Here is a 115,669-nt window from a genome sequence, read left to right as displayed (position 1 = left end):
TCATTTATGTATCTGGATAATGGTTTTATGGAAATCACTGATCTCCATAAAGTACTGCACATACTTATAATAGTTTATAAATAATAGTTTTCTAGAAAATGGTTAATTACACATTTCTGGATGTATGCTATCAAGTAGGGTTGCCAACTTTCAGAACTGGAAATAAGGAACACCCTGGGCTGGCGGGTTGGCGGAAGCCATTTGGCGGGTGTTTACCTGAGCGGGAGCGGGGTAGTAGGCGGTTAGAGTTGCACCTATAGAAAATATAACAGGTCTTACACAGTCATAGGAACATTATCATAATGTTTTATTTAGGCTGTTTAACATATTATTTTCATTCTTTAAAGTAATAAATCAGAACCATATTTTACGCAAAACAACATGCATAAAGAACATCTTGTAACATTTTTTCTCAATAGTTTTTACATAATCCATTCTCACACTGACATGCAGCCCCGGTTCTGGACTGCATTGCTTAGGGGGGCAGTGAAAAAATGGGGGTTGCAATGCTCACCCCAGTGCCCCTATAGCGCCGGACCTGCTTCTGTTGGCGGCACGGTGGCTAAGTGGGTAGCACTGTCGCCTCACAGCAAAAAGGTCCTGGGTTCGATCCCCAGGTGGGGCGGTCCGGGTCCTTTCTGTGTGGAGTTTGCATGTTCTCCCCGTGTCCGCGTGGGTTTCCTCCGGGTGCTCCGGTTTCCTCCCACAGTCCAAAGACATGCAAGTGAGGTGAATTGGAGACACTAAATTGTCCATGACTGTGTTCGATATAACCTTGTGTGAACTGATTAGCCTTGTGTAATGAGTAACTACCGTTCCTGTCATGAATGTAACCAAAGTGTAAAAACATGACGTTAAAATCCTAATAAACAAACAAAACCTGCTTCTGTTACTTCAGTTTCGCCCTAAGCCAGACGCTTAGTTTCCAAATAAGGAACGATTCCGTATTTTGCGGGATGGTTGGCAACCCTACTATCAAGTCAAATTCTGATGTATCCTACCCCCAAATCCCACATACTCTCTTTAGCTTATGGAATCAGGTCACTAAAGCTAGTATGGCCAGGACACTACCAATAACTGTAGGTAGTGCTGTGGTTGGGATCTTGGAGTATATCTTGAGATAGGGTGAATTTTTGGTTACAAAAATGACTTTTGTTATACTTGAAAGCTACTATCAAAATTATTATTGTATTTTACATACACCGAGCAGCCATAACATTAAAACCACCTCCTTGTTTCTACACTCGTCCATTTTATTGGCTTTGCTTTGTAGTTCTACAATTACTGACTGTAGTCCATCTATTTCTCTGCATGCTTTGTTAGCCCCCTTTCATGCTGTTCTTCAATGGTCAGGACTCTCCCAGGACCACCACGGAGCAGGTATTATTAGGGTGGTGGATCATTCTCAGCACTGCAGTGACAGTGACATGGTGGTGGTGTGTTAGTGTGTGTTGTGCTGGTATGAGTGGATAAGACACAGCAGCGCTAATGGAGTTTTTAAACACCTCACTGTCACTGCTGGACTGAGAATAGTCCACCAACCAAAATCATCCAGCCGGCAGCGTCCTGTGATTACTGATGAAGGTCTAGAAGATGACAAACTCGAACAGCAGCAATAGATGAGCGATCGTCTCTGACTTTACATCTACAAGGTGGACCAACTAGGTAGGAGTGTCTACTAGAGTGGACAGTGAGTGGACACGGTATTTAAAAACTCCAGCAGCACTGCTGTGTCTGATCCACTCATACCAGCACAACACACACTAACACACCACCACCATGTCAGTGTCACTACAGAGCTGAGAATCATCCACCACCTAAATAATACCTGCTCTGTAGTGGTCCTGTGGTGGTCCTGACCATTGAAGAACAGGGTAAAAGCAGGCTACAAAGGTATGTAGAGAGACAGAAGGACTACAGTCAGTAATTGTAGAACTACAAAGTTCTTCTATACGGTAAGTGGAGCTGATAAAATGGACAGTGAGTGTAGAAACAAGGAGGTGGTTTTAATGTTATGGCTGATTTAACCCACCAGATGGGGTTTAAGTCTGGCCTTTGGCTGGGCCACTCGAGAACAGTTAAAGACTTTCCCCAAAGCCATTCCATTGCAGTCTTGGCTGTGCTTTGGCCTGTCACCCAAGTCTAAGTTTGTGTGTGATCTGAAAAAGGTTTTCTTTAAGGATGTCCTTGTATTTGGTTGCATTTATCTGTTTTCAGTTCTAACCAGTTTCCCTGTCTTACAGCTGATAGATTTATCTTCACTGCATGATGTTGCCACCACCATGTTCCACTGGAGGAAGGGAATAACCCAGGTAATGTACAGTGCCTGTTTCCACCAGACATTGTGCTTGTTGTTCTGCACAGAGACTAATTTTCATCTCATGAGACTAGAAATTTTTTCTGGTGCTGGCAATGCAGTGTAAATTGTGGGTCCTTATAGACCCAGGTCTGTTCCTTACCAAACAATGTCCAATCAAATTGAAGGTAGACAAATAGACTCCAGCTGAATTCTAGACACATGTTTAAGATATTTAAAGCAAATATGATAGATTCAACTTACCACAGCAAAATGGTTTTGTTAATAAGAGATTTTTTTTTATTTAAAAAAAACCCAACATCATTATGGTAATTGTGTTAATTTAAAATCAAAAGACTCAAAAGAGCAATCTTAAAACCACAAATTATATTGAAAAGGAATTGATGAATGTATGAATAATAATAGATTTCTGATTTTTCCTCCTCGCAAATCATAGTCTACAATTAACAATATTTTCATATCTCTTTATGCCCCTCACATTAAAATACACTGATCAGCCATTACATTAAAACCACCTCCTTGTTTCTACACTCACTGTCCATTTTATCAGCTCCACTTACCTTATAGAAGCACTTTGTAGTTCTACAATTACTGACTGTAGTTCATCTGTTTCTCTACATACTTTTTTAGTTTGCTTTCACCCTGTTTTTCAGTGGTCAGGACCACCACAGAGTAGGTATTATTTAGGTGGTGGATCACTTTTAGTAGTGCAGTGACAATGACATGGTGATGGTGTGTTAGTGTGTGTTGTGCTGGTATGAGTGGATCAGACACAGCAGCTCTGCTTTTTAAGTACCGTGTCCACTCACTGTCCACTCTATTAGACACTCCTACCTGGTTGGTCCACCTTGTAGATGTAAAGTCAAAGACGATCACTCATCTATTGCTGTTGTTTGAGTTGGTCATCTTCTAGACCTTCATCAGTGGTCACAGGACGCAGCCCATGGGGCACTGTTGGCTGGATATTTTTGGTTGGTGGACTATTCTCAGTCCAGCAGTGACAGTGAGGTGTTTAAAAAATTAGCATTGCTGTGTCTTATCCACTCATACCAGCACAACACACGCTAACACACCACCACCATGTCAGTGTCACTGCAGTGCTGAGAATGATCCACCACCCAAATAATACCTGCTCTGTAGTGGTCCTGGGAGAGTCCTGACCATTGAAAAACAGCAAGAAAGGGGGCTAACAAAGCATGCAGAGAAACAGATGGACTACAGTCAGTAATTGTAGAACTACAAAGTGCTCCTATATGGTAAGTGGAGCTAATAAAATGGACAGTGAGTGTAGAAACAAGGAGGTGGTTTTAATGTTATGGCTGATCGGTGTATACATTTTAAATCCCTAAAACACATTAAAACATGTTGTGTTTCAGTGTTGACAGACAAAAAGCTTTAACAAAAAGCTAACACAGCTGCCAATTCCATCAAATAAAGTGTTTTTAATTTTAACATACTGTATATACACATAATGTACACCAACATGTTCAGTTTAAACCAAGACCAAGTGAAATACTTACAAACTGTGATGTTAATAAACTATGAGAAACATAAACTATGAGAAACTGATGTAACTTGTTAGCATGCTAGGTGGTAGGCTAAATCTTAAATTAATCCTGAATCATTTGGCTAGCCAGTATATTATTCTCTATTACAGTTCATGTAAACAGTGTGTAAAAAACAAGGGAATCTGTAGGATCAAACAAGTGAAGTAAAATCCTTTACTGGTTCAGATACACTATATTGCCAAAAGTATTCACTCACCCATCCAAATCATAGAATTCAGGTGTTCCAATCACTTCCATGGCCACAGGTGTATAAAACCAAGAACCTAGGCATGCAGACTGCTTCTACAAACATTAGTGAAAGAATGGGTCACTCTCAGGAGCTCAGTGAATTCCAGCGTGGTACCGTGATAGGATGCCACCTGTGCAACAAGTCCAGTCGTGACATTTTCTTGCTACTAAATATTCCACAGTCAAATGTCAGTGGTATTATAACGAAGTGGAAGCGATTGGGAATGACAGAAACTCAGCCACGAAGTGATAGCCACGTAAAATGACAGAGCGGGGTCAGCGGATGCTGAGGCGCATAGTGCGCAGAGGTCACTAACTTTTTGCAGAGTCAATCACTACAGACCTCCAAACTTCATGTGGCCTTCAGATTAGCTCAAGAACAGAGCATAGAGAGCTTCATGGAATGGGTTTCCATGGCCGAGCAGCTGCATCCAAGCCTTACATCACCAAGCGCAATGCAAAGCGTCTGTAGTGTAAAGTACGCCGCCACCGGACTCTTGAGCAGTGGAGACGTGTTCTCTGGAGTGACAAATCACGCTTCTCTGTCTGGCAATCCGATGGACTAGTCTGGGTTTGGCGATTGCCAGGAGAACGATATAACTGCATTGTGACAAGTGTAAAGTTTGGTGGAGGGGGTTTATGGTGTGGGGTTATTTTTCAGGATTGGGCTCGGCCTCTTAGTTCCAGTGAAAAAAACTCTAAATGCTTCAGCATACCAAGATATTTTGGACAATTTCATGCTCCCAACTTTGTGGGAACAGTTTGGGAATGGCCCCTTCCTGTTCCAACATGACTGCGCACCAGTGCACAAAGCAAGGTCCATAAAGACACGGATGAGCGAGTTTGGTGTGTAAGAACTTGACTGGCCTGCTAAGAGTCCTGACCTCAACCCGATAGAACACCTTTGGGATTAATTAGAGCAGAGACTGCAAGCCAGGCCTTCTTGTCCAACATCAGTGTCTGACCTCACAAATGCGCTTCTGGAAGAATGCTCAAACATTCTCATAAACACACTCATAAACCTTGTGGAAAGTCTTCCCAGAAGAGTTGAAGCTGTTATAGCTGCAAATGGTGGGCCAACATCATATTAAACCCTATAGATTAAGAATGGGATGTCACTCAAGTTCATATGCGTGTGAAGGCAGATGAGTGAATACTTTTGGCAATATAGTGTACCTATGAATGGCTAGCACACTGTTCATAATATTAATAGATGCCAGTAACACTGTGGGTGCTAAACAGGAATACACCTTGGACAGGGCAATAGTCAGTAGCAGAGTACCCACAGGGAACCATGCAGACATGGAGAAAACATATCACAATTTACATAAACAGTAACTGGAGCTAGAATAGAAAAAGTCTTTGGAGCTATGCAGCACCCAGCCACCCTAGTTTAACACTTTTAATTGACTTTTTAAACATTTCTTCTAATTTTATGACTAGTAATATTTTACTACTTCATTGTCTAACACTGCTTTATCTGGGTCAGGGTTGCGGTGGGTCTGATTAATTGAGTGAAACACACAGAGCAGACATGCACACACACACTTAGCCATTTTAGTGGCTCCAATTGGCCTGACTGCATGTCTTTGGACTTGTGAGAGGAAACCAGATCACCCCGAGGGAACTCACACTAACACAGGGAGAACATGCAAACTCCAGACAGAAAGAACCCTGGCCACCCAGTTGGGGAACTGAACCCAGGTCCTTCTTGCTGTAAGGTGGCAGTGCGACCCACGGCACCACCGTACTGCCGAAAAATTTTACTTAAATACTGTTTTGCTACTCTAACCAAATTCATGAACAAATAAAACAGATGTGACAGACTGACAGTAAAAAGTGAATGTACACACAAGAATTGAGTATCTGTTACACACATACAGAAGATATACACAGATGAGCCAAAATATTAAGACCACCCAAAACAGATCTGACTTGCCAGGACATAAAAGTCCACAAAACATGATATCAGGTACTAAAAACAGATCTGACTTGCCAGGACATAAAAGTCCACAAAACATGATATCAGGTACTAAAAACAGATCTGACTTGCCAGGACATAAAATCCACAAGACATCCTGTGGTATCAGGTACCAAAACAGCACCATCAGGTCCTTCAACTGGTGCCCTCTCTTCCGTGGGTAAATGATGCTAACAGAATTTGTTGGACCAGTTGACCTTCTTTCATTGCTCTGATGTTGCTTTGAACAGTGAACAGGAGTTGGCATGCATCTTTTTTGCATGCATTAAGCATTTTGGCTGCCTTGCGACTATGCATCCTGTGAATATGTGTTGTGACATCACTAGTATCTTTGGTAACTCGGGTGGTTCAGTGGTCTGATGCCTAGCCCCCCACCATTAAGATCTCAAGCTCTTGAGATCAAATTTCAGCTGTGCCATCGACCAGCCAGGCAGCCACATAAGACATGGTTGGCTTGCTCTTTGCAAGACCTCTTCTCCGGTAGGTAAAAATAAGTAGTAGGCAACATTAGATGGTCTTTGGCTCTGCTCAGATAAGTGTTGTGGTCTGCAATGTTATAATAATATAATATAAAATAATATAATAATATAATAACCCTGCTGTTGGTTCGTACCAGTTGCTATAACCTTCATGTCCTGTGGCATTAATGAGTCTTGACTGCCCAACAACCTGTCAGTGGTTCATGGATGGTTCCTCCTCTACTTGCTAATGGGTACCTACCATGGCTGCCTGTGAGCACCTATTTCTGTTTTAAAGATATGAATATGTGTTGTGACATTACTAGTATCTTTGGTAACAGTGGTGGTTCAGTGGTCTGACGCCTAGCCCCCCACCATTGAGATCTCAAGATCTTGAGATCAAATTTCAGCTGTGCCATCGACCAGCCAGGCAGCCACATAAGACATGATTGGCTGTGTGTTGAGGGAGGGTTCTTTAATGCTGACTGGTTAAGGTGCTTGCACAGAAAATAGTTGTTTCTTGGATAGTATTGCATAACTCTTTATATGTGATATTGCTCTTAAAAATAAGTAGTAGGCGACATTAGATGGTCTGTCTGTGGCTCTCCTCAGATAAATGTTGGGATCAATGTTGGGATCAATGTGATATTGCTCTTTGTAAGACCTCTTCTCCAGCAGGTAAAAATAAGTAGTAGGAAACATTAGATGGTCTGTGGCTCTCCTCAGATAAGTGTTGGGGTCTGCAATGTTGAAGGATTTTACAATTGGGAAACTGGATTCAACTAGATTAGGAAGAATCTACAGTAACCCTGCTGTTGGTTCGTACCAGTAGCTATAGCCTTCATGTCCTGTGGTATTAATGAGTCTTGGCTGCCCATCAACCTGTCAGTGGTTCAAGAATGGTCCCTCCTCTACTTGCTGGTGGGTACCCACCATGGCTGCCTGTGAGCACCTATTTCTGTTTTAAAGACACTTGAACCTGGTATTCTGTCAACACATGTAATACGAGTTACTACCATCAGTTCAACATTAATATATCCTGGACTGTGACATGCACAATTTACAAAATAGACACTGCCTTGTATATTTTTAGAAGTGGTGCTAATGTTTTGGCTCATCAGTGTATGTAATTACCATACTTGTCTTTAGATCTCATGTGCAAAATGTATACATTTTATGGATTTGTTCAAATAAACAGCATGAAGTAAAAATATATTTACATGAGCTGTATAAATAATAGTGTCTGGTAAAAATTACTCTCTCTACCTACTGTGCTGATGCTGGCTGCTGTTTTTACGGGTTTCAAATTAGCCAGGTTCTCATTTACATATTAACTAAAGTCAGTATTGCGCTTTCTTTCAGTCTCTCCTTTTATGTCTCAAAGTTTCCTTCACCAACCATGGTTCAACACTTGGATCCACCTTTGCTGATATTTCCTAAGGGATAAAGCCCTTGCATATCAGAGAGTCACTGGACACTTTTGTCCTTTTGTCCTCCCCACTCATTCTCTAATTGGCCTCTTCGTTGGGTCAGTCAGAAGGAGGTAACGCATGACATCTCGTCAGCAAGCTCATCTTCATCGTGGCTCCTAACGGGCTCCTCGTCACTGTAGAGTGCTCCTAAATCTGTGTGGTTAAGCAAGCCACCTCCAGAGCTCCCTGGGCTACCCCGACCCAGCAGATCACTTGCTGCGCTCTCCATTTCATCAATGGTCATGTGGCACGCGTCGGCGATCTCCCGCTTGGCGAAGGCGACAAACTTGGGGTCCTTGGCATAAAGACCAAGACCCTCTGAGATCAGTACCTGAGGAAGGGTCAAGATGGAAGAAGCTGTTTATTTTATACAAATCTTACACTTATTTAAATTTTAGGCCTCTACTTGTTTAATTAGCTTCACAAACAAACAAAATGTATCTAGTCAAACTGTATCCATCAATCTATTCATCCTTAAGGTGAAACATACACCGATCAGCCATAACATTAAAACCACCGCTTTGTTACTACACTCACTGTCCATGTTAACAGCTGCACTTACCATATAGAAGCACTTTGTAGTTCTACAATTACTGACTGTAGTCCATCTGTTTCTCTGTATGCTTTGTTAGCCCCATTTCATGCTGTTCTTCAATGGTCAGGACCTCCATATTATTTGAGTGGTGGATAATTCTCAGCACTTCATGGACAATGACATGGTGGTGGTGTGTTAGTGTGTGTTGTGCTGGTATGAGTGGATAAGACAGCAGCGCTGCTGGAGTTTTCAAACACCTCACTGTCACTGCTGGACTGAGAATAGTCCACCAACCAAAAATATATCCAGCCAACAGCGTCCCGTGGGCAGTGTCTTGTGACCACTAATGAAGGTCTATTAGATGACCAACTTAAACAGCAGCAATAGATGAGCGATCGTCTCTGACTTTACATCTACAAGGTGGACCAACTAGGTAGGAGTGTCTGATAGAGTGGACAGTGAGTGGACACAGTATTTAAAAAGCTGTGCCTGATTCACTCATACCAGCACAACACACACTAACACACCACCACCATGTCAGTGTCACTGCAGTGCTGAGAATGATCCACCACCTAAATAATACCTGCTCTGTAGTGGTCCTGTGGGGGTCCTGACCATTGAAGAACAGGGTGATAACAGGCTAAAACAGTATGTAGAGAAACAGATGGACTACTGTCAGTAATTGTAGAACTACAAAGTGCTTCTATATGGTAAGTGGAGCTGATAAAATGGACAGTGCGTGCAGAAACAAGGAGATGGTTTTAATGTTATGGCTGATCGGTGTATATTTAAATCAGTTCAATTAAATTATAGTTAAAGTGGATGCTCAGATGGCACCACAATCGAATCTTTTATTTTATTTTTTCATGAAAAATGAGTCATATGAGTGAAACTACCTCGGTTAAACCTGCCAGAACTGTTTTTCAAAACACTACCCATGTATTTCTGCAAACAAGTAACCTGTAATTATGAAAAATAATAATTTTTTTCTTACTTTAAGAACATTGTAACTATGTTGTCTAAGCTCTGATACTCTCACATATTCTATGAGTTAAATATATGAATACATTATATAAAGTGATGATATACTAAAGTGGATGCTTATATGCCACATATTTAACATGGTATTACATCTGAGGATAACTAATAATGAAACTATAATGACTCACTGCCTCCACCAGGCTGTCAGCACTGCCTCTCTTTTCACTGTAGTGTGGGCTGAGCTGTGTGGGTACTCTCAGAGTAGTATAGGCCTTGTAGGGCTGACCCATACTGCCTGCCACAGGCACATTTGCACCACCACCTGCTGTCTTATCCCAGATGCCCATGCCACCAGTTCCAGCTACCCCCTCGTCCTCCACTAGAATAAGGGGGGCATAGAGAAGACGGCCGCGACGGGGGCTGGGGTTCGCCCAGGAGGCTGTGGAGGCCGTGGAGGAGTGGCTGCTGCGGCGTGATTCGTAACTTCCATACACCTTAGGAGAAAGAAAAAAGAGAGAGAGTTAGAAGATAATCAGGATCTAATTTTTAGTTTCCTTCAAGTGCCTTGAATTAATGATCAACTTTACATTAGAAAACTTAAAGCCACCTTTCTATCAGAACCAGCATTAACTTCTTCAGCAATTTGAGCTACAGTTGTGTGTCTGCTGCCACACGGGCCAGCCTTCGCTCCCCACATGCATCAATGAGCCTTGGCTGCCCATGACCCTGTCGCCGGTTTACCACTGTTCCTTCCTTGGACCACTTTTGATAGATACTGACCACTGCAGACCGGGAACACCCTACAAGAGCTGCAGTTTTGGAGATGCTCTGACCCAGTCGCCCATTTTTCCTGCTTCTAACACATCAACTTTTTAAAATGTTCACTTGCTGCCTAATATATCCCACCCACTAACAGGTGCCGTGATGAAGAGATAATCAGTGTTATTCACTTCACCTGTCAGTGGTCATAATGTTATGCCTAGTCAGTGTATGTAATTAATATTATTAGCAGACAAGTCAAAACAAAATATGATACAAAGTACATTACAGGGATAGATCTTATTTCCTGTTTGCTAGTCTAAATGCATTTGTAAAGGACGTGGTACCTGTGAGCGTGCTCTGCATGGTGGGGAGTTCTGGTGGTAGGTGCCTGGGATAGGGAGATCATCATTGCTGCCCTGCCTCCTTAGACACTGGATGGTAAAAGATGGCTTTCGTCCTAAAACAGAAAATAAACAGTATTCCTCTACCACTTAATCTCAGCCATAAGTGCATTTCATAATGGTGAAAGACTCCAGATAACTTAATGGATTGTCAGATATTTGATAAATAGAATAGAATGGAAAGCCTTTATTGTCATTGCACAGTGCACAACGAAATTTTTGAGCATCTCCTTGACGGTACATGTATGTACACACAGAAATATATACAGTATATACACATGTATTTACAAAATAAACATATTTTAATACAAAACAAAAGGTTATTGCACAGTCCCTATAAATTGCACATTATTTCCTAGGATGTAAAGTTTGATAGTTTAGTGTTTTTATGGCAGAGGGGTAAAAGCTTTTCAGGAGTCTGGAAGGAGGGGCCTTGATACTCCTATAGCGCCTACCAGAGGGCAACAAGGAGAACAGGTTGCAACAAGGGTGAAATGAGTCCTTAATGATGTTTGTGGCCCGACGCAGGCATTGGGTTCTGTAAATGTTCTCTAGTGAAGGCAGCTCAGTGTTGATGGTTCTCTGAGCTGATTTGATGACCCTCTGAAGAGCCTTCTTGTCAGCCTCAGAGCAGCTGGCATACCACACCAGAATGCCATGGGTGAGTATGCTTTCCACAGTGCTGCGATAGAAGGACACCAGTAGCTGCTTGGACAGGTTGGCTTTCCTTAGTGTCCTTAAAAAGTAGAGTCGCTTCTGTGCTTTTTTCACTAGAGAGGTGGTGTTGGTAGTCCATGTGAGGTCCTGGGAGATGTGTGTGCCTAGGAATTTGAAATTAGACACTCTCTCTACTGTGTTTCCTCCGATGTATAAGGGAGTAGGTTCCTCTCTCTGTCTCCTGAAGCAGATGACCATCTCTTTTGTTTTAGAGGTGTCGAGTGCCAGGTTGTTAATGGAGCACCATTCAGACATGGTTGCATGGTTTTGTTTTTAGAAGTAAGAAAATCATAATTTTTGAATGTTATTGAGGCGGGGGCATGATTAAGCATTACCTGTGAGAACAAGCGGGTAAGGATTAATGAGGTTCACCTGTATGTATTTAGATCATTTATATATAATTGCTGGAGGGGGCTACTCACTTGTGGATGACCACATTGTGGCATACCAGGGGACAGAAGCTTCCCTAATCCCATCTTCTCTCCTTCACCATATTCCCATTCTAGCCATATGGGGCTCAACACTACCCTTTTCATGTCACCATATCTTCACTCCTTTACTTTATTCCCTGTCATACCATAACCCATCCTTCCAGCATCATCTCCTCTCTCTTCCCAGACTGGGCCATCTAATCATACAAGTACTTAGAGAAAGTCTGGTTAGCCGTGTTGGTGTTACAGGGAGCCTGGGCACTCTAAGTAACAAGCTGGGGACACCCTGCCGACTGAGACTCAAAATCAGATCTTCTATTTATTTATGCATTTTCTCCCTTTTTGCACAGTTTAGTGCAGCCAATTAGTCCTCCACTGCTGGGGATCCTGATTGCATCCAAGAAGGGTATATTCACCTTCCTCATGCTCCCTCCCACATGTGTGCAGTCACTCGCCCCCTTTTTATTCGCCCATACTTCGGTGGATTCAAACACAGGGCCAGATATCGTGCACTGATCTCCATGCACCTCCATTTCTGCACAGGTGCCTCGGGCTGCTAACCAGGGTCCTTGCAAAGTCTTTAAGGACCCCAACCACTTATTAGTTCTGACTTTTCCCACACAGCAGACTTGATGGCCAATTCTGTCTCTGGGTACTGCCAATTGTGCCCGCTAGGGGGCGCCCAGCCGAACGGTAGCAGAGCTGAGATTCAAACTGGGGTGTTCAGAATCTCAGCGCTGGTGTGCTAGCAGAATATCACGCTGCACCACCTGGACACTTAAAGTCAGATCTTCAAGGAGGAAACGATGGTCTGGATTCCAAATTATCTCCATGCTTCCCCCGATCCTATCTGGAGGATTTTAGTCTGAAGCAGATGCAAGATAAGATCAAGTGAAAGTAATTAATGCAGCTTATGAAACCTTTTGCTGGAAACTTTGTGCTTTGTAACAAAACACTCAGCTGTCTCAAGGTCTGATTTTTATTGGCTGGGCATTTGTACCTATCTATGCAGGTGGTGTGCAGCATGCCCCTAATGTTGGCTTGTTAATGTCTGCTGTTAAAGTTAATGTTAGCTCATTAACTGCCTCTAACTGAGATCTCCTTTGAAGCATGGCATGGATCTCATTGGGCCATTAAAACAAGCTAACAAGGGGGCAACTTTACATTAGATACTGTAGACCAGCGCTTCCCAACCTTTTTTGCACCACGGACCGGTTTCATTTAAAATATAATTTCACGGACCGGCAGGGGCAGAGAATTAAAATAGAATAACTATACTACTCACAAATTAGCTTTTTTCACTGCTTCCACCTGGGGGTGATATGAGACGATAAACACCCATGTTTTCATGGCTGATGTAGCGATCTCTAATTATTTATTCTTTCTGTGTGGCCCGGTAATAAATGACCCACAGACCGGTACTGGTCCGCGGCCCGGTGGTCGTGGACCTCTGCTGTAGACTATGCAAATACCCGAAGGCAGTGCCAGCGCACTCTTCCACATCATGTTTGAGGTCCTAATGGATATATTTTTTCAACCCTTATATTACACACCATTTGCAAACTCATTAGAATTACTGGAAAATGTAATCTATCCACACCAGTGTGTACCAGATTGGCTTATTGTTTATTATATAATTAAATTCTTACTCCAGTTTGATTAGTTATGATTCTGAAGGAGAAAACCTCGTGCTGTACTAAATGCTTTCCAAGAAACAGTGGCAGGTGGGAACTTCACAAAGTGAAAATGAAATTCATAACTTCATGGACCTGTGAAACTTCACACCTCAGAGCAATTAACATAGAAGAATTTACTTTAGGCCCTGGAACATCAGTCCTAAATGTATAACAGGCGTTAACAGTGGGAGATAAAATGCTATTTTGATCACCCTTTACTGTACTGTTCTAATTTGGTTTCTCCCCATTGTTACAGGTATGGTGCTTCACCTAATGCTTCAGTGAGGTGTTACACAAACAGTACCCAGTCCTGCTGAGTGATTGATTTGTTTCCAGAACCATTTTATTCATTATTTGCTTATGAAGAATTCCATAATCACTATCTGGCGCACTTTCATGAACCATATCAGGCTGTTCATAACATACACCGATCAGCCATAACATTAAAACCACCTCCTTGTTTCTACACTCACTGTCCATTTTATCAGCTCCACTTCTCATATAGAAGCACTTTGTAGTTCTACAATTACTTACTGTAGTTCATCTGTTCCTCTGCATGCTTTGTTAACCCACCTTTCATGCTGTTCTTCAATGGTCAGGACCACCACAGAGTAGATATTATTTAGGTGGTGGGTCATTCTCAGCACTGCAGTGACACTGACATGGTGGTGGTGTGTTAGTGTGTGTTGTACTGGTATGTTTGGATCAGACACAGCAGTGCTGATGGAGTTTTAAAACACCTCATTCTCACTGCTAAACTGTGCATAGTCCACCAACCAAAAATATCCAGCCAACGCTGCCCAGTCTGACTTTACATCTACAAGGTGGACCAACTAGGTAGGAGTATCTAATAGAGTGGACAGTGAGTGGACACGGTATTTAAAAACTCCAGCAGCACTGCTGTCTGTTCCACTCACACCAGCACAACACACACTAACACACGACCACCATGTCATTGTCACTGCAGTGCTGAGAATGATCCACCACCCAAATAATACCTGCTCTGTAGTGGTCCCGACCACTGAAGAACAGGGTGAAAGCAGGCTAAACAAACATGCAGAGAAACAGATGAACTACAGTCAGTAATTGTAGAACTACAAAGTGCTTCTATATGGTAAGTGGAGCTGATAAAATGGACAGTGAGTGTAGAAACAAGGAGGTGGTTTTAATGTTATGGCTGATCAGTGTATATCTCTGGGCACTTTAGACATTAAGAGATGGAATAAGAAATAAGTAACCACATAAACTAGGGGACCCACAACTAGAAGGTTGTTTGTTTGTTTGTTTATTCTACTGCAGGGCTTTCTGGTACAAAAGGTCTGGAAGGAATGTAAAACAGATACCATAATGTCTGTTGCTTAGGCGTTTTTTTACTTCAAAGCTCTGACATTAAACTATTTTCCAGCATTAAAAATAGCCAAATGTGTCGATTCCTTCTGGATTGGATCTGTGCTTGTGCTGCTAAATTGATTTTTATGATCCAAGCTCTCTAAAAAATTGCTCTCCAATGTGCTTCTGTTACCATCAAGCTTCAGAGCATAGACATAAATTAAAGGTTACAACAAAATCTGAAAATAAGTAAATCATTATATTAAACATCATTTTGAAACCAGGTTTTACAACATTCCACAGACTGTAGAATGGTTGAGTATAAAGCTAGGAAATGGAATACAACATTGAGTAAACAGGATTATTTATTGTACCAGTGGGGGTTGGGGGCAGCAGACGTCTTCTGGCTGACCTTCTGGCCTCACTGTAACTGCTTCTATAATGATTACTATATACAGGGGGCCCATCATACTCCTGCCTTCTGTGCCCAGGATAGGCAGTGCTGTTGTCTCGATAGCCATGCCTAAACAGAACACAAAATGCATTGTATTTAATAAAAAAAGAACAAAAGAAAATGAATAATACAAACAAAGAATATAATCACACTTAAAGGAATAACAGCTTATTACGTACAACATAAGCCATACAACAATACATAAACTATATAATAACATATATAATATTAGCAACGTTTAATTTTAATAAAGTTCCAGTGGTATAGAAAGGACCACCTTTCTCTGTGCACTATGCCCTCCTCATCTTCCTCCCTGCTGCAGTACTGCTGCTCCCCAGGGTAGCCCTCCTCTCCATCCATCCTATGCGAGCGAGGAGAGCTGAAGTGATCCCTTGAGTCCCTCCTGAAGGGTAAAAGGTCATGCAATGTGATTACAGCAGAGAAAACATATAAGAAAAAGGTGACCGAGTTTAGGTTGTACACTTTAATCTGGGCTTACCTTGGGTATTTGTAAAAAGACATCCTATAAAAAACAAGAGCAAAGCCAGTTTAAAAAAAGTTGTTGACAAATTGTATGGCTTAATAGATAAATAGTGTGAATAAATAGGAGCCCATGTAAATCCTTCTAGGAGTTTGGAAAGTCGTTTGTATGGGTTTAAGTAAATATATCCACTGATCAGCCATAACATTAAAACCACCTCCTTGTTTCTACACTCACTGTCCATTTTATCAGCTCCACTTACCATATAGAAGCACTTTGTAGTTCTACAATTACTGACTGTAGTCCATCTGTTTTTCTGCATACTTTTTAAACCTCCTTTTACTCTGTTCTTCAATAGTCAGGACCTCCACAGGACCACCACAGAGTAGGTATTATTTGGGTGGTGGATCATTCTCAGCCCTGCAGCGACACTGACATGGTGGTGGTGTGTTAGTGTGTGTTGTGCTGGTATGAGTGGATAAGACACAGCAGCGCTGATGGAGTCCACCAACCAAAAATATCCAGCCAAAAGCAACACATGGGCAGCGTCCTGTGACCACTGATAAAGGTCTAGAAGATGACCAACTCAAACAGCAGCAATAGACGAGCGATCGTCTCTGACTTTACATCTACAAGGTGGACCAACTAGGTAGGAGTGTGTAATAGAGTGGACAGTGAGTGGACACAGTATTTAAAAACTCCAGCAGCTGAAGTGTCTGCTGTGTCTGATCCACTCAAACCAGCACAACACACACTAACACACCCCCACCATGTTAGTGTCACTGCAGGGCTGAGAATGATCCACCACCCAAATAATACCTACTCTGTGGTGGTCCTGTGGGGGTCCTGACCAATGAAGAACAGGGTGAAAGAAGCTAATAAAGCATGTAGATAAATAGACAGACTACAGTCAGTAATTGTAGAACTACAGTACAAAGTGCTTCTATATGGTAAGTGGAGCTGATCAAATAGACAGTGATCTGTTTGTAAGATCTGTTTACTGGCTTGTATGATCAAAGACTCCTAACTTTCCTAACCCTGTTGCACAGCCCTGACTGAATACCCTGATGAAATCAGGGTCATGATTCGAAGTTTGATATTCATAAACGATCCTGTGGTCATATCCTTCCCACTAGGTCTCATATTCAACTGATGTTCCAGCTGTCAGTTGTGGGGCTTGGCAAGTGGAGGGGGAAAAATAGGCTGCACAGCACCAGTTTTACACACACCTCCTGGAATGATAAGGTAATGTGTATCAACCAGAGAAGCTACCACCAGTAGGAGACATGGTTGATCCCTCTAAGGATCTTGTATAAGCTTACATTTCTGGGGCCCAGTTTCTTGGACTCCAAGCCTAGAGGCAGTTGCTTGGCTGAAAGCCAGACTCACTGTCCTATGTGAAAGCTGGGACCCAATTGATTGGCAATTCAGGTTCCGGCCTTGGTGGGGGTCAGGTGTCCATTAGGAACATGCCACAAAGTGTTGTGGGCATACTCTGCCCTTAGCAGGTGTTGGGCCCATGAAAGGATTGGTGAATGCCAAGAATCTCCTGATCCAAGTTTACTCAGTCTGGCAATTGGACTTGGGATAGAACCCCAAAAACAGACAGGCACAGACAGATGGCAGTTTGCAGATGGCTTTCCAGAAGCGGCTTGTAAATTGGGGTCCTCTGTCCAACAACAGGTTGCTTAAGATGTCATGCACCTTGACCATATATTCTCTATATAGCTCGGTGGTCTGCTAGTCTGAAAGGAGATTAAACAAAAACTACACAGAGGTGTTAACTTGCAGGCTCAAAACAGCCCTGACCTAATAGAGCTATAAAGCATCTTAGTGTTTGAGTTTAAAAGAGCTAATAGTTGATAGTATCTACCCTGACTCGATGCTACCAGTATTACTAGGATGTATTTTCAACAAGCAATGTCAAAACAAAATCACATCCAATCAACATCATGTACATGAACAGTATCTCTGACCTCTTTGGTGGCTGGTCCATCAACCCGTTCTTGTGCTGATAATGAAGAGAAGAGCGCATGCTGTCTCCTCTTCTAAAAATCTCCTGCTCTTTTACACCACTGCCATTGGCTGTCCTGGTCAGTGAGCTCCTGTGGATCAGGCCCCCATTAGAGATGCCCTCTCCTGGTAAGCCAGAATATGAACCGGTTGGTGTGTTTGCCACAGAAGAGCGGCGCTCTCTGGATGAGTGTTCAGCATGGCTGGCATAGCCATTTTCATTCTAGCAGAGAATCGGTACAGTATGTACAGTGAGTGGACAAAATAACAGAAACCACTTAAAAAGGAGGACATTAAAGCAACTAAATTACAATCACAAACACAGTTACATGGGTGCTATATTAGACCCTTGAGTTACGAACGGTTTACCATGCAAACATTTTGGGTTACGAACGATCTTTTTCAACTTAACGTACGAACAAATTTCGGATTACGAACCAAAATTCGCAAAGCACGTGACATCACGAACAAGTTGACTCCGAGCGTCTCTCTCTCTCTCTCTCTCTCTATATATATATATATATATATATATATATATATATATATATATAGTAAGCAAACATTCAGACAGCGGACTGTGTTTTTCCGATGTTTTCTTTATATTTTGTAAAATTCAATAATAAAATGTCCCCAAAGAAGCTGCGGAGAGAGTGTAGTGTTGAGAAAATGAACAAATCTATTACATTTGTTGTTGTATAATCACTCCTGCCAGTAGCTGTCACTGTGTATCAGACAGATGGGACAGTGAGTAAGAGAGAAGAAGGAATTCGGCTCAGTAAAGTATTCTTTCTTTCGTGCAATTACACCTACAAAATACAATACTACAGAAATAAAGAAGGAAATAATAGAGAAATATGAGAGTTATTGTTGTTTCTGGTAGATACATTTTATAAAAAAGAAGGAAATTTTGATATGATGTATGGTACAGCACACGTACTGTAGTGAAATGTGATGTGTGTTTTACGTACAGTACTACTGTGTATTGTTGTTTATTATTGTTTATTACAGGAATGTCTATTCTATAATTTAAGATTTAAGGGAAAATATACTGGTATTTATAACAAAAAAAGAGCATTTAAGACATTAAAAAGGTTAGGTAAGGGGGTGGTTTGGGAGGTCTGGCACGGATTAATTCTATTTACATTATTTCTTATGGGAAAAATAGGTTTAACTAACGAACATTTTGACTTAAGAACAGCCCTTCGGAACCAATTAAATTACTAAGTCAAGGGTCTACTGTATTCTTTTCTCTTAGACCCCCCCGTGTTTAAAAAATTCTGGGACCCTCTCAAAATGTGTTATTATATTCTTACACTTTCAGCAAAGATGAAAAAATTTATTGTGTTCTTGCTAACGGAAAATTCGTTAAATCCATTATAAAGGTAAATATCTTGGTATTTTTTTATTTTGATTGATGGTTAGGTTTACTTTTGGTGAACTGGTGGTGGGAGCTTCCTCACCATAGTCAACTTCAGCGGGATATGCATTAACAACTGAATCAGAATCATTCATAGTCGCAGTTTGTTGACCTTTGCATTTTTGTGGTGAGCAAAGCAAATATGTGTCCATTCAAAGACCCAACGTAGGCTATAGGCAGTTTAAAATAGATCCATATGACATTACAAGAGATCTCCCAATAGACTATTGATTTTCCCCTACTGTCATGTGATTCTTTTTCTACTCCTCAATTAAATGCAACGGGACCCCCCTCTAGGCTCACTGCCCCCCTGGTTGAGAACCACTGGTGTTATGTATTTGTATAAATAAAGTACCAGGACAGGTAGCAGGTGCTGCAGTAAATTTCAAATTAAGCACAGGCTTGGCCCCTTATCCAGCCACCATTCACTGATAAATAACTACGCATTATCCAAACAAATGCAGCACTATTTAAATACTATTCTAAAAATAAACAATGTGCTGTATATATTTGCTTACATTCAATGTCCATGTAGCATGAACATCTGGTTGTGCCTCATATTCTTCTTGTTCTTCTTCCAGACCTTCCTCTTCTTCTTCAAGGTCTGCATTCATGGCCAGGCGAATCTCTGGCCCTAGATCCTGCAGGGTTCGCAGGCCGGCCTGACACAGATGCAGACGGAAAAAGAGAGGGGCCAAAGTATATATACTGCAGCAGCTTACAACACCCACTCACACAAATGTACACTTGCACAAAACAACCCATAAATCTAGTCTTGGGTCTAAACCTCTAGCTAGCTGTCATGCTGTTATGGAATAGCTGGAAAATATGGGGTTGTTTCTTATTGGATTTTTGTTTTGTTTTCACAAGTATGCACAGATGTAGTTTGTTTTAATAATGCCAGTCCTGGCCTCCATTCACTGGCTCCCAGTGAAATTTAGGATTGATTTTAAAGTATTATTGCTGGTTTTTAAGGCCTTAAATGGAATGGCACCATCATACATTGCAGAACTTGCATACATTGATGGTTCTCTGAGCTGATTTGATGACCCTCTGAAGAGCCTTCTTGTCAGCCTCAGAGCAGCTGGCATACCACACCAGAATGCCATGGGTGAGTATGCTTTCCACAGTGCTGCGATAGAAGGACACCAGTAGCTGCTTGGACAGGTTGGCTTTCCTTAGTGTCCTTAAAAAGTAGAGTCGCTTCTGTGCTTTTTTCACTAGAGAGGTGGTGTTGGTAGTCCATGTGAGGTCCTGGGAGATGTGTGTGCCTAGGAATTTGAAATTAGACACTCTCTCTACTGTGTTTCCTCCGATGTATAAGGGAGTAGGTTCCTCTCTCTGTCTCCTGAAGCAGATGACCATCTCTTTTGTTTTAGAGGTGTCGAGTGCCAGGTTGTTAATGGAGCACCATTCAGACATGGTTGCATGGTTTTGTTTTTAGAAGTAAGAAAATCATAATTTTTGAATGTTATTGAGGCGGGGGCATGATTAAGCATTACCTGTGAGAACAAGCGGGTAAGGATTAATGAGGTTCACCTGTATGTATTTAGATCATTTATATATAATTGCTGGAGGGGGCTACTCACTTGTGGATGACCACATTGTGGCATACCAGGGGACAGAAGCTTCCCTAATCCCATCTTCTCTCCTTCACCATATTCCCATTCTAGCCATATGGGGCTCAACACTACCCTTTTCATGTCACCATATCTTCACTCCTTTACTTTATTCCCTGTCATACCATAACCCATCCTTCCAGCATCATCTCCTCTCTCTTCCCAGACTGGGCCATCTAATCATACAAGTACTTAGAGAAAGTCTGGTTAGCCGTGTTGGTGTTACAGGGAGCCTGGGCACTCTAAGTAACAAGCTGGGGACACCCTGCCGACTGAGACTCAAAATCAGATCTTCTATTTATTTATGCATTTTCTCCCTTTTTGCACAGTTTAGTGCAGCCAATTAGTCCTCCACTGCTGGGGATCCTGATTGCATCCAAGAAGGGTATATTCACCTTCCTCATGCTCCCTCCCACATGTGTGCAGTCACTCGCCCCCTTTTTATTCGCCCATACTTCGGTGGATTCAAACACAGGGCCAGATATCGTGCACTGATCTCCATGCACCTCCATTTCTGCACAGGTGCCTCGGGCTGCTAACCAGGGTCCTTGCAAAGTCTTTAAGGACCCCAACCACTTATTAGTTCTGACTTTTCCCACACAGCAGACTTGATGGCCAATTCTGTCTCTGGGTACTGCCAATTGTGCCCGCTAGGGGGCGCCCAGCCGAACGGTAGCAGAGCTGAGATTCAAACTGGGGTGTTCAGAATCTCAGCGCTGGTGTGCTAGCAGAATATCACGCTGCACCACCTGGACACTTAAAGTCAGATCTTCAAGGAGGAAACGATGGTCTGGATTCCAAATTATCTCCATGCTTCCCCCGATCCTATCTGGAGGATTTTAGTCTGAAGCAGATGCAAGATAAGATCAAGTGAAAGTAATTAATGCAGCTTATGAAACCTTTTGCTGGAAACTTTGTGCTTTGTAACAAAACACTCAGCTGTCTCAAGGTCTGATTTTTATTGGCTGGGCATTTGTACCTATCTATGCAGGTGGTGTGCAGCATGCCCCTAATGTTGGCTTGTTAATGTCTGCTGTTAAAGTTAATGTTAGCTCATTAACTGCCTCTAACTGAGATCTCCTTTGAAGCATGGCATGGATCTCATTGGGCCATTAAAACAAGCTAACAAGGGGGCAACTTTACATTAGATACTGTAGACCAGCGCTTCCCAACCTTTTTTGCACCACGGACCGGTTTCATTTAAAATATAATTTCACGGACCGGCAGGGGCAGAGAATTAAAATAGAATAACTATACTACTCACAAATTAGCTTTTTTCACTGCTTCCACCTGGGGGTGATATGAGACGATAAACACCCATGTTTTCATGGCTGATGTAGCGATCTCTAATTATTTATTCTTTCTGTGTGGCCCGGTAATAAATGACCCACAGACCGGTACTGGTCCGCGGCCCGGTGGTCGTGGACCTCTGCTGTAGACTATGCAAATACCCGAAGGCAGTGCCAGCGCACTCTTCCACATCATGTTTGAGGTCCTAATGGATATATTTTTTCAACCCTTATATTACACACCATTTGCAAACTCATTAGAATTACTGGAAAATGTAATCTATCCACACCAGTGTGTACCAGATTGGCTTATTGTTTATTATATAATTAAATTCTTACTCCAGTTTGATTAGTTATGATTCTGAAGGAGAAAACCTCGTGCTGTACTAAATGCTTTCCAAGAAACAGTGGCAGGTGGGAACTTCACAAAGTGAAAATGAAATTCATAACTTCATGGACCTGTGAAACTTCACACCTCAGAGCAATTAACATAGAAGAATTTACTTTAGGCCCTGGAACATCAGTCCTAAATGTATAACAGGCGTTAACAGTGGGAGATAAAATGCTATTTTGATCACCCTTTACTGTACTGTTCTAATTTGGTTTCTCCCCATTGTTACAGGTATGGTGCTTCACCTAATGCTTCAGTGAGGTGTTACACAAACAGTACCCAGTCCTGCTGAGTGATTGATTTGTTTCCAGAACCATTTTATTCATTATTTGCTTATGAAGAATTCCATAATCACTATCTGGCGCACTTTCATGAACCATATCAGGCTGTTCATAACATACACCGATCAGCCATAACATTAAAACCACCTCCTTGTTTCTACACTCACTGTCCATTTTATCAGCTCCACTTCTCATATAGAAGCACTTTGTAGTTCTACAATTACTTACTGTAGTTCATCTGTTCCTCTGCATGCTTTGTTAACCCACCTTTCATGCTGTTCTTCAATGGTCAGGACCACCACAGAGTAGATATTATTTAGGTGGTGGGTCATTCTCAGCACTGCAGTGACACTGACATGGTGGTGGTGTGTTAGTGTGTGTTGTACTGGTATGTTTGGATCAGACACAGCAGTGCTGATGGAGTTTTAAAACACCTCATTCTCACTGCTAAACTGTGCATAGTCCACCAACCAAAAATATCCAGCCAACGCTGCCCAGTCTGACTTTACATCTACAAGGTGGACCAACTAGGTAGGAGTATCTAATAGAGTGGACAGTGAGTGGACACGGTATTTAAAAACTCCAGCAGCACTGCTGTCTGTTCCACTCACACCAGCACAACACACACTAACACACGACCACCATGTCATTGTCACTGCAGTGCTGAGAATGATCCACCACCCAAATAATACCTGCTCTGTAGTGGTCCCGACCACTGAAGAACAGGGTGAAAGCAGGCTAAACAAACATGCAGAGAAACAGATGAACTACAGTCAGTAATTGTAGAACTACAAAGTGCTTCTATATGGTAAGTGGAGCTGATAAAATGGACAGTGAGTGTAGAAACAAGGAGGTGGTTTTAATGTTATGGCTGATCAGTGTATATCTCTGGGCACTTTAGACATTAAGAGATGGAATAAGAAATAAGTAACCACATAAACTAGGGGACCCACAACTAGAAGGTTGTTTGTTTGTTTGTTTATTCTACTGCAGGGCTTTCTGGTACAAAAGGTCTGGAAGGAATGTAAAACAGATACCATAATGTCTGTTGCTTAGGCGTTTTTTTACTTCAAAGCTCTGACATTAAACTATTTTCCAGCATTAAAAATAGCCAAATGTGTCGATTCCTTCTGGATTGGATCTGTGCTTGTGCTGCTAAATTGATTTTTATGATCCAAGCTCTCTAAAAAATTGCTCTCCAATGTGCTTCTGTTACCATCAAGCTTCAGAGCATAGACATAAATTAAAGGTTACAACAAAATCTGAAAATAAGTAAATCATTATATTAAACATCATTTTGAAACCAGGTTTTACAACATTCCACAGACTGTAGAATGGTTGAGTATAAAGCTAGGAAATGGAATACAACATTGAGTAAACAGGATTATTTATTGTACCAGTGGGGGTTGGGGGCAGCAGACGTCTTCTGGCTGACCTTCTGGCCTCACTGTAACTGCTTCTATAATGATTACTATATACAGGGGGCCCATCATACTCCTGCCTTCTGTGCCCAGGATAGGCAGTGCTGTTGTCTCGATAGCCATGCCTAAACAGAACACAAAATGCATTGTATTTAATAAAAAAAGAACAAAAGAAAATGAATAATACAAACAAAGAATATAATCACACTTAAAGGAATAACAGCTTATTACGTACAACATAAGCCATACAACAATACATAAACTATATAATAACATATATAATATTAGCAACGTTTAATTTTAATAAAGTTCCAGTGGTATAGAAAGGACCACCTTTCTCTGTGCACTATGCCCTCCTCATCTTCCTCCCTGCTGCAGTACTGCTGCTCCCCAGGGTAGCCCTCCTCTCCATCCATCCTATGCGAGCGAGGAGAGCTGAAGTGATCCCTTGAGTCCCTCCTGAAGGGTAAAAGGTCATGCAATGTGATTACAGCAGAGAAAACATATAAGAAAAAGGTGACCGAGTTTAGGTTGTACACTTTAATCTGGGCTTACCTTGGGTATTTGTAAAAAGACATCCTATAAAAAACAAGAGCAAAGCCAGTTTAAAAAAAGTTGTTGACAAATTGTATGGCTTAATAGATAAATAGTGTGAATAAATAGGAGCCCATGTAAATCCTTCTAGGAGTTTGGAAAGTCGTTTGTATGGGTTTAAGTAAATATATCCACTGATCAGCCATAACATTAAAACCACCTCCTTGTTTCTACACTCACTGTCCATTTTATCAGCTCCACTTACCATATAGAAGCACTTTGTAGTTCTACAATTACTGACTGTAGTCCATCTGTTTTTCTGCATACTTTTTAAACCTCCTTTTACTCTGTTCTTCAATAGTCAGGACCTCCACAGGACCACCACAGAGTAGGTATTATTTGGGTGGTGGATCATTCTCAGCCCTGCAGCGACACTGACATGGTGGTGGTGTGTTAGTGTGTGTTGTGCTGGTATGAGTGGATAAGACACAGCAGCGCTGATGGAGTCCACCAACCAAAAATATCCAGCCAAAAGCAACACATGGGCAGCGTCCTGTGACCACTGATAAAGGTCTAGAAGATGACCAACTCAAACAGCAGCAATAGACGAGCGATCGTCTCTGACTTTACATCTACAAGGTGGACCAACTAGGTAGGAGTGTGTAATAGAGTGGACAGTGAGTGGACACAGTATTTAAAAACTCCAGCAGCTGAAGTGTCTGCTGTGTCTGATCCACTCAAACCAGCACAACACACACTAACACACCCCCACCATGTTAGTGTCACTGCAGGGCTGAGAATGATCCACCACCCAAATAATACCTACTCTGTGGTGGTCCTGTGGGGGTCCTGACCAATGAAGAACAGGGTGAAAGAAGCTAATAAAGCATGTAGATAAATAGACAGACTACAGTCAGTAATTGTAGAACTACAGTACAAAGTGCTTCTATATGGTAAGTGGAGCTGATCAAATAGACAGTGATCTGTTTGTAAGATCTGTTTACTGGCTTGTATGATCAAAGACTCCTAACTTTCCTAACCCTGTTGCACAGCCCTGACTGAATACCCTGATGAAATCAGGGTCATGATTCGAAGTTTGATATTCATAAACGATCCTGTGGTCATATCCTTCCCACTAGGTCTCATATTCAACTGATGTTCCAGCTGTCAGTTGTGGGGCTTGGCAAGTGGAGGGGGAAAAATAGGCTGCACAGCACCAGTTTTACACACACCTCCTGGAATGATAAGGTAATGTGTATCAACCAGAGAAGCTACCACCAGTAGGAGACATGGTTGATCCCTCTAAGGATCTTGTATAAGCTTACATTTCTGGGGCCCAGTTTCTTGGACTCCAAGCCTAGAGGCAGTTGCTTGGCTGAAAGCCAGACTCACTGTCCTATGTGAAAGCTGGGACCCAATTGATTGGCAATTCAGGTTCCGGCCTTGGTGGGGGTCAGGTGTCCATTAGGAACATGCCACAAAGTGTTGTGGGCATACTCTGCCCTTAGCAGGTGTTGGGCCCATGAAAGGATTGGTGAATGCCAAGAATCTCCTGATCCAAGTTTACTCAGTCTGGCAATTGGACTTGGGATAGAACCCCAAAAACAGACAGGCACAGACAGATGGCAGTTTGCAGATGGCTTTCCAGAAGCGGCTTGTAAATTGGGGTCCTCTGTCCAACAACAGGTTGCTTAAGATGTCATGCACCTTGACCATATATTCTCTATATAGCTCGGTGGTCTGCTAGTCTGAAAGGAGATTAAACAAAAACTACACAGAGGTGTTAACTTGCAGGCTCAAAACAGCCCTGACCTAATAGAGCTATAAAGCATCTTAGTGTTTGAGTTTAAAAGAGCTAATAGTTGATAGTATCTACCCTGACTCGATGCTACCAGTATTACTAGGATGTATTTTCAACAAGCAATGTCAAAACAAAATCACATCCAATCAACATCATGTACATGAACAGTATCTCTGACCTCTTTGGTGGCTGGTCCATCAACCCGTTCTTGTGCTGATAATGAAGAGAAGAGCGCATGCTGTCTCCTCTTCTAAAAATCTCCTGCTCTTTTACACCACTGCCATTGGCTGTCCTGGTCAGTGAGCTCCTGTGGATCAGGCCCCCATTAGAGATGCCCTCTCCTGGTAAGCCAGAATATGAACCGGTTGGTGTGTTTGCCACAGAAGAGCGGCGCTCTCTGGATGAGTGTTCAGCATGGCTGGCATAGCCATTTTCATTCTAGCAGAGAATCGGTACAGTATGTACAGTGAGTGGACAAAATAACAGAAACCACTTAAAAAGGAGGACATTAAAGCAACTAAATTACAATCACAAACACAGTTACATGGGTGCTATATTAGACCCTTGAGTTACGAACGGTTTACCATGCAAACATTTTGGGTTACGAACGATCTTTTTCAACTTAACGTACGAACAAATTTCGGATTACGAACCAAAATTCGCAAAGCACGTGACATCACGAACAAGTTGACTCCGAGCGTCTCTCTCTCTCTCTCTCTCTCTATATATATATATATATATATATATATATATATATATATATATAGTAAGCAAACATTCAGACAGCGGACTGTGTTTTTCCGATGTTTTCTTTATATTTTGTAAAATTCAATAATAAAATGTCCCCAAAGAAGCTGCGGAGAGAGTGTAGTGTTGAGAAAATGAACAAATCTATTACATTTGTTGTTGTATAATCACTCCTGCCAGTAGCTGTCACTGTGTATCAGACAGATGGGACAGTGAGTAAGAGAGAAGAAGGAATTCGGCTCAGTAAAGTATTCTTTCTTTCGTGCAATTACACCTACAAAATACAATACTACAGAAATAAAGAAGGAAATAATAGAGAAATATGAGAGTTATTGTTGTTTCTGGTAGATACATTTTATAAAAAAGAAGGAAATTTTGATATGATGTATGGTACAGCACACGTACTGTAGTGAAATGTGATGTGTGTTTTACGTACAGTACTACTGTGTATTGTTGTTTATTATTGTTTATTACAGGAATGTCTATTCTATAATTTAAGATTTAAGGGAAAATATACTGGTATTTATAACAAAAAAAGAGCATTTAAGACATTAAAAAGGTTAGGTAAGGGGGTGGTTTGGGAGGTCTGGCACGGATTAATTCTATTTACATTATTTCTTATGGGAAAAATAGGTTTAACTAACGAACATTTTGACTTAAGAACAGCCCTTCGGAACCAATTAAATTACTAAGTCAAGGGTCTACTGTATTCTTTTCTCTTAGACCCCCCCGTGTTTAAAAAATTCTGGGACCCTCTCAAAATGTGTTATTATATTCTTACACTTTCAGCAAAGATGAAAAAATTTATTGTGTTCTTGCTAACGGAAAATTCGTTAAATCCATTATAAAGGTAAATATCTTGGTATTTTTTTATTTTGATTGATGGTTAGGTTTACTTTTGGTGAACTGGTGGTGGGAGCTTCCTCACCATAGTCAACTTCAGCGGGATATGCATTAACAACTGAATCAGAATCATTCATAGTCGCAGTTTGTTGACCTTTGCATTTTTGTGGTGAGCAAAGCAAATATGTGTCCATTCAAAGACCCAACGTAGGCTATAGGCAGTTTAAAATAGATCCATATGACATTACAAGAGATCTCCCAATAGACTATTGATTTTCCCCTACTGTCATGTGATTCTTTTTCTACTCCTCAATTAAATGCAACGGGACCCCCCTCTAGGCTCACTGCCCCCCTGGTTGAGAACCACTGGTGTTATGTATTTGTATAAATAAAGTACCAGGACAGGTAGCAGGTGCTGCAGTAAATTTCAAATTAAGCACAGGCTTGGCCCCTTATCCAGCCACCATTCACTGATAAATAACTACGCATTATCCAAACAAATGCAGCACTATTTAAATACTATTCTAAAAATAAACAATGTGCTGTATATATTTGCTTACATTCAATGTCCATGTAGCATGAACATCTGGTTGTGCCTCATATTCTTCTTGTTCTTCTTCCAGACCTTCCTCTTCTTCTTCAAGGTCTGCATTCATGGCCAGGCGAATCTCTGGCCCTAGATCCTGCAGGGTTCGCAGGCCGGCCTGACACAGATGCAGACGGAAAAAGAGAGGGGCCAAAGTATATATACTGCAGCAGCTTACAACACCCACTCACACAAATGTACACTTGCACAAAACAACCCATAAATCTAGTCTTGGGTCTAAACCTCTAGCTAGCTGTCATGCTGTTATGGAATAGCTGGAAAATATGGGGTTGTTTCTTATTGGATTTTTGTTTTGTTTTCACAAGTATGCACAGATGTAGTTTGTTTTAATAATGCCAGTCCTGGCCTCCATTCACTGGCTCCCAGTGAAATTTAGGATTGATTTTAAAGTATTATTGCTGGTTTTTAAGGCCTTAAATGGAATGGCACCATCATACATTGCAGAACTTTTGCAAGTTCGGACTCCGCTAAAAGCCCCAAGGTCTGGTAACCTAATGCTTTTGGAAACATCAAGGTCCAGGCTCAGAAGCAGAGGTGATCGAGCCTTTGCAGTAGCTGTTCCAACATTCTGGAACAACTTGCCTTCCCAGATTAGGACTGCACAATCATTTGGTGTTTTTAAGTCAAGGCTGAAGACACATCTTTTTTTAACACTGGTTAAGGGGTGTAGTGACAGTAATTAATAGTTTTAATATGTATTATGTTTTAGGAATGTAATTTATTATGTTTTTCATGGTATTGTAAAATTTATTTTTGACAGTTTTTATGTTACATAGTATACTGAGCCAGTACAGCAGATTGGTCAGTCACGATTGTTAAGGTGCTATATAAATAAACTTTGCCTTGCCTTGCTTTTGGGTGTAAAGATGTTTTTAGGTCATTATATTATCTTTTTTGGCATTAAACCTTAAACAGTATTCCTCGTATTCAATTACAAGTGGGTTAAAAGTTAAGACACATATCATAATGACCATAATTTTCATAAAAACATATTTTTATATTTTTATGAATATATATAATATAAACAATTGGTCAATAGGTGAAGGTGGAAAAAAACATTTGTTAGAGTCAGAGTTAGACATGTACCTGTAGTGCTGTCGGGTTTTCGGGATCTAAGTCTCCCAAACCCACTTTTTCTTTTCTCTTCCGAAACTTCCTGAAATAGTCCTGGATCAAGAATGTAGCATAAAACTTTCCCACAGTCACCTCTTCCACTAAAAAACAAAGATTGACATGATCAAAAAGAAAAAAAAAACAATCAATAAAATTATGAACCTGGCAGAGAGAGTTATGATGTGTGGCATGTTGCTAAATAGTAAGTAAACCAATTAATTTCACAGTAGTGAAGAAATTCCTTAATAAAGATGGTAAGGAAAGATTAAATTGTAATAACGTTTTGGAGAAACTAAAAAAGAAGCACTGAGCATTAGGGATTCAATTATTCAAATGAACTACATGGCCAAAAGATGTGGATACTCGAGCATGGGCTTGATGGACATCTCATTCCAAAACAATGGGTCAGTCTGAAGACCTAGTGAGTTCTCTACATAGACGCATTTTACGCCATCCTACATGCTCCCGATAAGAAGCGTGTCTAAATTCTTAGATGCCTTAAATCGCTGCCTGCTGAAGTGCCTTAATTCTAAGCAATAATCGGGCAGCACAGTGTGGAGTTTGCATGTTCTCCCCGTGTCTGCGTGTCTGCTCCGGTTTCCTCCCACAGTCCAATAACATGCAAGTGAGGTGAATTGGAGATACAAAATTGTCCATGACTGTGTTCGATATAACCTTGTGAACTGATGGATCCTGTGTAATGAGTAACTACCGTGTCTGTCATAAATGTAACCAAAGAGTGTAAAGCATGACGGTAAAATCCAAATAAATAAATAAATAAGCAATAATCTGACTGAATAACGAGGGAGCATCTGATGCTTCCACCTAAGTGAAGGCAATCCCAGCATTCAGTGCAGTACAACTATTCTCACAAAAAATTACAAATATGGCAACCAAATGTGCAGCGACGTAATAGCCGTAATCACTAAGTAGTGCATCTAAATAATCTGCCTTATAAGTTGGATGTCTTATTAAAATCCTCTTTACTGCCTAGGTAGGCAGTAGGCAGCAAGTCAGCTCAAGTTTTAGACAGACCCAATGAATCACTCCACATGCTTGCAGCTATACCAGCCTCGACTCTAACTGGAAATTTTTGTAATCTGTGTATGGGAATTTTAGTCAGTCAAATTGGAGATTGGAGAGTCAGGCTGGTACTCCTGCTGAGATTTGAACTCGAAAACCCCAAACCCTAGATTGCTGCGCCTCCTGAGAGTACCAAATGCCGAACTATTTTATTCCAAATTTCACATCACTAAATGTAAAAAAAACAACACAGTTTTTAAAAAAGAAATCACATTAGGGCAGTTATAGCTCAGTGGTTAAGGCACTGGACTAGTAAACAGAAGGTTGCCAGTTAAATCCCCGCCACCACCAAGTTGCCACTGTTGGGTCCCTGAGCAAGGCCCTTAACCCTCAATCGCTTATCGTGTTCAGCTCATCGTGTTCAGCTCATTGTGTAAGTTGGATGAAAGCGTCTGCTGAAAATATAAATGTAATCTAAATTTAAAAGTATAATTTTAGTAAACATAGTTTACCCAGAAATCATGTCTAAACAATTTAGAGCCTGTTAAAAAACCTAAATAACAATCCAATAAAAAAATGCAAACTAACCAGCGGGAGGGGGAATAACCTCATCCAGGATTTTAGGCTTCATGCGCTTCCAGATCTTCTTAATAATGGTTCTCAGCTCTTCATTCTCCTGCTCTGGGTGACCTGAACACAAACAATAGCAAGTCTGAGTATCAGGAGCAACAGTAGTATGATTTATGTTTATGGGGCTCCTTAATGGTGCAAGAAAAGTAAACTATGTGGCCAAATGTCTGACCATAAGCTTGTTGGACATTTCATTTCAAAGCTGTGGAGTTCCTTCCCATTTACACTCTTTTGGGAAGGCTTTCTTACATTTTTGGAGTGTGTCCATGTCAAGCTGAAGAAATTCGGTCTAATAAGCATTTTCTTTTTGCATTTTCTCCCTTTTTTTTTACCCAATTGCGTTATGCTTCCTTTCTACTGGTGCTGACTCCCACCCTGAGTAAGGAGAGTGAACTGACACATTCTTGCTCGGACACGTGCGCAGTAGTCGTCCAAGTTCATATGCAGATCAGCCTTGTGCACAGAGAGCCACACCCTGATCAGCATTACTTCTCAACTCTTCATATAGCCGCCCAGCCCAGTCGGATGGCAGAGCTGAGATTCCATACAATGTATTTGAAACCCCAGCTCTGGTGTGCTAGCGTGTTTTACCGCTGCGCCACCTGAGCGGCCCTTAATAAGCATTTCCTTAATTAGAACAGGAAGCTCCCTGATAGAACACCTATATGTAATAATTAAATGTGTCTACTTACTTTTGGCCATATATAATATTTGCCATACAATATGTTAATCCTGAGATTGATCATTTAGTTATCATTGGTTTGGGGTTTAAAAGCCTGATTACTGCTTTCTTGGTGGACAATTTGCTTTTCTGTTTACCTAAATCATCAAAGCAACACTACCATGGTATTTTTCATTACTTGACCATATTTGAAGCATAGCGTGGGCCAAACGCTTACTGTTCAGCTGTGCTCCATCCTGACGTCAGTTGTCTTATTTTATTTAAAGCATGAACAGTGTGATTCATATGTGGTGTATAGCTGAGTCATAAATGTTGTGTGTGTGTGTGTGTGTGTGTGTGTCTGTGCGTGTGTGTGTGTGTGTGTGTGTGTGTGTGTGTGCGTGCACTAACCCTCAGTTTTAATCTTTAAGGCAGTTCTGACCAGGGCAAACAGAGTGGCATTGAAGGTCACAGTGCCGTCAGAGTTTAGTGGCATGTTCATAGCAACCAGCCTCTACAAAGAGAGATAGGGAAAGAAATAAAAAATCACAGTTATTGTCAAGGTCTCGTAAGAGTGTCCATGTATGATTGTGTGATTGAGATTCATCTGAACATACTGTACTGTATATTGGGTAAATATATCCGTTGTAAAATCGATAAACGCACAACTATGACCACCTCACATCATTCAATATTAATACGCCACTGAATAGAAAAAATTTATGCTATTTTCGCCCTCATGTTGCCTAGCAACACTTTTAATCGAACTATTTTGCGTCGCGGAAGAATGCTTTATTGTAAGTTTATACACAATAAATACATTTATTAATTAAACATTGTTGGATTTATTATATTTTATGTTGACCGCCGTTTTATAAAAGCGGTCAACATAAAAGCCGTTTTATATTTGCTTTAATAATATACTGTGCATAATAAAGCTAATATGAAGAAAGGCCACTCGTTTAAAAAATGTCAGCAGTATGTATGGGAGTACTATCTCCCATACAGTGGGAACATCGGGAAAAAGAAAATAGTATTTGCACCATAGGGTGCACCTGGTCCTGTATATGCACATTACATACAGCCATGCAAAGCAAAACATTGGATCTAATTTTCACAGACTGCTGCCCATACCTTTGTGGCTCAACTGTGTGGCATTCAGCCAAAGATGAATGAAATCCAGATGAAGGAAATATGGTCAAGACTGACTAAAGTTGACCATTGAATACTACTTTCATAGATGTGGGGTTCAGATACTGTGGCTATTATGCAATACATAATTACAGGTACATTATAAGCTATTAATCTTTTTGTATTTTTGTGGTATTTATTGTGTAATGTGTCTACACCTGCCAGTGAATCCGCAACAGTCTTTTAATCTCCCATTAACTAGATTACAAGAGTAACAAGAATCCCTTTGATGAACAAGCTATTTTAAATCCACTATAAATGTTCAATGTGATTTAAGTTAGGAGAATGGCTGTGTGTCTGGCTGCATGTCTATAAGAAATAACAAGTTACTATAATTTAATAGGTAATTTAATTTGTTTTTAATTTCACTTTAATAGATATTCTGTTTTTTCTCCTGGCAGTTTCTCTGCACTCTCTATGGGGGACACATACAATAGCTTCGTGATGGAAAATCTGTCAGACCTAAAACAGATACGACAGGAGAAATTTCTGCCGTAAATTTCAGTGGCTGCTCAGATAATTCAAACAGGTTGTTCAGTATCTCTGTGTAAGAAAACCAGCAAAACCCCAAACATTAAATGCCATGTTAGGTTGTTCAATATCTCTGTGTAGGAAAACCAGCAAAACCCAAGTACCATGTTAATAAGATCACATTTCTTTTTTAGACAGGTCTTAGACACTAGCTGCAAGGACTGAAGATATTCTGGTTATTCTACCTAGATGTTTCTTTATTTAAAAATAAAATAAGAAAAGGCCTGTGACCCACTTCAGGGGCTGGTTACGGGGGTTCTGTGGCGTATCTGTATCGTGAATATTCTGGATGTGATGTACCTTGCAGGCCACACGGTGGGGACAAAGCTTTCCAAAACCAAGAGGAGGCTGGATCCTTCTGAGCAAAGTCACCACATCTAAGTGTTTTATTCGACCCCTGTGACACACACACACACACACACACACACACTTAGGTAGGACAGAGGATTAAGAGGAAAATACAGTGATGGGGAGAAACTACACAGACGTCGATCTTACTTGGCTTCTGGATCATACTCTGACCAAATTCTTTTGAACTCATCCAGATGATGTGGCCCCAGAATTGACCAATCCCTTGTCAGGTAATCAAAATTGTCCATGATGACAGCAACAAAAAGATTGATAATCTGAAGAGGTGAAAACAACATACAATCATGTAATGTGGTACACAATTTGGTTATACAATTGTGAAGATAGTTGATCTGTATTAATATACACTTGATGGACTACTTATTTGGTACACATACTATGTACCAACATCTACTGTATATTATATTATGCTGGTGCACTTCACTGACTACTGGGCATATTTTTTGTGTGTAGATGATATTAGTAGCACAGCAGTAACACCAACAAATCAGTGGCAGGTTAGTGGGTAAAGCATTAGTATAAGTGTATCAGGTACATCACGTTTCCAAGAGTTGAAGCTACAGCAGGACCATAATGGCACCAATTCAATCTTTTTACTAATGACCTCATAGTGGCCAATGTGGGCCTGGCAATACTTAAAAATACTGAAAATGGGGTGGAAATGCACACTGGGCATCATTCCATTACTGTGCAGAATTTATCCAACCCAACGCAACACCACCCCACCTATTAACTCACTTTTCCTTCCAATCTCATCATGTCCAATTAGCCAACGGCATTTCGCTTCATCTCTATTGCTGCTAACCTCCACTCCTTCTCCCAGTAATTGGGTTTGGATTTTTTCCTTCATATGCTTTGTTCTTAATTCTTTGTTTTGGCTTGTAAATGCATTCATTATTTTTTCATTTGTTAAATACAAATGGTTTTATGTGTGTAGACAGTATGTGGATATTATTAAAATACATAAAATATTTTAAAAAGGTGCCAAAATACCTTTTTTTATTTACTGTTTGTTTAAACTATATATAGTAAGTAAGTAATAACATGTTATTATAATTTGATTGTAATTGTGTGATTTAATTTGTTTTCATTTATTACTCCCAAGGAGAGCCGTGACTAACACATGCCCCCTCTGACACGTGTGCAGTAGCCGACTGCACGAGACGACTTCATATGGGGCTCAGTCTTGTGCTCGGAGAGTCACGCACTGATCAGCATTATCCCTTGCCTGATGCAGGCATCATCAATCAGCCAGCAGAGGTCATAATTGCATTAGTTGAGGAATGAAGAATCTCCTCTGGCATCCAACCCGGATGAATGAGCCAATCATTGTTCACGGAGGCGCCCAGTATGCCAATAGCAGAGCTGAGATTCACACTCAGATCTGGTGTGTTAGCATGTTTTGCTGCTGTGCCACCTGAGCGCCCAACCAAAGGCAATTTAGAGGGGGCTTCCACTTTCTGTAGATTTTTGGAAGTTACAACGAAGCCGGTTTACCCAAAGAAAATGTATACAGATAGAAACATCAAAATAAAGTACAGGGATGAAACTGGAGGTAAATGAATTTAGTTTTTTACCAGGAAAGCACAGAGCATGAAGAAGCTTATGAAGTATATGATGGCGAAGTTGCTTCCACAGGTAAATTCCTCACCAGGCTCAAGGTCTGACTCTGGGTCACACCGCTTACCTGGAAGACTGGCTAACATGATCTCCTGCCATGCTTCACCTGTGGCACATCTACATTTACAAACAAAGACATAAAGACACACACACACACACACACACACATATTCAACACTCATCTTTAGGGCTGTTAGAAGATACAGTAGATTCCCTTCGTCTTTTGTCTACTTTATTTAATTTTAAAATAATATAACTGCCATTTGTACCCTTTAATCTACACCCATAATTAAAAAAAAGTATAGGGCATCAACCAATCAACCAAGCAGCAGTTCTAGTATCTGTATCGTTGTTCGAGGTATGTGAGGAGCACTGCCAGAGCCCTACAAAATGACCTCCAGTGGGCTACTGGTGTACATGCTTTTGAAGAAACAGACTCCATGAGGGTTGAATGATAGCCCAAATTCCTTTAGTGAAACCCCCCAAATTGAATCAGCCTGTGCTTTAAATCAGTGGTACCGACCGGTACCTATGTGTCATTTATTACCGGGCCACACAGAAAGAATAAATAATTAGAGATTGCTACAAACCAATGAAAACACTGCTTCCATTTCCAACACACTTCAGGTGTTATTGTCTCCTATCACCCCTAGGTGGGGTCTCGTTGTAGCAAAAAAGGCTCAGGGTTCCTACTGATTTTCCATCATTCTAATATTCTAAATTAAATCCCCCTGCCCCCGCTGGTCTGTGAAATTATATCTTATATGAAACCTGCTCCAAAAGGATAGGGAAAGGTTAAGGATCACTGGTCATAAATTTTTAATCCAGGCTTTAATGGATTAATGATTTTGGTTTCTATTGACTGTTACGTCTTTTTAATATTAACAAATCACACAATTGATATCAGTAAAGATTTTCATGAACTTTGTTCATGAAGACTTGATATGTGATTTAAGTGTTCCCTTAATTTTCTGAGCAGTGTAAATCCATTTATAATCAAATCTACAACAAAATAAAGTGTGTCTGAATTTTTTCTGAATTCATTAAAAGTGAAGTACTGTTATTCTGAATACATATGATATACACCGATCAGCCATAACATTAAAACCACCTCCTTGTTTCTACACTCACTGTCCATTTTATCAGCTCCACTTACCATATAGAAGCACTTTGTAGTTCTACAATTACTGACTGTAGTCCATCTGTTTCTCTACATACTTTTTTAGACTGCTTTCACGCTGTTCTTCAGTGGTCAGGACCCCCACAGGACCACCACAAAGCAGGTATTATTTAGGTGGTGGATCATTCTCAGCACTGCAGCGACACTGACATGGTGGTGGTGTGTTAGTGTGTGTTGTGCTGGTATGAGTGGATCAGACAAAGCAGCACTGCTGGAGTTTTTAAATGCCGTGTCCACTCACTGTCCACTCTATTAGACACTCCTACCTAGTTGGTCCACCTTGTAGATGTAAAGTCAGAGACGATCGCTCATCTATTGCTGCTGTTTGAGTTGGTCATCCTCTAGACCTTCATCAGTGGTCACAGGAAGCTGCCCACGGGGTGCCGTTGGCTGGATGTTTTTGGTTCGTGGATTATTCTCAGTCCAGCAGTGACGGTGAGGTGTTTAAAAACTCCAGCAGTGCTGCTGTGTCTGATCCACTCATACCAGCACAACACACACTAACACACCACCACCATGTCAGTGTCACTGCAGTGCTGAGAATGATCCGCTCTGTAGTGGTCCTGGGGGGTCCTGACCATTAAAGAACAGGGTGAAAGCAGTCTAAAAAAGTATGTAGAGAAACAGATGGACTACAGTCAGTAATTGTAGAACTACAAAGTGCTTCTATATGGTAAGTGAAGCTGATGAAATGGACAGTGAGCATAGAAACAAAGAGGTGGTTTTAATGTTATGGTTGATCGGTGTAGTTTGCAATATACATAATTCTTGCAAGCTTGTCTGTATTTTCCTTTGCTTATTCTCACCTGAAGAGCAGCAGCACAGCTTGGGGAAAAGTCTGGAAGTTGTTATTACGATTGATTGGTCTGTGGTCGTGCATCGCAATCTTCCCAAACGTCTAACAAAGAAACACCACAGAGAGTTATAGACATACTGTATGTATCCTTACCTTATGTCTATTGTTTCAGCTTGATCCAAATGTGTAATCTACACCGCACTCACCTGCATCCCAATAACAGCATAGATAAAGAAAATCATGGCAATCAGCAGTGCCACATAGGGCAGGGCCTTTAAAACAAACAAAACAAATCACATGAGATCTCCAGTGTGGTAATAATAGAGAGGGAATTGTGCATGTTTGTGCTGACCCCTGACCTGAAGAGATTTCACAAAGGTCCAAAGCAGTGTGCGAATGCCCTCGCCTTTGCTAAGCAGCTTAACCAACCGCATCACACGGAACAGACGGAAGAAAGTGATGGAGACTCGAGAACTGTCCTCCGAACTCTGTGGAATATTCAAAGATTTAAAAAAGCAAAACCTTTGCATTGAGAACAAGATGGACAGAACAAACCAAACGTCTAACAATTACTAACTGCATTCATTATTAAAAATATTAATATTCATTATTAAGAAATATAATAAGTTCTTTAACTGATTTACATCCCTAATTGAAATGAATCATAAATGAATGTTTTCGGATATTATAGTAATACAATTAAGCCCCCAGGTGGCGCAACAGGATATTCCTCGGTTCGAAACCCGGCGTTGCCACTGGTGGGCTGGGCGCAATCTAGTGGGCTTAATTGGCAGTGCCTGCAGCAGACACGGTTCTATGGGACACGGGACTATGTTGGTGGGGTCTTCAAACGCTGTGTAAGGACCCTGATTGGCAGATAGAGAGGCGCCTGTGCAGAATGCATAGGTGAAAAAGGGTTCCACAAAGGGCTGCGCGCAGGTCGGACGAGGCGTGAGCAGCAATATACCCACCTCGACTGCAATCGGGGATCCCCCAGCAGCGGAAGACAAATTGACTACATGCTAAATTGGGAGAAAATGCACAAATAAAATAGAAAAAAAAATAATACAATTAAAAAATTGTCATGCTTTATCCTGTTCAGGGTCGCGGTGAGTCCGATTCACTAGACAAAGGGCAGGAAACACCCCGGACAGGTCATCAGTCCATCACAGGGCAAACATGTGCACACTCATACCTTGAGGGACTTTAGTATTTCCAATTAACCTGAGTGCATGTCTTTGTACTGTGTAAGGAAACCAGAGCACCCATAGAAAACCTACTCGGACATGGGAAGAACATGCAAACTCTACACAGAAAGTGCCCGGACTGCTGCACCTGGAAATCATACCCAGGACCAGCCACTGTGCCACCCTTATATACACTGATGAGCCATAACATTAAAACCACCTCCTTGTTTCTACACTCACTGTCCATTTTATCAGCTCAACTTACCATATAGAAGCACTTAGTAGTTCTACAATTACTGACTGTAGTCCATCTGTTTCTCTGCATGCTTTGTTAGCCCCCTTTCGTGCTGTTCTTCAATGGTCAGGACTCTCCCAGGACCACTACAGTGCAGGTATTATTTGGGTGGTGGATGATTCTCAGCACTGCAGTGACACTGACATGGTGGTGGTGTGTTAGTGTGTGTTGTGCTGGTATGTGTGGATCAGACACAGAAATGCTGCTGGAGTTTTAAACACCTCACTGTCACTGCTGGACTGAGAATAGTCCACCAAACAAAAACATCCAGCCAACAGCGCCCCGTGGGCAGCGTCCTGTGACCATTGATGAAGGTCTAGAAGATGAGCAACTCAAACAGCAGCAATAGATGAGCGATCGTCTCTGACTTTACATCTACAAGGTGGACCAACTAGGTAGGAGTGTCTAACAGAGTGGACTGTGAGTGGACACGGTATTTTAAAACTCCAGCAGCGCTGCTGTGTCTGATCCACTCATAACAGCACAACACACCACCCCCATGTCAGTGTCACTGCAGTGCTGAGAATGATCCACCACCTAACTAATACCTGCTCTGTGATGGTCCTGTGGGGGTCCTGACCATTGAATAACAGGGTGAAAGCAGGCTGAAAAAGTATGTATAGAAACAGATGGACTACAGTCAGTAATTGTAGAACTCCTATATGATAAGTGGAGCTGATAAAATATACAGTGAGTGTAGAAACAAGGAGGTGGTTTTAATGTTATGGCTGATCGGTGTATATACCCATCAAATAAATCAAGACATGCCTTCTGAGGTTTGCTTTTAAAATTATTTCTACTTGCCAAGTTAAAATAAATTCATATCATTAAAATTTTATGATATTAGATTGGAATTGCTTGTGAATACCTTGACCGATTATATAAAAAGGACCAGTTTAAAATGATTAATTATTCACATATCTTACTAGGGAGTAAGTGTGACATGTCTCAGGCATGTCATTTCCCCAATTTTGAGCTGGAGGCTCTTTCCACTTCTTATCTACTAGTAAATGAAATGAAGTAAACTATATTTTAAAAGTGACTGTTCTGCCGAAATAATTGTAACAAAAAGACTCACACTGAACTCTGTAACCACGATGTCCACCACACTCCCAACTACAATCAAAGCATCAAAGGAGTTCCAGGCATCAATAAAGTAATGCTGAGGGCAGAACAAATAGCAGCATTGGTTACAGCATTACAAACCAGAAGGACTGACACACGTAATACAATTATATAACATATATAAATAAGAAATCTGAAAAGAACCCTGAGTCTGAGGGCTAGCAGCTTGACGATCATTTCCACAGTGAAGAGGCCAGTAAAAACCATGTTCAGGATGTCCATGACGTAGCTGAAGAGTTTAGACTGCTCGTAGTGCTGAGGGGACACACACAGACATACAGAACAGCTGTTATTACATTTCTGCTTAAGCTAAATAACACTATATTTAAAACTTTACAGCACTGGAAAACAAATACTAAAGTCTGTACTAAAGTACCAAAATCAGCTACTTAAATTTAAAACATATTCTATATGACCTGTGAGAGAAAAATGTTAAATTACACTAGAAGTATCAATACATAATCAATTACTACTTAGAAAATATAGATACGCTTAGGGCACTGTTAGGGCCAGTAGTTATGTTCTAACATTCCAAGAATACTGCTACAATAGAATGTTATTGGATGTGTACATGGTGTACGTGATGCGTCAACTGCATTGTATAATGTCAAAAACCCAGTTTTAGCTGATTTAGACCAGTTCCTATGTTCTAACTAAGAAATCTTTGTTAACGGTGGAATCTTCCACTGTCCTACAAAGTCACCAACAAGATATATAAGGATGGTTATTTTTCCCAATGTTATCACATTTACAGAGCCTCTGTGTGACTGTCAGTGCGATCTTTCTCTGCAGACAAGATTCAAACTTTTTTTCTACTCACAATCCAATCTCTGAGCTATTTCATTAAGGGTTTTTTCACCACAGACCAAAAGCATGTGGACACCTGACTTTTCAGGCCTCCCATTCCAAAAGCATGAGAATGGGATACTTTAAGGTTGTTCCCACCCCCACCCATTTGCAGATACAATGGCCTTCAGTATTCTGAAAAGATTTTCTGAAAGATTTTTAAAGTAGGTCAGAGAATTTGTGCCCATTCAGTCATAAAAGCAGCTGTTCAATTGGGTGAAGGTCAGGGAACTCTGCAGGATACTGAAGTTCCTCCACATTAAACCTGTCAAACCATTTCTTTATGGACCTCGATTTGTGCACAGGAGCACAATCATGCTGCAACAGGAAGGAGCTTTATTGAAACTGCAGCCACAAAGACAGAAGTGTAGCATTTCCTTTCTTTAATTTACTACACATTTTAGCATTTGGCCAAATTAGATTTACAGATTATAGCAATAGTTCATGCTTTTAAGGTTGCCAGTCTATTTCTCAAGCCTCAAATATATAAACTAGAAAAGACAAACTAATACAGTAGATTAAATTTTATGAATGAAATATGCTGCTCCATAACCACAAAAGATTTGCAATAAACGGTGCCACAAACGTAGACTATTAGCAGTAAAAACTATTTTATAGTATCACATAACACACAGAAATGTTTTATATGTTCAGATAATTAGAGACAAATTCTTTATATTTATGGGTAACTATATATTATACACTGATGAGCCATAACATTAAAACCACCTCCTTGTTTATACACTCACTGTCCATTTTATCAGCTCCACTTACCATATAGAAGCACTTTGTAGTTCTAGTACAATTACTGACTGTAGTCCATCTGTTTCTCTACATGCCTTTTTAGTCTGCTTTCACCCTGTTCTTCAATGGTCAGGACCCCCACAGGACTACCACAAAGCAGGTATTATTTGGGTGGTGTATCAATCTCAGCACTGCAGTGACACTGACATGGTGGTGGTGTGTTAGTGTGTGTTGTGCTGGTATGAGTGGATCAGGCACAGCAGCGCTGATGGAGTTTTTAAACACCTCACTGTCACTGCTGGACTGAGAATAGTCCACCAACCAAATGCCCCGTGGTCAGCGTCCTGTGACCACTGATGAAGATCTCAAAGATGACCAACTCAAACAGCAGCAATAGATGAGCGATCGTCTCTGACTTTACATCTACAAGGTGAGCCAACTACATAGGAGTGTCTAATAGAGTGGACAGTGAGTGGATATGGTATTTAAAAACTCCAGCAGCGCTGCTGTGTCTGATCCACTCATACCAGCACAAGACACACTAACACACCACCAACATATCAGTGTCACTGCAGTGCTGAGAATGATCCACCACCTAAATAATACCTACTCTGTGGTGGTCCTGTGGGGGTCCTGACCACTGAAGAACAGGGTGAAAACAGGCTAAAAATGTATGTAGAGAAACAGATGGACTACAGTCAGTAATTGTAGAATTACAAAGTGCTTCTATATGGTAAGTGGAGCTGATAAAATGGACAGTGAGTGTAGGAACAAGGAGGCGGTTTTAATGTTATGGCTGATCAGTGTACATTCTATAGATCTGTGAATAAGTAATTGCTCTAATTCTGACTGCTTCTGTTTTTGTTTATCCCACTGAATCATTTCAGACCATTAAACAAATATAAACAAATGGGAACTTGGGTAAAACTACAATGTTTAGGTAGATAAAGTTATCCTACACTAGTTTTATTTTTCATAAAAGGTTATTGCTCCTTTGTCCAGTTTAGCCAATTCAACACAGGTAAGTTTGATTTTATGCAGTCCTGTAACATGTAAATCCCACTTATCTCCAACTTAACCATCAAGTGATGAAGCTACTTTAATGTTTCCGGAAGAATGTTATCTCACAATCTACAAAAAATCCAAGAAAGCTCACAAAACGTTGAAATATATGTCAGGAAAGAGATCTGATCTTTAGGACTCTACTAAACCACACTGAGAGCCACTATCTTTAAAAAGTAAAAAAAAAAAAAATTAAAACAGTGGTGATGAGTTTGAATCTCAGTTCTGCAAGTGGTTGACTTGATGCCTGTACAGACAATGATTGGCTAGTCCAAAGGAGGGAGGGCCGGAGGGGATTTCTTATAGATGCTGCAATTATGACCTCTGCTGGCTGATTAATGTGCGACAGTTGGCTTCCAGTCTGCTGGGTGGGAAAGACCGAATTAAGGGGGTGGGGTTAGCAATGCTGTGTTATGACTTTGGTTGCCCAGGGCGCCTGTACAGAAAGTGGAGGAGCGCAGAGATCAGGGCGTGGCTCTCCGTACATGAAATCCACCAAAGTATGGGGGAATAAGAAGGGATTGGTAAAAAGCACACACGTTGGAGGGAGTGGATCCCAGCAGTGGATTGGCTACACTAAATTGGGAGAAAAAGGGGGTAAATGCATACAAAATAATACAAAAATATATGTTTTGTGATTTACCTGAACAGCCAGTGTGACTGTATTAAGTAGGATCAGCACAAACATGACATACTCGAACCCTGTGGAGTTGATCAGAGACCAAAACTTATACTGTACTGGGTTCTTGGGGATGTACAGCTGTAACGGCTGGGCTTTCAGAGCGTATTCTACACACTGCCTCTATAAAAGAAGGAACACACAATCTATAAGAAACATAATAGGGTAAATGTAGATCAACACATCATGACAGAGCAGTTTCTTGAATTTTCTTTAGTCTCTAACCTGGTTCTTGTCAAGCTCGCAGTTCTTAAACTCGGCCTCTCCCTGTTCACGGAAAGTGATTATGACAAAACCCACGAAAATGTTCATCATAAAGAAGGCAATTATGATGATATAGATGATAAAGAAGATAGAGATCTCTACACGGTGGTTGTAGATGGGACCGTAGTTTTCTGAGTTAGCATCAATAGCCTTGTATAGGAGCCTGAGAGATCAGTGAGAGAAAATGCATAAACCAGGGGAAGAAATGAACTGTATGTGCTGGGTCTGATCCCCTGTAATGGAACACTAAGGCAGGTGACTTACGCTGGCCAGCCCTCGAAGGTGGACACAGTAAACAAAGCCATCATGCCCATGAGGACGTTGTCAAAGTTGAAATCACTGTTTAGCCATAAGCGCTGTCGTACTAGGGGGTGATTCACATCACCATCTTTGTAGATCACAAATGTACCTCTAAATCACAAACACACACACACATTTACAAACAAACAATAAATGCATTATCAGACTTCATAAAGTCTACAAGCTAACACATTATTGGTTATCAGAAGCTTACTTGCACTGGTCAGGTGTGTGTTTCGCCTCATCTGTGCAGCAGTAAAATTTACCCTGAAATACAAAATATAGTATTTTATTCGTATTAAAAAATTCCTCTACAACATGATCATCTACACCATGTGGACATATAACAATTGGCTTGCTGGACATTCCATTTCAAAACGAATTAGCTGCAACAACAGCCTCCACTCTTCAGGATAGACTTATATTATTATAGTATAACATAATATTGCAAAGCAATTCTGTGGACATTTGTGCCAAAATTAGTCAAAGGAGCATGTTTTACTATTTTATTTATTTACCTTTTTTCTTTTTTTCCCAAGTTAGACTAGCCAATTAGTCTTCCACCACTGCGACCCTGATATACCCCATCCGAGGAGGGTATATTTGCCTAATACACACTCCTTCCAACGCATGCGCAGTCCACCGGCCCCTTCTTATTCACCCTTATTCACCAAAACTCCGTGTTTCTCCATCTCTGTACAGGTGTCTCGGGCTACTAACAAGGGTCCTTACACAGCCTTCAAAAACCAAACCCCCTTTTTAGTCTGGTATTTTCCCATCCAGCAGACTAGTGACCAAATGTGTCTGCTGCAGGCACTGCCTAAAACGCCTATTCATCACAGGGCACCCTCACAAGTTGCTCTCACCTTCTCACACCCAGGGGGAATTTAGTATAGCCAATTCATGTTTTAGATGGTGGGATAAAACCAGAGCAACCTGGCAAAACCTACAGGGACTTGGAATAAACAGATACATTGTTTGATATTGCTGTTTTACAGAGTAAAAAGGACAAATAGATTGTATTGACAGTATTGTTACCTTAAACAGCTGGACGCCAATGCAGGCAAACATAAACTGAAGCAGAGCAGTAACAATCATGATATTCCCGATGGTCCTGATAGCTACAAACACACACTGGACCACGTGCTGCACAAACATTTAGAGATTAAAAAAAGCCTTCATGTAGTAAATTACACATTTTAGATATACAAATGTGTGGTACCTTAAGTCCCTTGGCTCTGTTGATGGCTCGAAGAGGCCTGAGTACTCGCAACACTCTCAGGATCTTTACTACAGAGATTGCACTTGAACTAAAGGACACAGAAAGAGAGAGAAAGTGTGTGTAAAAAGACAAAATTAGAATGTATTTATTTTCATTCTGGTCATTGAAAATTAATTAATAGAATAAATACTGAATTGTATTGAATATTGTATTCATGCACATGCAGATTAAGTGATTATAAATCAAAGAGAGTGATTCACGTAACTAATATTGTTAAAAGCAATAGATGGGCTATTAAATAAACTAAATAGAATAAGCTAATAACATGACGTTTTTAAATCCTAAATTCTTTTTACTGTATTTAACTGCTTAGAGCTCTACACTGGGGTTTTTAAAAATCATCCGCAACCCCACATGGGATCTCAACACCCAGATCAGTCTTAGTGCATTAGCCATCTATCCACAAAGCTTCTGCCTCTCACTTTCCAAACAGCAGAACGTAAATGAACTTAAAATGAATTACAAAACAGCAGTTAACATTTGTTATATGTAATTGAGTGTTATATGTGCATGTTAGACTCACTGTAGGAAGAAGGAGACCAGAGATACACTGACAACCAACAGATCCAACAAATTAAACCAGTTTCTACAAAAAGAGCCCTTATGCAGGAATGCACCGTAGACAGTCATCTGCAGAGACAGAGAGAACTACATTAGATATTTTACCTATTTTATATATACTTAATCATAAAGTTATTTCTTTTATGTCTTAATATATTGCCTCACATACTAGACACTACTTGTAAAATCTTGCCTCAAATCTTACGACCTGCATCTGTACATTCTGTACCTAATCCTTCATGTATCAACATAGTCCTATGTTACTATGTTACAGAAGATGTTGGGAATTGGCTTTACATACACAGCAATTAAGTTCTGCATTATAATTAATCAATCAAGAAAAATCCACAATAAACACATAAAAAAGATGGAAGATCCTGTACAAACATGTTAGACATCAATTTTTAATACACCAACTAAGCAAATATCTTTTGAAAGAATGGGCCACCATGCTTCGGTACAGCATCTAAAACCTTTAGAAGCCCTCTGTCATACATCTGTAAATGCACTGTATATTTTATGGTATTATACTATGAATAATGCACTACCCAATTTACAACCGTGAAAATCGTGTCACTGATAGTGAAATGAGCCATTTCCAGTGTAATATGCAATCTGCAATAAAATTCAAACTTTAAGGTGTGTGTTTAGAGATTTAATGTTTTTAATTCATGTAGCGTTTAAGTGTCTCATGTTTACTGGTTAATTTACACTATGAGGCATCCTAGCAATCTTACAGCAAGTTATTTAGCAATCCGTTAGTCAAAATGTCTAAGATGTCAACTTGTAAAGCAGATAAAAACTCGACTCAGGTAAGTGAGTTTGGAAAACTCCCAACCAATTCTGTGAACGTGTTTTGACAACACTTGTCGACAAGACTTTTCGTATTTGAGACAGAGCCTTGACATCGCTGAATGTTCTAGGTTTACATTTAACCATTGAGGTAGGCTGTGCTGTGTATTGTAGCTTCCATTTATTCTATCATTTGATTTATGAGTCTTTTTTAATGACTGTCATGAAATGTGGCTCTTTTTTTAAAATCCATAAAATCTGTGATTTTTAAGAAACAACGTCCATGAAATTAAGCAAATTTTCCAGGCATTTATCAGGTAAGCTTTATAGGTACCTTGAGAAGGATTTCCACAGTGAATATGGAGGTGAAAGCATAATCAGCATAACCCAAAACCTGAAAAAAGCAAAAAAGGAAAAATCTGAAAAGTGTGGGAGAAAAACGTTAATTTACACTAGAAGTATTAACACATAATGAATTGATATTTATAATGTGTAGATACACCAATTAGGCATAACATTATGACCACCTCCTTGTTTCTACACTCACTGTCCATTTTATCAGCTCCACTTACCATATAGAAGCACTTTGTAGTTCTACGATTACTGACTGTAGTCCATCTATTTCTCTACATACTTTTTTAGACTGCCTTCACCCTGTTCTTCAATGGTCAGGACCCCACAGGACCACTACAGAGCAGGTATTATTTAGGTGGTGGGTCATTCTCAACACTGCAGTGACACTGACATGGTGGTGGTGTGTTAGTGTGTGTTGTGCTGGTATGAGTGGATAAAACACAGCAATGCTGCTGGAGTTTTTAAACACCTCACTGTCACTGCTGGACTGAGAAAAGTCCACCAACCAAAAATATCCAGCCAACAGCACCCCGTGGGCAGCATCCTGTGACCACTGATGAAGATCTCAAAGATGACCAACTCAAACAGCAGCAATAGATGAGCGATCGTCTCTGACTTTACATCTACAAGGTGGACCAACTAGGTAGGAGTGTCTAATAGAGTGGACAGTAAGTGAACACGGTATTTAAGTGGAGCTGATAAAATGGACAGTGAGTGTAGAAACAAGGAGGTGGTCATAATGTTATGGCTGATCAATGTATGCTCACAGCATGATTGCCAGTAGTCATATTCCAACATTCCAAGAACACTGCTACAATGGAATGTTACTGGAAAGTGGTGTACATGACAAGAAGTGCGTCAATTACATTGTATGACCTTCAAAACCCAGTTCTAGCTGGTTTAGACCAGTTCCCTGATTCTAGCTAAGAAATGATGGAATATTCCACTATCCCACCAAGGACACACAATGGAGGTATAAGTTCTTTCTTATCGAACTCTTCAAGTTTCCATGTGAGACTTAAGTGTGATCCTTCTCTGCAGACAAGAATAAAACTCTTTTCTACTCATAATCCAGTCTCTGAGGTATTTCATTGAGGGTTTTTTTCACCACAAAAGTCAGAAAGCTAAAAACAACTAAAAGAATAAACAAAAGACAGATGCAGACATGATGACATGTCTGTAAATAAGTCGTAACCTATAGCACCCACTCGGTCTGATGTGCTCGGAGGCGGCTGATTGCATGGTGCAAGATGACGCTTCCTCAGCTGGACCCATGAAGGGTCACATTCAACATGCCAATCAGGACAGCTGTGTAGTGTAAGTGTGTAATGTGTGTGTTTGAGACCCTGGTTTTTTAAGGACATCAAGTGCACGTAACTGTTAGAGAAGAAGCCACAGCTGTGTTTAAATTTACAGTTTTACAATTGTGTTTAAAGTACAGACGTGACTCAAGTCACACAGATGTTGCAGACATTAAGGAGCAAGCCATTTATTAACCTTTATCCATCCAATAAAAATTGTATGCCCGCCTACAGAAATCCCAATAAATTACAGAAAGGCAGTCTAAAAATAGCTACAGGGAGGACACACTTTACGGTATTGATTAGTGTGGGTCAGCAGCAATGGCCTATGGATAAATATGTAGGGAGTTTCCCACACAGGGATTGCAGCGACATTTCGGTCTGGGCCAGCAGGCTGGTCGTAAGATAGGAAAAGGTTAATCATATTCAACATCTTATGCTCTAAAGTTTCTTGGGTTTCTTGCAACCATATTAACAAATCATACACAGCCCACCACTGGGCGAGCACCATTACACATATGGGCACAGACAAAACATGCAAAACTCTTCCAGACAGTGATGAGAGGCAAGAATCGAACCCAGGTTTCCAGAACTCAAGTTAAAGGGTGTTACCAACCAGAGATGGGGACTCAAGTCTGTAAGTCCGTAAGTCACACACACAAGGACTTCAGACTTGACTCAGACTCGCAAAAAATGACTTGTGGACAGCAATAGTCAGCAACATTAGTTACGTGTGACAATCCGACATCATTCTGATCGTGGATTTTGCTGTGTTTTGGATTTTGGCCGCTGTGCCGTAATTTGCAATGAAAACAAAACGTATCAGTTTAAGCTTTTAACTGGTACCTAGTAAAGGCACTAAGTAAAACGGCAAAATACAGTCGCTAATCTGTTGTTGTTTTTTATCTGAACCTACATATTATTTGGGACATTGTAAAGGGACAGTGATGGCTCAGTGGTTAAGGTACTGGACTAGTAAACAGAAGATTGCCGGTTCAAGCCCCGCCACCACCAAGTTGCCACTGTTGGGTCCCTGAGCAAGGCCCTTAACCCTCAATTGCTCATTGTGTTCCGCTCATTGTGTGTAAGTCGCTTTGGATAAAAGCGTCTGCTAAATGCTGAAAATGTAAATGTAAATTTGTTTATTTCTATGCTACACCTGCAATATATGTTTTGTGTATATTATATTGACTCGTGACTTGACTCGGACTCTAGCCTAAAGACTCGTGACTCAACTCAGACTCGTATTTTGTGACTTGTGAACATCTCTGTTACCAACTCTACCGGCTGCCCTATTTTAAAATTTTAAAATGAGTATATGAACCATTTGTGACGATGGAATTGTGTCATATCCAGTGTGTGTGTGTGTGTGTGTGTGTGTAGCACTTACATTGTTTCTGAAGGAGTGTGCTCTGATTGGGTCCTCCGCAGCAAGAGAGATACTACTGAGGATGATGAATACCAGGATGAGATTAGTGAAGATGTGATGATTGATCACAATGTGACAGCCCACTCTTATTCTGCAGAGAAACCAAGCAGCAAAGAGAAAGTGAAGGAAAATCAGTATTTTAATTCTTTTAAGTGTATTTTCTTTTTTAATTACTAAGTAATTTATTATGTTCTGTCAAAATTAAGTAAATATTGCTGATGATTAAATTGCAGCTGCACTAATTTTAGTCTCTTTACTTGCTTTGTTCTTGCTCTGGGTACAAGCAGACAATCAGAGCACGCCTGAGGGCTGAAATGACTGTGCTTGGTTAAGCATGGCAAAAAGAGAGCAGCGGATTACAACTCTGTATAAAATATAATACAGCGTTGTTCTGATCTGACATGTTTTTAGAAAAGAACTAAAATGGTCAGATTAACTGAACTGCCTCCTATTGTGTAATCTATCTAATGGTGTATTTTTTTTAAAGCTTAATTTACTGTGTGAGAATATATTTGGACAAGTTCATAAAATAAACATGGACAAGCTCATAGTTCATAAACAAATATTAAGGGATGTTCCTGAAATATTACTAGAATTATTTGTTTTGTAATGCCCAATAACATTGTATTATAACATGAATGCAGATATATGTGGCATCATGTGTGTTGGTGTGTGTGTGTGTGTGTGTGTGTGTGTGTGTGTGTGTGTGTGTGTGTGTATGTTTGTTACTAAGGCTTACGGGTTGCTCTTGCTGAGGCAGAAGAAAGCGCTGCCCTCTGGTATTGGCACAACCTTTTCTTTAGAAGGAACAAAATCAGCCACATTCAGCTCAGAAGTTCCCTCTTCTAGACGAAACAAAAGACATTTAAATATACACAGACCAGGCATAGCATTATGACCACTGACAGGTGAAGTGACAGGTGAACACTGATTATCTCTTCATCACGGCACCTGTTAGTGGGTGGGATATATCAGGCAACAAGTGAACATTTTATCCTCAAAGTTGAAGAGTTAGAAGCAGGAAAAATGGGCAATATATGTATATATATATATATGTATATATGTGTGTGTGTGTGTGTGTGTGTGTGTGTGTGACAGAGAGTGTGTGTGTTTCAGTACTGTGCAATATAAAAACCCACAAATGTCTCTGTCAAAACATGGTCTGTAGATACCAGAGAAAACACGGTGTAACACAATATATCTGAACTCCAGGGACACTCAGGTGGCGCAGTGGTCTAACATGCTAGCACATTACTGCAGAGCATTCGAACTCGTGAAGTTTAAATCTCAGCAGTGTCACCAATCTAGCCAGAGGTCCACACAAACACAACCGTCCATGCATTAAGAGAGGGAAATTCGGATGGGGTCTCATCCTGCTGCAGCTGCAATATGCGATCTCCAGGACAGGTCTGGATGGCTGTGCAACTGGGGGGAAGAGGGGGTATCACATGGGGCATAACATGGCTCTCTGTATGTGATACGACTCTGTGTGAGAACCCAACAATGGCAGGTGATAAAAGACGGCCACAAACAGCCAGAATGAATAGCTTCTTCATTCTCTTGATACGTGTAAGAGGGGACCTGTGGTGATATGACACTTCGGAAGTTGTGCAAGCAGCAGCGAATTCACAATCGGAATTGTGAATTATAAGTATACCCTTATAAGTAGGGTATAAGGTATTTCAGAGGTATGACTAAGCTCTAAATTTTTATTTTATTTTTAGTCATGTTTATTAACCCCCTCCTCTGTGCACATATCTAGTCTGAATGCAGCTTATGTTTTGTTTACCTCCATCATCTCCTTCATCATGTTCCTCTTCTTCCTCAGACTCAACCACTTCAACCTGTCAAAACAAAACAATAAAAATGTTCAACATGGACACCACACAGTTTCTTATCGTCCAACTTAGAAAAAAGCTTTGCTCATACTTTAGCTTCTTCATTCTCTCCGTCTCCCTGACCTTCCTCTTCCTCTTCTGATTTCTTTTCTCTGTAAATAATGAAAGAAAGAAAAAAAAATTATGCCAGATCTGTGGGTAATGAACGCTGCCATTTTTTTCCTCACACCTGCTGCAAACAAAAGCACAGACATGACCATTACAAATTCTGCAACAAAAAACTCCCACATGGACTATGTTGAACATTTTGTCAAAAGTGTTTTCAAAAGCAGTGTAATCAAACACGAGTAACACACACATCAAGCATTCTGAATTCATAAGCTTACAATGAAGACATTTACAAACATTTACAATTAATGCAGGAAAAAGTGACAAAAAAACAACAGTGACATCCAACTTACGATTCCATTAAATGATTAATTATTAAAGAAGCATAGGGTAGATATTTGGCACTAGTGGTTAAAAGATTTCAAGTCTATTTAGCAAGAGAGGCTGATGCATTGCATTGTGAAATTCAAAGTCTTCATAGTTATAGTTCAGGCATTAATAAACAGATGAATTATCAGGCTGTAGTAGCGCAACATAGGGCAATAAACTACAAACCCCAATTTCTAGACAAGTTAGGACACTTTTTAAAAATGCAATCTAAAAACACTAAAATCTGTATTTGTTAATTCACTTGAAATAGACAAAGGGACAAATGTTGCATTTCAGGTTGCATTTCTTAATGCAGCGGTAGAATATGTTCCGTGACAACGATTTTCCGAAGTACTTCCCAGCCCAGCATGATGGTTTTTAAACAATACCATCTGAGAGCTCGATAGTCACTCACGATCAGAAACGGTTTACGTGTTTGGCCTTTAAGCACCAAGATTTCCCCTGACGTCCTTAATCTTTTCATGATTTTATGAACTGTAGGTGGTAAAATACCTAAATTCTTTGGGAAACATTGTCTTTGAACTTACTGACAATTCACAACATTTGGCACAAAGTGGTGACCATGACTTATCCTTGCTTGCAAAGCCATTGGTGGACATTCCTTTAATATTCAGTTTTGTTGACCTTACTTGTTACCAGTTAGACCACTAATTGTAGAACCTTTCAGGACAGTGATACTTGTATAACCTTAGACTTATTTTTGGTTTTGGATTTTTTTAGTGTGTTGCAGGCATCACATTCCATTTTTTTTTTTACATTTACAAAATATATTATTGCATTTTTTACAAAGTGTCCCAACTTTTCTGGAAATAGGGTTTGTATAATCCATTGTCGAAGAGGTTGAATGTCTGTACTGTCTAAGATAAAACAGCAGTGAATCATACTTTTAATAATACACAAAGTAGTTAATGAAATTTACTGATTCTTTTTGTCATCTCCATCTCCTCCAGCTAGGTTGTCAACAGCAATAGCCAAAAAGACATTGAGCAGGATGTCTGAGAGATAGCTGGTTAAGGCTGACAGACTATTTCACAAATACAGACTATGTACAGATATAATGAAAATATGATTTATTTATAAGTTATTAAAGATAACCAGCATTGTGAAAGAACAATATGCAATGATAATGATAATATGATCAGTCAGTGTGAAAGGATACAGTTACCACAGATGAAGAGAATGACGAAATACAGACACACAATCATACCAGGGAATACAGGGCCTCCGTATGCCATTATCCCATCATACATCACCATGTTCCAGTCCTCACCAGTCAGAATCTGTGCACAAGACACAAGCTTGATTCTTCCAAGTGCTTGGCTTATTTACTGAAAATTACTTACACCTTATACACAATCCTAATTCAAAAAAGGTGGGACAGTGAGGAACAGACAAGCGCTTTTTTATGTATTTACCTAAAAACAGTACAAAAACAAGTTATAGTTTTAACTTAATTAAAATTAATTCATATATCATTTTTGTATTTATACATTCCAAATTTAAATTTAACAGTACATTTCAAATCAGTTGAGTAAGGGACATGATTCTGATGACTGCTGTTGTTTTGAAAGTGATTTTCATTCCTGCTTAATATAAAACTTCTGCTAGTCAACACTTTAGACTCTCTGGGTGTGTTCGAAAACCTAGTGATCTCTCTACATAGACAGAATTTTACATCATCCTACACACGCTCCCGAGAAGGAGGCTGTTCGAATTCTTAGATGCCTTAAAATGCTGCCTAATAAGGCACCTTAAATCTGAATGCTATTTTGACAGAATAATGAGGAAGCATCAGATGCTGCCTTAACGGTGGAGGCAATCCCAGCATTCAGTACGGCACAACTTTTCTCACAAAAAAATAAAAAAATATGGCAGGCGGTGCGTCGCAACAAATGGAGTTATTTTCAAATGTAAATGAATTATCATTGATTTTTAATTTGTATAAACTTGTTCAAGTGTATTTATTCGCAAATTCGACTTGTCGGCGAATTTAACCATTTTTGGTACACGGAGGGAGATGTTAGTTGGTTGGTTTGAATGGCATGAGGCTAACTGTGTTAGCTTAGTAAGCGAAAACTGATGGAATCGCTAAGCAGTGCATCCGAATAACCTGACTTATAAGTCGATGACTTATGAGAATCCTCTCTACTTAGGCAGCTGCCTATGTAGGCAGTAAGACAGCAAGGCAGCTCACTAGGGTTTCGAACAAACCCTCTGTTGTCTTCTATCGCACTTCATAATGTGCCACATGCATTTTTTTATATGAGATAGGTCTGAACTGCAGGCAGGCCAGCCTAGCACCTGTACTCTCTTACCACAAAGTCATCCATGAGCAAAATGTGTCTTGGCATTGTATTGCCAAAAATGACATTGTCTAGATGGATGCATATTTTGTATGATGTGCACGTTACCCATGTCATTGTCACTGATACAACCCCATATCCTGACTGATGCTGGCTTTTACACTTTGCATTGGTAGTTATCTGAATGGCCCTTTTCTTCTATGGCCAAGAAGATACAACGACCATTAATTAAAAAACACAGTTTTTAAAAGTGGACTCATCAGACCACAGCACACACATCTACTTACGTTCAATCCCTCTCATATGAGTTTAAACCCAGAGAAATCGGTGTTGCTTCTGGATTTGTTGATATTTCATATATATTTTACTCTGCTTAGCGAAGCCGTAACTTGCATTTGTAGATTCAATATTTGTCTTGCCCTTTACACTCTAGATTCTCTGAATATTTGAAGAATGGTATGCAATTCCTTGCAAATATGAATAAACCAACATTGTTTTAATACTGTTGGACTATTTGCTTTCAAAAAAGAAGTTTTTCAAAAAGTGGCACACCTCAACCAACCTTTACTTGTAAAGGATGGATCCTTTAATTAATGTTGCATTTATAACCAATCATAATGTGTTTTTGATCATTCCACAATCTTCCTCTTTTTATAATGTCCTAGTCCCAGCTTTTGTGGAATGAGTCACATCTATTAAATAAGGAATTAGCTAAGGTAAAACATTAAATATTTTTTTTTTTTAATGCATTTTCTCTCTTTTTCTTCAAATTTTTAGCGTGTCCAATTTTTACCCAGTTTTGCTTCCCCTTTTCCTGCCCCGATTGAGGAGAGCGAGACTGACACACAACCCCTCCGACATGTGTGCAGTTGCCGACTGCATCTTTTTACCTGCACGAGGTGAGTTCATATGCGGATCAGCTTAGTGCACAGAGAGCCACACCCTGGTCAACGCATTATTTCTCGACTCTGTGCAGACGCCATCAATCAGCCAGCAGAGGTCATAATTCGCTCAGTTATGAGGAGTCCCTATCCGGCTTATCCTACCCTATGAACCAACCGTTGTTCATGTAGCTGCCCAGCCCAGCCAGATGGCAGAGCTGAGTTTCGAACCGACGAGTTCAAAATGTCAGCTCTGGTGTGCTAGCGTGTTTTACTGCTATGCCACCTAAGCGGCTAAATATTTTTCTTTGTGCTGTTTTCAATTAAAAACCAGTAAACGCCGCTCTGGAGGCGCAGCGGTAAAAACACACGCTGTTCACCAGAGCTGAGATCTCTAATACATCGTATCGAATTTTGGCTCTGCCTGCCGGCTGAGGCTGAGCAGCTACATGAACAACGATTGGCCTGTTGTTCAGATAGGGGCGGGATTAAGCCCGATGGGGACTCTCTCTCAGACTAGTGTGATTACGACCTCTGCTGGCTGGTTGGTGGCGCCTGGACGGAGATGGAAAGGAGTGCGGTAGAGGGTGTGGCTCTCCATACGCAGCGCTGTACTGCACTGCACTAGTCAAGTGTAGGTGATAAGATGTTTGATTGCTGTGCACGTATCGGAGGGGGCGTGGAGCATCCTCAGCCTCCCCAATCAGGAGCAGGGACCACCATTAGTGAGAGGATGATTGATGGGCAGAAATTGGATGCGCTAAAGTGGGAGAAAAAAATAAATAAATAAAAACCAGTAAACAATTGGCTTATTTCCATTTTTCATTAATAACATTTTACTATCACCATTATGACTAAAATAGAGTTATTTAAATGTTGTACATGTTGATTAAACTAGTAAATTAAAAATAAAACACAAACATGTAACTGTAACAACATAATAAAAGCATCTTGTTAATTCCAATAATATCAATAATTTGACCGTATGATGCAGGCTTACCTGAAAGCATGTAAGAAGCGCCTGGGGAAAAGTATCAAAAGTGCTTCTCTTGGTTTGGGTCTCATCAAAATTAAACTTCCCCCCAAACAGCTGCATACCCAGAAGGGCAAAGATGATGAGGAAGAGGAAAAGGAGAAGCAACAGAGATGCAATAGACTTCATAGAGTTCAGAAGAGAAGCCACCAGGTTGGACAGAGCTGTCCAGTGACTGTCAAGGGCAAGAAAACAACAGCACAGCAACAGATACATTAAACGAAACATCTGTTAACCCTGAGATTGAAAGAAAAGCCATAACAGTCAAAAACAAGGAAATCATGCCCAGCTTCTCACTGCAACTAAAGGTGGGGTTCAAACTCAGGTCTTCAGCACAGCAAAGACACTGCTTGCCTTGCCCCCATGCTAAAAAATTGATATACAGTGGTACCTTGAAACTCAAAGTCAATTGGTTCTGGGACTGGCATTAAGATTTAAGGTATTTTTTCCCATAAGGATGTTTGGGAAACCTCTTAATGCGTTCCATGGTCCCGTGGAACTGCATATATTTTAGGCTTATGTGAAATAATGGGGTTGTTTTTGACACTTATACACTGAAAATAACACAAATATAATATAAAAAACTGAAATAAAAGCTGATTCTTACAATTTCTCAGAACCCCGAGCTGCAACACAAGTTTAAAAGTGAAACAGGAGGGCCGCTCAGGTGGCGCAGCGGTAAAAACACACGCTGGAACCAGAGCTGGGATCTCGAATACATCCTATCGAATTTTGGCTCTGCCTGCCGGCTGAGGCTGAGCAGCCACATGAATAACGATTGGCCTGTTGTTCAGATATGGGCGGGACTAAGCCGGATGGGGTCTCTCTCTCATGACTGGTGCAATTATGACCTCTGCTGGCTGATTGATGGCGCCTGCACAGAGATGAGAAAAGAGTGCTCTCAGGGTGTGTCTCTCCATACACAACGCTGAGCTGCACTGCACTCGTCAAAAGTGTAGGTGATAAGATGCATACGGCATGCTGCCCACTTGTCGGAGCACGGGGCAGGTATTGGCATTGGTGGAGAGGAAGCATGATGCAACTGGGCAACTGGACATGCTAAAAAGGGAGAAAAAGAAAATAAATATATATATACGTATATATATATATATATATATATATATATATATATATATATATATATATACACATACATAAACATATATAAACACAGATACTTGTGGACACTTTCAGAGTGAATCTGACTGTTATTCCACACAAATGCAGTTTCATCTCACATGTACGATTAAACGACGTTTTACAGCACCGTTCAAGCCGAGCGCTGAACAAAGCGACAGTTCATTGTTAATTTGAAATTAAATAAATAATAATAAATAAAAAAAACTGAACACGTTGAGTTTAAGGGGACAAATTTCTCGAGAAAGGGCGTTGAGTTTCAAAGACTTTGAATTTAGGGGACGTTGAGTTACAAGGTACCACTGTACAAAATATACAAGGTCACCGAATAAAATAAAAATTGTAGTATACCGGGTAACTTTAAAGATCCTGAGCAAGCGAACACAGCGCAGTACAGAGATTCCAAGAGGCGGCATGATCTCCATCTCCACCAGCACCGTCTCCAGAATGCCTCCACACACCACGAAACAGTCAAATCGATTGAAGAAAGCCACAAAATAGGCCTGCAGCCCCAGACTGTACATCTTTAACAACATCTCAAAGGTGAAGAGAGACAGAAGAACCTTGTTGGCAATATCTATAGGATGACAGAACAGAAAAAAACTGAAATGTTAGGACAAATATCAATTTTATTATAAAGAAAACAGTGGCTAGAGACAAGTATTTAAGCATCAACTGCTTTATCCTGGTCAGGGTCATGGTGGGTCAATCAGAAATTCTTTTTTTATTGCATTTTATAAAATGTCCCAACGTTTCCAGAAATGGGGTTTATAACAATTTGTTTATTCTGATGTTTAGCAGTAAACAAACCAAATATGCCAGTCTGATCATCATGAGCAGAACTTTGGAGTCAATGCAGAGTTTAATGGTAAAAAAAAAACAGGCTTTACTTATAACACGTGATCATTATAATGCTGCATACAGTGACAGATGCATCAGATACAGCAGCAGTCCCCAACCTTTCTTGCACCACGGACCGGCTTCATATAAAATATTATTTCACGCCTCTAAGGTGGCGCAGCGGTAAAAAGTACGCTAACACACCAGAGTTGGGGTTTCGAATACATCGTATCAAATCTCAGCTCTGCCTTCCGCTGCATGAACAACGATTGGCTGTTGTTCATAGGGGTAAAAAGTCGGATCATAGGTCCTCATAAATGGTGCAACTGGTACACAGTGCCCGTCAGTGTATGAACTCGACTCGTGCAGGTGAAAAATGCAGTCTGTACTGACTGTACGTGCCGGAGGGGGTGTATGTCAGTTGAGTGGCGTCCTCAGTCAGCAGTGAAGGGTCGAATCAGTATAGAGGATGCAATCAGGGTAATTGGACACGACTAGATTAGGGGATTTAAAATAGAATAACTATAAAGCTTACAAATGAGCTTTTTTCGCTGCAACGAGATGCTGCTTCCACCTGGGGGTGATATGAGACGATAAACACCTGTGTGTTTGAAATGGAAGCAGTGTTTTCATTGCTAATGTAGCCATCTCTAATTATTTATTTTGTCTGTGTGGCCCGGTAATAAATGACCGACGGACCGGTACCGGTTCGAGGCCCGGTGGTTGGGGACCACTGAGATATAGGATTTGATAGGGCACGTTATTTAGCTAACCCTAACAAAACGCCATTAAAGAGAGTTATAAAAATGAAACAGTATAGTATTCCATTATGACATGTATAAATGAGTGTTGGAATGATGAATACACACCTTGCACATCCGTGAGCCAATCTGGCTGGTTGTAGTGTTCTGATGCACTAAGAGCTGTGTTAAGAAAGACCAGAATCAGCACCAGCCAATAAAATGACACTGATTTGACTGCTTTTCGACATGTCCTCCGAACAGCTCGGTTCCAGCGGCGCAACGTGCGACTGAGGGCAAACACATTCAAAACACACAGTCATTAACAAACCTGGATTCCAGCAATTACTGTTAAAATGAATGTTAATTGAATAAGCTAACGCAGATGTGCTAATATAAGTGTTCTCAAGTGCTTAAGTGCTTTTCCTCTCTATGCCTCATCTTTATGTTACTCGCCCTACACACTCTACTCCAACATTGTTTTTTAATCCACCTTAGCCTTGTAAATAAAAGCCCTGATTTAAGTTTACAATAGAAGGCAAACCTAGATATGTATTGTTAAATAATGTAACATTATGTTTTCATCACATTATGTTTTTCCACCGCTTTAACATTGTCAGGGTCACATTGGGTCAGATTTCACCAGTCACTGGGCACAATGGAGCAACACACCCCGGATATGGCCTCGGTCACCACCCACTTTTCCCACCAGACATAACTAATTATGTTTGTATGTAGACGGCTAATATGCCGATAGCACCACTAGGAATTCAAACCATGGAATTCTGTGGTAGTGGGCTAGTGTAATTTACCATTTGCCAGAGTTTATATAAAATATATGACAAAAACATCTGTATATAGCCGCAGCTTTGAAAAAAGGCATCTTAGTCATACATTTATGAGGAATAGGCCAGAAAAAATGAAGCAATTACATAACTCTGTTTCCATTAAGCAAGGGGAGAACACAACTACTGGGTTAGAAGGTTTATGATTAATTAGTGTAAAGGCAGTTTGGGGAATCCAGTTCAGTTTTCCCCCTTCTTAAAATAGATGCAGCTATGTCACTGGTTTTTAGTTAAGTTAAAAATGTTGGATTAAGGTACATGACAATTCAAATCATCTTAAATAATATCTAGCTGTAATAAATCCATTAATGCAACTTTTTTTGCATTCCCCCCCAATCTAGTCGTATCCAATCACCTGATTGCAGTACATTTCGTCTCTACTGATGTTGACCTCCACTCTGACTGAGGAGACCCGTGACTAGCACATGCCCCTTACAACACGTGTGCAGTACCGACTGCAACTTTTCACCTGCACAAGGCGAGGTGATATGTGGATCACCTTCGTGTTCAGAGAGCCACACCCTGATCCTCTCGTCTCTGTGCAGGCGCCATCAATCAGCCAGCAGAGACTGTAATTGCATTAGATATAAGGAATCCCTTCCGTTATCCTCTCTGAACAATGAGGAAATCATTGTTCATGTAAGCACCCAGCTTGCCGGTAGCAGAGCCGAGATTTGAATCGACAAGTTTGAGATGTCAGCTCTGGTGTGCTAGCGTGTTTTGAGCATGTTATTATTTATATTATTATTGTGCAAGTCAAATCGATTCCCTGGCAGCCTTATGGATATTGTTTCTTCCGAACATCTGGTCTTCAGTTCTTCAGTAACTTATTATCAGTAATTTATTTTTTTTTATGCATTTTCTTCCCGTTTTCCTCCCGATTTAGCGCACTCAATTTTGTCTTCCGATGCTGAGAGATACCAGATTGCATCCAAGGAGAGCACATCACTGTACATGCCTCTTTCAACACGTGCACAGCCCTCCTCTTCTTGCCCCTGCATTCTGCACAGGCGTCTCTCCCGCCAATCAGGGTCCTTACACAGCGTATGAAGACCAACCCACCCACACATAGTCCGGCCCCCACCCTGCAGATATGGTGGCCAATTAGTATCTGCTGCAGGCACTGCCAATTATGCCTGCTAGATGGCGCCCTGTAGACTGGTGGCAACAACGAGTTTCGAACCGAGGAGTTCAGAAACTCGGTGCTGGTGTGCTAGCGGAATATCCCGCTGCACCACCTGGGCGCCAGTCAGTAACAAGGTTAGCGCTTTCCAACTTGAGGATCCCATCTTCTGACTGTACAAAAACACCCATTGCTTTTATCCACGCCATTTAACTGACACCGATGTCACTGTCGCCTTTGTGATCACCCACCTCTGACATTGTTCTACATTGCTGCTGCACAGCATACAGGTGCTATGTTTAGTCTGGCACTCTTCTGCTATTAGATACCATGATAGAAGTTAAAGCTCCAGACAGCATAGCTCTCTGCTTCCTGTTACATTTACATTTTCGGCATTTAGCAGACACTTTTATCCAAAGCGACTTACATTATACAGTCTAAGCAATTAAGGGTAAAGGGCCTTGCTCAAGGGCCCAACAGTGGCAACCTGGCAGTGGTGGGGTTTGAACCAGCAATCTTCTGCTTACTAGTCCAGAACGTTAACCACTAGGCTACAACTGCTTCCTTGATGCATGCAAGCCTTCTAATGTCAACACGGCAACACTCCATGAAAAGTAATACTACTAACAGTACTATTGCACAGTACAAATACATGGCTATAGTTAAGAACTATAGGGTGTTTCAGAAACAAAAAATAGCACCCTAATACTCACCAGCAAGGAATTTTCATGATTTGAGCGCTATGAACAATGGAAAGAACATGCGAAAGAAACAGAAATGAGCTCAAAGACAAACACATGACAAATACAAGTGACTTTAGAAAATAATAAAACACTGCTGCATGACTACCAGCAAGACAAAGAAAAGCTTAAGCTGCACAACAGGAACAAATATGCAACATGAACTAAATACTTGCTAACTGACGACTACAGAAATCAGGTGCGTAAGTGTGTGCGTCTATTACCAGCAATCAGCACAACAGTCTGTATGTTCCTCATCTATATTTTCTGTGTTCTCAGAGGCTGTTTCACTAGCTGGAAGACTCGCTACAGACAGGGAAAAAAAAACACAATGACACAGAGACACTGTGGAAGGTAAAAGGACCAAGAGAGAGTTACTCTAATTTCCAATGTCATACTGGCACAGTTAAAAAAAATCAGTCCATCTAGAACAGGTCAAGCCATTTACTGTGAGTCAAATAGCGAGTGAGGCCCAGATGTGATTCCGTACAATTCAACAATACAAAGTCACTGAGCGCTATATTTAGCAGGTGGGCAGAGCTGGTTGGTATGGCTCTCTCTGATTGGACGTACCGTGGGTCTCGTTGGAGTGGCTGAACCAGCCGAACTTCCCTCGCTTTTTGTCAGCCAGATCACGCAGGGTCATACCTGATGGGGGAGAGCAGTAGATGAGTGCAAAAAAAGGTATAAAATGGCATGGCATGTCACTATGCCGCCAATGCTTTGGCTATACAGAATAACATAGTAAATAGGTTGTTTTACCTACCATTTAATACAGAATAAAATAGAACAGAATGCTTTATTTGTCATATATACATATACAGGTGTACAGTACAATTAAATTCTTTCTTTGCATATCCCATCTTGTTTGGAGGCTGGGGTCAGAGCTCAGAGTCAGCCATTGTACAGCGTCCCTGGAGCTGAGAGGGTTTAAAGCCTTGCTCAAGGGCCCAACAGTGGCTGCATGGCAGACCTCAACCTGTCAACTGATAGCCCAAATCTCTACCCACTAGGCTACCACTGTCCAGTGCACTTTTATATTGTAAAATCTTAACCCATTTTGCGTTTTCACCAATTCCTACCCAGTAATTGAGTCTGTCTTATTGCAACAAATCTGGGGGGTAAAGGGTTGCACATGTTTCCTTCAAGACACATTAAGCCATCACCTCGTCCTTTGAACTGCTACTCATACTTGTGCCCTAAAGTAGTGTGACAGTATACAGTCTGAGCAATTGAGGATTAAGTGCCTTGCGTAAGGGTCCAACAGCAGCAACCTGTCAAGCGGTGGGGGCTTGAACCAGTGACTTTTTGATTACTAGTCAAGTACCTTAACCACTAGGCTACAACTGTCCAAATGATATGCCCTTAACATCTTTGCTGTTTTAGCATGGCTGTGTTCCTGTGCACAAAATGAGGTCCATAAAGACATTGATTGAAAAGTTGGTATGATGGAACTTCAGTGGCTTACACTGAAGCACTGACCTGAGCACCAATATACACTTCTGAGATGCACTGGGATGTCAACTGCAACCCAGTGCCTAACCTTTCAAATGCAAAATGGACACAAATTCCCACAGATATACCCAAAACAGATATGTCCAAAATCATTTGGCCTAGCAGAGTGGAGGCTGTTATACAGTATACAGTGTATTTAAAGTTAGCATGCTGGATAATGCATGTACGCTCATCGTTTGTGTGTATAAAAATGTCATGTGATAAAAATAGGGAAGTAAAAAACTAAAACTTTCTATTTAAAGTTTTTATCAAACAGGATAAATCCTAAATAAAGTCAAGTTGTCTATGTAGTGCACTACCTAGGGCGTAGTATATATAGAAATATATGTTCTTAGCTTTCGTGTTTCATTACAGACTAAAAAGCTTTGAAGCAGAACCTAAAAAAGGCCAGTAAAGCTAATAACACCAAATGTTTCAGACTTGTGTGGACTAAGCTAGAGAAATGGTTGCCCCTCCTTTTTTAGTGTGGGTGTTCTTGCAGTGTTTTTCTGAACAGACACAGATCGTGTATCATTTGGTGAGAACTAATGACTGCCTGATGATAAATTAAATAATAATGAGAAAAGAGAGATGTAGAAGATCAGTCTTGTGAGTTCTCACGTCTGTTTCCGTCCTCGTCAGCTTCATCAATGTCCTCGGCCTGCATGATCCAGTCCATGTAGCCGCAAAGATCCTCCTCTAGCTGCTGCTTCTCTCGCAGCTTCTGAAAGTCTCCTCGCGCTTTTGCCTTCTCTCGCTCCTTAGAGAATTCACTGTGTGCGCACACACACACACACAAATTACAGTGCTTTGAAACATTCCAGAATACGCAAATGAATTATTACCAGGTGAGGGAATCGTAATATAGAATAAGGATCTATCTGTATAAATAATGAGAGGTCGTGTCTCACCAAAGTACTCCAAACATCAGAAGAGAGTTGCCAATCAGTTTAAAAGGAACATCTCTCAGTGCTCATAATTTCCTTCATATAATTGATTTTTTCAACTGTAAGCAACAATTAATAATTATAATTTATTCGTTCACCATCTACTGTTCATAATATTGTGAAAAGATTCAGGGAATCTGGATCTTAGTTAGGGTGGCCAGCCGTCCGGTTTTAGGTCGGACAGTCCGGCTTTTCAGCTGTCAGTCCTCCATCCACGCAACGCTAGGACTGATACTTAAAAATCCTAGTTTTGGAGTGAACTGGTTTTATTTTTGATCAATATTATCTGTCATTGGCTCGGGTACACATCAAAACAAATGCTTTGTATTTCATTGGTTTAACAGCCTCATTTGACTGCTTATAATGCTACCGCTGGCCAATCGCAGAAGGTCCGCCCTCTAAATGCTAGTCTGTGATTGGGTGGTTGAATTTCGCTCGCTCGCTCTGGTCTGTATACACCTCTAATAGAGTCAGTTAGTCAGCTCTCATGCTCAGGAACGCTGTGAAAATGCCAAAAAGTAAACTTTTGGTGGCAGCGAGGAACGGACTTAAATATCAAAAGTAGACACAACATTTAGTGAGTAAAACAGTAATTTGTTATAGAATTCTTGCTTAAATTGGTCAAAAACTCTGTTATAGGGGTTATGGTTTCATTCTGTGTGTTGCAGTATCATGTCCCCCTGTTACTGGTATAATGTCCTCCTTTTGGGTGTAATGTCCTCCTTTTTGTGGCTATGAATGTGGCCACCCTAATCTTAGTCTGTGTAGAGCAATAGTGGAAACCACTACTGAAGTGCGTGACCTTTGAGCTCTCAGACAACTGTGTGAGAAACCATCATGCTACTGTGATAAACAAAGCCACATGGGCTTGGAGTACTTCAGAAAACTGTTGTCACTTAACACGGTACACCGCTGCATCAAGAAATTTGAACTGAAACTTATTACACCCAGACAAAGATAGATATCAATTCTATACAGAAACAACACTGAGTCAAAAGAGCATTTGTATAACTGGGCATTGATGTTGGTCAGGAAAGTCTCAACTGATGTTTCAGTTCATCCCAAAGCTGCTCAGTGGGACTGAGGTCAGGGCTCTGTGCAGGCTACTGGAGTTTCTTTATACCAAGTTTTTCTTCATGTCTTAATAGATCTTGCTTAGTGCACAGGGCACAGTCATGCTGGAACAAGAAAGGGCTTTCCCTAAACTGTTGCTGCAAAGTTGTCAGCATATAATTTCCTTTATTTAATTGATTTATTACACCTGTTAGCAACTGTTGTGGCTGAAGCATATCAATTCAGTAATTACAATTGGTATCTAAATACTTTTGTCCATACAGTGAAGCCCATCCCTACTAGAGATACACATCGTCTGTGATCTGCTCTACTCACCCGCTCAACACACCCAACACAAGATTGAGGACAAAAAATGATCCGAAGATGACCAGGCTTACAAAGTACACCCAGGGCAGTTCAAACCCGATAGCATAATTCATCTGCAAAAAGAAACCACAGACACATGTTTATAGTGATTGTTGTTGGGTACTTACTAAACCCTAACCCTAATATACTGGGCTCAGAATACTGCTGGTTGAAGCCCCACCACCACCGAGTTGCCACTGTTGAGCCCTGGAGCAAGGCCCTTTACTCTCAGTTGCTGCTAGTCGCAGTGGATAAAAGCATCTGCTAAATGCCCTTATCTCAGTAATCCACAGAGATTATTTTATGAAATTAAAGTAAAAAAATGAGACTAACCTAATGTCTACATCTAATAGTTGTTTATGATCTCATTCTAAATGAGCAGTGTTAAATACATGCTTCCCCATTCATAATAGTCAGATGAATGCTGAGTGCTTACCCAGTAGAGAACATCTGTCCAGCCCTCCATTGTGATGCACTGAAACACGGTCAGCATGGCAAAGAAGAAGTTATCAAAGTTAGTGATGCCACCGTTCGGCCCTTCCCACCTCCCTCTGCACTCAGAGCCGTTAATGATACACTGACGACCGTGTCCAGAGAAAGCACAGGGGACAGGGTCATCATCCGCAAAGTCGTCTAAAACAAAGAAAAAGCACAAATTTGTCAGGTATTAAAAAAAACGGATCAAAAATATTTATCTAATAATATTTTTAAAAGGCGCTCAGGTGGCGTGGTGGTATATTACGCTAGCCCACCACTGCTGAGATGTTATGCAGGATGGGGGAAGAGGATTGATTAACTGAAGCCTAACAATAGATTGGTGCTCTGTCCAAGGTTTGCTTGTCTTGTGCCCAGTGGTTCTGGACGAACCGGACACACCCAGACCAGGATAAAGTGGTTGATGGAAATTAAATGAAAAATATTAATACTTTTTAAATCTAAAGGTATAGAAGGTACGATTATATACATGGAATTATTAAAATTGAGCATATGCACATTTTTATCTATATTTTCTTAATGTTAGGGCTTTAAAACCACTTGCCCCTTCCGGGCGATACGGTGGCTAAATGGGTAGCACTGTTGCCTCACAGCAAGAAGGTCCTGGGTTCGATCCCCAGTTGGGGCGGTCCAGGTCCTTTCTGTTCTGAGTTTGCATGTTCTCCCTGTGTCCGCATGGGTTTCCTCCGGGGGCTCCGGTTTCTTCCCACAGTCCAAAGACATGCAAGTGAGGTGAATTGGAGACACTAAATTGTCCAAGACTGTGTTCGATATAAACTTGTGAACTGACGAACCTTGTGTAATAACTACCGTTGCTGTCATGAATGTAACCAAAGTGTAAAACATGAAGTTAAAATCCTAATAAGAGATAAGATAACACTTTATTGATCCCGAAGGAAATTGCAGAAACTAGACACAGAAATCACAAACAAACAAACAAACAAACCCTGCCCCTTCCCCAGACATGGCCAAGACTCGGCCAGCTGATAGATTTGGGTTCGAATCTCAGGGATGGTGGGATACGCTACTGTCATAGACCCTTGCCCCATATGACCACCTGTACAAAATGTGTTCCTGTGTTTACTGACCTGTGCCCATAAAGTAGCATGTCCTGTGCATTCGGCCAATGAAAAGCTCCAGGCCTATGATTGCATAGATGATGATGACGAAGAGAACCAGCAGAGAAATATGTAGCAAAGGAACCATGGCTTTCATGATAGAGTTCAGCACAATCTGTAAACCTACACAGAGGGTAGAGAGATCACACACACATATACACGTACAAGATCTTTACAATATTTAGACTGGTATCACCTTAAAAAAAGTGTCAATTTTGCCATTTTTGTTCCGTATTACATAGTTTACACTCAATGGTCACTTATAATCACCTACACTTAGTCATTTACTTAATCATCTTAACAACCAGTGCAGGGCAAATGTTAAAAATGCTTATTACCCAGACAAAAGTGTTTACTAGAAGCTTTAACTTGAACTAACACAAACACACAGACACATATACAGACTAACTGGGCACTCCTGAGACGAGTCGGAGGGGTCGTAACACTCTGAAGGCTCTGAGTGCCTTAACGTCCAGGCCTCCCGGTTTTCCCGGCATGTGGTGAGTTTCACTGCCAGATTTATGAGTCATGGTCTCCAAAACCACACTAAACAACCTAAAACACAAACACACACCAAAAATAGATAAAAGAAGCATTGTAAGGCACATTCAAACACTTTTCATTTCTCTAATATTATAAATATCATAATAATATCTAATAATTTAAAAATAATATTATTAAATAATATTATTATAAAGTATTTCTATTCACGTCCATTCTGATGGATTAACATAAAAACAATAAAAATATGGGGAACTCTTGGGAAATTTGATTATGATTATTTTGTTGTCCATAGTGTGATTTAAAAATGCAGTGTCTGCACTGAATAGGTACCTAGCCGCTAGGATGCATAAACCAGTGCATTGTAGTGCCAGTCCCAAGCCCGAATGAATAGGGAGGGTTGTGTCAGGAAGGGCATCCAGCGTAAAAAAACTGTGCCAAATCAATAATGCGGATCACCATCCTCCGGTGACCCCTAACGGGAGCAGCTGAGGAAATGGAGAGTGTGACTTCAAAATCCAGATTGCCCATGCAGGGCGCACAATGGGTTTGATGGGTTTTGATGTCCTGGGTTTGATTCCCAGGTGGAGCGTTCTTGGTCCTTTCTGTGTGGAGTTAGCATGTTCTCCCAGTTACCTCTAGGCGCTAGATAGTTTCTGCAGTCAGGTAAACTGGAGAAACTAAAATTGCCCTAAATGTGTGTGTTAAGGTGTGAATGTGTTTGTGTGTCTGCCGTGCAATGAACTGGCGCCCTGTCCAGGGTCTCTCTGTGTGCCTTGCACCCATTGAGAGCTGGGATAGACTCCAGCACCCCCTGCGACCCTGATTAGGATAAACAGCTTAGAAAGTGAGTAACTGAGTGATTCTCAGTGCAAAATTTGGAACGGAAAATTTTAAACTAATAAGATGCCAGACCTAACTGTAATGCTAATGCACCATAAACATTATACTCAAATTTTATTTATAAAACGGATAGTTCCGGTCCTAAAATCTGATTGGCTGAGCCGCGTTCGAAGCCGTTGTAAAATCCCCGATAAACGCACACCTAGGACCACCTCACATCATTCCATATTAATACGCCACTGAATCGAAAAAGTTAATGTTATTTTCGCCCTCATGTTGCCTAGCAACACTGTTAATCGAACTATTTTGCGTCGCGGAAGAATGCTTTATTGTAAGTTTATACACGATAAATACATTTATGAATTAAACATTGTTGTATTTATTATATTTTTTGTTGACCGCCGTTTTATAAAAGCAATAAGCCACTCGAGACCGTGCGTTACTGTTATGATTTTAGCACGGGGAAAGAAGTTTCGTCATCCCCGTGCTAAAATCACAGTAATGCACGGCCTCTCGTGGCTTATTGCTTTAATAACATTCATTTCTAGAAGCTTAATTACAGCAGAATGTCAAAATGTAAGTAGAACATAAAATAAAGACAATGATAACACTGAGGCTTCAACTGTTCAGCACCATTAACAGCAGCTAGGAAGCTAACTGATAACAGTTTTTAGCTTTTAGTTCATAGCTTTGTTGCTAACATTGCTGCCAAGTTCATTTTTCATAAACTGTTTATTTTCATTAACTGATTATTCAAACCTAAAACTAAACCATTTAAGGTCAAGAAAGGTGAGACAGACAGAGACAGATGCTTAATTTAACATTGCTGTTTGCTCTTAACACGTCCCTTAATCAAACACCTGATCTATTAGACCACACATGCAGAATTAGACTTAATGTGGGATTTTAGTACACCAGGGTCTAAGTGACTAATTATCTGGATGAGGTAAATTACTTGACCTTGTAAACATCAGGAGTGCAGAGCTGGAGTAGTGTGTGAGTGCAGGGGTGTAGAATTATAGGAGCTCAGCTAATTTAGGAACATTAGGAACATAATTACAGTTAATGTTGATTTTGTGGGTACACAGGATTCAGCACAAAGTATGAATAATTCAGAACTCAATAATATCTGTTTGCACTTGGCCAACATGTTGCATCTTTCACTGTACAATCATTAATTCCAGACATGTTTGAACAGTATGTGAAAGGAAGATAAAAAGAAAGCATTGATTTATAAATCCACATTGATAATTACTTACAAAATAAAATTCTAAATGTTGCATATAATCATTATTTATAATAATGACAGTGGTAGCCTAGTGGGTAGAGATTTGGGCTATCAACCGGAAGATTGGCGGGTTCAAATCCAGGCTCTGCTATGAAACCACTGTTGGGTCCTTGAGCAAGGCCCTTAACCCTGTCTGCTCCAGGGGCGCCATACGATGGCTGACCCTGCGCTCTGACCCCGGCTTCCAAAACAAGCTGGGATGTAATTTTATGGGCAGTGATAGCTCAGTGGTTAAGGTACTGGACTAGTAAATAGAAGGCTGCCGGTTCAAGCCCCGCCACCACCACCAAGTTGCCACTGTTGGGTCCCTGAGCAAGGTCCTTAACCCTCAATTGCTCATCGTGTTCAGATCATTGTATAAGTCGCTTTGGATAAAAGCGTCTGCTAAATGCTGAAAATGTAAATAATTTGTAAATATACTCTTTTGCCCCCAATTTTCTCCCCTAATCTAGTCGTATCCAATTACCCTGATTGCTTTACACTACCCCCCTACTGATACAACCCTCCACTTCTGACTGAGGAGCTTTGCAACTGCCACACTCCGCACTCCGACACGTGTGCAGTACCGACTGCATCTTTTCACCTTCATGAGGCGAGTTCATATGTGGATCAGCCTTGTGCACGGAGAGCCACACCCTGATCAGAATTATTCCCCAACTCTGCGCAGGCGCCATCAATCAGCCAGCAGAGGTCGTACTTGCACCAGTTATGAGGAACCCTGGTCCGGCTTATCCCACCCTGTGAACAACAGCCAATCGTTGTTCATGTAGCCGCCCAGCCGGATGGCAGAGCTGAGATTCGAAATCCCAGCTCTGGTGTGCTAGCGTATTTTTTCCGCTGCGCCACCTGAGCGGCTTTGTAAATATACCCTTATTCTCACATTAATGCTTGTAAGTTGTTCTATAAGGACAGTAGCAATTTATTTATTAGCTTGTTTGTTTGTTCATTTATTGTCTAACCACCACTTTATTCTGATCAGTGTCACGGTGGGTCCATTTCATTAGGCGAAAGACAAGAAACACTCCGGACAGGTCACTAGTCCATCACAGGGCAGGCAGACACACACACTCAGGCCAACTTTTAGTAGATTTAATTGGCATGACTGAAGCACCTGGAGAAAACATATGAGGACACAGTGAGAACATGCAAACTCCACACAGAAAGGGCCCTGGCTGCCCAGCTGTATAATTAAACCCAGGCCCTTCTTTCTTACAGCACAGTGACAGCGTTTGAGGTGATAGCACTAGCCATAGCTCCACCGTGCCACCCCATTAGCAATTAATATAATTTACAAACATCAGTTCATCATTTTCCTCAAAGATTCTTTAGCGAATATTTTAAAGGTATGTTTTTCAGCAAGTGTTTACAAGATTTATTGGTACTTTACCCTCTACCGTGCATTTCCAAAGATTTTAAAGATCTAGAAAGATTTCTTTGGGAAGGCTAAACTAAGACTCCTGAGACCTGTGCTACTATTTATACATCACCTACTGCAATGACTTGTTGGGAGGGGGTTGTTGGAAAGAGGGAAATTCATTTTAATAGTATTCTGCTATGTAAAGATTCATTCTTAAAAGGATTCAAATCAGGGGTGTCAAACTTATTTTCACCGGGGGCCACATCTGCATTATGGTGGCCCTCAAAGGGCCGATTGTAACATATCTTGCTGTGATTGCAGTCGGCCTTTTAAGTCTTGGACAATTTGTTGGTTTTCTTGAAGGCTAAATTCTGTGTTTGGTGTCAAAATGCCAAATTTATACTGTATATTTATAATGTATATCTACATTTATATTGTACTCCTTTATCACAGACACGGCCTCATAACACAAGAGACGTACCGTTTTTTCTTCTTGTATTCACTTTCCCATCTTTCATTAAATTACCTCCTATTGCTTCAATTTTTTTTTCTTGCACATTTTTACATTATTTGTGAATATTTCTCAACATCACTTGTTGGAAAACCGCCTCAGTTAAACGCTGATGTGGAAACACTGCCTTCAAGTGGCGGGATGCGGTCACTTTGCGGGTCACAAAATCGCCATAGATTGTGTGAGATGCAGTTTATGTACGATTTTACAGTGTATTTTAAGACAATCATACATCTTTTAAGCTTTTTGCTTTGCATTACAGTGTTAAAAAAAATCTAAAAATTCTTTAAAGATTAGTGCAATGTAAGGAAAACTGTCGAGCAGCGATGGTAATCTCTGTACAGATCTCTGCTTTTTAAACTATAACGGTTCAGTGTTTCTTTTATTTAAAGGTATCATTTTTCAATTCCCAGGTGGGCCGGTCCGGGTCCTTTCTGTGTGGAGTTTGCATGTTCTCCTCGTGTCTGCGTAGGTTTACTCCAGGAGCTCCGGTTTCCTCCCACAGTCCAAAGACATGCAAGTGAGGTGAATGGGAGAAACAAAATCATCCATGACTGTGTTTGACATTAACAGACTTGAACTGATGAATATTGTGTAACCAGTAACTGCCTGTCCTGTCATGAATGTAACCAAAGTCTGTAAAACATAATGTTAAATCCTAATAAATAAATAAATGTGTCATTTAATAAAAAACTAAATTCAATGCATTACTACAGTACACCATCTGTGCCAGGGTCTGCTGTGGTGACCCCTAAAATTGAGAGCAGCCACAAAAAAATAGAAATTTAGGTAAACCATCAGTGTCATAGAAGAAAAGTCCCATAATGCTTACTCTGTCCTTATATGTCATTTTACTGATCCTATCACTAATCCTGCATCCTCACTCACACACTCACACACCAGCAAAATGAAGTGAAAAGCCAAGTCAGATTAAGAGACGAATAGAGATGGTACAAAAAGGGAGAAATTGAGCAGATAATCCTGAAATGAAAGGAAGCGATGGGAAGAGAGGAAGTAATAGTCGGGAGAGAGATGAAGAAGAGGGTCTGAATAAACAGAGGAATGTGAGGCAGCAGTGATTAAACAGGAAAGCAACTGCAAGGTACTACACCACCTGAACACATCGTAGTGAGGAGAATTAAATAAGGACAGACACAATAAAAAAGAAAGAACAATGAGACAAAAGTACCCCACGATGACGATCACAAAGTCCAGCAGGTTCCAGCCATTGCGGATGTAGGAGCTGGGGTGCATGACTAGACCATAGGCCAGGATCTTCAGAAAGGTCTCTACAGTGAAGATGATGAGAAATACATACTCCACTTGCTCCTGTACACACACATAAAATGAACATCAGGTCATCAGCACATTATAAACATTTTGTGTATTTGTGTCCTCTGCAAACCACACATGGTCAGAAATGTCCCGACACCCATGGTCTTTTAGGAAAACTCCAGCTCTTGTGGGGTGTTCCCGGTCTGCAATGGTCAGTATCTATCAAACGTGGTCCAAGGAAGGAACAGTATATACGTAAAGATAATGCATAAATAAAATAGAAAAAAAATATATATATTTTTTGTTTCTGCATTTTCACCCCTTTTTCTCCCTTTTAGCGCATCTAATTGCCCGGTTGCATCACGCTTCCTCTCCACCAATGCCAATCCCCGCTCTGATTGAGGAGAACAAAGCTAACGTGGGCAGCAGACACGTGGGCAGCAGCCGTATGCATTTCTTCACCTGCACTAGGCGAGTGCTGATGCGGATCAGCACTGTGTATAGAGAGACACACCCTGACAGTGCTCTTTTCCCCGTCTCTGTGCAGACGCTATCAATCAGCCAGTGGAGGTCGCAATTGCATTAGTTATGAGAGAGTCCCTATCCGGCTTAATAGCCGACCCCTACAAGGACCCTGGTTAGCAGATCGAGGTGCCTGTGCAGAAGTACGAGCGTAAATAAGGGGTTCGCTAGGACTGCACATGCGTCGGAGGACACGTGAGCAGCAAATATACCCTCTTTGAATGCAATCAGGGATCCACAATGCAGCGGAAGACAGATTGACTACACTAAATCAGGAGAAAAAGGGAGAAAATGCATAAATAAATAGGAAAAAAGGAAGTATAGCACCATAAAAAGTCTTGTTTGTGATCTTGATTGTCTGTTCGTAAATAAGGCTAGTTTGACTGCACGCATTACAGGAAACAGTTCCTTTTCCAATGTGTGTGATGTTCAAAACATTAAAACAGCTAGAAGATATTTAAATTGTTCATATACCAAATATACAAAAGGGGGGGGAAGGGATAATAAAATAAGAACAGGAATTAACAGTGCAGAGAGATGAACTAGCTCAGTTAAAGGTGAAAAGGCAAAATTAACCGACACACACACACACACACACACACACACACCATCCCTCCCCCTCTGCACCTGGACTCTGAGATCTCGCTTTAAGCATCTACAGAGGTGAAGTGTTGATGAGAGAAAGTGGGGGATGGAGAGAGATACATGGAGGAGACAATGAGTGACGGAGTGACGAGGAAAGCAAAATAAGCTGCTCATCAGAATCGAAAGCATTTAGAGCAGCCAAACAAACATATAGTTACAATCTCGCTTGACTGGCACCCCATGCCATCTAATTTAGATTCTCATTCTCACCATTAAACCCATTCTTTCTTTTCTGTCTGTTATGGTTCTGCACCGTGATGTGGATTGGCAGTGACTGGGGAGAACATAATTACTTACAGTCCACTGTGTTAATCTCCCGACTAGATTCTTTATATCACATTATTTCTTCAGTCCCGGGAGGTTTTGTAGGTAGAGAAAATCCCAAAGCCTGAAGTCTTAAGCCACATAATAATGAGCACCTTTTGAAAGGCTTTAGGTTCAAGTGCCCTTCATCTGACCAATGTAATTCTGCCCTTGAACTCTCAAACCCAAGATGTAGTATACCAGGTTTTTTTTTTTTCAAGCATCCACATTTTGTCCATGACTTCTATCACGACCCCGGCAACACAAACAATGCATTAAAATGAAACACAAAACAAAATATACTTAATAAAAATGGAGGCAATCTGGTCCCACTGTGGTTTACAAGATGTAACGTAAAGCCTCTACATGGGGACGGATGTGGACAAGTTCATTTCGTGTTTATGTGCCTGTTAAAATTCGCTTATTTAATTATTGTTATTTTGCTCTGCGACCCATTTTTTTTGGCTTGCAACCCACCCAAGGGTCACAACCCAAGGTTTGAAAAACCCTGCAGTATATGTCATGGTTAGCATTAGTCCTTCGACCATCCCATTAGAGGAGACCAGTAGTTAACTGCTGATTACTGCTTAAACATGCATTTGTCACATGAACATGCTCTGCATTGCTAATGCCTAGTTCACACTACACGATTTTTGCCCTAATTTTCGCTCGGTGACAGGTCGGCGCTAGATTTGCCGGCTCGGGAGCAACTCGGCGTTCGCTCGGCAATCGAAACTCGGCTCTCAATCGCTATGTACTCAACTACTCGATCCAAGCGGCTCGCCGAGTGATCACTAACTGAAGCGAGATTTCTAGCATGTCAGATATCTGGATCTGAGTTGCCCGACTGGCAATGAGTGCTATGTCGAATAGCCAATGAGAACGCAAGATGCGGGGTGAGGGGAAACGCAGGGGATGCTTTGTAAAAAGCTGGGACAGGGGCATAATATAGTTTATATCAGAATACATCAGCACACACACAAGTTATACAGTATTTCTGACCTTATCGTTCTCTACAAAACATAACAGCATGTTGCATTGCAAAAAATATTTATTAACCTCCAACTCACTATAGAACAATCCAAGCTGTTCGCGTAGCCAAATCAACTCAGATTCATTTATTTTTCCTCTTTGCTTTTACGCTGCACATCAGCGCACAAACTTTCATCGCTCGCTACTTGTTGACGTGCATTTTTGGACATGGTATCGTTAAACCTCTCATCACTTCTCGTGTTTGTTTTCGTGACAGAACGTAGTTTGGGAGACCAGAGAAGCTCACCTGCGATTCCAGTTGGTGATAGATGGTGTAGTGTGAAACCCCCTATCACCGATCAGTCGTGTAGTGTGAACTTGAAAGACTCCCGATTACAAGAGATCCAGTTGTGTAGTGTGAACTGTACAGCGACCTGATGACTTGGAAAGTCGTGTAGTGTGAACTTGGCATCAGGTGATCCAATTTTCCCATCATGCATCAAGCAGCAGTTCTGTAGTAATGCTTCACTTTCTGCTCAGCTGTCTTCATTTTGTAGTTCTGCATATTAATTGCTCTTTGCATTTTTTAGTTTGAGACTGTATCTGCTGCTATTTATCCTAGCTGGTTTGCTTGGATTGATGATATAACTACAAAATTATTAACTCATCCATTTAATTTCACCAGTGTAGGACCAGTATATATCATGACAGATCTCCGAACAGTGCGGGGATGATTTTAGACATCATTCCATTCACAATACCATTAGCAATGGCAGTTTAAAAAATTTAGGTAAATGTTTAAATAGTGTCACTTGTAAGTGGACACCTGACCATGAGCTTATTCTGTATCCTAGTCCAACTACATGGGCATTAAAGTAAAGTCCTCATGCTCTTTGCAGCTACACTGTATTGCCAAAGTATTCGCTCGTCTGCCTTCACACGCATATGAACTTGAGTGACATCCCATTCTTAATCCATAGAGTTTAATATGATGTCGGCCCACACTTTGCAGCTATAACAGCTTCAACTCTTCTGAGAATGCTTTCCACAAGGTTTAGGAGTGTGTTTGTGAGGTCAGACACTGATGTTGGATGAGAAGGCCTGGCTCGCAGTATCCGCGAGGTAAGTGTGGACTCTGTGCAGGCCAGTCAAGTACTTCCACACCAAAATCTTGTCCAAAATCTCTTGGTATGCTGAAGCATTAAGAGTCTATGTCACTGGAACTAAGGGGCCGAGCCCAACTCCTGAAAATCAACCCCACACCATAATCCCCCCTCCACCAAACTTTACACTTGGCACAGTCAGACAAGAACTGTTCTCCTGCCCAGATTCGTTCATCGGATTGCCAGACGGAGAAGCGTGATTCGTCACTTCAGAGAACACGTCTCAACTGCTCTAGAGTCCAGTGTTGGCATGCTTAACACCACCGTATCCGACACTTTGCATTGCGCTTGGTGATGTAAGGCTTGGATGCAGCTGCTCGGCCATGGAAACCCATTCCATGAAGCTCTCTACGCACTGTTCTTGAGCTAATCTGAAGGCCACATGAAGTTTGGAGGTCTGTAGCGATTGACTCAGCAAAAAGTTAGCGACCTCTGCCCACTATGCGCCTCAGCATCCGCTGACCCCGCTCTGTCATTTTACGTGGCTACCACTTCGTGGCTGAGTTGCTGTCGTTCCCAATCGCTTCCACTTCGTTATAATACCACTGACAGTTGACTGTGGAATATTTAGTAGAGTGGAATTTTCATGACTGGACTTGTTGCACAGGTGGCATCCTATCACTGTACCACGCTTGAATTCACTGAGCTCCTGAGAGCGACCCATTCTTTCACTGTGAAGCAGTCTGCATGCCTAGGTGCTTGGTTTTATACACCTGTGGCCATGGAAGTGATTGGAACACCTGAATTTAATGATTTGGCAATATAGTGTATATGAGCCTCAGCTCTTTGGGTAAAATGAGTCTGTCTGTGTGAATTTGTGGACATCCAGTCAAGACAGCAGCAACCAATCTGTGTGCACTACAACACTGGAAGCCAGTCACTGCCCAGTTTTGTATATGCATACTTAAGCATGCCTATGATTGCTACAGTGATCTAATCTTCCCATCATGCATTAAACAGCAGTTCTGCAGCAATGCTACACTTTCTGCTCAGCTGTCTTCATTATGGAGCCCTGCATATTAATTGCGCTTTGCTTATTTTAGTTTCTTTTCTGTTTCATTTGCATGCAAATTGCACTGCTCCACTGCTCTGATTCTGCCGCTCCAGTGGGACTGGCAGAAGGCAATGCCCGTGGGGTCACTGCCCAGGGTTCTGAATATACACAGCCTTATTAGTCTCCTCTCTCTCCTTTCTGGCTTTCCCACATAAGTCCTGAAAATTCCCCCTAGCAGACTAGAAACTACTTGGTGTTCTAGATGTTGGTGCATTAATAGCACAGCATTCATGCAGCCCTAGTAGTCGCTCTGTTTGATGCTCCAATAAACCTCATTCTTATAGAGACATGATATGTGCTGAAATACAATCGGGATCAGACTTGGTTTAAAAAGAGGTTAAATTGGCTCTGATCTGAACTGAGTAGTGACAGCCTGGAGCTCTTTTTGATTGGTGGATTTTCTTAATACTTGGTGACCTTTCTGGTCAGGGTGAGCCTGTGTGTTCCACTTTGTGTAGCCTCCACGGCAAAAGCCTTTGTAGTAAAAGGACAATTAATTTAGCTGATGCAGTCTTGCTAATCCCCACATGGGGCTGCGTTTTGCTTTAAAGGGGAACTGTGATGATTGACTCTTTTTACTAGCAAAAAAGGTTGTGTAATTATAAATTGTGATATTATTTTTTTCTTAAAACCATTTACAGTTTAATTACTATTAACTTTTTATTAAAAAAAAAACCCATGTGCTAAAATCAACTAGGATTTATCAGTAAATATGCAGTCTGAGAAACAAACAGTAGTTGCCCTCTGCAATGCAATAGCCATGCATGAGTGTTCCTTTTTAAGACGCACTACCATTAAGACATCATGTACATCATGTAAGACAAATGAACCAGAGAAACACCATGACAGCACAGATTGTTGGGGTTAAAAAAACTGTAGAATTGGTCATTTCATTGGATCAAATTCAAAGCACTCAGAGAGATTATAATCCACAAGCTAAAACGTGGTGAAGGGGCTGTATGTGTGCGTAGCCTTCTGGTCTGGATTAAAGATCTAAATCATCTGACAGAAATGACATTTCATTATCTGTGCAAAAAGCATCCACAAACGCTCATGTGTCATGTACTGTACATACAGTGTATCACAAAAGTGAGTACACCCCTCACATTTCTGCAAATATTTCATTATATCTTTTCATGGGACAACACTATAGACATGAAACTTGGATATAACTTAGAGTAGTCAGTGTACAGCTTGTATAGCAGTGTAGATTTACTGTCTTCTGAAAATAACTCAACACACAGCCATTAATGTCTAAATAGCTGGCAACATAAGTGAGTACACCCCACAGTGAACATGTCCAAATTGTGCCCAAATGTGTCGTTGTCCCTCCCTGGTGTCATGTGTCAAGGTCCCAGGTGTAAATGGGGAGCAGGGCTGTTAAATTTGGTGTTTTGGGTACAATTCTCTCATACTGGCCACTGGATATTCAACATGGCACCTCATGGCAAAGAACTCTCTGAGGATGTGAGAAATAGAATTGTTGCTCTCCACAAAGATGGCCTGGGCTATAAGAAGATTGCTAACACCCTGAAACTGAGCTACAGCATGGTGGCCAAGGTCATACAGCGGTTTTCCAGGACAGGTTCCACTCGGAACAGGCTTCGCCAGGGTCGACCAAAGAAGTTGAGTCCACGTGTTCGGCGTCATATCCAGAGGTTGGCTTTAAAAAATAGACACATGAGTGCTGCCAGCATTGCTGCAGAGGTTGAAGACGTGGGAGGTCAGCCTGTCAGTGCTCAGACCATACGCCGCACACTGCATCAACTCGGTCTGCATGGTCGTCATCCCAGAAGGAAGCTGAGGCACAAGAAAGCCCGCAAACAGTTTGCTGAAGACAAGCAGTCCAAGAACATGGATTACTGGAATGCCCTGTGGTCTGACGAGACCAAGATAAACTTGTTTGGCTCAGATGGTGTCCAGCATGTGTGGCGGCACCCTGGTGAGAAGTACCAAGACAACTGTATCTTGCCTACAGTCAAGCATGGTGGTGGTAGCATCATGGTCTTGGGCTGCATGAGTGTTGCTGGCACTGGGGAGCTGCAGTTCATTGAGGGAAACATGAATTCCAACATGTACTGTGACATTCTGAAACAGAGCATGATCCCCTCCCTTCGAAAACTGGGCCTCATGGCAGTTTTCCAACAGGATAACGACCCCAAACACAACCTCCAAGATGACAACTGCCTTGCTGAGGAAGCTGAAGGTAAAGGTGATGGACTAAACCCAATTGAGCACCTGTGGCGCATCCTCAAGTGGAAGGTGGAGGAGTTCAAGGTGTCTAACATCCACCAGCTCCGTGATGTCATCATGGAGGAGTGGAAGAGGATTCCAGTAGCAACCTGTGCAGCTCTGGTGAATTCCATGCCCAGGAGGGTTAAGGCAGTGCTGGATAATAATGGTGGTCACACAAAATATTGACACTTTGGGCACAATTTGGACATGTTCACTATGTTGTGTACTCACTTATGTTGCCAGCCATTTAGACATTAATGGCTGTGTGTTGAGTTATTTTCAGAAGACAGTAAATCTACACTGCTATACAAGCTGTACACTGACTACTCTAAGTTATATCCAAGTATTATTTCTATAGTGTTGTCCCATGAAAAGATATAATAAAATATTTGCAGAAATGTGAGGGGTGTACTCACTTTTGTGATACACTGTACCTGCTTAATAATATCAATATATATATGTATATACTGTATATACAGTAATCCCTCGCTATATCGTGCTTCGACTTTTGTGGCTTCACTCTATCGCGGATTTTATTTGCAAGCATGTCTAAATATAAATCGTGGATTTTTCGCTGGTTCGCGGATTTCTGCAGACAAGGGGTGTGTTTGAAAAGCTAGCTCTCTCTCTACATAGACGCATTTTACGTCATCCTGTGCGCGCTCCCGATTAGGAGGCTGTTCCAAATCCTAGATACCTTAATATACTCACTTCTTAACGTTTCAACGTTATTTTCACTCAAAAATGAGTGTGCATCCGACGCTGCCTTAGTGATCAAGACAATCCCAGAATTCATTGCGGGTCAGGTGCTCCTCTCTCGCAGAAAAATAAACATGGCTGAAGGTACGGACAAACGAATGGAGTTCTTTTCAAACGTAAATAAAATATTACTGATTTTTAACTTGTATAAACTTGTACCGAGTGTTTTTATTTGCAAGTTCGGGCTTGTCAGGAGAGATGTTATATTGACGTTAGCATGCTGTGCTACCTCAATCCATTGGTTTTAATGACAAGATGCTAAATGCTAAAGCCGATGGAATCGGGTTATAAAAATAACCATATAAACACGTTTTTACTTCGCGGATTTTCACCTTTCGCGGAGGGTTCTGGAACGCAACCCCCGCGATCGAGGAGGGATTACTGTATATATATATATATATATATATATATATATACAGTAATCCCTCATATATATATACAGTAATCCCTCCTCGATCGCGGGGGTTGCGTTGCATTCATGGCTAAATTGGACCAGTCTTCTTCCATTGCTCCGTGGTCGAGTTCTGATGCTCACGTGCCCATTGTTGCCGCTTCCGGCGGTGGACAGGTCTGCGGCTATGCTTATTCTGTATCTAAATACATTGGCATTAAAATAGAGTCCTCACCCTCTTTAGATGGATGGATGGATGGATGAATAGACAGACAGACAGACAGACAGACAGACAGACAGACAGACAGATAGATAGATAGATTTTGTGGTAGTAAAAACAAAAATTTAAATAAAGTATTTTAGAGCCTAGTTTATGAAAGACCACATGGAGCAGTATAATGTATTAACTACTCACCAGATCGTGGTTAGTAGAATTGGAATCATCCTCTGGAAAAGGCTTGGACACTCCCAGAGCAACACAGTTAGCAAAAATTGCCAGAAGAATGAAGATATCGAAAGGTCTAAATAGTATTATCAAGGAAGAAGTTATAGAGTTCTTCATGTAAAAACTAGGTGATGAGTAAAATGTAAACCAGCACTAACATTAGAACTGTTATAAACATTATTTCTGAAGATTTAACTGCTAATTTTTAACACTTTTAAGTGCACATTTGCTCATATGATACATTGTGGACTGATTTAAACACATACAAGTAATTTGCATGAATAAACACATTCATTATTTTATTATTAATGCAAATAATCTTTTCTCCAAGCATGTTGAATATTAGTGCAGATGGACCTGTGTCAAGAGAACCTGATGTTTTTCATTTAATTTGGCATAAGCTCGGTCAATTAAAGTGTGGGTGGAAAACCATCAGATGAAGATACTGTCATAACCAGTCCAATCTCCAGACCTAAACCCCAATAAAAACCTCTAGAATGTGATCAAGAGAGGAATGGATGGTCAAAAGTCATTCAACAAAGCCGGGCTGCTTGAATTTTTGGGCCAAGAGTGACAGAATAATTTATTCATTCATTCATTTTACCACTGCTTTATCTTGATCAGGGTTGAGTTTGGCCTGATTCACTGGGCAAAAGGCAGTAAACACGTCACCAGCCCATTAACATAAAATCACCAACAGCAATGTGAAATACTGGTGGAGCGCGTACCATGATGCATGAAAGCTGTGATTGAAAATCAGGATAATTCCACCACTTATTAGTTCCGGAACTCTCATTAAGTTAAAACTTTTGCTTAGTTAGAGAGTATTTATGTATATATTGGCTCTTGAAATGACTGATAGCAGCTGATTTGAGGTCTGGCGCTGAGAAGGCGCAGCAGTCTCTTATGCCAGCACACATTCAGAGGTGCAATCAGTCGGACAGGCATCTACACAGACATGATTTGCTATGTGGGGGAAATGTGACCAAAGCCCTGCAATAGATTTGAACAAGCATTGTCCAGGGTATTGCAGCTTTGCCCCAGTGTTTCCTGATAGAACCAGATCTGCCGCAACCCTGACCAGGATAAATCAGTTGATGAAAATAAAATGAATTAAAAATGATTTGGTGTCTGTTTAATCTTCTATTAAAATAATTATAAACAAGTGTTTCTTGTCTGCATTCAAGTGTCACATATTGCTTTTCTGAGACTGACCAAACTAATGTGTGGGCTTGATTATTGAACTGAACTAATATTAAAAACATGGGATCACAAATCACATTAGCCACATTTACATGCAGCCTCACTCACTCACTCACTTTCTTAACCGCTTATCCAATAAGGGTAGCACTGTTGCCTCACAGCAAGAAGGTCCTGGGTTCGAACCCCAGGTGGGGCAGTCTGGGTCCTTTCTGTGTGGAGTTTGCATGTTCTCCCCGTGTCTGCGTGGGTTTACTCCGGGAGCTCCGGTTTCCTCCCACAGTCCAAAGACATGCAAGTGAGGTGAATTGGAGATACAAAATTGTCCATGACTGTGTTCGATATAACCTTGTGTGAACTGATGAACCTTGTGTAATGAGTAACTACTGTTCCTGTCATGAATGTTACCAAAGTGTGAAACATGACGTTAAAATCCTAATAAAACAAACAAACCAATAAGGGTTGGGGGGGCTGTGCTGGGGCCTATTCCAGCTTTTCAATGGGCGCAAGGCACACACAGTAACACCCTGTACGGGGTGCCAGTCCATCACAGTGCAGACACACATTCACAGATACACACACCTATTCACCTATAGGGCAATTCAGTGTCTCCAATTGACCTGACTGCATGTTTCTGGACTGTGGGGAGAAACCGGAGCTCCTGGAGGAAACCCACGCAGACACGGGGAGAACATGCAAACGCCGCACAGAAAAGACCTGGACCGCCCCGCCTGGGGATCGAACCCAGGACCTTCTTGCTGTGAGGCGACAGTGCTTTTAAAGTTGTTAGAACTGCGGCAATGTAATGTCATGCATCACGTGACGTTGGTAATGCCAAGTTCACACTACACGACTTTCTGATTTGTCGGGTCGCTGTACAGTTCACACTACACGACTGAATCTTTTGCACTCGGAAGTCTTTCAGTCAGTGTGTATTTCACACTACACAACTGATCACCAACTGGAATCGCAGGCGAGCTTCTCTGGTCTCGCTTTTTTTAATGATACCACGTCCAAAAATGCACGTCAACAAGTGGTAAGAGATCAAAGTGTTTGTAAAATCAAGGAGTAAAAATAAATGAATCTGAGTGGATTTGGCAACACGAACAGTATGGAATGTGCAGGTTATTAATACTTTTGCAATGCAGTGTGGGTATCATGTTTTGTAGAGGATGATCAAATCAGAAATACTGTAAAACGTGTGTGTGCCGGTGTATTCTGATATAAACTATATTAATTAAGCCTTTGTCCCACCTGTTTACACTTCTCTCCTGCGTTTCCTGTATCCTGCGTTCTCATTGGCTGTTCGACATGTCACTCATTCCCAGTCGGACATCTCGGATCAGATATCTGACCTGCTAGAAAACTGAATCCAGTCGCCGAGCGGTCGGCGAGCTGGTCGGGTCGAGTTGTTGGGTAGTTCACACATAGCGATTGAGAGCCAAGTCGTGATCGCCGAGCGAACGCCGAGTTGCTCCCAGGCTGGAAAATCTAGCGCCGACCAGTCGCCGAGCAAAAATCTGGGCAAAAATCGTGTAGTGTGAACTAGGCATAAGATGTAGTACGTCTGAAGCTGCATACTTGTGTACTGAAAAAGCTTACTGCTGTACCGGCTAAGCATACTTTCTCTAATCTAGAACGTACTGTTTAAGTATGCGATTTCTGAGGCAGCCATAGTCTATGTAGCTTAGCTTAGGACTAGGTTTAACCAGAGCCGTAGATAGAGAGAGTTGCGACACTCCTTGATCTCGCCGCTACGCGGTCACGTGGTTCATGTAACCCTCCAATAGTTCCAAACAAACCCGGCGCTGTCATGTTCTCAAATGGGACAGGCAGCAGTAAATGAAATATTAAACGGCAAATAATAAACATTTGTACAATTTCTGGGTATTTTCAACTGCGTTTACATTTACTGCATCTGCTTTAATGTCAATTTGGTATATAAAGTGGAAGATTGATGTTTATAATGACTTGTTAATAGGTCGTTCTTGTTAACACACAGTACATTATATTAGCATACATTACATAATGCGATATCCTTAAGTAGTAGAGACAATATACAGTATAGACATTAAAGTTTTTTATGTTTTGATTTTTGCATAAACTAATCTCCCTTCACTTTCCTGAGGATTCATAATAATAATCATTTTTGCTAAACACTAAGTCATGTGCTGGATTCATAAGGTTTACCTGCACTGAATGAACAGATTGATAAACACATTACCGTACCAAAAACATTATAGTGCAGGTACATGAAAAAGCATTCATTCATCTCTTATTTCATGAGTGATTAATAATTGATTCCTACATGTAATACATTAATGAATTCATTATGAATATGCACTAGTTCATTTTGTCTAATGTAAGTGGTGGACAAGGTAGACAAACCATGTAGTTGAGTTAAAGTAGAGATATCCAAGGTAACATATTACTCCAGTAAAAGTAGTAGTAAAAGTAAAAATACTCTTTACCTCCACTAAAGTACTAAACTAAATTTACCTTCAAATGTACTTAAGTATGAAAGTAAAAGTATAATGATTTATTGTGGTTCTAATGTTTTATGATCATTTCTGTAACAAGAATCTTGATTAATCAACTCATTTTAGGTGAAAAGACTCGTGTGTCATTAATTAAGCTTAACTGACTAAGCTAAATTGGGTTATACCTATTAATTAAGATAAACATGTAACATTTAGTGCTGAGCAAATGCTAAACAATAACAGTATTAAGTATATTAATGACATTAAATTCATAATTTTTTTAAAACAAAGCAACATACAGCTAAAAATGTTTGATAAGTAGTGGAAATGAATGGGGCTCTATGGGTTGTTTGGAACTATACAGAGCTCCACAACCCGGAAGCTGGGCAGAAAAAATGTCCCGCCCCCTTTCCAACGGTTCCCTATGGGAGTGTCGCCACTCTGTTCTCTCTACCGCTCTGGGTTTAACCTACAGCTAAGTCTAATAAAAAGTCTCATAAAATAGAACATAAATATTTCAGTCAGTTCCAGGAAGGTTTCAGTACATGATGTTTAGTTTATAAACTGATGAAGGATACTTCCACTCGACTATGGACAGAGCAGCTCTGCGGATGGGGTTGTTCAGTTTAAGGCAGAATAGGGCTCGTGGTGCCCGCTGCACCTGATTGGAACCCTGCACCTGCTTCTTTCCATGCTGGCTTTTCTTCCTCTGCGTCCCTGTGGAGCTGGTGGTAGAGTTGATTGTGTCTGTCCGTTTTATCTTTGCCCTTTCAGCATCATCCTCCTTGTCCTCCTCGTCCTCTCCTCCCTCGTCTCCTTCTTCTTCACCTTCTTCCTCCTCCTCCTCCCCCTCTTTACCACCGTCCTCCGTCTCTCTGGAGTACCCATTTCCTGAAAAGAGCCCAGAAAGCGGAGAGGTGAGGTGAAATGCATCTGTTACCAAAGCGGGATCTTTTGAAGAAGTGGATTATTATAAAATGAACACTATTCATTTTTACAGTAGGAAATAAATAGTGCAGAATTTATTGTGTTGAGACTGTATGAAGACACAAGGACGAGCTGATGTAGTTCTGATGGCTGTCATGTCAATGTTCTCATGTGACAGCTTTCACCTCATATTGATTGGTCACAGATACTATGAAAGACCATCCTGGTACTCACAGCTAAGGAATACTCCTGTTTTTTGTTTTTTTACCCCATCTCTATTCACTAGGGATGTAACGATGCACCACAAGACAGTTAATAACCGATGCAAAAATTCCACAATTCAAATCGATTTGACATGATTGTTTGTTTATTAGGATTTTAACATCATGTTTTGCACTTTGGTTACATTCATGACAGGAACGGTAGTTACTCATTACACAAGGTTCATCAGTTCACACAAGGTTATATCGAACACAATTTTGTCATGGACAATTTTAGTATTTTAGTATCTTGCATGTCTTTGGACTGTGGGAGGAAACCGGAGCACCTTGAGTAAACCCACGCAGACATGGGGAGAACATGCAAACTCCACACAGAAAGGACGCGGATCGCCCCACATGGGGATCGAATCCAGGGCCTTCTTGCTGTGAGGCGACAGTGCTACCCACTTAACCACCGTGTCGCCCGCTTTGACATGTTAAATGAATCGAAATTCACTTTAAACAGCAGAGGGCACTGGCGCTATACACCTTGTCTGGTCGACGTCACTGGCACTATACGCCTGGTTGCCAGATTCGGGGTTGTTCAGCCAAATTGGACTTAATTCAAAATTGTTTTGCATAGTTTGTACCTACCTCGGAAATAAAAGCACATTCATTATTTAGATAAACTAAAGATAAGCACAAACAAAAAAAGACGGGTTGTCATGGTGATGGTGGACGCTGGCGCATCTGGCTGCCGCTACCGTTATCGTATTTTATCATATTTTATTGTATTTTTATCGTATTTTCTTTTCATTTTTATCTTTGTACATACTCATGTTATTGCTACCGCTCCTGTTGCTTTATTTCTTTTTCATCGGATAATCTCAGCGCCTGTTGGATACTAAAAGACTGTGGTGTGTGTGTGTGTTGGATCATTTTAAAAGACGCGGACGCTGGTACGTTTTCTTCACATCCTGAAACGGTCTGGATTACAATTTACAGTTACGTGGTGAACGGTGGGTGAGTTTTCCTGCGATCGGCACAATGTTGAACTATTCTGCTGACCAGCTGATGAAGTTCAACAATTACACTACTCCATCGTGTATTCTAGTCATCAAACAGCTTGGACTCCTTCGCCGGCCTCGTTATATTCACAGGGGCTCCCGGAGAAAGCTTGTCCCAGTGAGAGTAAGGAACTGCTCGGATGGTAAAGTGGGGTTTTCTAGGCATGCGCCGTATACTCCCAATGGAGTATCTCCGTGTAGTCTCGAACCGCGTTACACCTGGCTGGTACCTGTGGTTCCTGATCAGCCCGCTACACACCTCCAGCCACGGCAGAGACTCCGAGCCAGAAACAGAGGAGTTAATACTGTCAATCTCAGAGCACTGGAACACACACCGTTACTGCAGTCTCACTCTGTGTCAGTCCATATGGCACTGATAAATGCGCGCTCTGTCCATAATAAGACGTTTATTTTAAATGACTTTTTCACTTCTCATGGTTTGGACCTGTTGTTTTTAACTGAGACATGGGCTACAGGTGGTGAATCGGCTAGCGACTCCGCCCCCTTCTTGGAACTTTGCCCAGTAGGCTTCAGTTTACCTCGGAATACGGGTAGAGGCGGAGGAGTTGCGGTGGTTTTTAAACAGCGTCTGAGATGCCAAATGCTGAATATTGGGACTTTTAAAAGTTTTGAAGCACTGGTTTTTAAATCTCACTCTGTTCTTCCATTACTCTGTGCAGTAGTATACAGACCTCCAAAACCAAACAGCGACTTTATCACTGAGTTTGCTGAATTCCTTGCTATGATTGTACCTATGTCTGACAGCATTCTGCTTCTTGGTGATTTTAATATTCATGTCTGCTGCCCTGATAAATATCAGGTGAATGATTTTAATCAGCTACTGGACTCTTTTGGTTTTATTCAACATATTCATAAGCCCACCCATATGCAAGGTCACACACTTGATTTGGTGTTTTCATCTGGTTTTGATATTGACAAACTAGATATTGAGGAGGCTAGTTTCTCTGATCATATGCCAGTAGTCTTTAGCTCAACTTTAACTGCGCATTTCCCTGCTCCTGTTTTAGGGCACTGGTCAAGGATTATCACTTCGTCCACATCTAACGATTTTTCCAGAGCCTTTTCTGACATGTTAAAATTGCCCAACTATGGTCAGACTCATGCTAATGTGGATGAGTTAGTTACTTTTTTTAATTATAACTGTTCAGCTGTTCTGGATTCTCTTGCCCCTATGAAATTTAAACGCTTAAAACCAAGTTCAGCCCTGGTTAAATGCATCCACACAGGAAATTAGACAGGCTTGTAGAAGAGCGGAACGGAAATGGAGAAAGGACAGATTGCAAGTAAGTTTGGATATTTTTAAAGGTTGCCTGGAAGACTATCAGCTAGCTGTTAAGTCTGCTAGAGAGGCATACTTTTCAAGCATAATTGCCAATAATTACAACAGACCTAAAGTACTGTTCAGTACAATAAATTCTTTACTTAAATCATCACCCGAAGTTGGAAATGTTCCTTCTCCTAGAGTATGTGAAGAGTTTTTAAACTTTTTTGTGGAAAAAACTGAAACAATTAGGTCTGGCATTACTTACTTGGGTATAGATTCTCCACTTCCACCGCCGTGCCCAGGTGTGTTTGAAAAGTTTGAGGCTGTTTCAATCTCCGAATTAACAGATTTGGTGCTGAAAACAAAGCCAACAACCTCCCCACTTGATGTGATGCCCCCACAGATAGTTAGGGAGACATTTGATATATTAGGACCTTTTGTCCTGGATATCATTAATACTTCCCTTGCCACTGGTACTGTTCCAGCATGCTTTAAACATGCTGTAGTTACACCTCTGCTCAAAAAGCATAATCTTGATGCTACAGTGGTTAGTAACTATAGGCCGATTTCTAAATTACCATTCTTGGCTAAATTGCTGGAAAAGGTTGTATATTCTCAGCTTTTACCATTTTTGAGTAGAGATGGTATTTTTGAGATTTTTCAATCTGGCTTTAAGTCTATGCACAGCACTGAATCTGCTCTTCTGAAGGTGACAAATGACTTGCTACTTACTGTTGATGAGGGAAATTGTGCCATCCTCATTTTATTGGACCTTAGTTCTGCTTTTGATACTGTTGACCATGAAATACTTGTTGGTTGCCTGGAAAAGTGGGTGGGGTTACAGGGAGAGGCCCTGAATTGGTTCATATCTTATTTTAAAAATAGAACCTTTTCAGTGAATATTAGCAGCTATTTCTCTTCTTCTGCTGATGTCTCTTGTGGTGTTCCACAAGGGTCCATACTAGGGCCCCTCCTTTTTTCTCTCTATATGCTGCCATTGGGTCAAATAATTAGGAAGCACAATGTCAGCTTTCACCTGTATGCTGATGACATACAGCTTTATCTTCCCATTAGACCGAATGACAATGGCTCGTTAACATCTCTTAGCAGTTGTCTTGAGGACATAAAGAGGTGGATGACTGACAATTTTCTTCAGCTGAATGAAAGCAAGTCAGAGGTTATCGTTTTTGGGGGTCCTCATCACATCATTAGTGTCTCCAATAACCTTGGTCACTTGTCTACATGTGTCAAAACATCTGTGAGAAATCTTGGTGTTATCTTTGACTCTGACCTCCGATTTGATAAACAAATCAACTCTGTGGTAAGGAATAGCTTCTTCCAGCTCAGAAATATTGCGAAGATTAAGCCTTTTCTCTGCTATTCTGACCTGGAAAAAGTTATTCATGCATTCATTTCTGCAAGAATTGACTACTGTAATTCTCTGTATATTGGGATTAGTCAGTCTCTGTTGCGGCGCTTGCAGGTAGTCCAGAATGCAGCAGCAAGGTTACTGACTAATACCAAGAAAAGAAACCATATTACACCCGTCCTTGCCTCACTACATTGGCTGCCTGTTCAGCACAGGATTCATTTTAAAGTGCTTTTATTTGTTTTTAAAGCGCTTAATGGTCAAGCCCCGGCTTATCTCAGTGGTATGCTTTCTCCCGCAACCGCACAGCGATCTTTAAGATCAGCCACTCAGAATTTGTTGACTGTTCCTAGGGCTCGTTTGAAGCTAAAAGGTGATCGTGCATTTGCAGTTTATGCTCCGAGGCTATGGAACACTCTACCTCCTAATATTCGACAAGCACCTTCGGCCGCTGTTTTTAAATCACTCCTAAAAACATACCTTTATAAGCTGGCATTTGAACAGTGAGGAGCTGTGTTAATTTTAATTGTTTAGTCTATTTGTATTTGTTTTATTTTGTCTCTTACTCTGTATTTTTATTTGGTTTTTACTTTTTTTTAATATAATGTTGTGTTATGTATGCTTATTCGATGTACAGCACTTTGGTCAACGTAAGTTGTTTTAAGAGTGCTTTATAAATAAAATTTACTTACTTACTTACAAATACAGTATTTGAAGGAAACTTTGTCATAATTTGTCTTCAATTGCAGTTTAAAAAATCGGGAAAAAAATGTATCGTGAACCCAGTATCATGAATCGCATCGCATCGTGGGTAGAGTGTATCGTTACATCCCTACTATTCACGAGATCTGTTGTTCATGTGCAACTAGCACAGTCAAGAATTTTGACATTTTAAATATAAGAAATAAGAACCTGGTTTAGCTATCCATGCTAAAATGTCATATATCATCTGTAATGATGATAATTAAAAAGTTTAAAACAACAAGAGCTGTGATAAACTCACTTAGAAGAGAACTGTTATGTTGCCAAAGAAAGGTTTTACAAGGGAAACACTACAGGGTTGCCAAAAAGTGTGGAAATAGGGTTTTTATGAATGCGTTTATCTTTAGTAAAAGCAGGGTCAGGAGGCCAACCCAGAATCATTAGGCAGAATTTATTTATTTATTATTTTTTTAGTTCACAAGTTTAATGTCAAACACGGTCATGGACAATTTTGTATCTCCAATTTACCTCACTTGCATGTCTGATCGCATCTGAGGAGGGTATTTGCTTAACACGCACCTTCTTATTCGCCCAAACTTTGATGGATCTGTGAGCGAGACCAGTCTCACTTCCTTTCCCACCCAACAGACAAGTGGCCAATTTTGTCACTTTAATTGTGCCCAGCCAACTGGTAGCAGAGCTGAGATTCAGACTGGTGTGCTAGTGGAATATCCTGCTGCCCAACACTCCAAAATCTTGTCTAAAGCCCTGACGTTGAAAGTGGAGACTTTTATATTAGCAAGAAGGGAGCAATATTAATATCCATATTAATGTCTTTGGTTTTTAAAGAGAACGCCAAACAACCTTATAGTCAGGCGACTACATACTTTTACTCATATAGCAGTAGAGAAGTATTTTACAGGGTCACTTTGGATGATTTTTAGAACCTAAAAGCAGGGTTTCGTAATCAGTCACTGGCTCTGATGAGGAGAGTTCTACAGTAGGTGAGCTGAGCCATATTGTGACAGATGTGACCCAGTTTCCTGCACGAGTAGGGCGCATGTGAGCGAACGAACAGGATTCTGGGACAGAGGTTTCTAAAATCTCTAGTAATTGTGGACTTATATGGTTAGCTGTGGACTTACCAATAGTGCAGCCTTCACACAGCAAAAATGAGAGGAATACATCACTAAAAACTACCTAAAATTCAAAATTAGTAATTAAAATCTAACACAAATACACTCACAGTTATTTGGCAACCTGCTCTTAACATCATTAAATTTACATTAAGTCAATAAAATTATAGTTAATAGACTTACTAATCCGTTTTTTCTGAGGTGTTTTGATCCAGTGTGGAGAAAGGACTATAATTTACTTGTACCTCCTTAACAGGTAGGTAGACAGAGACAGCTCAGAATAAGCTGGGACATTTTATAAAATACAATTTAATGTTTTGACAAAGATTGGTCTAAGTACAGCAGGGCTGGAAGCCACTGTCAAATGTGTATGACCTTTAAAAGCCCTCAGACCGCAATGCATGAGAGACTGTTGTGCATAACAGTCTCATTACATGGGCTCAGGAGAACTTCAAAAACCCGTTGTCATTTAACCCAGGAAACGTAACCTGAAACTCTATTAACCAGGGAGAAACTGATACATTAATTCTTTGCATTATGACTAATGAGTTTTCCTGACCCAAGTTCATCTCAGATAGACCCAAAAACTGTGGTCAGATGAGTCTACGTCTGTTTTGGGAAAAAATGGCAGTTCTCTGTGCCAAAGACAAAAACGATCATCCGGACTATTAGCAGCGAAAGATGCAGAAGTCAACTGCTGTTATGGTATGGGGTTGCTTCATGGATGACTTTCATATATGATAAGGGACCATTTACACAGATGTCTATATATTTTATATACTGTATATTATATATATAACAAAGCAAAAACAAATAAAACACTGGTACCAGGACATCACCAGCATTATTGTCTGTATGTTGCGAACATCTCTGACACAGGTAATCTTGGAAATAAACAGAACACTTGACCTTCTTTCATTGCTTTAATGTCAGGTTCTGATGCATGCCCATTGTTGATGCTTTTAAATGTGGACAAAAGTTAGCACTGCCACAACAAATGATCTTTAAAGTCTTCATAATCTGAATCAGAATCTTTATTATTCACCAAGTACCAGATGTACAAGGAATTTCTTTTGGTGCAGGTGTCAACATACATCAAGTTAAATAATAAAAAAGAAACACTATATCTAAGCTTTCCTGTAGTTGGAAACATCACACAAGGATCACACAAATGTCACTCTATTATAATACCAATTGGTTTTGGAATAAGATGTCCAACAAATTTATGATTAGGTGTCCAAATACTTTCGGCCCTATTCACCAAGACTTCATGTGAGCTCTTCTTGCTGTGTACCTTTCAAACTATGTTTAATTTATTCAAATTTGATCAATTTTAGCAAGTAATTGAATTTTAGACACATCTCAAAAATGATTAAAGCAAACAGGATTAACCAGAATACTTTTTGGATTAACACAGCAAAGGGTCTGAATACTTTTGTTTTTTATTTGTAATTAATCTTAATTTTCCATTATTATTATGGATGATTAGGGGTAGATTGATGAGTAAAATAGCAATTATGTCTTAAAATTCACAACACAAAAATTGTCTAAATATCTTAAAATGCCCATTTTATATAACCAGGTGTAACACTGCGCACATCTGTATGTCTTTAATTGTTTTACATATTTAACACAGGCATTTATTTTATTAATAAAGCTTACCAAAAATGCCTTTATGCTATAATCTAGGTGGGAAAATGTTCAAGTACACTTAGGAGAGGATTCAGGTTAAAAAATACCCTATCAGACAGTTTATTCATAAACACAAGAAAACAACGGCTTCAGCCAACTGCACCAGTTAGTGTCCTTAGTTCCCAACTGATTAAAAGTGTAATTAATAAGAAAGGTGATATAACAGTGTTAAATATGCCTGTTTCAACTCTTTTTCTGAGTGTTTTAGATAAGCCCTGAAACATGTGGACAATTACACTATGTCCTCAGTATGGCATGTTTTTCTCTGGATACTCAGGTTTTCTCACACCCTTAATGTAACATGCTGCTTTTTATTACCCCCAGATGGGGGTGGCTCAGTGGGTAGCACTGTCTCCTTATAACAAGAAGGTTCTGAGTTTGATTCCCTGGTGGGCGGTCTGGGTAATTTCTGTGTTTGCATGTTCTCCCTGTTTCTGCATGGGTTTCCTCCCACAACTCCAAAAACTTCCACAACTCCATCTGCATGATTTTGTATTGAACTGTATTGTAACTATCTGCCTGGGACAGTTGTGGCCTAGCGGTTAAGGTACTGGACTAGTAATCCAAAGGTTGCTGGTTCAAGCCCCACCACTGCCAGGTTGCCACTGTTTGGCCCTTGAGCAAGGCCCTTAACCTTCAATTGCTTAAACAATATACTGTACTGTCACAGTACTGTAAGTCACTTTGGATAAAAGTGTCTGCTAAATGCTGAAAATGTAAATTTAAACTTATCGGCTAAAACCTAATACAGCAAAGCACCCTACACCATCACAATACCACCACTGTCTTTGATTGTTTTTACTCTGACATGGTGTATTTGTACTATATTGTAGTCTGTCCATCATACATTATTCCAATACATGAGGTGATCAGACACACTGACTTCTCTTGGATAGCCGTAGTTGTCTCCTTGCTATCATCCCATAAATACTATTTTATCTTAGTCGTTTTCATATTGTGAAGTCATTAACACTGATCCTTCCTGAAGCTTAAGAAGCCTTTTGTCCCTTTGGGAAAAAACAGCTCTCACTGTGGTTTGGTGGAGTCCTTACCTGTGTTCCTAAATTAAATAAAATGTATACAGAATGTGTTTTACTTAAATGTTTCTTATGTAACTACATTTTAACACTACATTGCATGTAACATTAAAAGACTAAATAAACTGTTAAAAGTAAATGAACCCCGCAGAGAATATTGCGGTGACTTACTTTTGCGGCTCTCCTCATTCATGTCGGATTCTCTCCGTTTCACCTCAGTAGAACACAGTGCATGATGCTCACATCCACTTTTCCTCACGTCTTCACCAAAAATCTCAGCAGAAACTATAAACCAAAGCACCTTTCATGAAGCCCTGCGTGCGTTTCCAAATCATTGTGCAAATTCAATTTAACATTTCAGCAAATTCCAAAGATTCCGAGACGTTCTTTAATGTTTTGCGCTGTCCAAACGATGTCCAAATGCACAACTTTCAATCCGCTGATTAATGAAATTCTTAAGGTTTGAAAAACACACTGCATCTCTAAATCCAGTTTAATCCCATCGCCATACAGAGCTTTAAAATGAAACAGGTGGTTCGACGCCAACAGCAGCCTAGAAACTTATTAAAAGCGGAGCGAGTCTGAGCACAACATATATAGAACGCCGCCAGACGGGTTGCCAGATTGCATTTACTGTTCACAGACAAATCCCTCATTCAAAGACTGCCGTTGTCTGCCAACCAACCAACTTACTCTGTATTATACGTACTTCCAGTGCATCTCGACAAATTCATTTATTCATTCTTTGTCTGTTTTACCACCGCTTCATCCTACACAAGGTCGCGGAGTGAGTCTGAGCAGAAAATATATAGAACGCCGCCAGAAGGGTTGCCAGATTGTATTCACAGACAAATCCCTCATTTAAAGACAGCCGTATTACAGCCAACCAAGCTTACACTGTACTGTATTATACTCGACAAATTTATTAATTCACTCACTCATTCATTCATTCATTCATTGTCTATTTTACAATGGCTCCATCCTACCCAGGGTCGCGGTGCGTCTGATACACCTGGCGAAAGACCTGGAATAGGGCAGACACACACACCTAAACCTAGGAAAACTTTTTATTACCTTCAGTGAACCTGACTGCAAGTCGTTGGACATAACCTGAGCACCCTGAGAAAACCCACGCAGACACGAGGAGAACATGCAAATTTCACACAGAAAGGACCTGAATCACTCCACCTGGGAATTAAACCCAGGACCTTCTTGCTGTAAGGTGAGGGTGCTATACTACTATACCCATCAAGACACCAGGCCACTGTCTTCACAGATTTACACACATAAATCTATAGACTTTGTTCCTAAAATATGAACGAAAAGCATTTACAAAGATACAGAAGACCCTTGACTTACAAATGTCAAAATGTTCGTTAAACCTATTTTTCCCATAAGAAATAATGTAAATACAATTAATCCGTGCCAGACCTCCCAAACCCCCCTTATCTAACCTTTCTAATGTCTTAAATGGTCTTTTTTATTATAAATACAAGTATATTTTCCCTTAAATCTTAAATTTTAGAATAGACATTCCTGTAATAAACAATAATAAACAACAAAACACAGTAGAACTGTACATAAAAAAACACACACCACATTTCAGTACAGTACGTGTGCTTTACTATACACCAAAATACATTTCCTTCTTTTTTATAAAATGTATCTACCAGAAACAACACTGACTCTCATATTTCTCTATTATTTCCCTCTGTTTTAATAGTGTTGTATTTTGTAGGTGTAATTGCATGAAAGAAAGAACACTTTACTCAGCAATTTCCTTCTTCTCTCTCACTCACTGTCCCCTCTGTCTGATACACAGTGACAGCTACTGGTAGGAGTAATTATACAACAACGAATAGTAATAGATTTGTTCATTTTCTCAGCACTACGCTTCCTCTGCACCTTCTTTGGGTCCATTTTAATATTGAATTTTACAAAATATAAAGAAAACACTGAAAAAACACAGTCCCCTGTCTGAATGTTCGCTCACTGTATATATATATATATATAGAGAGAGAGACGGTCGGAGTGAACGTGTTTGTGACGTCACGTGTTTCGCGAATTTCAGTTCGTAATCCGAAATTTGTTCATAAGTTAAGTTGAAAAAGATCGTTCGTAACCCAAAATGTTCGTATTGGAAAATGTAAAAAAAACCAAGCATCTGATTTGTCGGTTCTCTTGAACCTCTAAATGACACAAGGACAGAGAAAAAAACAATGTTTTCACTAATCAACTTAATCGTAATTTGTGTATATAAACAAAGACACACTCAGAAAAAGTTGGGACAGAGTCATTTTACTACTGTCACCTTTACTATTAGATTCCCTTTTCAATAGTTTGGGAACTCAGGACACTAACTGTAGTTTGCAAGTGTTTTTTGCTTGATACAAAACCTGTTGTACCCAGTCTGTCATCACCGCTGTTAGATTGTCCTCTTTATATTGTGAAATACATTTTCAATAGAAGACCAATCTGGACTGCAGGCAGGCCAGTCAAGCAAATGCACTCTTTGTCTACAATGACGAGCTATTGCATAATGTGCTGAATGTGGCCTGGCAAAAGGTGTCACCTTGACTGCAGCATATAGCATATGTCTCTCTGAAATCCAGATATATGCCTCCCCGGCAATGGTTCCTTCACACATATACAAGTCACCCATGCTGTGGGCAGCGATGCACCCACATACCGTGACATGTTGGGTTTTGCACCTTTTGCTGTAGTTTACCTGTCAACTCTGTACTTGGCCCACTTCTATTCTCTATTTACACCCGCTCTCTTGGTAAAATCATAGCTTCCCATGGCTTTTCTTACCACTCCTATGCAGATGATACTTAACTAATTCTGTCATTTCCTCTCTCAGACACACAAGTCTCAGCTCGCATCTCAGCATGCCTGTGCGATATTTCACAATGGATGTCAGCTAATCATCTAAAACTGAATCCCAGCAAGACCAAGCTGTTACTTTATTTCTGGAGATCAATCTCCAACCCAGGACCTATTCATCTCTCTTGATGACTCCCAAATCTAACCATTTGATAATGTAAGAAGCCTTGGTGTCGTCCTGGATAACCAGCTGACCTTCTCTCCTCATGTAGCCAACATGACGAGATCGTGCCGGTTCCTCCTCTACAACATCAGGAAGATTCGGCCATTTCTCTCCATGGAAGCCGCTCAGATTCTTGTTCAGTCACTTGTAATCTCAGGGCTGGACAACTGCAACTCCTTCCTGGCAGGTGCTCCGATGTCTACTACTAAACCCTTGCAACTCATTAAAAATGTAGCTGCACACATTCAGTTCAAAACACTGATGCTTGCCTACAAAGCCCAAGTTACCTTCAAGGTCTAATCAAACCTCGCTCTGTACCACACAACCTCCGAGCCACTGGTCTCGCTTGACTTGATCCTCCACCCAGGACTCAAGGAAGACAAGCATCAAGGCTCTTCTCTGTACTAGCACCCAAGTACTGCAACAAACTCCCTCTGTCTGTCCAACATCTGAGTCTCTCGCTGTCTTCAAAAGACGATTAAAAACCCACCACTTCACTAAGCACTTAAGTTGACATGTACTTACTTACTAACACTTATTCCAAAAAAAAACAACACTTTGGTTTTAACAGGGGTTCAGCAGATTTGTGTTCTTGGACTGTTGTCTACTTAAACTAGAGTAAGGTCATGTTTACTATGGAAGCACTTCTGTACGTCGCTCTGGATAAGAGTGTCTGCTAAATGCCGAAAATGTAAATGTTAACTCATAAATAACCCAAAGCATACAGCCAAAAAACTTGAAGTGGTTTGGGGCGAGTCTCTCAATGCCCTTAAGTGGTCCATCTAAAACCTAAACAAAAACACCATTAAACATCTGTGGAGAGTCCTAAATAAGACAGTTCACAGATGCACACCATTTAATCTGACAGAGCTTGAGAGTAAAGTATAAACTGCCCAAATCCAGGTAGCAAAGCTTGAAGAGATTTGTAAAAAAGACTAGCTGCCATTGCTGCCAAAGCGACTGCTACAAAGTACAGTATAAAAGTTCTGAATACGTCTGTGAATATGTCACGAATTCAGCCCTCTGTGCTCCAGTGTAGAGGTGCCACGCCCCTCTCTCATTCTCAGTCCTGAGCCAACGCCCCTTTTATGATTGGTCCCCTCTGCTAATTAGCCCCAGCTGCCCCTCATCTGAGGGTATTTAAGAGGGGAGCTGGGGACCAGTCTTTGGAGACTGTTTTGATTTGGTTTTCCCCACAATGCATGACTTTGTAAGCGCTTTTGAAGTTGGTATCTTTTGAATTTGTTTTTGACTCTGTCCGTCTGTCTTCCTTTGAATTTGCTTTAGATCTCTTTAGCCCTGTCTAGCTCTGTTTAGCCCTGTGTTGCTCTGTTTAGTTCGGTTTAGCCTTGTTCATGTGCGTTTAGTTTAGATTAGCATTAGTGTTAGCATTTAGCTTAGTTCCTGTGTGTTTAGCTTTAGCAGTCTCCGCTTAGGGTCATGTATAGTTTAGCTTAGGCATTGTTTCAGTATTTAGCTTTGCGTTAGCTGTTAGCAGTTAGCATTAGCATAGGTCTTGTGTTAGTTTGTCTCGTCTAGTTCCAACCAGTCTTGTTACCTTGTGTCTTGTTGTTGTTAAACTTTAGTTAATACATCTCTGCAAGTGTGTCCGCCCCTTCTTGTCTTGTCATAGCCCATATATTGTTACAGAATACAGTATTTCTTTTTCTTTTTTATTGTAATACATTACTGTTTTTTCTTTATTGCTATGAGCAATTAAGTGTAGATTGATGGGTAAAAATGACAATTACATAAAAGTCCAATCCAAAATGCAATAAATTGTGCAAAATGCCAAGGAGTCTGAATTATTTATGAATCCACTGCCTATACAGTTACTGTACAAGTTCTATTTTTCAGCTGTAAAGTGTTAAGGCAGTATTGTAAATGTCCATTTGTAGTTTGTGCTGTTATTTTATTTATTGACTAAGCCATCATAACAGAAAGAAACTCCTCTATCTTTTTTACAGGAGTAAATTATGTACATTTAAGATGGATTGAAGGTATAAACAAATCAGTTTGATGTTCCTGCAACCAGCATAGTATTAGTTTTACACAGTGACTCTATAAATGGTGTCATGTAGTGACTCTATAAATGTATGTGCTGCAGTTAGAGCTGTAATTTTACCACACAAATACTTCATACAGCGTTTGACATTCGGCCCTATTTTAATGTAAACGGTGAAATAGATTACAATTAAACAAGGCCTACTCAGACAGTCAAATGTGGGACGCTGTGTGTTATAACGTTCCAGTAATGGCTCAGAAATTACACCTTAAATGTTCAGCCATAAGCTTGAACTCTGTCTATTGTGTCATAATTGGAAGTTACTCTGGATGAAATGTGTACCAGGTAATTACATTTGAATAGATATTTTTGTTCACTGAAGATGTAAAACCCAAGCACAGTTATTATTTTATTATAATCATTTTTGATACAATGTACCAAACTGATGCTATGCAAAATAAAAAAAATTATAATTATTCTAATCCTCTCTCTCTCTCTCTCTCTCTCTCTCTCTCTCTCTCTCTCTCTCTCTCTCTCTCTCTCTCTCTCTCTCTCTCTATTTTGGACTCATGTTGTGGATGCTAAACATCTATTCAACACAACTGAATTTAAATATGCAGTTCTGTTTTTCTGGTGACCAACATTTGTTGGATCCATAATGCTCTCTAGTGGCAAATTATGGCATGATGTTATTTGGCATGGACAGCCTAGTGGGAACTTCTTAAGGTGTTTGGCATGTTCTCCCACCACTTTTGTGGGTTTGGGTTCATTCTCCAAAATAAATTTATGTGCTTAGTTCTGGTTTATGACATAAAAATTATTGGTATTAAAACAGATGCCTGTTCCCTTTTGTAGGGTGTTTAGAGTTTTTAAAAAAAATTTGATGTAAAAGAGGACAAAACCACATGAGTTACTAGTTACACTCTTTTTAGACCTTAGTATATTACTGACACATTTATCCTGCTGTAGTTCATTTATTTACTTTGTTCTTGTTATTTATTTGATATTCTATTTTCCTTATTTTATTTGAAGTGAGGTCATGTCTTGTTTGGCTAAAGTTCACTCACTCACTTTCTTAACCGCTTGTCCAATCAGGGTTACAGGGGGGTGCTGAAGCCTATCTAATTTTTTTTAATGGGCACAAGGCACACAGTAACACCCTGGACAGGGCGACTGTCCATCGCAGGGCAGACACACATTCACACACATACACACCCATTCACTTATAGGGCAATTCAGTGTCTCCAATTAAGCTGACTGCATGTTTTTGGACTGTGGGAGGAAACCGGAGCTCCCGGAGGAAACCCATGCTCGCCTAAGGCTAAATGAGCTTATTTGTTGTTACATATCATGATGAAGGTGCCTATATTTTAATAATATGTGATTTAGTGATGCAAATATTGTTTTGGAAATTATTAAACCAACATGGGTCCACAGGACCTGGGTTCAAACCTTGCAACCAGTCACTCTCTGTACACCGTTTAACATGTTCTCCCTGTTTCCACATGCGTTTCCTCAGGGTAATTCTGGATTCCTTCTACTTCTTAAAAACATGCAGTAGGTAGTCTGGCTGCTTTAAATTGCCCCAGATGTGCCCCTAGGGTGAATGGGTGGTGCCCTGTGATGAACTGGTGTTTTGACCAAGGTTTATAAGTGCCATACACCCATTGTTTCTGTGTTGTATCTGGCCCACTGCAACAACAATCAGGGGAAAAAGTTATATAAATGCAAGGTATATTATTTCAGTAATCACTTTTGCTTTTATTCTGACTACATGATACTAAATTGATTTGTGCACCTAAAATAAATAGGATCTGTTGCCATGGTGATGTACCAGGTTAAACACTAAATCATATTCATCACACAGTTAAGCCAAAATTACAAGAAAAATAACAACAAATCATGCTTCATATTAAATCCCTTATTATTTTACATTTTTAAATTTTTTACATGGATTTTTGTCTTTTTAAAACTACTGGCCAGTAAGAATGTACCATACAGAGATCCATATTGTCAATTAATACAAAACAATATTAGTCTATATATTTTTTTTTCCCCTTCTTCTTCCCCAGCATGATACAGACACAGTTATGTCATTGGTCCATTTTTCTTCATAAATGGTGTAATTGGTAAATTTATGGTCTGACACTGCAACAAAGACATGCAGCAAACTTACCGCTTCACAATTGATTGGCATGGACATAATTAAACTGGCAGGGGGTTGCAATATATATATATATATATACAGTATATATACAGTATATATACACAGTGGGGCCAAAAAGTATTTAGTCAGCCACTAATTGTGCAAGTTCTCCTACTTAGAAAGATGAGAGAGGTCTGTAATTTTCATAGGTACACTTCAACTATGAGAGACAAAATGAAAAAAAAAATCCAGGAAATCACATTGTAGGATTTTTAAAGAATTTATTTGTAAATTCTTTAAATTTCTCTCATCTTTCTAAGTAAGAGAACTTGCACAATCAGTGGCTGACTAAATACTTTTTGGCCCCACTGTATATACTGTATATACTGTATATATACTGATCAGCCATATAATTAAAACCACCTCCTTGTTTCTACACTAACTGTCCATTTTATCAGCTCCACTTACCATATAGAAGCACTTTGTGTTCTACAATTATTGACTGTAGTCCATCCGTTTCTCTACATACCTTTTCAGCCTGCTTTCACCCTGTTATTCAATGGTCAGGACCCCCACAGGACCACCACAGAGCAGGTATAATTTAGGTGGTGGATCATTCTCAGCACTGCAGTGAGCTGACATGGTGGTGGTGTGTTAGTGTGTGTTGTGCTGGTATGAGTGGATCAGACACAGCAGCACTGCTGGAGTTTTTAAATACCGTGTCCACTCACTGTCCACTCTATTAGACACTCCTACCAAGTTGGTCCACCTTGTAGATGTAAAGTCAGAGATGATCAGAATCAGAATCAGTTTATTTCGCCAGGTATGTTACACATACGAGGAATTTGCTTTGGTGATACACACAATAATACACACAATAGTCCACATAGTAGTACAAACAATACACATAATAGTACAGATAATTACACATGTATGACATGTAACATAGAACATATTTAACAGACCCGACAGCACACGGACTGTTAACCAGTATTTACCAACATTTGCCCAAGAGACTTTGCCCAACAACTTTGGTTAAAAAGTGTTACAGCTCTGGGGAAAAAGCTGTTAGCATGTCTGGATGTGTTTGTTTTTATTGTCTTGAGTTTTCTGCCAGATGGAAGAGTTTGAAAAAGGTGATGTCCAGGATGAGAGGGGTCTGCTGTAATTTTGCCGGCACGCTTCAGCACTCTGCTGTTGTAGATGTCCTGAAGCGTTGGCAGACTACATCCAATGATCCTCTCCGCTGTCTTGATTATACGCTGGAGTTTGGCTCGTTCATGTGATGTTGAGGAACCAAACCAAATGGTGAAGGATGATGTAAGGATGGACTCTATTATTGCTGTGTAGAACTGGATCAGCAGACTCTGTGGCAGGTTGAATTTCTTCAGCTGTCTCAGGAAGAACATTCTCGCCCTGTTGGCGATGGAGAGTGTGTTCTTTTCCCACTTTAGGTCCCTGGATAAGGTGGTGCCCAGGAACTTAAGTGACTCCACCACTAAGACCATAGAGCCATTAATTGTGTGTGTGTGTGTGTGTGGGGGGGGGGGGGTTACTATTCTCAGTCCAGCAGGGACAGCGAGGTGTTTAAAAACTCCATCAGCGCTGCTGTGTCTTATCCACTCATACCAGCACAACACACACTACCACACCACCATGTCGGTGTAGTAAATAATACCTGCTCTGTGGTGGTCCTGTGAGGGTCCTGACCATTGAAGAACAGCATGAAAGGGGGCTAACAAAGCATGCAGAGAAACAGATAAACTACAGTCAGTAATTGTAGAACTACAAAGTGCTTCTTTATGGAAAGTGGAGCTGATAAAATGGACAGTAATTGTGTGTTTTTGTGTGTGTATATATATATATATACACACACACACACACACACACACACACACACATAATAAACACATAATCTAAACTTTAAGCTCCCAATACATATTCTATTCTTAACCATTTTTCTTTGGTCTATGTTAGATGTTACAATTGCTGCACATTTTTTGCTACTGTTATCAGTTTTTCTAAAATAAATACATGTACAATAAATAAAACTGATAAATGATTCATGAGTCGATACACTTTAAAGATTCATTAGTAAAAAGATTCGGTTCTTTTCATACTCCGCATCGCTAGTAGGCATCATGGCATCATTCATTTATACCACACAGTACACTGTTTATTTTACTGCGTTCTTGTGTTCTGTACAGGTGACCGCGGCAGTGAAATCGCTCAGGAGGGGGTGTAGCTCGTAGTTTTTGGACCCTTACGTCATGTTGTAGCGTAAAAAGCGAGTGGTGTGCTGATGTCAGCATTAGCGGCAGTGGGGCAGTGCTGCAGAGAGAACAGGCTGCCTACCAACCTGTCACCATGGTTACGACCCAACACCGCGTCCTACTGCACTGAACAGTATGTCTGTCCATTAAGCTACAGTAAAGACTGTATGTTCTTACATGCAGTGCCTTACTGTTAGGAAATATTATGTAGTGTAGTAGGATGTAGTTTGTCACAAAGCCTGTGTGTTTCACGCATTAAAATAAGGCAGCTACAGTGTTATGTGGGGGGTTTGGATATAAATCACTTTTGCTTGCATAGTAGACCGTTTGGTGTCAGTGCTTTATTGACTAGATTAGCTATAGCTATTGATTTTTGGCTCAAATGCCAAATTTAAATTATATTACAGTGTGCATATAGGAAAAGCCGAAGACAATGTGTGGTGCACTTATCTCTGAAATTTTTGGAATACATTTACATTTTTGGCATTTAGCAGACACTTTTATCCAAAGCAACTTACACTATACAGTCTAAACAATTAAGGGTTAGGGGGCCTGCTCAATGGCCCAACTGTGGCAACCTGGTAGTGATGGGGTTTGAACTAGCAACCTTATGCTTACTGGTCCAGTACTTTAACCACTAGGCTACAACTGCCACTTGCAATACCACATTAATAATGCATTTTCACGTGTTAAAACTGGTAATATTTTGTGCTGGAGTATCTAGTTGGCTGGGCACTTTAAACACAATAATTATACAGTGGTTATATACAGTGGTGTAAAGACACAAACTCCTGGCAATCCACATTTTACATTGAACATGTGTGACTCAATGAAATAAAATATTTTGTATACCATACAGCCTACAGTTATGTTAAAAAATGTGATTTTGCCAAGGCTGTCCAAAGTTTTGCGTAAAATACCATTGTTATTTCTGCTATCATTTTTGGCAGAAAAGGTTTTGTAATGCCAAGGCTTAAAATTCCCTTGAGTTTCCTTAAAACCCTTGCACTTATCTCTGAAATTTTTGGAATACATTTACATTTTTGGCATTTAGCAGACACTTTTATCCAAAGCAACTTATAAACTTATAAAACCTTCAAACCTTACCACTGCCAGGTTGTCACTGTTGGGCCCTTGAGCAAGGCCTTTAACCCTCAATTGCTTAGACACTGTACTGTCACAGTACTGTAAATCTCCTTGGATAAAAGCGTCTGCTGAATGCTGAAAATGTCAATGTGTATTTATTGAACAGCTAGATTTCCCAGACAAGACTTTAACATGCACCTTGTAGTTTATGCCAATAGTTTATATTAGCCTACTTTTTGGAAGGTAATGTCACACTGCATGAGACATTTTTTACAGACGTTTCAGATTTTAGGCCTATACTGTATAATGTAAGCAATGCCTCTGGGCTGTAGTTTGCTACCATTTTCAGGCTGTTTTCAATAGCCTATGTTTTATAAAATTATTAGACTTAATATTTAATGGTTAGTGTTGTGGCCCATCTAACCTTTTTGCCCTTCTCCTTTCTGTTATACAATCAGTTCAATTTCTCATTTATTTGATTCAGTCTTAATGACATGATTGAGTGGTTTTGCACCCTGTATGCACATTTTAGTTTAAAGCAAATGACCTTGTGGTTTCTTGAGGTTTAGTAGTTCTAATGCAGTATTTTTACAGTGAATAATGGTGATAATTAACAGGATATATATTGAAATTATCAATTTTCCATAGTAAAATGAAATAAAATAACAAATACTTACAAAATACCATGTTATATACAACATTTACCACATTGTAAAATATAGGAGGTATATTAACAAATGAAATGAAGTTGAGCAGACTGTCTGCAATCAAATAAAAGTCAAAGTAAATGTAAGAAACACTGCATTTTTATTTTATTTGCATTTTCCATACTGTCCCAACTTTTCTGATTTTTGGTTGTAGATGTTACAGAAATTTATCAGCTAATGAATTACATAATATCATGATAAAAAGTGCAGTTAAAGCAAGTGGATTGCGGGAACAGTGAAAGGCATCTGAAAAAACCCAAACAAACGAATTTACAGTATGCAGTATAATACACGTGTATTCAAGAACACCACTTTTGCCATTTAATTAATAAATGTAAACATGTAAAAAAAATGTTAAATGTTTATATATATATTCCGGAGCACCGGAGGAAACCCACGCAGGCACGGGGAGAACATGCAAACTCCACACAGTGTGTTCCACGTGTGTTAATGTGTGTGTGTGGTTGCGCGTGCGTGTGTTAATGTGTGTGTGTGTGGTTGCGCGTGTTGTCCTGCGACGTACCTGCGCGTTTTTTAGGTGGGTGTGTTTTTTAAGGTGTGCGTCAGGTCCATCAGATCAGTAGAAAGCGTGTATTAAATATAGTCAATGACAGAAAGTAAGTGATGTAACAGTTCTCAATGCAACTCTGCTTTTGACTTCAGTCTTTAGGTGAGCAATGTTTTCAGTCGCAATGCTCATTGTCCAATCACCTGCTCCGATAGGCGGTCCTAATGGAACTGGTTTACTCCGTGTTCCTCCTCCCCATCCGGCTTGCGCTTCTTCTCATCTCCCTTATCACAGCTTGCTTAACGGCCGCCCAGCCCGGGACACCCACACCGCTGACTGAGAAGTCGTTCGGACCTGGGGGTTTTGTTCGCAGACGAGCGCTGAAGCCATGATGATCACCGCGCTGTAATGCTGCCCTGCTGCTGGGCTCTGGTCTCACCAGCTCATTCATCCTCCCCATCAGCAGCAGTGCAGTGCTATGGATCCATAAGCTAAACAAGCCGCTGCGCTCCTGTCATCCTACCTGCTCACGGCACCATCCGCAGCTCCCAGCCGCTCACATCAGCACCGAGAGAGAGCCTTTAATAAACCGGATTATAGCCGCAAGGCGACGCGAGGAGGCGCGGAGGTGGAATTATGAAGGTATGTGGTCACATCGCGTCGCATTATTTTTTTTTTGGCCATATGCTTTTGTGCACTTGCCTTTCATTTCCACCCTGCACTACACGTCATGCCCACTACAGCTCCAGTACAAGTTCCATTATAGATTAACGGAATAAAACACCAGCAAGAGCGAAAGCATCTCAATTTACCTCGCTTTTAGTCATTGTTGTCGAATAGGTCATGACTTAAACGTGTTTTATTTTTAAACTGTCTGTTTACTGTGCTTGTTTTCGTGTTAAATATCCAGTATATTAAATATTCGGGTGTGTGACAACAATAGCACCATGGACCAGCCTGTCAGTGGTTTCCTTCAGCAACAGTAAACACGAGTGCCGTTCAAACAGGGTAACACTGGCTCAGATTTGTGTCAGAATTTGTCCTGACAGCTTAAGAAGTGTGTGTGTTGTGTGTGTGTGTGTGTGTGTGTGTGTGTGTGTGTGTGTGTGTGTGTGTGTGTGTGTGTGTGAATGTTAAAGGGAGTATGAAAAAATTTGGTGCACTCTGGCACTGCATAGAAAACCTACTCATCCTTCAAGTTCTGGCTGAGCGATATGACAGTATATATTACATACACTGATCAGCCATAACATTAAAACCACCTCCTTGTTTCTACACTCAGTGTCCACCTTTTTAGCCTGCTTTCACCCTGTTCTTTAATGGTCAGGACCCCCACAGGACCACTACAGAGCAGGTATTATTTAGGTGGTGGATCATCCTCGGCACTGCAGTGGCAGTGTGTCAGTGTGTGTTGTGCTGGTATGAGTGGATCAGATACAGCAGTGCTGCTGGAGTTTTTAAAACTGTGTCCACTCACTGTCCACTCTATTAGACACTCCTACCTAGTTGGTCCACCTTGTAGATGTAAAGTCAGAGACGATCGCTCATCTATTGCTGCTGTTTGAGTCATCTTCTAGACCTTCATCAGTTGTCACAGGACGCTGCCCATGGGGGCACTGTTGGCTGGATGTTTTTGGTTGGTGGACTATTCTCAGTCCAGCACTGACTCCATCAGCATTGCTGTGTCTGATCCACTCATACCAGCACAACACACACTAACACACCACCACCATGTCAGTGTCACTGCAGTGCTGAGAATGATCCACCACCTGAATAGTACCTGCTCTGTAGTGGTCCTGGGAGAGTCCTGACCATTGAAGAACAGCATAAAAGGGGGCTAACAAAGCGTGTAGAGAAACAGATGGATTACAGTCAGTAATTGTAGAACTACATAGTGCTTCTATATGGTAAGTGGAGCTGATAAAATGGACAATGAGTGTAGGAACAAGGGGGTGGTTTTAATGTTATGGCTGATCGGTGTATAAGACAATAGAAAACAGTCTACCCTTGGAGATTTTGCTATACCTTTTACACCATGGTATTGATGAGTGCTGAGAACTATGCTGTCATCTGTCACAAATCGACTGCAGTCAGAGGACGTCAAAGCACTGAGAAATTAATGTTTCATTTTAAACACTATAGGAGTTTTAAATTGTGTTATTTGGAATGCTCTTGTTTGTCATATATACATGTACAAGTGTACAGTACAATTAAAGTCTTCAAAGTTGGGTTCATAGCACAGTGGCATTCTTGCTCAAGGGTTCAACAGTAGCTGCTTGGCAGATAACTAAAATTTCCATAAAATGTAATAATCGTTGCACTTTATATTGCAATATACACTGATCAGCCATAACATTAAAACCACCTCCTTGTTCTATCAGCCCCACTTACCATATAGGAGCACTTTGTAGTTCTACAATTAATAACTGTAGTCCATCTGAGAATAGTCCACCAACCTAAAAAATATCCAGCCAACAGCGCCCCATGGGCAGCATCCTGTGACCACTGATGAAGGTCTAGAAGATGACCAACTCAAACAGCAGCAATAGATGAGCGATCGTCTCTGACTTTACATCTACAAGGTGAACCAATTAGGTAGGAGTGTCTAATAGTGTGGACAGTGAGTGGACAGGGTATATAAAAACTCCAGCAGCGCTGCTGTGACTGATCCAATTATGCCAGCACAACACACACTAACACACCACCACCATGTTATTGTCACTGTAGGGCTGAGAATGATCCACCACCTAAACAGTACTTGCTCTTTGGCGGTCCTGTGGGGGTCCTGACCATTGAAGAACAGGGTGAAAGCTGGTTATAAAAGCATGCAGAAAAACAGATGGACTACAGTCAGTAATTGTAGAACTACAAAGTGAGTGTAGGAACAAGGAGGTGGTTTTAATGTTATGGCTGATCAGTGTATATCATTAGCATGATATTAAATTACAAAACCATAATGCAGGATTTGGGCTGCACTATTGACACAAACAGTGTCTTGGTTTGAATTTATGTCTTTTTATTCCATTTGCATTTGTGAGGTCAAGGAATGGAATGATGTTAGATAGGAATGAATCGGTCTTCCAGTTCATCACCATCACCACAGTTCTGAGCAGGTCACTAGAGTTCCTCCATTCAAATTCATCAAGCCGTGTCTTTATGGTTCGTGCTTTGTGCACAAGATTCAAGAGTTTTATTGGGATGCAATCTTGCTGAAACAGAAAAGGTCCTTTCCCAAACTGTTGCCACAAAGTTGGAGGCATATAATCTATTTTGGATAATTGATTCCATGCACTTGTTTGCAATGGGTGTGGCGTAAACAAATGAACCTAATAATTAGAAGGGGTGTTTCTATACTTTTATCACACACACATTTGAATTAAATTCAACATACGTATTTTTATTCCAAAATTTATTTGCTCTGTAAAGACAAAAACCTGTGTCTATCAGCAATTCACTATCCTTTCCTCATTTTGTCAGCTTTTACAGCCACTAGACTTTTTGGAAAAGTTTCAGATAATTTTAATGCTCAACGTAAAGCAGTTTAGTCTTATTCCTCAGGGGTGACTCAGCTGGCGATGTAAATATTTTTAGTCCAGTCTAGTTATTCCCGATTCACTTATTGCAGCTTTCTTGCTGCTTGCACTGCCCCCGTGCTGGCCGAGAAGAGCTGCAGACTCTGGACGTGGGCCCAATCACAGATCCTTCTTTTCACCTGTCAGCAGTGACATCTCATGTAGATCCATATCACAATCGGAGAGTCAGGCTATGTCCTCTGTATATCACCCACCACTCATGCAGGCACCTCGACTAGACATCATAGGTTACCCTGTTGATCTTCCTGCCTCAGGCATACTCTTTTGTGCTTGTTGGATGCACAGCCAGTTTGATAGCACCGCTGAGATTTGAACAGTGGCTCTTACTGTCTGGTTGCACATAATCCACATGCACTTGAGGAATACAGAGAGTGTAGTGTGGACTCTGAGACTCTATAAGAATCTGCATAAAGCTACCACCACCATATTTTGCAGTGGCAAATGGGTTAGCTAGCTAATGTGCCATAGATTTTTGCTGCGTAGAGTTTAAGGTAAAAAACCCTAGACTTCAGACTTACATTGTTTAATGGATTTTAGATTTGGCCCCTTTGCTTCTATTTTGATTTGTTCTGTAAACAGTCTCTACCATACTGAAAGACCTCATAAAAAGATGAATCATTAAACAGTTCATTCACAGTTAGATAGATAAGATAATAAAAGATAATATTAAGACTTTGTCAACCTTATTATTTTATTACTAAAATATAAGTTGATTGTTTTTTTTCCTTTTACATCATGTATGTTTTTTTCAATCACTTGAAAACAGTTAAAACATGCATACTAAATTTAAAATGTGCATTATGCAGTGTAAAATGATATAGCCTGCTAAATACTTTCTCATGGTACTTTACTGTATGGAGTGAATTTCGAAAGTGTTTAGACCCCTTGAAAATTTGCACACCATTTAGATGTGATTTTAAATGTAAATAATTGCCATTTTTACCAATCAGTTTACATTTAATTACATATAAAGACAAAATAAAAAGAGGTTTTTGAAAATTAATTAATAATCAAAAAGTAAAACTAACCACAAAAGTATTCAGACCTTTTGCTATGGCACTTCAAATTATGGTTAGTTACATCTTATTAGATATGCATATAGAACTTAGTTGGAGTCCACTTGATTTAAAAGCACATACCCAGGTCTCTACCCATACCATACAGGGTCCACAATTAACAATGTATTGTCAGGACATAAACCAAGCCAGGAAGTCCAAGGAACTGTCTGTGGCTCTCCAAAATGAAATTCTGACAAAGTGTAGATCAGGGCAGGAATATAAAACAATGTCTTATGCATGAAGTGTTCCTAGAACCACAGTTATTTAAATATTTTTTAAATGGAAGAAGCTTTGCCCAACCTTAAACATTCTTAGAATAGGCAGTCTGGCCAATATAGGCATCTGGGCTAGAAGGGTCTTGACCAGGGAGGTAGGAAATAACCCAATTGTCACTCTAAAAGAGCTGTAATAGTCCCGTGCAGAAATGGGAGAACCTGCTGGACAGGCAGTGAAATATCGCGGTATAGACCAGCCAACCGCAGGGCATGCCAAGCAACCGCAACATCGCGATATTCACGTTTTTTCTTTCTTTCTTTCTTCTCTTTTTTTTTGTTGCAGGGTCCATCTTGTTTTACGTTTACATTCGGGCGTAATAAATGTTAAATAAATTCATAATGAAAATGAGCTAAGAGCGTAATTTTCCTGCCAACTGTTCGCATCCGTTGCTGCTGAGTTTCAGGCTTTGTGTTTTAAAATGTAAACAATCGCAACATGAATTATAGGCAAGTTTATTAATGATTAAATTGAGTTCATACTCAATAAAATACTTGTAATTTAGACTATATTTAAACACCCTCTGCATACTAAAACACTTAATGACGGTTAATATGGCATTGCAGCCTGCAAATATTCTCTTGCTGGCTTGCTGGGATGATTTAAATGTATTTTTTCGTTGAATAAAAATGTATTGAAACGAATAATAACTTAAAATGTAGTATATATTGTTATGTTAATTATAACTACTAAATAGATAGTTAATAGTGGCTCGATAACCAGGCTAGATTTGCTTTGCTCTGTAAAGTCGCATGCAGGATCAGTACACGTGTATTAGTGCAACATCGGTAACGCCGGGAACATCGCTACCCCACTCAGATCCTCTCTAAACCACATCAGGTGAACATGTTGGTTCTTCTAGCGCGCATGATAACGCAGGTTTAAACTCTTACAGACTTTATTCTTTATTCTATTTTTTTTTTTTTACCATATTTTGATTAGATGAGCATTTAAAATATTTAGCCTAAACTCTTTTTTTTCGTTTCACAGTGTATATCTAGCCTAGGCTAGAAGCTTAATTTAAACCTTTTTTTAATAGAGAAAAGACGCGCATCCCTGCTCTGTTCTGTATTTAACATTAAACACGCATTTCATTGGTCTTAAAGCTGTCTCATCTTCATCATTATAAAGCAATAATATACCGAATCGTGGTCTAACAATAGAGCTTGTTTATATAGCTCTAAAATCCAGATAAATTAAGTAATTTTCAAAAAAAAAAAAAAAATGGCGATATCACCGCATACCGCGATATTAAGACAGGCTGAATATCGCAAGGGGAAATTCTCTCACCGCGACAGCCCTAATAACAGCCCATACAAGACTCTGGAAACATAAGGAAAACCTTTCTCTGGCCTGATGAGACAAAAACTAAACTGTTTGGGCTAATCAGTAAGTTATCCTTACAGTGAAGCATGGTGGTGGTAGCATCATTCAGTAGTAATGCTTCTTATGTCCCTCTCATGTCCTTGAGTGGCATAGTCAAAGTCCATACCAATGAAACATCTGTGGAGAGACCTGAAGGTGGCAGTACACTGACGCTTGCCATCCAATCTGTCAGGCATTTGAGAGGATCTGGCATGAAGAATGTTATAAACCGCTCAAATCCAGGTGTGCAAAGCTTGTCGAGACCTATCCAAGCTGTAATTGCTTCTACAAAGTATTAAATAAATAAACTGAATATTTTTGAGATTTTAGTTTTTCTCTCTTTTTTCTCCCGATTTGTACTGCGTCCAATGTTTACCCAACTGCGTTATGCTTCCTCTACTGGTACTGACCCCCACCCTGATTGACGAGAGCGAACTGACACACACCACCTCCGACACGTGAGCAGTAGCCGACTGCATCTTTTCACCTGCACGAGGAGAGTTCATATGCAATCAGCCCTGTGCACGGAGAGACACACCCTGATCAGCATTATTCCTTTACTCTGTGCAGACGCCATCAATCAGCCGGCAGAGGTCGTAATTGCATCAGTTATGAGGTCCCTATCCGGCTCCCTCCTTGAAAGAACAACAGCCAAACGTTGTTCATATAGCTGCCCAGCCCAGACGGATGGCAGAGCTGAGATTCGATACAATGTATTTGAAATCCCAGCTCTGGTGTGCACCTGAGCGGCATAGTTTTTGGTTTTTAACAAGCATTTGAAAAGCATGTTCGTACGTTGCCATTTTGGCTGACTAAGTGTAGATTTATGTGTAAAAATGACAATTATATCATTTAAAGTTGAAGTCTACAACAGAAAATGTGCAAAAAGGGTCTGAATACTGTCTGTATCCACTCTATATGTGAGAAGGGACTAAATGAATTTGCACCAGGTCAATAGGATAAATTATGTCTAGTCCTATCTCACCTACTGCTTTTAATTGACTGGGCCAGGCTAATTAGTTGCATGATTAGGTGCATGTTTATTATCAGATGTAAGCCGTCCTGTCTGCTAAAAGCTCCCTGTAGTTATGCTTGCGGTGTAAATAATCCTAATTGCAGTCGTTGACTAGCTCCAAGCAGTAATCTTCTTTCCCAAGATAATATCCCACAGTTTCTCATTTATGTACCAGTATCATTAATCGCCGTGAACTGGAATAGGTTTGCAGTAAATGCGATGCAGGCCGAAGAGGTGAGCGCTCTCTGGATTTCGAAGCAGATTTCTGGCAGATGGCTTTGATTTAACAAACACATACGGCACTTTTTCAGGATGGCTTGGTTTTGACTCTGGAGTCAGCATAACCTGAAATACTGTACACACTTTCATGTTTAGATGTTTATTCCAGTCAGTGGACAGTAAAGTCCCGGATAGATCTGCTTTACCTGTCAGACTTTAATCCCTTTCTTTTCCTCTTTACACCTTTCTCCTTTCTGTTACTCTACCCTCTACTCTTTTCCTTTCATGCTCCATTCAACCCTATCAGTTATAAAGCTTACCAGCTTAAAGGGTACACAAGCTGAAACTGAAACACCATCATGCAAGCAGTCCTCTGCAGATGTTGATAAGGGTATTCACATAAGAATGTGTGCGGCCACTATGCAGATGCGTGCAGGTCTCAGGTTACCAGAACATGCACTGTAAACAAAATTATGACCAAAACACATTTTTCTGTAAACACATGGGCAGAGTTTGGTTCAGTATTATGTTCAGTTCTTGCACAACTCTTTGTTTCACTTTTGCACATTGGTTCACTTTAAAATGCTTCTATTTTTTAATTATATTTAAGTTCCGGTTTAATTTTAAATTTTAACATTTTTCTACACTTTCAGTACATTCCACTGCCAGTTGTACTGTGTATGACTATGTGCATGTGACAGATAAACTTTGATTCGATTTCAGTCGTAGGCCATTCCTTTATTTTCACTGGTGGCTTCACTGAAAAAAAAATCCTCTACAGGCAGAGACTGGAGGTGAAGATCAAATAAAGTTTATCTATCTAAATATCTATCGCAGAAAAACACAAATGTTTATGTGTACGCTCACAGCTAGGGGCAATTTAAAAAGTCAGTACATCTTTTGCATGTTTTGGAAAGTGGAAAAACCCACATGGACGCTGGGGAATTTTCCACGACATTCAGATTTTCTTTTTAACAGTGAATGAAGTCAGGGTTCAATCAAATTTAGGTTCAATGCGGCACTCACTATACCAACTGTGCCACAGCATAGGAAGCTATTTATATTCATATATGATAAATATTATGACCCCCCCACCCCCCACAAAATATTTTTTGCTGGTAACTTTAATTCTGATAATGACGTGAATGGCTCACAACGCAGAGTGCATCAGTGATTGTCAGCAATTGTCTTTTTTTATTATTTTTATTCTGTTCATGCATTTTTCCCTTTTTCTCCCAATCTAGTCTCTTGCCACCCGCTGCAGACCCAAACCTAAACGAGGAGAGCCGTACCCAACACACGGCCCCGCCATCACGTGTGCTGTGGCCAACCACTTCTCTTTACCTGCACGAGGCGGGTTCACACAGGGATCAGTGTTATACACTGATCTCTATTATTCCGTGTCTCTGGGCAGACGCAATCGACCAGCCTGAAGAGGCGGTATCAGCAATGTTTTCCTTCTTGTCATCCTCC

General features: G+C 40.5%; 2 protein-coding genes across 4 annotated transcripts in view; one reads left to right on the top strand and one right to left on the bottom strand.

The window, feature by feature from the left end:
• Nucleotides 1-8,085: 8,085 nt before the first annotated feature.
• On the bottom strand, nt 8,086-95,137 carry cacna1fb (calcium channel, voltage-dependent, L type, alpha 1F subunit). Its single transcript, XM_062998943.1, has 48 exons — nt 95,071-95,137; nt 86,063-86,375; nt 81,775-81,880; nt 73,230-73,369; nt 67,950-68,095; nt 67,511-67,663; nt 66,364-66,560; nt 65,898-66,001; nt 64,183-64,334; nt 62,641-62,715; nt 62,292-62,373; nt 62,041-62,067; nt 59,489-59,649; nt 58,131-58,356; nt 56,610-56,817; nt 53,585-53,705; nt 53,345-53,420; nt 52,019-52,079; nt 51,879-51,933; nt 50,829-50,931; nt 50,051-50,180; nt 47,340-47,399; nt 46,176-46,282; nt 45,593-45,680; nt 45,409-45,516; nt 44,585-44,637; nt 44,335-44,481; nt 44,032-44,233; nt 43,771-43,929; nt 40,620-40,730; nt 40,429-40,512; nt 38,228-38,356; nt 38,075-38,140; nt 37,879-37,970; nt 35,850-36,009; nt 34,402-34,529; nt 34,204-34,300; nt 32,593-32,695; nt 31,479-31,580; nt 29,841-29,968; nt 28,732-28,851; nt 26,736-26,995; nt 24,778-24,801; nt 24,556-24,681; nt 24,199-24,347; nt 10,647-10,759; nt 9,729-10,034; nt 8,086-8,355 (listed from the first exon to the last, which is right to left on the bottom strand). The coding sequence occupies exons 1-48, from the start codon at nt 95,090-95,092 to the stop codon at nt 8,086-8,088; spliced, it is 6,150 nt and encodes a 2,049-aa protein (XP_062855013.1). The 5' UTR covers nt 95,093-95,137.
• Nucleotides 95,138-106,982: 11,845 nt separating this feature from the next.
• Nucleotides 106,983-115,669, top strand: part of magixa (MAGI family member, X-linked a) — an 89,380-nt gene continuing 80,693 nt past the window's right edge. For all 3 annotated transcript variants that reach the window (XM_062998941.1, XM_062998940.1, XM_062998942.1), the window contains exon 1: nt 106,983-107,315. The gene's annotated coding sequence lies outside the window, so the exon portion shown is untranslated. The remainder of the gene's footprint in view (nt 107,316-115,669) is intronic.

This window comes from Trichomycterus rosablanca, chromosome 7 (assembly GCF_030014385.1).
Source record: "Trichomycterus rosablanca isolate fTriRos1 chromosome 7, fTriRos1.hap1, whole genome shotgun sequence".
In the NCBI taxonomy this organism is placed as follows: domain Eukaryota; kingdom Metazoa; phylum Chordata; class Actinopteri; order Siluriformes; family Trichomycteridae; genus Trichomycterus; species Trichomycterus rosablanca.
This window is presented reverse-complemented; position numbering and strand designations above follow the sequence as displayed.

Coding starts and splice junctions, on each gene's coding strand:
- cacna1fb (XM_062998943.1), bottom strand. CDS start 95,092: ATGAATGAGGAGAGCCGCAAAA. Junction 62,716..64,182: donor TGACGAGGACGGAAACAGAC/GTGAGAACTCAC, acceptor CTCCCCCATCAG/GTATGACCCTGCGTGATCTG. Junction 8,356..9,728: donor CTGACAGCCTGGTGGAGGCA/GTGAGTCATTAT, acceptor ACCCTTCCTCAG/GTACTGATCTCAGAGGGTCT.